Source organism: Microtus oregoni, unplaced genomic scaffold, assembly GCF_018167655.1.
Source record: "Microtus oregoni isolate MIOR12 unplaced genomic scaffold, Mior012 000001F_ref0000356, whole genome shotgun sequence".
NCBI lineage: Eukaryota > Metazoa > Chordata > Mammalia > Rodentia > Cricetidae > Microtus > Microtus oregoni.
In genome coordinates, this window is record NW_024543060.1 from 77,865,552 (window position 1) to 78,005,610 (window position 140,059).

Sequence of the window (140,059 nt, forward strand, 5' to 3'; positions counted from 1 at the left end):
TCTTTTTAAAACTTAATTGAGATATAAAGAAAGAACAAGCTAATTTATTATAGTTACAAGCACAACTATTTTTGCAAAGCAAAATTCCTGGTTTCAAGAAGATACAAATTCAGGTGTGATAGTGTACTCCTGTATTCTCAAGCAATTGATTCAAACTCATGATCCAGTCTAGGCTTTAGAGGAAGATTACCTCTAATACAAACTCTATCCAACATAGTACAAGCAATGAAAGTAATCAAGAAGTACAGACATTGTGGCCTTATTTCTTAATGCTTGTTGTTGAGGATTGCTGTTGTCTCTTGTCTTTAACTGCACCAGTGCCCCTGACCCCCAATTCAAAGTCATTTGGTACCAACTTGGAATACCCGGATATCAGATTCAGCATTTATGGAGAAGAAAGCTATGCCTTTGACTCCATGGTACCATGTCAGGAAATAGTTTTTCCATTTTAAATTTTTTTTTCAGTCCAGTAAGGGACCTTCCATGTAAACAGATCACCAGCGTCAGCACAAGAGAAGGGGAACTCAGGTGGACACAGCAGAAGTGGGCAGGTGGAAAGATGGGTATCTTTTGAAAAATATACACTCTTTTAGTTCTTATTAATTACTGAATAGGTATTTTTACACAACTATTCCCTAAATGTGTTCAATAAAGTGTGGTAAATAAAAATAAGGCCAAAAAAGTATTTAAAATTTTAACTCATTTTATCTAAAGCACATTTGTGTTTTATCTAAAATAACTTTGTGATTGCCAGAACATAAAAACAAAAAGGGGAGGGGGGATTCTGTGGTCAAATAATTAAAGTTAAGCTTCAATTTTAGCTCTTTATTAATAACCCTATTGACAAGAAGAGTTCATTTTTCATTGCAGTCTCACTTCACCGTCTGGAATAACTGAGAGTGTTGATTTCTATGGAAAATGTCTGACTAACCAAAGATTTCAGTTTAGGAAATCTCATTCAATAGCACTACGAATGATTAAAAGTTTTGCTGGCAAGCCATGGTAAAAGAAAAAAAGTAATAAATGCTGAGTGGCTTTTATTTCAAATCAAGTACTCATAAAAAATTAGCATTAAAGACTATATTTTTAGAAGAAAATAAATATTTCAAAAATGCTAAGAATCAATAATATTTCAATTCAGGCACATGCATAATTTGTCTATATATATATATGCAAATGTCATTTAATGTACTTCATTTGGATGACATCTACAAGTCAATTTGAAATAGAATATTTTCTCTTAGCAGTATGAGATGGCTGCATTTTTTAGTTTAAGTAATGTTGCAGTGGTCAACATTGTATATAAACCTTGGCAACCCATATCTTTGGTGTGAATTCTTAAGTTAGATTTAAAAGAATGATACTTCACTTTAAAACTCTTGAGACAGGGAAAAATGGGCACATGTTAATGCTTAGATATTATAGATTGCCAACAACAATAAAAATGAAGAACTCTTATAAGATGGTAAAACATTTAAAATCATCTTCCTTTGGCTACCTGATCAAAAAGCATATTGTAGTAGAAGCAAACTCATGCTGGTAATCATTTTCTTTGGACTTATAAAACTTATGGTATTTTACTCAATCTCAATATCATAAGTATCACTAGACAATAATGTATAGGTTTACAAAATGCAGAAGAGTGGGAAGACAGCCCAGTGTTCCATTAGTTATCTGAATCACCTGGGACTGTGGAATAAATAAATTCATTACATTGTTGATGCTTATGCATCTCTGATGAAGTGTGGTCCTAACAGTAACCTCTTCAGGCATGTCTATAAGGATTTTAAATGTTACAAGACTCTCAGACATGGAACTTCAAATATTTTAAAGTATTTATGGGAAATGAACAAATTTTAAATGACGTTGATGGGGGGATTTATACTTTCAAACAAAAAAGACTGTGTGAAATGAGTCCTTCCCATTTCCAATTTCAGATGTCCATCTTCCCCTTCCTTGTTTGTGACAGGATCTCTTTCCTGTTTGCTACTGTGTATGCCAGGCTAGCTGGTGGTGCTCTTCATTTTAACATAACTATAATTAAACATCAGTGTTTTCCAATGGACTTTGCTGATCACTGTGAAAGTTTCATTATATGCACAAAGGGATTGCAACCCAGAGGCCTAGAAAAACTTCTATAAGAAAGCATACACCTACCTGATAGCATGACCTAATTCATCTAATAATCAAGGAGCCCATGCAAACTGGAGCATTAATACCATAATTTGAATTGCTGTTATATTTAAATCATTTGTCAGAAATAAATATTTATGACAGAGTATGTTTGTATCATGACATCAAACTGGAATATTTAGATTGTTTTGTTATTAAATGCACATTTCTGAGTAAAAATGTAACTGAGTAAATTTTGCAAACATTCATGAACTCTACAGATTTTGACATAGCACATATTCTGCAAATGAGAAAATTGAAATGGAATGCCAGAATCCACCTAAAAATAAAAGGTAGTTGAAGAACGTGGATCATTAGAACTATGCAAACTGAAGATCTGCTTACCTTGTATTAAAGATACACTAATTGAGGAAGGAAAAGGCGACTCAGTCTATGAAATCAAAGCTAATACAATGAATAAATCCAGCCTTTAGTGATAAATATTCCATTTTGAAATGATTTTGAGATGTAAAAACAACCTGAAACCAGCATAGTAAAAATAACTAGCTATAATAAAAAAGTTATAACAATAATACTATGGGTGATTTCTTTTAATATTGACAGCTAAGAGGTTCTCTAAGGTTTTGAATATTACTTTTCATCATTTGTGACACTCAAATGATTGGGCATCTGGAAAAGAAGTCACCTGTAAAATCATGTACTCAGCTGCATGGTGCGTGTATCCACCTTGAGGTTGTCTGCGAAAGCTGAATCACAGCTGGAAAGAAACTTAGAAAACACTGTCATTAATCCTTCCAGTCCCTCGGGTGTTTCTGTCTATATGGTGATTAGGTTGGCTATTTTAAATATTTTCTAAATCAGTAAAGAGACTGAATAAGATGTCCCTATTTATCTTCAGATAGAATACAAATGTGATTCTCATTGTATAAATTATCCAGTGATATAAAGTATCCAACAGTGCTTCCATTTTTGTTGGCCAATACAAAGTAAATGATCTTAGTCGATTTAATTCACTTCCAAATTCCCAGTTGGCTGTAAGTAAACTTTGAATCCATCTGTTATATAAATGAAAATTTCTGGAAGAGAAGAGATCAGGGAACTTAAAATGTGGAAGAGTGAAGACAGTCTCTCATTGCTGGTTTTTCCTTGGCTTTTTATCACATTGACTTCATACTATTGCTATAACACATTGGCACATATGTGGTGATTTAGAGTTACAAAATCAAATTTTATCCTGTTTGCCTAACTGGGAATCCACGTCACCCATAATAATTAGTCAAGTTTTCTTTTATTTCTTGTCTCCCTCCTCAAGACCCCGTTCACTTCCTGCCTTCTCCAGGAAATCTGTACACCCACACTGAGAAGTAGGGTTCTATCCTCACTCCTCATCCGTGTTCCCTAACCCTGATTTCCTTCTTAAGGCTCTAGTTATACACATTAGAGGTAGAATCCTCATGCTTTCTTCCCTTCGTCCTTCTAACCTCACTATCTCAGGGTTCTACTATTTACCTTTCAGATCTGTTCCTGACCTTCCAAATTTAACCTTCACTCCATTCAAACATTTTAGTCTTGTCTTCTGAGGAGCTGAATTAATAGTCTGCTTGCTCAGAAGGGAGATCAAATACCCCTCTCCCATTGGGACCCAGAAATGGCTATCTTAGGACCATCTTGGAGTGCCTGCTTACTTTGTACATAGAACCTTTACTCATCTTGCCCTCTGACACATCTTCACCACTGTATGAACATCTACTTCTTCCTCTTACTTCCCCACCCTGCTGACAAACAATCCCCAGTCTCTGAACCTCCTTGAAACAACTGCTTGCTCTCCAGTAGGTAGCTTTACTTACCTCTTTCCTAACACCTGTGGAGCATTCCCTTGCCTATTTTCTTACAACCCTCTAAAAGGTAAGACCATTTTGTTGCCCAATTAGTTCACCAAATTCCATGGTCTCAGCATCAGTCTAGGGTTACCACCAACTGCTCAGTTCAGAAGTTACAGCAATATAGATCTTCTACACCCAAATGCTAACCAGTTATAGAGCACCAGCTAAACCCATACAACTGAAGCTTCATACTGCTAACAGCACAGCTACATCTCCTACATGTCATTTCATACAAAGCATACTCTAAAGAAGCCAGAGATTGTGTAAACACAGCTGAACCAGAATCACCTCCGCTATTCTAGTTTTGAATAAATGCAGAGAAGTTGCACGACTAAGCTCAAAGAATCTCCTAGGTGATTCAAAGCCTGCCATGTCAGGATCACGTCAAGTATAAAATCAACTCCCCGCTAAACATAGGTAAGCCAAATATTCATATTGAGAAACACAGTCAATGACAACGTCAGATACTGAGGTCCCATTGAGAAATACAAGCGATATAAATATCAAATAAAATGTGTGTACTCTTCAAACATTAATCACTTAGTAATAATAGTTGCTAACATGTAAGTTAGAAGAAAGTAAAGACACAAAATTCTTAGAAACAATTATAAACATGTTCAAACATTTAAAGAAAACATAAATAAGTATCTTAAAGAAATATAGGACAGAAATAAACTCCTGATTGAGGTAAAAAACTGGAAGAGAAAGAAAGGAAGAGAGAAAGGAAAGAAAGAATTACATACACACACAAATAAAATAAGGATGACAAACCAGGATATGAAAAGATAATTCAATACAAAGAAATACTGAAAAAGGTTCAAATTAAAATGAAGTCGAAAGTGAAGAATCCATTATGTCATAAAAAGTCCAGTTAAAAGACTCTAAAACAGCAAGGCAGCATGTGTCATGGAGAGAGAGAGAGAGAGAGAGAGAGAGAGAGAGAGAGAGAGAGAGCGAATATACCAGGGTTTGAAAGCAATGTAGAAAAGTTGGATAATTGAATCAAAAAAATATTTTTAAAACCTTTTAAATGCATGAATAAAATATTCAGGATTTATGGAAAGCTATCAGAAGACCATATCTATAAATTATATGCACAGAAGTAGAAAAATTCAGGCCTGAAATAAAAGAAATAACAGAAAAAATTATAGAAGAAATGTTTTTTATGAATCTAAGGAAAGAGATGGCCATCCAGATACAGCAGGCATATGGAATAACAAAGGTAAGAACAAAAGGGAAATTCTCAGCAGCATGTTATAATTAAGATGAAATATATGAAACAAAGCACATTTGAAAAGCTGCAAGAGAGAAATCCCATGTTAAAAGTTAAGAAAAAAATCCATCAGAATAGCAGCTGATTTCTTACTGGAGACATTTCAGACTAAAGGGGTTTGAAGCAATGTACTTCACTATTTGAAAAACCACAGCTGCCAACTCAGACTAGGATGCACAGAAAAACTATCTGTTATAATTGAAAGAGACAGAAATTTTCCATGGTTAAAAAAGAAGAAGCAGAAATGCAGAAGAGCCTTATGATCATCAAGCCAGCCAAACAGAGAATACTGAATTAGTATTTCACACAGAAAATGGTAAGCATATGTAGGACTAAGGAAACATGCAAAGTAGGGTATAGAAATCACCACAAAGTCAGAAATAACCTGGCAATTAATACACAATTTGCAATAATAACCTTAAACTTTAATGGCAATAATTCAGCAACCAAAAGACAATGAACAATCCATCATGAGGACATTTTATTTCTAAACATATGCACAAAACTTGAGTTCTATTTCATAAAACAAGCATTTGTTGATATAAAACCACAGATTAATTGCAATGTATTATTATGAGGAGAACCCAACATTCCACTTTCATCAATGTACAGGGCATCCTGAGAAAGAATAAAGACTGAAATATTGAAATTAAATAATATTCTTGATAAGATGGACCTAATATACTATTCATAAAATATTCCACCGAGAACACTGCAAACCAGGCATTCTTCTCAGCAGTCTATGGGAGTTCTTCTGAAATAGACCACATATTGCAACATGAAGTAAATCTCTACAACTACTAGAATATAAGAAGAATTCCTTATAATCTATCTGATAAAAGGAACAAAAGCTCAAAACAATAAAATATCTATAGAAATCCATAAAGATTAAAACAGCAGATGCTATTGGATGATAAAAAGTCTGTACAAAAATCAAGACAAAACTAAAAACATTCTTAGAATCAAATGAAAAGGAAAGCAAAATATACAAAATCCTCTGGGATACAACATAAGTAGTTTGAGGAAGGACACTTGGAGCAACAGCTGGTCTCCCCATTGCCAATAGTTTAGATGAAATCTTAAGATCTATGAAGCACTATAATAGAATCCAGAAGGATAAAATGACAAAATAAAGCAGCTGTGTTTATTTTCCATATTTGCCATATGGCAATTATCAATTTAATAACCCTTACAATGAAACACGTTTTCTTACTTGTTATCCAAAACTATGTAGAAAACTTTAAAGAAATGACAGTTGCTGTTAATCCTTATTAATAATTGGCCAAGTGAGGCTTTCCAGGAGAAAGAGCATTGACTTTTCCTGGTCTGGCTTTCCTTGTATTCATGTAACTACCTCTGCATCTAGAAACTAGGATACTGACCTTCTCAACTGTGGTACCCGGTTCTTACACACACATAATTTCCCTTGCATCCCATTCCTGTACATAAAGCACCAGAAGCATGCAGCAGCCAAGAGCTCTCACCTCTAACCTCAGGCTGCTTCAAGTTTGAACAATTCTAGGAAAGAAATTTCTCTGGGACAGCTTTATTACACACACTATTCACAATGTATATCCTGTTTTTTTTTTTTTTTTAGGTAGTGAGCCCTTCTCTCTCAAGTAAAACGTATCTCTCTGCCTCCGTAGGCTAGAAGCTCAGAGGTCTTTCATGGGTATGCTATCTCAATTCAGTAGTACTGACTTTCTCATGATCTTTGGAGCTCTATTCAACTTTACCTATTATTGCTCAGTTTTTAAATCCCCACTATAATTAAAAGTTCTTTGTATTACACTATACCTATATAAATTCACACCAATGCTTTCTTCAGAATCTACTGGTTCATAAACTTATAGCAAACCCGAAAATCCAATATCTTTGAAGCTACTATTTATAAAGCAATAGTATCACTTTAGAAATGACTGTAGAAATTTTGTAAAAGTAGTTCTCAAATTTTTCCATGGAATCTTTGTCACAGCTTATAGGCCCTATGTGAGATTGGTTGCAGGGATTACTAACTGAAGGAATTCTCTTCCAATTAGGAATTCATGGTGGTTATAAGAATACCAAACTCACTCAGAGGTCCCAGCACTATTATAATACCATAATTCTCTTTAAGTCAGAATATTTTTAAGATTTCTGACCCTTAATGTTGTTTACTGAGTAAAAGCAACTGTTGTTATTGTGAAATGTTTTTCCAAGAAACAAAAAAATTCTAAAAATATCACTAAAATATGTGACACTGTCAACAACAAAAAATAAAGGAAATTTTGTTTATCTGCATGCAGAGTGCATTCTCACAGAACTGTGTTATTCTCAGGCACCCCTTTCACGGATGCCATGGAAATTTGGCCAGGAGAAGCTTTTCTCACTCTCCTATAAATGGAATACTGTTCATGCTGGCTGTTCATGCTGGGTGTAGTCAGCCATAACTTAAAAAAAAAAAAGCTGCCAACTGATAACTAGCTTGGAGGAAGGTGTTCTGCATTCTCAAAAAGTAAAAATTCATATTTGTTGTATGATAAAATATAAACAAAACAAAAATAGAAGGTTGATATAAACATTAAGACATAAAATTCTTAGATGACCCCACACTTTTTTCCTGTCTACACCTGTGTAATCCATTACTTTGTATGTCCCTGTCACCTGTGCTTTTCTTAGCCAATGAAATAGAGGGAAAATGAAGAGATGATTCAGGTACACATTTTGGATAGTTGAAAGATAGTTTAGAGAAATAAGTTCATGATTTAGGAGACTTACTCTTCTTATAGAGCACTGGGGATAAGTTCTCAGCACATACATAAGGTGGCTCCAAACCTTCTGGAAGCCACCAGCTCATGAAAATTAAACAATGCTGAACTGAATCATCAATGGGTCCAAAAAGAAATGAAGGAAGAAATTAAAGGCTTCCTAAAATTCAATTTGCTAATTTGATAGAAAAATGATTTTTAGTATATCTTTACAATCTCAGGATTTTATTAGAGTCTGTTATGGTGTTATTTTTCATCTCTAATTGGATTGATTTGGAACTTTTCTTTCTTTTAGTTAATTCTGTTAAATGTTTACCAGTCTTGGTTATCTTTTCAAAGAAGCATATCTTCTATGTTAGGGTTCTTTAGATTTATTTTTTGTTTAAAATTTACTAATTTCTGTTCAGATTTTAATTATTTCTTTCTATATAATTTTTTGAGGGGTTGCTTATCTTTTCCGCAAGACTGCAAGATACATAATTTATTAGTCTGCAATAGTTCAGATTTACTTTTATGAATGTACCTATTGCAATAAACTTTTCTCTTAGGACTGCTTTCATTCTATTCCCTAGATTTTGGTAGGATGGGTTTTCATTTTTGATTCAATTACAATAATGTCTAATAAAATTATAATATTGAAACTTAAAACCAAATGAAAGAACCAATTTGACTATATAAAAAATTTTATATCAATTAAAGAAGCTGTCTTCATTATCAATGTGTCTGCACACCTTTTCCCCAGATATGCTTCTATCTATACTTCTATTATGATCTTCTGGTAGACTAAGCTACAATGTCAAGTTTTTTTAATAAAGACACACACAATCAGAAAATAATTATTTTAACACTAAAAATTATTATCTACAGTTTTAATTTTTTTGATGTTAGATTATTTGTGATATACTTCTTTAATATCCAAATCAATGAACTATTAGCTCATTCCTCATAATATATGGATGAAGCCAAATAAGCAACAAACTACTAGTTTAATAATTGGTTATTATACTGTTGTCTTTAACAGCAGACATGTACTTTCCCAATTAATGTGTTCTAATTATTACCATTGTTTTCAAAAATGTTCTGACAATACAAGCATTGTCAGTCAAAATACAACCAATTGATATTTTCATAAATAATATTACATGCGCAATTTTAAAATATTATGAGCTACATTCTTTCAAATTAATAGGCATACAAAGCTAGCAATGGTTATTATATTTGTTAACGATAATAAATCTTATCATCATATCCAACACTGAAATTATTATTGGGTATTGTACTTTAAAGAATCTCAATGAAATCTGCAGTATTTGACCCCAGGTAGTTTAGAAATAGAATCTTATGGAGAAGAAATGCTGAGGAACCCCAACAGAAAAGCATACAACACCATCACTAATGAAAACTAAACAGGTAGATAAAATGTATTTCAAAAAGCAAAAGGGGGAAATTCAACTTAGAATGTTAAACATAAGAAAGCATCTTTACTCAATGATAAGCTAGCATGGATACATATCTCTCAGAACATAAACCATATATGTTCACTTCACCGACAAAGAACATCTTTTTACTAGACGACTGTCTACATATTTAAAGTACTAAATACTCTATATTTATATGTATATAAATAACTAAGAATAAATGCCTCACACTTATGGCGCATGTGATTGACAGTTGTTGTCTTTCTCCCTATGCTATTATAGAGGTGTACTATGAACACAGAGTGAATATGTCATGAAAACATCTCTCTCATATATCACTAGGACTCTTTTATTTCCTTATTGAAAATAGTTGAACATTGTATGTTCAAAAGTATTGAACAGGCACAATTTCTCAGATTAATCTTTTGAAAATTTCTGTCCTGATATAAGGAAAACCTTATTAAGTTTACATAGTAATTACTAAATGATAGGTTGTAGATTACTTTTATTTTTATACTGAATCAGTGAATCAGAAGTCGAAAACTATCAAAATAAGATATCAGTCAAAATACTCTGCTCATTTTTCTATTATTTTAATGTCCTCAAATTACATTTTCACACAGACACAGGAAAAATAGCCAGCATTTAATATTTTCCATGACATGTTTGGTTTGGATATCAAATATCAATCTCATAAACCTATTTATTAAGATGTTGGTATTAAAACGGTGGTGATATTGACTTGATTATAAGATTTCTAACCTCAATAATGAATTAATGAATGGACTATTAGGAAATGTTTCTACTTGACAAAAGTTAGTCACTAGGGATGGATTGATACAAAGTATATCTCGGTTCTAGTTAATTACTTTCTGTGTCTTCCTAACTCCTTGATACCATAACATCACCAACTTCGCCTTACCCAGTTATCCTTGCACCGTGATGTGTTTCTTCACCTCAGCCAAATAGCAATTGAGAAACTGGTATATACTGTAATCTCTGAAACAATAGAGTCAAAATAAATATTTCAGCCTTCTAAATAGTTTTTTTCCAGAGTGAGGAAAATGTACTAAAATAAGATGTAAATGTTCTATCAAATATACTTCTTGAATGTATTGATTGTTTCATAAACTGTGTCTTAATGTGGAATATCTCAATCTATAAGGACCCATTCATTATCTCTGGTATAGACTATCAAGATCATTCATTTCTATAGGTAGGAAAGAATGACATGTGGCCAACACCAAGGACTTAGTTTTCCAAGAAGTACCACTTGAGGTCTTCTGATTTATACTTTTGAAGTCAAGTACCTGATCCTCATTTGTTCGAGTACCTTAGAGCTCTTGTTGTCTCCTTTCTTCAGACAATAACCTTCTAGTCACAGACAATTGTCTTTCTGGCAAGGTTGTTTGTATTTTTCATTTCTATACAAACTACTTTCTTGACACTTTTCACAATGGATTGCACTTCTATAAGCCTCTTGAGGAAATAATGCAAAGCTACTATGAGACGTGTCACGTAGCAGATATTCAAATATTTTACAAAGGGAATACGTTGATGCTATTTTATGTTACTCTATGGCAGATGTATTGCAAAATAAAACATCATCAGTGATATAAAGAGCTCATTTTGCTAATAGCACTGTGAAGAAAATGGTACCCAGTAATGAAATTTTATTATAAGAAACTTTCCTCTTACATGCAAATGGAGACAGATTTTTCCCTTTGATCCATGGCCACAGATTTAAACTCCTCTTGGGTAGATAGCTATTTATGATAAAAGAAGAGGAGAGACTAAAAAAGTTTTTCTTTCCTATGATTCATAAAGTTCATTGTAGTTCAAACATTTAAGCTGAAATAATAGCTCACTTTATTTAATGTCTAAAAGACTGGGAATACATTCATCTGTCTTGAGACTTATAATTGTAAATACAAAGTCTCACTATGATCTAAAATATGAAAATTCACAAGTAGTTAAGCTTCGGAACAATTTCTTCATTTTGCTATTTCTTATAAAAATATACTCACATTTACATTGCAAATGCAGTGCAACGCGTGGTGTATTCATGATATATTTTGTCTTTTGGAGGGATTTCAAGTTTGCCTTATTTTCATGAGTCCTGTGTGACTCCATGTCCTACTTCTGCTGAAATGATTGTCACTATCACCTCCATAGCTCTCATTTATGTTTCCTGTTGTCCAGGGACAGAGAATCCTAAGTTTCATGCTTTCCCCTGCTTCTTTTTTTTTCTAGAGCTTTCAGGTGGGCTGTTAAGTCTCCAATGTGAGCTTTCTCTGTTTTCTTTAAGTGGGCACTTAGTGCTATGAACTTTCCTCTTAGGACTGCTTTCATAGTGTCCCATAAGTTTAAGTATGTTGTTTCTTTATTTTCATTGAATTCCAGGAAGACTTTAATTTCTTTCTTAATTTCTTCCTTAATCCAGGTATGGTTCAGTAGTTGACTGTTCAGTTTCCATGAGTTTGTAGGCTTTTTGGGGGTAGCATTGTTGTTGAATTCTAACTTTAATCCATGGTGATCTGATAAGACACAGGTGGTTACTAATATTTTTTTGTAACTTCAATCAAGGCAGCACTTTTTGCTCTTTCAGCGGACTAGAGTTTGCTTCCCAGTAACGATGCTAAGAAACACACAACTGTGAATGTTACCAGCTCCCCCATCTGTATTTTTTATAATAACAAGTTTCCTCACTCACATAGCACATGGCAAACACACACACACACACACACACACACACACACACACACACAGTGAAAGGGTTACACACACACACACACAAATAAAATCTGAGAAAGAAAATAACTTTGCCGATATCCACTACTGTCAGTTGGATTAGGACGTGGTGAGAATGTTCTTAGCCTCGCTGGCCTATTCTGTTCAAGTTTCCACACCACCAGTTTCATCAGAGTCCTCCAAGGAATTATGCAGAGATCCCAAAAGCTCTCCTTCTCTGAGAGCTATGGAGATGCTATGTCTTTATATGAAAGAAGGCCTTACCTCCAGGTAGAGCAAGATACAGCACGGAAAAGGTCCTACAATTGCTGCACTTAACCAGCACAGTTACTTGCTACTTGCTATTTGTAAATAGCTATATTTATTTTACACTTTAGCATAAGAAGAGATTATTTTATTTAAACATTTTGCATATTATTCTGTTGCATTACCATGCTTTGACTAATCTATCTCAAAAGTAAACATGCGCTTAATAATGGAATTCAGAAAGGTATAACTGATTGGTCCTAATATAGTTCATCTAGTTGATTGGTGAAATAAAAGAATATGTAATGTGATTGTTCTACATTGATGAAGTTTAAGTTGGTACTGGATAGGAGAAGAACTTTAATTTTCTAGATGATGGTATAATAAAACAAGAAGGAATAATGAATTAATACAAAGTTAAAACAGAAAACTTAGTTCTCTTCAGTTTTACTTAAGAGCTACTTTTTTGCTAATTTTTAAATTTAAATTATCACCAGTTTTGATTTATCTACACAGTTATAATTCTCTATTGAGTTGTGCTGAAATATATCCAAATACTTACTTTGCTCTCAATTTTATGAAAATTAAAAGCAAAAGCAATATAGTTTGTTTGTTTATTTATTTGAGGTTTTGTTGTTATTTTTTAATGTCCCTGTTCCTAATACATCCTAAGAAATCATGATCAATAATCATTGTAGCATTAAAAAATATAAAAAATATATAAAAATATAAATGTCAGTGTCTTTCCATGGATGTTTTATTTCTCTCTTTTATTTTACATAAATTAGTCCATATCTACTTAGAACTTGGATTTTTATGTGAGATAAGCTTCACATAGCAAATGATAATAGATAGCTCCAATAAACACCTGTACCCATTTCAGAGACCCTTCAGCTGGAGAAGGATAAACACCTGAGGATATACTAAATACAAAGAACATCACTTTCTAGTAAAATCTTCTCTTCTCTGATTACTATTTCCCCTTGTGTCTGTCCCTTTTCTTTTCCCTCTCCCTTCCCATCACTGAAGGAGCCTTTCAACTGTATCTTAATAAAGAAAGCATCTGGAGATATGAGAGTGAAACAATCTCACTGGCCAGCCTTACAGACCAGATAATGGGAACACACACCATTAATTCCAGTAACCACACTATTTGCCATAGAAACTGGGTAGTGTGTGCTTTTCATCACAGTGGTGCACACTTTTAATCACAGTCTGAGAGGGGATTATAAAATGGGAGAAAACAGCTCTCAATACACAATCTCATTTTAAGATTCCTAGAGACAGGATCGCCATTTCAGACTGAGGCTGAGGTAAGAGAAAAATGCTGGCTCTTTTGTTTTTTGGATCTTCAGGTTGAACCCCAATTTTTGATCCTGAGTTTTTATTAACTTTGTTTCACCTCATTATCAGCCTTAGAAACTTGTAAGGCTTTTCTCCCACTATTAGCATATAATATGGTGGTTTAAAAGAAAATGTCTCGTACTCCATTTTCCCAAGACTCACATATCTGAATAGTTGGTGCCCACCTCATGTACAGTTTGGGAAGGATTAGGATGTGTGGGCCTTTGTTGGAGCAGGTGTTTTACTCCAGGATGGGGGTGGGTTTAGGGGTTCAACAGATTTTTGTCATTTCCAGTGTGCCCTTTGCTTCCTGTTTGTGGATCATGATATGAATTCCCAACCCTTCTCCAGTACCAATGCTCTTTGCCTGTCTACCTATTGCTATGCTCCCTGTCATGATGGTGATGGATGCTTTTACTCCTCCAGAACTGTAAGTCCCAAGTAAGCCCTTCCTTCCTTGGTTCTGATGTTTTATCACAATAATAGAAACGTTTATAATATAAACAACCTTGATGGTTGAAGACATCTAGTGGATAATAATTGCTGCCATTCCCCTTCCCCATCAACACAACTTTGTGTCCTATTCTTAGATTTGTTTGTTTGTTTGTTTTTTTAGGAAGAAACCCAATTGTACTTCCCACTCATGGATGGTTGGCCTTCTACTGAAGCATGATGAATCTACCAGGAGCCATTTAATACCCTAAAATAAAATAAAATATAAAATAAAATAACACCTTTAAAAAACTGACTTTTTTCCTCCCAGAAATTATATATTGCCAATAACTCCTCATATAGTGGTGGGACTTCAAACATATCTCTCCTCTCCAATTCTGGGTTTGTTGTATCTTGAGTTTGGGCAGTTTATGCACTTGCTGTCATAAAAATTGTGAGTGAACACATGTAAATGTCCCAATTGTGTCCAGAAAACACTGTTCCTTTGTAGTTATCAATCATGTGTCACTCTTCACTCTTTCTTTTTTGTCTTCCATGATGATCCCTAGGCTGTCAGAGGAGGGTTATGATACAGATTTCCCATGTAAGCCAAAGATTCATTCTCTTATTCCTTATACCTTGAACACCTGTGACTCTCTGCTAATCTCCACTTACTAAAGAAACTTCTCTAATGTTGGTTGAGAGAGGTACCAATTAATGAGTTAGCAATACATTATAAGCAATTTCTTTAACGCTATGTCCACTTGTATTTTCTTTTAGAGTTTTGCTTAGAGCGTGACATTACAGATGCCATGACATCAGTTTTGCTTCCATAACTGGGGATTACTTACACAGCAGGCAATTTTTGTTAGTTTGCAAAACAGGCCTAGAAGTCTAATTCGATAAACATTGGTAGATTTGGCATGTCTAACCCTATTGCTTTGATAAATCAGTTTTTTATGTTATTTAGGTAAGTGGCAGTAAGGGTAAAACATTCAGACCCTTACTAAACACTTGGTAACAAGTAAATAAAATTAAGGTAAAACCTGGCAAGAATTTCATAAAGGATAGTTATTTATATATTCTTGATATGTATAGGTATACACTTGAGACTATCTACAGAGGATAATCCTATTAATATGAAACAAATATACTTGGAGCCAATTGAAGTAACCAAGACGATAGATTAAACCAAACAAAGGAAAAGTTGCCTAAGAGTAATATCCTCTCTCAATATTATGCTAGGAAAATTGATTTCCTGGATGGTAAAGCTGGAAGAAGTCAGTTATTCTCATTCAAATGTTTTCCTTATAAACTTAAAAATAGATGTTAAAATATATTATAGCATATTGTCTAAATCATCTGTGAATTCAGCTTTAGTAGTTTCCAGAGATTGTTTTTAATCCCCAAGGATATAAAAGGCAACTATTTGCAAATAACACAGCCGATCCTCTCACAATTTCATGACATTAATATGTAATTCCAATTATGATATGAACATTACACAAATAATTGTTATGAGTACTTATTTATAGAACAAATGATGAAGGGGCAAGTTTCTGTAGCTACAGAAGCAATTATTTATCAATTTTTTTTCTCTGTTATTGATTAGATCTGTAGAATCTGAAATTCTAGATACAGTAGACCAACTACATCTGATTCTCAGATGAATAATTAAGACCCAGACTATACTATGACCTGGGTTTCATCAAGTAATTGTGTGTGTGTGTGTGTGTGTGTGTGTGTGTGTGTGGTTGGTGAGTATGTATATGTGTGTATGTTTATGAAACATTGAGGTAAGAAATTCCTAAGGTATTACTTTTTACTATGTTAGAAGATAACCTTGAGAATGTGTAAATTTTAATGATATGTGAGCATGCAATAATTCATGAATCCATTGCTCCAGGGCTGTAAATTATAGAATCTGAGAAAAAGGCAATGTAGAGGCACAGCAAGAAATTTAATGGATTTTTTTAAAGTTTAAGTAGTTGTTCTATTTTCATTAGTCTTTAAAGAACTCAGAGGCAATATACCTAAATGGCGTGCCTATGATGACTCGCTTAATCATTATTTTCAGAAAAAAAAACAATGAAGTACATTAATGCATTTGTCTCATAAATTTATTTTAATAAAAGAAAGTGTACAGTGTTGATGTATATTTTTTTATTTCATTATTGTAGGAGGAATTTTTATATCAAGTTTATGAATTAAAACTACAACATTCAGATACTTTACTGAACAAGCTTTTCAAATTACCCAATCTTTAGGAGACAATAGGAATAATGCTGTACCCCACGAGAAGGTGGAATTTGCCCATGCTGTTTTTATTCATTTAACAAAGGTTCAATTTCATCAACAAATTATTTGAGAAAGAACACATTCAATTCTCAAAAATATCTATACATCAGATTTTTTAGGTAGGTAATGTAAGCATGAGATTTTTTGACAAAAATCTACACCAGCTACTTTTGTCAACAATGCTTCTGTGAGCTCTCCATCACTCACAATCTTGAAAGTAACACCGATAAAGTTATTGATTTACCTAACTTGATTTAGAAGTTCTTTGGTCTCTTATCATTTTTTTTTGTCTCCCCAGGAAAATTCATGCTACACAATTTGTACCTGAACAGAGGCATACAAAACTGATGAATTTGCAGAAAGCTGCATGACACCCTACTGGGGTAAAATCCATATAACAAAGACAAAACTGTCCAAAGGAGTAGTACTCATGGGATCAATTCTATACCGCAACATCTCACTCCTTAGTGTTGTAAAAGCTATGTGTCCTGTGCTATGGTAACAATACCTGCAATTAAAGATGAAACAGAATAAAGTGTCACCATGGTAAATTCCAGCATGGCTATTTTCTTTTTTCTGCTTGTGGTATGGCGGGACGTCGTTCCTTGATGAATGTGTTCCGTGATTATTGGGATGTTCCCCAAATAGTCTATGTACAAGAGAATATATTATAATTTCTTAAACAGTCAAATCTAAGAAAGTATTATGAGTAGTCTAAAGCAGTAGTAGAATGATCTGTGCTATGGGTGCATGTACCTGAGGTTGGAATTACAAGTCATTGTGAGCCAACTGGTAACAGGTGTGACAATTGGATCTCTGATCCTCATGACTGAGCAGCAACAACTTTAACTATCTGAAACATCTATCCCAGTTCTGTTTGGTTTTTTGTTTTCTTCCCCCCCCCCCCCGATAGCTGATGGAGTAAAAGGGAAAATCAGTACAAATTAGATTTACACTAAGGAGTCCTTCCTGAGATCCAAACACATGCAATCTGCAGGAGAGTCAGGCAGTGATGATGGTCAGAGTGAGGTAGAATGTTAAAAGATATCCCCAGTCTTTACTCATTTTGAAGAACAGAAAGTCTATGATTCAGCATGCAGATATATTACTTAATAATTGCCCAATACAGGAAGCCCTATTAATAGGGCAATTGTGCCTGTAAATTACTTAAATTGAAAGACTTTCAAAAAGGAAATGAAACAATGCTTCACCACCTCACTCATGAGGCATTGGGATATGGGGGCAGAGATGATAAATTTCATTGCCATGAAATTAAAGAAACCCAATAGTATATCTTCTTAAAGACAGGACTGAGGTACCTGAGACATATGAAGAAAATTAATCACCGATAGACTGGCTCAGATGTTCCATTAAGAAAATTTAGTTATCCCTGGCTAAGTTTTCCATAAATACTAAGCAAGGAGACAGAGGCGTGAGAATGTGGAGAAGGCAAGAGCGATATCATCACAGTTTTTGGTTATTAAGTTGTCATGAGTTTGTCCCATAGTGTCTCACATACTGCCCACTATAGTGAAATAGTGCTGCCACAAACCTTTCCTTCCTCAGCCCCGACACCTCCTCCTCTTTCCCCCTTGGGTGAAACAAGGATTATTTGTAGCCTGAGTGAGTCTGAAAGTTGCTGTGTAGATCAGGCTGACCCGAAATTCTCAGAGCTCTGCCTGCAGGGATTAAGATGTTCACCACCATGTCTAAAAAAACCTATGTGATTTACTTTAGCCAAAGAGACATTAGGAAGTGTGATAGAAGAAACCTGGTAGGCACTTACACATTGTGTGTAGAACTTAATGTAATGTATCCTTCTTGGCACTCTGAGACAAGCCACCTTTCTGTGAGGAAGCACAGGGCAGCTTTAAAGAGAAATCATGTGGAGAAGAATTAAGTTCACAACTGCTGAAGCCAAATCCTCAGTTACTTGTTTTCAATCAAACTATGGCACCAAGCTCTTTAATGTTCAAGTTTTAATATCTAATGTCCCCAGTACAGGCGTGCTTAAGTGTCTAACGGTGGAATCACCAAGTAAACTCATTATCTGTGGACCAGATACAGTAAAAACTGAATCTCATGTAAGCGAGGTTTATGCTCAACTCTTAACACCGCAGCTGTCGCCTCCCACACCCTAAGGTTACAAGCGTGTGCCACCATGCCTGGCTTGCATAGCAATTCTTAAGGCACTTTACTGGGGGATTAATAGAACAGTTGGCAACTGAAACAGCAGGATTTTCCAGGAATGGGAATATTGAATGTCACTGACACATCATATGAATCAGTAGCAGCAGAGGTTACAGCAAAATCACATAATGAGTGTATGCTATGACCTCAGCTGCCTCTCAGGAGAAAGAAACAATCGCCCCTTCCTCCTTTTAGGATAATTGGGTAATTGAGAGACTGTTCCAGATGTTGAGGCACTGAACTGCTTACGCATATGTGACTGCCAAACCTTCCACTGTATACTGGGAAAACTCTTCACGTTCTTACATGGTAAAATAACATCGCATCTAAGACTACACAGTGATATTATAAATGTGTTATAGAAACCTGCTTTCTGTTATAAGTCTAAATTGCCTTAATGGGAAATCTGGCAAATGCTAGAGACAGCTTTATTCTTCAGAATGAATTTAAAGACTAAGCTAGAAAGAGAATATTCTTATATTTAATACCAGCAACAGGTCTGTGTAAAACTGTATCATAGACTGTGTATTCTAAATTGAATTTAATTATATCTTTGTAGTGTGACACTTAATCTGAAATAGTATATCAAATAAATTTGGAGTTTTGGAAATTCTAAATTAATTTAAAAATTTTTATCCTCTTTTACTCCATTTTGAAAATAGAATTGGGAGTTGTGCAGTATTGGATTTGTTGCTGTTGTTTTTTGAGAAACAGTATAAAGCTGGGTCGGTAGGGAGAAGGAGAGGATCTGTAAGAACTTGGGTGAGGGGAAGAAAATGATCAAAATATATTTAAATTTAAAATGGTTTTAAATAATATATAATTAAAAAGAAAATTGATTTTTTTCATGCACAATATATTTCAATGATGGTTACCTCACATATAACTCCTCTAAGATCCTCTCTACTTACCACAGTATTTATGTCTCCCCTTAGAAAATAAGCCAATAAAGAATTATAATAAAATAAGATAGGACAAAATGAACAAACAGAGGAAAGGGACAAAGAAAAAGTATAAGAAACACATAGATGCAGAGACAGAGACTTACAGGTCTGTACACAGAAGAAATCACAAAACAGAGACATTTTTTTCCTAAAAAAAACTATAATAAATTCGTTAGAGTCTATCACTTTTAGTTATTTTGTTTTTAAGATATGTTTCTTGTGGTTTAATTAATAACAGATGGGAGCAATTGAAAAAAAGGATAAAAGCCACATACTCCTGAGGACTTTACTACACACACTTTGGTTTCCTTCCTTACTAGTCAGCATGTAAAATGTGAGCACAGCACAAAGCTGCAGACTGCCTTCTGAGGCTCTAGTGTATCCCCAAAACTGCTGCAAAAATTAAATGGTTCAAAAGCAAACCAGTTGCTCTCACTTAATTTTCTTGCAGACGTTTTACCTAAAGGAGTAGTTAAAGATGGTGATACAACCGTGTTTCACTTTCTGCTAGAGAGATGTTAAAAAAAACTACTTTGTTGCCGGGCGATGGTGGCGCACGCCTTTAATCCCAGCACTCGGGAGGCAGAGGCAGGCAGATCTCTGTGAGTTCGAGGCCAGCCTGGTCTACAGAGCTAGTTTCAGGACAGGCTCCAAAGCCACAAAGAAACCCTGTCGAAAAAAAATAAAAAAAAAAACCTACTTTGTTCAAAACCCTCAATTCTCACTGTAACAATAGAAGAAAAGATTCCCATTGTTCTTTCTTACTGATTTATTCAGTAGATCAATGACCTTACCATGTGGCTATGAAGCTGTAACAAGCATGAGAAACACTGCCTTCCCCAGTACACAACTGAATTTTCCACTGTTCACTGTTCCTATGAAGATGTTGGCAAATTTTCCAGGACGGTGCTCTGGAAAGAACAAAGGAGCGTTAGAGCACACGTTTCGAAGACCTAAGCTATATTCTCAGCTATACTGCTTCCATATTAGCAGCTTAAAGCCAGGCTTGTGTTTACTCTTGCATGACTCACAAGTCCTTTTGGAATTTTTCACGAATTTGCTCAGATCAGGGCATAATGGAATCATTTCATGCTTTTGCACATGGGTATCTGTGAGTTAATATGCCTGCACATGGCCTGTTCCAGAGGCCTGGGCTTCTTCACGGAAGAGTGGCTGGGTTTCATGTGCAATCATCAAACAGAATAGACATCTCCATTTAAAAACACAACTTCAAAAACCTAATAGCTCCATCCATTGCCAGATGAAGGTTCTATGGTAATATGCAAGATATTCGCCAGTATGGCTATAGGATAGGGTCATTTCAGGTTCCCTATCCTCAGCTGCCCAAGGAACTAACTGGAGACATTGCCCTGGGCACCTGGGAGCCACTCTAGGTTCAAGTCTCTTGCCAACCCTAAGGTGGTTCCCTTAATTAAGTTATATGATTCCCTGCTCCTCTATCCAATATGGAGATAGAGACAGAGACCCACACTGGAGCATCGGACTAAGCTCCCAAAGTCCCAATGAGGAGCCTTAGAAGGAGGGAGAACATGAGCATGGAAGTCAGGACCACGAGAGGTGCACCCACCCACTGAGACAGTGGGGCTGATCTATTGGGAGCTCACCAAGGCCAGCTGGACTATGACTGAAAAGGCATGGGATAAAACCGGACTCTCTGAACATGGTGAACAATGAGGGCTGCTGAGAAGCCAAGGACAACGGCATGGGGTTTTGTTCCTACTTCATGTTCTGGCTTTGTGGGAGCCTAGGCAGTTTGGATGTTCACCTTCCTAGACCTGGATGGAGGGGGGAGGACCTTGGACTTTCCACAGGGCAGGGAACCCTGACTGCTCTTCGGACTGGAGAGGGAGGAGGAGAAGAGTGGGGGGAGGGGGAGAGGGGCGGGAGGAGGAGGAGGGAAATGGGAGGCTGGGAGGAGGCAGAAATTTTTTTTTCAATAAAAAAAATAATGAAAAAAACACCTAATAGCATTTATTCTTTTGCTGTGGATCTTCAGATTCTGTAGTAAGAGAACAGAGCCTTTTGAAATCTCTTATGTGAGAAGTATTGATGCCATCTTCAGGGAAGGACATGCTAGAAAGGGTATCATAGAGCTAACATCTGGAAAAATGAAGTTTGCCATGGTAGATCTACTGTCTTGTTCAGACCTCTCATTCCCGCAGTGTTTTCATTCTTTTTGTACAAAGTACAAGTATTGACTACTTGATACACTTCATTCTATGGTTACAAAGTTCAAAGGCAGGTTATAGAACAGATTTCTAGAAACTGCCTCTACTCACAGGAGCCCATGAGAGTTATATGTTGAACCATGTATTGAAGTAAGAGGACACTACTGAGAATTCCCGCCCCTCATAGGAGAGTTAGTGTTAACAGTTGGGAAAACTGGCCCCACCTCTCTCAATGGGCTCCACCCCTCTCCTGAGTTGGGTGATCCCAATGGCCTGAACTGACCAACTCAGCTATCATCCAGGCATATATCCTGGGCTTTGATTGGCCACTCCCGGACACCTAACCCATCTGTGACCTGCTGGAGAGTGTGAAGGATCTGGTCTGGCAGAACCATTGTTATAAGATCTCTATGACTCAGGACACCATCACAATATTCAAGAGGAGATTCAGTGAAAGGCTAGCACTGATGGTATACTAGAAGTCAGAATCCTTGAACCTGACCAACACCATATTAATCAATTGGCATTTTTAAGTAAAGCTGGGTGGACAAAATGGTATACTGCATCATACATCCCAACTCTCAAAGTCACTGAGACAAATGAAAAGACAATGGAAAGACAGAGGCACAAAGTGCTTGTTTGTTTTACTTGTTTGCTTTTTTGGTCTTTGTATTTTATTTGGTTATTTTAATTAATATTTGGTGTGGGAGGTCCTCCTCTGTATGCTGTAAATATACTACCATTGTTTAATAAAGAAGTTGCTTTGGCCTATGGTAAGACAGAATATAGCTAGGCAGGAAATCCAGAGATACAGGGAAAAAGAAGGTGGAGTTGGGGAGATGTCAGAAGCCTCCAAAAGAGTAAGATGCCAGAGTATTACCAATAAGCAATGGGGCACACATAGTAATATGCAGATTATTAGAAATGTGTTACTTTATAAGTAGAGTTAGCCAGTAAGAAGCCTGAGCCATTAGCCAAACAGTTTGTACTTAATATTAAGCTTCAGATTCGATATTTGGGAACTAGCTGGGGGAGAGAAAACTCCAATTACAAATATTATTGTCTGTATTGTATTACTTTTTAAGTTTTCCTTTGGTGATGCTACAAGGGTAAAGAGTATATATAAGATAGGCCTGGAAAAGAGTAGGGTTGGGAAGCATGATGTGAATTTACCAAGAATCAATAAATACAACGAAACTTTTTACTGAAATGCACCTGCTCTTGATTTGAAAAAACAAAGTATCTAAAAGCAAAATAACAGTCAAGCATGTCGGCCCCCATTTGTGTCAGTCTCCTATATTCAATTGCACTTAGACAGATTAATAACTTATTGTATGTCTCCAAGGCTGAAGACACAGAAATAGGAGTAATTGAACAGTGGAAATCACATTCAGGCTTCTTTGCCAGTTTCATTTCCTGCTCTGGAACAGGAAATCTGCTGTGGTCTCCGTTTCCTCTCTATCCCGATCCCCAATGTATGACAGAAAACTTCTCCTCAAACCTTCCTTCCCCCAACTCATTAAAGTGTCCAAGCCTCCAACACTGGCAGGCATTCCCTGTGAACACACAAGCTGAGCAGGATAGGAACAGAGGCAACACATAGCCATGGCATTCTTTAAAGCCAGAGAGGAAATGGAAACCAAGGAACAAAACACCTGTCTGACAAATAAAACTCAAATCATCCCAAAACCTGATATCTAGACAGCAATGTTAAGACATGATCAATAGCAGTTAGATCACTATACCTCTATTAGAGCCCTGCATACTCTGTCATAGCAGAAGCACAAGAAAAAGACCATAAAATCAGCTATACCAAGATATTTGGGTAATATGTTAAAATAAAAGTTAAAGATTAGTTTATAGCTTTATAAAACATACTACCTTTGATCATGGAAAATAAAGAACAACTTGCAATCATTTTGGATACAGAGAATGGCAGTAGACTAGAAAGATGCCCAAGAATTCTACCATTCTTATGGCTATGTCAAACTATAACTTCAAAAACCTAGTACAACACACGGATTTTTAAGTATTTACAGTTACATAAATGGCAGTATCAATTGTGGATTATTTTGCTGTCCAGTTGAAACCATGTTTTAAATGAGTATGGTATGTTCTCACTCATAAGTGGATACTAGTCATAAACAAAGGGCAATGAGCCTATACTTCAAAATTTTAGAGAAACTAAGTAATAAGGTGAACCCAAAGAAAAACAGATATAGACCCACCTGGAAATTAGAATCAGACAAAAATTTGGGAGCAGGGAGGAAAGGGGAAGAAGGAAGGGGAGAAGGGCTGTTGAGGAGAATTTGAGGGAATGGGATAGTTGAGATGGAAGAAGGACAGATATGTGAGCAAGGAAAGAGATATCTTGATTGAGGGAGCCATTATGGAGTTAGCAAGAAACCTGGCTCTAGAAAAATACACAAGAACCCACAGGGATGACCCAAGCTAACACCCTAAGCAATAGAGCAGAGGATGTCTGAACTGACTTTACTCTGTATTCAGACTGACGATTATCTTAAATAGCACCATAGAACCTTCATCCAACAACAGATGGGGAACAGAGGCAATGACCCACATGGAGCACTGGACTGAGCTCCCAAGAACCAGTTGAACAATAGAGGGAGCAAGAGTATGAGCAAGGAATTCAAGTCCATGAGAGGGTCATCCACTGAGACAGTTTGCTTGAGGTTATGGGAGCTCACCAAATCCAACTGGACTGGGAGCGAGCAAGCATGGGAACAACCAAGCCCCCTTTGAAGGGGGGTTGACACCTGGGGCAGACTGAGGGGCCACTGATAGTGACACTGGGGTGTGTCTCTACTGCAGATACTGGCTTCATGGGATCCTATTCGCTTTGGATGTAAACCTTGCTCAACCTAGCCATAGTAAGGAGGACCTTGACTTTCCATAGGGTGGGGTGCATGGCACTCCCTTAGGGTTGGAGGGATGTTGGGGAGGGTCTGTGGAGGGAGAGGGATGGACTGGAAGGAGGGGAGGGAGTGTGAATTAGAATTGGTATTTTTTTAAAGTAATAATAAAAAAGAAAGAAAAAAAAACAAAAAAGAAACCATCTTTTAGGGTCGTTGCGTATTTCTGAGATGACTAAACATCTCCATTTTCAGAGTTTCTTTCCCAGTATGATTGCATGTTAGAATTGAGCAGCTCATTTGAGAGGCAGCTCCAGCATTCTCTGGTACAATTGTGATCTGATGCACTTTTAAATGTAAAACTTCCAAATTTCTGTGAACACACAAATACAATGCCTTTCACTATTAGATACTAACACGGTAAATAAAAGTTTTTTAAGTGTTCTTGAAAATGGAGCAATCTTCCTGGAAAAGTCTTCAAATCACTCAAATTTATTTCTTAAGGCTGACATAATTATTTTTCCTGACATTCTGAAGGTATTCTTGAATCTAACCACAAACCTCACAAAATTTGTGCAGGCCTTTAAACAGTGTGCTAAATGTTGTCTCCTGGCACATAAAATGAAGTTTGTTTTCTTTTTAAAAAATCATTAGATGAAGTAGAATTTATTTGAGTTCCTTGTAGATTACCAATTACAGCAGATAAAATAAAATATCTTTGGGGCTAAGAGTAGAGGAACTTTGACTAATATGGAGTTCTCAAATTATTCTATTGAGAATCTATTGGTAATCTTTCATTTTTAAAATAGATACTTGAAATCATAAAAATATGCATTTATTTGGTAACATCTTGATATGTGTAAACATATTGCAATGTTTTTAAGCACTTTTAGCTCCTCAAAATTTCATCATTTTCTTGGTGAAAATATTCAAAACATTCCCCTGGTACAGAAATGTAGAGTATGTTGTTTATTTTCTAGAATTTCTCTACTGTTCAACAGTACACTCTAATTTCTTTCTCCTACACAGCAAATAATGTATCCTTTGTTTAACGTTTCCCCTTCCTGTCCTCCTACCTCCCAGTCTCTTGTAGAGAGCATTTGACACTCAATCTCTGAGGTAGTTTTATTTGATTCCAAATAAGAATGAGATCACGTGCCTGGATTATTTCATATAATAATGATCTCAATTTCATCTATACTGGCACAAATGACATAACTTCATCTCATATTAACGGTTAATATTGCATTCTATTTGTGTGTGTGTGTGTGTGTGTGTGTAATCTCCAGTTTTATTTTCACGTTTCATTTTTCTAGTATTACCTGTCTTTACATTGTTGTCTTAGTTTCATTTCCTACCACTCCAGCAAAAGTGACCACAAGCATAGTTACTTAGAGCACACATTCATTATATTACAACTCTAGATGCAAGAGGTCTAAAATATCCCTCACTTCCCTGATACAAAGCATGCTGTCACCAAGAAGGATATTTTCATGGGACAAGGCTTATCGATTGCACTCCCAATGTGTTGACCCCTGTGGTTTCCCCAAATGTGGGACATTTGATGGTATAGTTTGTGTTAGTAAGGTGCAACATTCACTCTCACTCAATTAAAAACAAACAAACAAACAAACAAAAAAAGAAAAACATTCAGCTCAAACTCCACCAAGAGACTGGAAAGGCTGGACTTTAGGGAGGAGCGTTTTCCTTGCTTTCTCCAGATGGTAGAAGCTGCCCGCTCACTTTGGTTTGTGGTAACTTCCTCCAAACCAACAGAGAGAATTGCCAAACTCTGATACCCACACTCACTTCATTTCCATTTTACAGGACCCTGGTGATTATACTGGCTGACCCCAAGAGGCTACCAAAGACAACCTCTCATTTTAAAGTCAGCCAACAAGCAGAGCTAAATCCATTTTGGAGCTTGTTTTTCTTTGTCATGTAATAAGATATATTCACAGATTCTGAGGTTTAAAACATGTACACTTTTTTATTTGGGATATTACTCTGGCTACCATAGCAAATTTTCAAGTCTACATAGTGTGAGAGTTGGGGCAATTTTCACTTATGGCTCTGTGTGCTCCTTTTCTCAAAATTTTCTCCAAAACAAAGCTAATACAAAATATTTTACCTTATCATTTTATTTATATACCTTTATCCAGATACTTTAAATTATTGAGTTCAAGGAAAAATATAAGTATTTGTAGTTTTGTCTTTGAACTCTGGATAATAAGGATATGGATCATGCATTACTCATATTCATAATTTCAATATTATGATGCATATTAATTATTAAATTGCCTGTTGTGTACCCAAACACTCACACACACACACACACACACACACACACACACACACACACACAAGGTGTGGGATGTCCCTCTGTCTATGAGGTCCTCTTGTCTACGTGTCTAACTTTTTTTTTCAAATATTTATTTATTTACTATGTATACAATATTCTGTCTGTGTGTATGCCTGCAGGCCTCATTACAGATGGTTGTAAGCCACCATGTGGTTGCTGGGAATTGAACTCAGGACCTTTACAAGAGCAAGCAATGCTCATAACCACTGAGCCATCTCTCCAGCCCCTGTGTCTAACTTTTATTGGTTAATGAATAAAGAAGTGCTTTGAGCCTATGGCAAGGGCAGAACAGAAGTAGGTGGGAAAATCTAGATTATATGCTGGGAAAAAGAGGACAGAATCAGAGAGAAGCCATGGAACTACCGGAGATAGACAATGAGAAGTTTACCTCGTAAGCCAAAGTCACTTGGTTATATACAGATCAATAGAAATAGGTTATATTAATATAAGAGTTAGCCAATAAGAAACTAGAGCTAATGAGCCAGGCAGTGATTTAATTAATACAGTTTCTGTGTGATTGTTTCAGGGCTAAGCAACTGGAAACAAACAGCTGGAAACCAACAAGCAGCCTGCTACAACACACACACACACACAAACACACACACACACACTTTTCTATCAGGAAGATTTAATCTGATGCCTTTCTATATTTTTTAAAGATTTGTTTCATAGAAAAGGAAAATAGATATAATTTTCTATGTAGAATAACTTAAGGCCATGAATAGATGCATTCATTTTTGGGAGATGTGCTTATGTTTTACTAAAATCATTTCCATTCTTAAAACATTTTAGCACAAATATACACTTGGATGAGGACAGAAAGAACATACGACAATTTGAAAAACATTAAATGTGTGAAAGAAGTATGCTGCAAAGTAGCGCAAACTTGTTCTAATAACTACTGAGAAAATACTTCACATAGCCTAGAGTTTGCATACAATGCCAGAAATCAAGGGCAGAGAACTTAGTTGGAGCCAGATCACATATTCCTTTGCTATCTACTTAATCACAGATTATTATTTTTCTATGCATGGGATATTAATCTATATCTGATACAAAGATATCAGAACTGATCAAGAAACATTCAATGATACATGCATATATTTATTTTTTGTTAATTCGATCCTTTATTAAGGCATACTGAAATGAATGATGATAGTGAGCAAGAAATTGAAGTGTAAATATTTTATTCATTGTCTTGAAATGTTCAAGTTCAGCATAAATATATGATATAAAATATAGGACTCTAAGTTTAAAGAAGCTACATTTTTTCTTGTCGGTAAACATTTTCAAAAAGGAACCATTTATTCTTTAAAATAGAGCTAGAAGAAAAATGAAAAGCTCATACATGAATATAGTTAGAGATTATGTAGATTTTAAGAACATAAAACAGAGAAAGAAAACCCACTTTTATATAAATCTGCGCTTTATAAAAGGAACAGGGAACTTCTATCTTGCTGGATCTATTGTGTTAGTTCACAAGAACTGAAAAATAAAACCCATATTAAGGGAAATATTTTACAATCATTTTCTCTAAAGATATCTTTTATATATTTTTTTCAATTTTACTCCTTTGTTTAATCTATGATTTTGTAAAACTATACATAAATTATCTTTAGAAATTTCAGACCATAGTTAGCTTGTAAATATGTAAATATTAATTCCTTCCTTAATACAGTGGCATAATTATGATAGTGTAATTTGTAAGATTTACTGTTTATTTTGTGTGGGAGAGTATTTCGCATGAGTACTCTCTATGTTGTGCCCAAGGTGTCCAGAAGACAGCAATAGATTGCCTGAAGCTAGAGTTACAGAAGATTTGGAAACCATTATGTGGGTGCTTGGAACTGAATCTGCGTTTTCTGCAAGAGCAGCAATTGCTCAAACTTACTGAGCCATCTTTCCAGACCCTTAAAAATAATGTCTATTAAAATATGATTAAATATGAAATATGTGCCATCCCATTAGTATGAATATGCGGAATGGAATAAGAAGTTTCTTGATTTTGGATTGTTAGTTAGAGTTGGAAAGTCAGGAATAGCCATCAGTATGTTTCCCTTTAATAGGCATTTGAGCATCTGTTCAATTCATTCTAATAGGTTTTAGAGATGAGATGAGGATTACTATTTCACACATCCCAAAGGGATCAGCAGTGTAGAGTGCAGAACACACACAAAACATGCAGGCACAATTTTAATGTCTTTTTTTCTTTGTATGAATTCAGCTTTCTTTAAAGGGCTCTTATTAATTTTTTAAGAGGCCTTCTCCAAGTGCTAGCATGCATCTTGCATGTTTTAAGACTAGACTTCTTTCATCGCTTGCTGAAGGTTAATATTCAGGAGGATGCCTATATGTTTTTCTTTGGGTTCTCCTTATTTAGCTTCTCTAGGATCACTAATTATAGGCTCAATGTCCTTGGTTTATGGCTAGAAACCAAATATGAATATTAACCTTCAGCAAGCGATGAAAGGAGACAGAGACAGAGACCCACATTGGAGCACAGGACTGAATTCTCAAGATCCAAATCAGGAGCAGAAGGAGAGAGAGCACGAGCAAGGAACTCAGGACCGTGAGGGGTGCACCCACACACTGAGACAATGGGGATGTTCTACTGGGAACTCACCAAGACCAGCTGGCCTGGGTCTGGAAAAGCCTGGGATAAAACCGGACTCTCTGAACATAGCGGACAATGAGGACTACTGAGAACTCAAGAACAATGGCAATGGGTTTCTGATCCTACTGCATGCACTGGCTTTGTGGGAGCCTAGGCAGTTTGGATGCTCAACTTACTAGACCTGGATGGAGGTGGGGGTTCCTTGGACTTCCCACAGGACAGGGAACCCTGATTGCTTTTCGGGCTGATGGGGGGGGGACTTAATTGGGGGGGGGAGGGAAATGGGAGGCGGTGGCTGGGAAGAGACAGAAATCTTTAATAAATAAATAAATTAAAAAAAAAAGACTAGACTTCATTGATCTTCAAGAACCAATTATTTGCATTCCTTTTCAGGCACTATGAGAGTGACCGGTGATGAAAATATCCATAGTTAACATACAGCTTGTCTTACTCAAGAAGGAATAGTTAAGTCTGTAAAGGCTTGTTGGGAATGAATTATTATTTTTATCTAACATTTACTTTTATATCATTTAATACTGAAAAAAATTAAAAAAAGAAAAGTTTATTTGCAGTAAATACCCATATGTTTTTTATCTTAGAAGAAAGATTCAATAGTTGAGTAATGCTTGCTTGCTCTGTATTTTTCATATATATATATATATATATATTATATTTCATATATATATTATATTTCATATATATATATTTACCTCAAATTTTATTTGTTTTGAGGTAATATGTTCAAACTAAATGACATTAGTATTTGATGTATTCCAGTTATTTCACAGAAATACATACCTGTTCAAATAAACCTAGTCTGGCACACAACCATCACTCCAGAAATGTCACGCAAGCCTCATAGTAAATCAAAAAAAGAGCTCTAAAAAAAAAAGCTCTTTTATATTATCCCTGTTATTTCTACAACCTCTTTGTAAATGAAGCTATACAGTACTTATATTTTGTTTTTATTTAAAACAGATTCTTCTCTCATAAAATACACTGTTATCAAAATTTCCCCTCCCTCCACACTTCCCAGCTCCTCCCAAAATCATCTTTCCCCCAGATCCACTCCACCTCTATGTCCCTTCTGAAAGAACAGGTCTTGAAGAGATAGGAACCAAACAAAGCAAAATAAGATACAATAGAGAAGCTGAACACAACCCAATAGGAGGAAAAGAGTCTCAAGAGCAGGCAAAAGAGTCATAGACCCAATTGCTCCCACTGTTAGGAGTCCCACAGAGAAAAGGTAGCAGTGGAAACAAATGTAGAAAACCCAGTAAAGACCCATGTAGGCCCCTGGATTGCTGCTTTTGTCTCTATGTGTGATCTCTCTTTCACTCAGTACTTCGGAGAATCTTTGTTGTTCTGCCAGCATTAATATTTAGTCCCATTTTACCATTAAGAACCTCTGGTTTATATTATAAATATATAAAATATTTTTTTTTCATTTTTACTGAGGGCAACAGAATCAAAATTTTGATCATCATAATTGTAATAAATATAAATATTCATCTAGGTGTCTTTGGTACATGATCCTTTTAAATTTATTGTGTAGTTAGGCTGGTCATTTCTGAGTTATTGGTAAATGTGTATTAGGTTTTTTTTAGCAAACACTAAGGTATTTTCAAAACTTACAATATTTTTAAGCTCTTTTTAGCAATACTAAAGTTCTACTTTCTTCATTTTCTTGCCGTCATTTTTGGTTTTCCAAACTGTTTTTATTTGAGTGAATTTAGAAATAAGAAGCAAATTCAAACTGTGATTTGGTATAATGTTTCATAAATACCTAAAATATTGCATGACCTTTCTTATTCTTATTCTTGTGCATATTATTTGTGAGTCACATAGTCAAATCTTTGCTAATTGATATTAGATTGTCTACCTTTTCAACTCTTTTTGAGTTGCAGTATTCCTTTTTGTATGTCTCCTAATTGTGAATCAGAAAAGTGTTTTTCAAATATTTCAATATTTTCTATATAATTATAACTTTGCATATCCACTTCCTTCATGATATATTTTAATGCACAGAAGTGTATAACTTTTCTTTAAGATCATTTACCTTGTAAAATTATTTCTTTTATTCTTGAGACTATAATATAATTACATCATTTTCCCCTTCCTTTTCTCCAAAGCCTCTCATATATGTCTCCCTTCTTTCCTTCAAATTCAGGGCCTCTTTTGTCATTAATTTTTGTTACATGAATGCACACACACACACATACACACACATGCACATATATGTAAATATATTCTTAAATGTAACCTGGTCAGGATCTATGTTGCTTTTTTGTACATTTCCAAGGCTGGTCATTATGTTTTGGATATTAATTGATGATCTTTTCTCTTCTTCCACCCTAAGAATCCCCTAATCGACTGTAGACTTATGGTCTTTTCCATTTGACTCGTATGTTGTTTCATTCAGCTCTTGCTTAAGCAATCATGTTAGTCAGACTTAATAAATGCTGCCTCTGAGATCACTAGAAGACCCAGTTTCATTAACAAACTCCTTGTTCTTCTGGTTGTTAAAATGCCCCCTCCTCTGCAGTGTTCCCTGAGGCTTATCCATCGTGATTGTTTACTTGATGTATCCATTGGGACTCGACTCCACAACTTTGTATTTTGATTGGTTCTGGTTTTTTAGGGAGTACAGCTATCTGTGGATTTAAGGACTAATATTTATAATGTAGTTAGAGATTATACTGGTTTAGTAAGGTCGCAGTTGTAGGTTCTGCTCCAAGATCTATAAACTCACTAGGCCTGGGTAGTTGACTCTGTTTCTGATACCAGACATGATTTCTCTCTTGTTGAGTAGGTTACTATCAGGAGATGCTTGTTAGGTTGCTATGCCACATTCTAGTTACTGCAGTGGTTCATAGGCATCATCACTGGGTGTAAACGTTGATTGTTTCCTGTTTTTGAAGCCAGCATAGTGACATCTGTTATTATGAAAGCTAGTTCTTAATGAGGAGGCATTCAGGTCTTTCCAGCTCAGAGGTTTCTGGAACCCACATTCGAAGTATTTGCTACCTTCAACAATAAGAATTTACTTTACACTTCTGAGGATCAATTAAGGGTAATATCAATAGATTGCAATGTTTTGGGAATCTCTTGGACGAGTCACACCAACAACTCCAAGGAGAACTTCTTGCAGCAGGTGTTGGGCTTTGTCTCATAAAATATTTGGCTCATGGGGAAGCATTGTCAACCCAGATGAGAAAATTTCATCTAAATTATACATGCATATTTACACATAGAATTATATATGCTATAGGGTTTTAGGTAGATAATTAATAATTATTTTTTATTAATTTTTGGATATCCGTAAAAATCACTTACTTTTATGTCATAACATACTTTAGCATACTGATTTGTTACAATAGATTCCCTGTTTTTTTTTTAAAAAAACTCCACATTATTAATTAAATACATTAAGTATATTATTTATCTAAATGCCTTATGTTTAGTGAGAATACAGTTGCGGTTGGTTTTCTTCATAATATCCAGTCATTTTCACCAATTTTTTTAAAAAAGAAACTGTCGCTCTTGTCATGCTTTTCCTCATTCATCATAGAGAAAATATTTTCAGATGGTTGCCCTGGGTATTACAAATTACGTGTTGTAAATGTTTTGACTTTTATTTTCCTCCAAAATGTTTTTAAAATTTTATCCGGGGATTTAGCTTGGCTGAAGCCAAATTTCGAATTCTTGTTTTCCCTTCAGTGAAAGACAGTTAAATCTCCTATCAGTTAATTTAGCTTCTCTGAGCTTCTCCATGTCCTCCCTGAGCACAGACTGCCAGGGTTGAACCAGAACTGTGGGACGAATCCCCGTTTAGTATTTCAGCGTTGTCTCTGGATTTCTTTGTCCTGGGATTTCATTCTGCAACTTTTCAATCAGTTTGGTTTTCAACGCCATCCTATTCTTCAAGCCAAGAAAATATTTTCCATAGAAACTGTAATTAAGAGTCAGGTACTTGTCCTCCAGATAAAGACCGTAAAGTGGAAAATTCATTCAATATTATTCTTTGTTTTCTTGAGATTATAATTTTCTTACTTGATTCTCCCCAACTCTCCAGTATTTGGATTGCTCCTTTATACATACTTGCTTCGGGCCTTTGGCTGTTACATGTTTTGGTCATGGTCCAAACGAACGTAAAGAGCCGTAGATATTTTGGAATCCCCACATTCACATTTTATATCTACCTGAACATAAATAATTGACTCCTTAATTTAAAACAATATGATGATGTCAGTTAATCAATAATATTGGCAATAGTGTTATATAAAATGTCATAGAAAGTACTAAGTGTCATCATTTTATGGGAAACATCACTTTAGGTTTGGGTATTTGAACACTTTGTCTCTGGTTGATGCCTGATCTGGGAAGACTGTGTAGCCTTTAAAATGAAGCATCCCAGAGGATTACATCACTAGGGGTGGTCTCTGAGCCTCACCCAACTTCCAGTTCTCTCTCTCTTTCTCTTACTTGACATTTGATGTTGAAGATGTGATATCTGAACTCTCTGCTTTACTGCCACTATAGACTCCCTCTGAAACTATGAACCAAAATAAATTCTTTCTTCCTTAACTCACCTTTGATTATAGTGTTTTGAGATAGCAAAGAAAAGTAGCTGATATACTGGGCTATCAGAAAGTGAACTGCGTGTGTGTGTGAGTGTGTGTGTATGTATATATATATATATCAACTATGTATATAGTAGAAAGATGAAAGTCACCTATAAAGCAATAAGATGATGTTTTTTGTTTTAGTTTGATAAAGCCAAGAAGTAAACTCTCACTGTCCTTTCTCATAGAATTTTGAATATATTTTGTGTCCAATGATAGTTTTCATGTTACTTTAAAATTTTCTCTGTTGTCTGAGAATACACATTTTCAAGGGCAATTTCGAAGACTATTTTCAACTACTTTTTTGGGAAATTCTGGCTACATTTGTATTGATTTTATATTCCTAAGTACAAAATAAAATATTCAAACACACTGTATAAAATATATGACTTTCTTAAAAATATTAAGATTGGCATTGTAATTATTTAAAAACTGAGAGGTTTTGAAACTAATATATCAAAATGAAAATAATTCAATTCCAATAAATAAAATGTAAATTAAATTAAAAGTTACCAAAATTAAATTAAATATGATATATATGGAGATAGATAGATATAGAGACAGACAGACAGACAGACAGAGATAGATGATAGATAAATAGATAGATAGATAGATAGATGATAGATAGATAGATAATCTAGCAAACTAAAGTCCAATCGCAAGCACTTAACGTGTGAAGTCTCTCTACTTAAGACTGAACGATAATTGTAATATAATTAACCACAGTGTAACTTCAGAAGATATTTATCAAGTGAAACGAGAAATACATTCAGCAGATGTCAGTGTGAATGGTACTCAAAATAAGTTGCTTGAAAGAAATACAAGTTATAACTTATTATGGTACAGATGTGTATATTCTAGAGATAGAAGAATACCATTTGACATCCATTAAATTATTATTTTCATCATGTTTACATCATATTTATTTTCATATATATTAAATAATAACAGACCATTTTAAAGGTTTTTAAGAGAATTTCTGATTAAGATATATTTGAAATGGAGTTACAACATACCATAATATTTCAACCTCTGTGACCTTAAAGAAGTCTTTATTCCTGTCCTTTGGGAACTGAATGGAATTTTCTGTCTTGAACCTGTAACTGTTAGTAAACCTAGTAAATAATAAAAACAATAAAAACAAATGTGTTCAATTTTTAAAAAATCGTATTGAGACTTTATTCCCACACACAAAAATAAATCTCAGCATTTGTACGTGTTCTGAAATTTTTCAAGTTACACTGGCTAGCCTGTGGGAGTGATTTCTTATTAATAAAGAAACTGCCTAGACCCATTTGATAGGCCAGCCCTTAGGTAGGCGGAGTAAACAGAACAGAATGCTGGGAGAAAGAAGCTGAGTCAGGGAGTCGCCATGATTCTCCCACTCCAGACAGACGCAGGTTAAGATCATTCCTGGTAAGCCAGCTCGTGGGCTACACAGATTAATAGAAATGGGTTAGATCAATATGTAAAAGCTAGCCAATAAGAAACTGAAACTAATGGGTCAGGCAGTGTTTAAAAGAATACAGTTTCCGTGTAATTATTTTGGGTAAAGCTAGCCTGGTGGCGGGACACAGCCCGCCGCTCCGTATTTCAACACTAGCCATGATTTATGTTCCTGCCTTGGATTCCATTATCCAGAGTAGATAAACTATGTAATAAATGATTGTACTTCATTCTCCAACATGATTCTTAGATAAGAAAGACTATCAGGTAAAATTCACATTTTAATTATCTCTTCAGTTACTGAAAGTCCATACTCATTTTCCACTGATTTTTAACAAAAATTAATCTTTGTCTATCTTTCCATTTTATTGATCACATTCTTTATACATTACATTTGATGATTTATTATAATTATTTTCTCACAGTGGTCAGGGGTAAGAAAGGTATATGCTGTGGCTGTATATGGTTTGACTTGTCACTCTTCACATGACAGGATAATCCAAATTCCCCACAGCTTCATTCTTCGTTGCACATGAGTCTCAAAAGAATGGACCGATTGACTAAGTTCCATTGACAGCATTCGGAAAGATAAGTAAAGTGTCACCATTGAAGCAAACAATGGTTTTGATAATAAAAGAAAAGAAAGGGTAAAATAGAAGAGAAAAGGAAAGAAAAGAAAACAGAAATTCCTTAAAGGGAAAGAGAATCAAGAACAGGCTTAATAATACAGAAAGTTTAGTTATGGACTATCAAGGTGGCTCAGAGTGTGAAACACTTGTCCTACTCATGTGATGACATGGTTTTGAAGCCAGAACCTACACATAAACTACAGAATGTTGCATGCATTGTGCATAACATGAAGAACACAGTAATCTTTATAGGAAGACAGGAGACAGAGAGAAGAGAATCCTGAGAAACTCGTGGGACAGCTCTCCTGCTTTACACAGTACTGTACAACAGAGACCCCTTCTCAAACAAGGTAAAAAGGGGCACACAAACACTTGATGTTGTCCGCTGGCATCTAACTGTGCACATGCATTCACATACATACACATAGCCTATCTAGTGGGAGACAATCATTCACTGTCTGAACTAAGTCCTATGACCCAGTCTAGTAAATCCTAATTTAATATGTGCATCCATTGTAACATTTCTGTTCCTTTAGAAAGCATTGATTAATTCACCTATTATGTTAGATTATATAAAATATTGACCCTAGAACCTGTCATATTAGTATTTTAGTAGAATTTCAGCTCATTACATGAGAATGGCTAACCAAAGTTTTAATAAAATACTGAGAACAAAAGAAACATTAAATATTTAATTACCAATAGAAATAGACACGTGGTTCTCAAACTAATGCTGTGACCCTTTAATACAGTCTCTCATGCTGTGGTGACCCACAACCACAAAATTATTTTGTTGCCACTTCATAACTGTACTTTTCTATTGTAAATATCTAACATACAGGATATCTGACTTGCAACTGCCAAATGGGCTGCAACCCAATGGCTGAAAATCATTGTTCAAGATTTTCCATATTTGATTATTAAAACAAAGCATGAGGAATGAAGCATTTAAAATTTAATGAATGACTTTTAAAAAGTTGTATCTGCCTAGAGAAAAAGATAGAAAGGAAACTATATGTGATTTCCTCTCATTTCCAACCTCAGAAAGCAGTTTTTGAGAATTCAGATTGGAGCAAAACTCCCTAAAAAGAGATTGTCCAATGTTGAATCATTTCCAGCTTTGTTTCTTATATTTCTTTAAAATAATAACATGACAATGCTCCAGTTTTCTCCCTTCTGTAGAGAACCAAGAAAGATAAATCAACAATGTTTGCTTTTTCAGTATTTTATACAAATCTCCTACACAGCAATGTTTTCACATGCCATGACTACATATGTTAATAATAACAGAAGCACATTTTTTTTAACTTGGTCAAAAAAAGAGGCAAATCTGAGGCTGAGTTCTAGATTTGCTAATTTTTTAAATTTTATTTAAAAGATGAACTGACACAATGAAAAAAAGGCTAAATCAGTATATTTTATAATTTATAGTGGCCACTTGATGTTTTTACTGAAAATAAGTACTGAGGACTTAATTATGATGGCAGGAAACAGTTTACAATGCAAAGTTATGAATTTACATTTCTAGTGAGGCTAAGGAAGAGGAATAAAAACTGATGGTCAGGCTTCTCGGGTTTTTTTTTTTATTTATTTTAGCTTTTTCTGCAATTTTTAAGATTAGTAGTTAAATCACTTCTTCCATCCCTTCATCCTTCCACTCCCTCCCCTCCCTTTCCCTTCTTCCCTCCTAGTCCCTTCTCCGCTTTTCTCCCCTCCCCTTCACTATACTTCCCTACCCTACTTTTCCCTTCTTTTCTTTTCCCTTCTCTTCCCTACCCACAATCTTTCCATATTCTCACTATTCTCTTTCAACTTCCTGACCTCTATTTCTCTTCATTGTTCTTATATACATCTATGTATAATAGTACACACACACACACACACACACACACACACACACACACAGAGAGAGAGAGAGAGAGAGAGAGAGAGAGAGAGAGAGAGAGAGAATCTGCCCACACTGTAATGTTACTTGTTTTTTTGTCTTTTCAATAATTCTTTGTATAAAATTTCATGCTAGCTCTGAGAAAATATAAGGGAAAAAGGTGAAATTCTTAAACAAATCATACATTGAGTGTGTTTTATATATATATATATATTATATATATAGAATAAGTATCTGTATTATATAATTATAAAATAATATTTTGTATAATATATTATATATGACATTATAAACATATAATAATATGTATAAAATAAGTATTTGAATATATATTCTCAAAATTTTATTAATAATATTTAAATACCCTTTTTGCTTAAAGCTAATAAGCCACGGTCACTCAATTTTGCACCAATGAATTTGTCTTCTTGTAAGTGCCTTGCCTAACTAAATACTACTGCACGTTGCAAACTGTGACAGATTGACATTTTATACATCTAAAAATCCTGCAGAATAAAAACTCTAAATGTCCCTGTCAAGCTTGAAACACTGAACAATGTCCAAGGCCTGAACTAAATAGAAGCCCTCTGTACTAAGGTGTAATTTGTAATTCTTTCAATTTACAGGAAACTGTCCTTTTCTGTACTTCCTTCAACTTACAGAAAAATGTTCACAAGGAAATTCTCAAGGAAACTCTTTTCCATATTGAAAACTATTAAAGTGAAACACTTAGGTACTTCCAGGGTTGGTTAGATAAGATACAGATAAAGTCAGATGTGATGGATAATATTCATTATCAATTTACAGAGTTTAGAGTCACCCAGAAGATACACATGGAAGGGACATATCTGAGAGCGTGTCTGGATAGACAAGACCTACCCTGATGTGGGTAGCCCTCTCCTATGAATTGGATTCTTAGACTATTAAAAGAGGAAAGTAAAAAGCAGAAGGTGAGTTGAGCAACCTGACTCTATCTCTATCTCTGACTGCTGACTTAGACACAATGTGACTTGCTGTCCCTCACTTCCAACGTAACACCTAAAGTCAATCTCATTGCCCTGCTTTCCTGACTATGTGGACTCAGTTACCCAACTGTGAGCCGAAGTTAATCGTGTTGAAGTTTGTTATTTTTTTTCATGTATGTTGACACAGCAAGATGCACCAGGCACAGAGGCATACGCTTATAATACCAACACTCAGGAATCAGACGCGAGAATATTAGAAATTCAGGGACAATCTGTAATAGATAGATGATGTTGAAGACAGACTATGCTAGATGTTAGGCCCTGTTTCAAAAAACAAATAGCAATAATAAAAACGTAAGTAGGTGTGCAAGTTTGAGAAACAAAAATGATGTTCCATTGTTTTTAAGAACAGTACTGTCAACCCAGACATGGCTTAATGATCCATGTGACTTCTGAGATATAAAAACCTGGTGACAAAATCAAAATGAAAAACAAAGTGTCTAGGGCGCTTTCTCAAAAGCAAATGTAGAGGTTGGGGGAAGAACTGCTTACGTAGCAGGTACAGAGTGCAGTACGGTGAATGTGAGTCAAGAAGAAAAAAACAACCTGGAAAGCTAGGAGGCCAAGAGAGCATACAGCGCTAACAGCAGCAAATGAAGCAATAATTACAGGTCATTTATGCTGGAGCACTGTGAAAATCTGATGTTAATGCTGAATGTAATTTCAAAATAGTTAAAAGTTAGATCTTAACCAAAACCCTGACGTATTCGCTTATTTTTTATGCTCTCTTATTTTAAGAACGACTGTAGAAACTAGGGATGGTAAAAATGGAAAGAAAACTACACTCATTCTGTTGAATACTGATTAAAATATATAAACAAATCCTGTGACTGGCAGAGTGTTAAAATGCCATGGGGCAGAAGTTTGAGATGAGATCTAAGTCTTGATGTTAGGAAGTCAAACATGAACCATTGACTCTGTAGCATTTCTGTAGAGGCCAAAAGACAAAAAGGAGGCAATAAGGATTCCTAAAGAATTCAACATATTTTGGGTCTAGGCAGTCAGTGCAGGATTTCCACTTGAATCTGGAGACTTACAGAGATATTGAGCTCAGGAGACTGATGTTAATAAAGCTTTATATAGCACTTGCCCAGTGACTTCAATGGTTCACGTTTGGACGTTGGACTCATTCTTTTTTGCAAAAATCTCATGTAAAAAAAAACACTGTTGTTCCTGTTTCTAATGTTTATTTGTTTTTTTTTTTATGTTATGTGGGTATATTTTGCCTACCCGTGTATGCATGCCTCTTTAATGCCCGGTGTCCATTGAGCTGGAAGTATACATTAGATCTCCTGGAACTGGATTTACAGGAAATTGTACCATACTGTGGGTACTCAGAACCGAACTTGGCTCACCTGGAAGAGCGGCAAGTACTATTGACAATCGAGCCGTCTTTTTAGTCCTAAACAGATAACTGTAAATTGCCTGTTTCTCCAATGAGAAACAGAAGCTAAATTGAAGTTCAGAAATTTCACACAGCTACCATGGGGAATTGCTGCAGTTAAATCTAAATACAACAGCGTTAAACTGGTCTTAGCTCTTAGTCAACTTACTTCTTATTTGACTTCTCCCTTCACTACAGATTTCTCCAAATGCACCTTTGTCTTTGTCTTCCCATTTGGAGGGATACCATACTCAGCCTAGATAGAGTGGGGAGGGCTTTGGTCCTGCCTCAAACCTAAATTTTGTTCACTCCTCCATGGGAAGCATGAGCCTCTCTGAGGAGTGGATGGGAGGGGTGTGGTGGGGTGGGAATGTGGAGGGGAAACTAGGATTGGTATGTAAAATTTCAAGTATAAAGGAAAAAAGAATTGTTATGTTGGACTGAGTACATATTTCCCCTAGTTTAGAAGTCAGCAGATCATAAATATTACTTTTCATCTGAAACTCAATTTCTCTGTTGCCATGTAACAGAACACACATATACAAATTCTGAGACTTAGGGCATCAGTGTCTTTGGTGGTATGAGCAGCTTGACTATTACAGTTCCAAATATGTGCTCCCTACTTAAGAACTCTGTCCTTACGAATATAGCTAGGCCACAGGTGGTTTCTGTTTGGACCAGCCAGACTAAGTTTCATATCCTCTACAATATTCTAGGACGCAAAGGTGATTAGAGCCAGACAAATTTTGGTTCCTGAAATGTGTTTTGATTATCGTCATAAACTCAACAGGTACTGAGTTGAAAAGCAGAATCAGGGAAAAACATCACACGAATGGTAATGGGATTCTTGAATCCTATACAGAAATTTTGGCTCAACCAAAGTTTATATGGAATAAAACCATGTTGATATTCTTATGAAAGATTCTTACAATGCCCTTCCTCTCAACTGGTTTCAGTTTTATTGTACTTGGTGAAATTCACTTTCAGGAGTTTTTTCTCAGTTCTTTCCTTTGAATTCATTCACTTTTCTTCGACCTGAAAAGTACAAAATGTTAGTCTTCTCAGTGATTTTTGTTCACCAAGAAATACAGAAGAAAATTAAGAGTGTATGTTTGTTATGATTATTTACCTCCAAAGATTGGAATCATTTTCCCTTTTTAAACATTGGGTAATACCCTACTACCTTATGGCCACTGATATCAATACTCCTCCCCTCCTCTTCCTCTCCTCTCCTCTCCTCTCCTCTCCTCTCCTCTCCTCTCCTCCCTCTCCTCTCCTCTCTTCCCCTCCTCTTCCTCTCCTCTTCCCTTGTCTCCCCTCTCCCTTTCTCTCATCTCTTCTCCTCTCCTCTCCCGCTCTCTCCTCTCCTCTCCTCTCCTCTCCTCTCCTCTCCTCTCCTCTCCTCTCCTCCCTCTCCTCTCCTCCCTCTCCTCTCCTCTCCTCTCCTCCTCTCCTCTCCTCCCCTCTTCTTCCTCTCCTCCCTCTCCTCTCCTCTCCTCTCTCTCTTCTCCTCTCCTCTCCTCCTCTCCTCTCCTCCCCTCTTCTTCCTCTCCTCCCTCTCCTCTCCTCTCCTCTTCTCCTCTCCTCTCCTTCCCTCTTCTTCCTCTCCTCCCTCTCCTCTCCTCTCCTCTCCTCTCCTCTCTCTCCTCTCCTCTCCTCTCCTCTCCTTCCTCTCCTCTCCTCTCTCTCCTCTCTCTCCTCTCCTCTCCTCTCCTCTCCTCCCTCTCCTCTCCTCTCCTCCCTCTCCTCCCTCCCCTCCTCTTCCTCTCCTCCTCTCTTGTCTCCCTTCTTCCTTTCTCTCCTCTCTTCTCCTCTCCTCTCCTCCTCTCCTCCCCTCTTCTTCCTCTCCTCCCTCTCCTCTCCTCCCCTCTTCTTCCTCTCCTCCCTCTCCTCTCCTCTCCTCTCTCTCCTCTCCTCTCCTCCCTCTCCTTCCTCTCCTCTCCTTCCTCTCCTCTCCTCCCTCTCCTCTCCTCTCCTCTCCTCCCTCTCCTCTCCTCCCCTCCTCTTCCTCTCCTCCTCCTTTGTCTCCCTTCTCCCTTTCTCTCCTCCCCTCTCTTCTCCTCTCCTCTCCTCTCCTCTCTCTCCTCTCCTCTCCTCCCTCTCCTCTCCTCTCCTCTCTTCTCCTCTCCTTCCTCTCCTCTCCTCTCCTTCCTCTCCTCTCCTCCCTCTCCTCTCCTCTCCTCTCCTCCCTCTCCTCTCCTCCCCTCCTCTTCCTCTCCTCCTCCTTTGTCTCCCTTCTCCCTTTCTCTCCTCTCTTCTCCTCTCCCGCTCTCTCCTCTCCTCTCCGCTTCTCTTCTGTCTTCTCTTTCATTCCTTTTCTTTCACTTCCCTGTTCTCTCTCCCTGCCAATAGACTCAACACTCTATACAGGGTGTCCGTGTGATATTAATGGCACTGTTTCTATTTTCTGAACACAAACTCACTGTTGCCCTTATCCGTTTTTATGTACTCTCTATCATATTTTCTATCTAGAAAGAAGAAAAGTCTTTGGATATATTAAAAAAGAACTATAGCATATTAAGATGCTTTTTTATTAAATCAGCACAGTATTTTCAAAGTTTTTCAATATGCAGTTCCTTTTTGATATTTAACTTAAATTTACGTATACATGCCATGTGTTTTGATAACATCCAGCCCCATTGCCTCCCCTCCAACTTCTCTCTAATGCAGCACCTCTTTTCCATGAGAACTTCACATGGTCTCTCTCTATTTTTTTATTTTAATTCCCATTGAGTCCGTTTACTGTGTCCCACATACTTGTAGGTGTGGAAATGTCTACTAGAAAATGAATAGGCTCTAAGGTGCTACATCCCTGGGGAAAAAAATACTAATTCTCTTTCTCCTATAAGGAATAAATTTCCAGTGGATCTCCAATTAAATGCTGAACTTCATGATGCCCTCCCAATATCCTACGGGAATTTTAGTTCCTAAGTCTTTTGCATGCAGTCCCAACAGATGTGCAATCATGTACACAGCTGTGCTGTTGTATTCAGTAGATACTGTTTAACTGCAGATAGTTACTCGTTCTACATCCAATAATCTTTCCATTCCCTCTTCCATGATGAACCCTGAGCTTTTTGGAAAGAGGATGTGATACAGATGTTTTCTTTGCAAATGAGAATTCCAGTTGCTTTTTCTCTGTATGCTGACCAGTTATGAGTCCCTGGACTCTTCATCTACTGCAAAAAAAATCATTCTATGATAACTTTTAGGGATATGCTAGCCTATGGACTTAAAGATATGAGGTTAAGGGACAGTTTACTACTATGTACATTTAGCAGAGCAACAGTACTTGGTTCTGATCTCAGGCCTAATACCTATCCTGCCACATTTTTCCCAATTAGCAATACTATGTAATAGCTCCATCTTGTAAAGTGAACCTCAAATCCAATCATAAATTGTTGAAAGCTTCCATGACATATATGTCTTCATTGCACAAGTGGAAATAACTTGCCAGGCTAGTCGTATCTCTGTGTTGTATGTTCATGACTGTTCTTCCTGGTTATCTTATATAGAGCCTTCCAACCCTATGGGTGCTTACCAGCAGAAAAGAAGCTTCCATGTTAGTACAAGCTTGATTTGTACATGTCCCATGATTTAGGTCTTTGTTGTCTTAAGCAGCAGAGTCTTACCGTCAAGTTCCAGATGGTAACCCAGAACAGCAGCCTGTAATGTTTGGGAGGGAGAATCTACAGGACTTCACTAAACAATAATTCAAAAAGAAGTAACCCATGAATGCATGGCACTTGACTTTTGATTTGATAACATGGTGTCTGAGAAGCCATTGTCCCTCCTGTTACAGGGCCATTCTATTTAAACCTCTTTTATATAATGCACATGTAGGTGTTTTAATGCATTTCACCAGTAGTAGGTTTCCATGGAGCATTTTCAGAGGTCTTTTTGATCAATTATCTTTCACTTTACTCCTTCCCTAATTTCTTCCTTTAATTTTGCAATGCCCCCAAATTTCCTGAAACTAAATTTACACACAATTATCTACTTAAGAACAATTAAACACAAGTGTGTGTAATTTATGAAACTTACCTTCTGAGAAGTAAAGTTATTGTATATTTTGACACTGTCTTTTCCTGTCTATGACCAAGACTTATACTAATTTATATAAACTGGTTCTGTGATTTGCTCAGGTACAGACCCATACTGGATTCCCTGTAACCAATTCTGATCCACACTGAATGCCTACTTACATAGTTTCAGAGTTACTACTTCTGACTTCATAGACCACCATATTAACTCGGTTTGCTATGTTCTCAAAACAAAAGTGTGTAAGTTCCCTTTAGTCTGTACAGCAGTGGCACTCACATAAATGAGTGTGAACTGAATAGTGGAAAATCCTTTGAATTCATTCTCAAATAATGTAAGTTAATTTTTTTAGTACATGAATGTTTAGAAACCATACAGGACACAGGCAAACTGTCATTTGCATATAGCTACAATGTAGAATTTCTACCCTTCTTAGGTGCTGTGCCTGATGCTAGCTGCCTAAGATCATCTCTTTCCTACTGTCTAGGAACTAATCCTGTACATAATCGCTTTAGGGACTATCATGTCATGCATTAAAAAAAAAAAACCTCATTATGTCTGTGGAAGAATTAGAAGAGTGTAGACCAGAACCTTTGACACAGTGTTCTCATTACACCCCAGTAAGCAGAAAACAAGGTAGGGAGAGTGACAGGTGCCAGGACATGACTGTGGGGCTGCCTCCCCAGCTGGCACAGACAATAGGGAAGAGCATATCTTCCAATGCAACTTCTCATTCCCTGGCTGCACACCTCAGAAATAGCCCTGCCTCCACATGTTGTCCTGACACTTGCCTGGATACCCTGGAATGTCTCTGTGCACCATGAATCTGAATATACGCCATCTTGGAAATAACTTCCCAACTCTTAACAGGAAGCTGAGTTGTAACCTGCATGCTTTCTATAGGGCCAGGGAACTAAAGTGATTGCACGGATACCTTGGAGTCTGAGATTTTATTAGTCTTCTTCTCATAAAGAGTAAACACTTCTGAAAAATAAAAAAAAACATTTTATTTTACCATTGCCAATAAATGGCATACTCTTAATATATTCTGGGGAAAAGTCAATTCCAGATACCTGAATTATAATAAGAACATGCTACATGAAATCTGACCTTTCATCATCTTTTAAATGTACTGCATGCTAATGCAAACTATGGGAATGACATTAGATAGCAGATCACTAAATCATATTCATCTTATGTAACCCAAATTTTCTGATCCATTAACAGTAGCCCTCTTCTACCTCTTTTCCAATACATCTTCACAATGCCACTTTACCATCTGCTATGATGAGCCCAGCTGTTTCAGGAATCTCTTCTAAAGGGACTGCACGATATTTGCCATTTTTTTTACTGGTTTGTTTCATGAATATCACAATGTCCAAAATGATCCATATAGCTGTAAATTGTAATATTTTGCTCGGTTCGTTTTAAAGTAAGAATAATAGTATCAAGTGTTGTGTGCTATATTTTATTTGGCTGCTTGTTTTTTCATGACAGGGTGCCTCTGTGACTTTCTAGCTATCCTGAAACTTACTATTTAAAAAAGGAAAGAGAGAAAGAAAGAAAGAAAGAAAGAAAGAAGGGAGGGAAGGAGGGAGGGAAGAAGAAAGAAAGGAAGAAAGAAAGAAAGAAAGAAAGAAAGAAAGAAAGAAATTATGTAGACCAGACTGCCTTGGAACTCAAAGACCTATCTGCCTGCTCCTCTTGAATGCTGTATTAAAGGTGCCTGCCACCATGTCTGGCTGTATTGTCTTTATTAATTCATCCGTCAAGAGATGGTAAATTGTCTTATATATTGACTTCTGCAAATAATCCTGCAATGAGTCTGGACAAACATTGAGTTTTTCTCTCTTTAATTCATTAGAATACAGGGAAACAGAAGTAATGATTGTGATTTTACATGTTCTCTTTCTAGTGCTCTATATTTTCTAATTCTAAACTTCAAATTCATATTTATATCTATGCAGGTCTAATTCATCAAACCACCAAAGATGATCTATGAGCATTTGATCACTAAATCCTAACCACATAATAAGCACTGTATTCAATATTTGTTAAACAGAATTTACCTACGATTCACAGATCACTTCCAGGGGCTCTTCTGTGGCATTCCTACACTACCTGTAAATGCCATCCCCACTCTTCAAGTTTGTTGTTATATTGGTCAATCCTACTACCTTATAGTTTCCTGACATTCTTTCTATGTACATACTTTTGTACAAATAAATAACTTATTCATCTTATAGATGTTCTTTTCTACATGTTTTTTCATGTTTTGCTTAATTAGATTGTTGAACTAATATCTGCAATTTTCTCCTGGTTTTTCACTTCTGAAATGATTGTTTAGATTCTAAACAATTTGAAAATTATTGCAAAAGCCACTGTATTATGAACATGAAACTTGCTGTGATTTAATTTCTATACATTTTAATATGGTGGCTAAGTCTAGATAAACAAGAAATGCAAACCACTCTAGATTTTTAATGTGGTGGTTATGCAAATAAATCACAAGGAAAAGTTGACTTACATTACTAAAAAGTCTACACAGATACAACATTCAAGTCTGTTGTACAAATCTGATCATCAATGCTTCATGTGTACCATGCCTGCGTGGGCAGCCTCAGCAGTAATGGGCTCCCTAAAGTGCTATGTAAGGGCAAATAAAAGACTTTCTAAGATAAAAAAAAAATAATCAAATGTGAAATTGCAAGCTTTTGATAGACCACAAGAATGTTGAAGGGAAAAAACACCATCCCAACATGGCATTATTTGGGCCAGCTATTTAAATTTGCTGCGAGCTGAGCCAGAGCCCATGGTGCCAATTTATCATTAGGAAAATGCTGAGCACGCATGTTTTGGAGCCAAGAACGTGGGATGGAGGGAAAAGCAACATCTGAATACCTGAATGCTTCGTGGCAAACAAACTGGACAATTTTCTTTTAAACTTTGTCCTATGAAAGAATCATGTCATTGATGTTGAGAATGAGCATTCCGTTGATTCATTTGCCCTCACTTTAGTCAAATTATTAAAGCAACCATCAATGCCAGCAAATAGATTTAGATATAGAGGACTGCAGACCAGAAAAAGTATGTCAGTACAGACGAATCAAAATAGGTTTCTAATCCTACTTAAAAAAAACAAAACAAAACAAAAAAAAACAAATACCAACCGCTTACTCTACTAGGCACTATTACAGCTGCTTAATAGGCTTCTTGAAAAAAAAACTATCATAAGGGTTAACGATTTCATGTTCTCACTAAACACGAATTCTCAATTGCACATCTAAAAGATGTATAAGTTACTTATTTGTACAAAGGTGTGTACATAGAAAGAAATCATGAAACTATAATGATAGACTAGTATTACAGCAAGCTTGCCGAGTATAGATGGCATTTATAGGTAGTGCTTTCAGTTACTGGGAATGACACAGAAGAGGCCCTGGAAGTTAGCTGTGATCTCATATGCACTCCTTCATTTATGAACCGGGTCTCATAAGACAATTTTATTGTCAATCTGGCAGTAGTTGTGAACAGATAGACAAGGTTCTCCACCGTTTAGTTTCTAGTGATGTCAGAGAAGACAAAAATGCATTGTTCTTTAAAGGCTTTGATGTGAGAGTGTGACATGTGGTATGTGACGTAATACAGGTTATGTGTGTTAGAAGAGTTGTTGCAACGTTCACATTTACCTAAGGTGGTCAAGAAGGAAACATAGTGAGGAGACAATATTTGAGCAGAGATTTTATAAAAGGGTTCTGTTGGTGTATTCGATCGGTACGATAAATAACCAGAACAGCTCAAGAACAGTTCTAATTTAATAATTGAAAAAAGGGGAACTCACTCTAGAAGAGTGGGAGGTCCAAAATCCAGGAGGATCGGGCGAACACCGCATAGAGAGAGAGAGCGCCTGCGCCTGCATCTCCAGGTTTTTCTACCTGGGCTCCAGGCGGCCACACCCTAACCAGATGTGATTGGTTGAGCTTCCCCATCAGAGTTTCCTGAATTATCCTGGGGATAAGTATTCAAATATCTACTCATCCCACATAAGACATCTTACAGGTCCAAGAAAGGATGCTACGCAGCTCAGGTTTAGAAAAGCAGTGAATTTATAGGGCCTACTCACATGAACACGAAGAGAGTTTGCTCAAGGCGCATCTGTGATATTAAAAGCCCACATCGCCATGGAGACAACACATAAAAGCTGCATTCTTTCAGCTCCCTGCATCCCTTGCAGGTAGACCAGCCAGTGGAAATATCTCCTTCCCCAATTTCTACTAACTTGGGAAGGACATGGATCTTGTGTCTTTCAAGGGGTTCCAAAAGTTGAGTTCTATTTAGTCCCTTGGTCCTTTTAAGTTTACTTTGCTTTGTGGATGTTAAAGCCTTCCTGTAGGACAAAATGCGTAGATGCAGCAGAAACGAGCATATGACAAGAGCTAATACAGTAGAATTCCAGACAAAAGCAGCATGTAATACAAAGTTTGTCTCGAAATTATACTAAATAGCAGAATGAATTGCTCCTGGAGTAGAGGTGAGAAGGGAAGAATAGTAAAAACCAATTTCACGGAGGCAATGGGAAGTCAGGCAGTGTGATACATTAAGGTCTGTGGTTCCCTTCTGGATGTCAGTCTGTAACTGTGTATCACACTGATTTTTGCCATTCAGATTTTTTTTGCCATGACTTGAGAAGGCATAATAGAAAATATACCTGATCAGACTGTTGCCTTTTCCTTCTACCACTTGACCTCTAACAATGTCCTCTCTCTCGTCCACACACATCCTTTCTGCCAAGCACAAATGTGCCCATGCCCATTGCAGGGGAGAAATCCATCTGCCTAAGTAGATAGTCCATAGACCTGGAAGATGATGGAGCCTGTGAACTGCCCACATGTCAAATTCGCTTATTAAATAACCGTGTTTCCCGGCTGGTTAAAATACAGGTCTCTCTTTTTGTTTAATGGCTCCCTCAGGTGGACATTTATATATGCAATCCATTGCTTTCCTTCCTAGCTATCTTTCAACCTCTATTGTAAGAAGTGTGAGAGTTTGGTCCTCATATAAGAATGCTGAATCAGAATGTGTCTTCAGTTAATTCGTACTCATATTCAAGATTCATTTCTGAGGATTGTCTCTGCATGATTCTTTTCCACTCTGTGTGCATGTGTCAACATGCTTCACATGCGTTTCTAAGATGGAAGTAACTGTGATCCAAAAGAAGAAGACTTCTCATGAAAGCTGTTCTACTTCTTTACTGCCCAGGTTTCATAATATGGAAAAAATTGGTAAAACCACTTATGAGACTAGAAATCCAAACATGCGGATTCTGTGGAACTCAATATTATAATAAATAAATTATTGGTTCATAAATTTTTAAATCTTTTTGAAAGTTTGAGTAAAGAATATATGTAATGTTCTTTTCTTTGCCTTGGAAATACTGTGACACTTTCTACATGTTTGACATTAGAAGATGTTCAAATATATTAAGAAAAAGACTGTTTAGAAGGGAATGGCAATGTGTATTTCTTGTGTTTTCTTTCAGTTTTTATTTTGTTTTCTTTTTTATTTCCTTGCTTGTTTTCCTACAGAGAGAGAAGAAGGTACAGAGTTGGATGGATGAGGGAGGTGGGGAGGATCTGAGAGGAAATTGGGGAGGAGAAACTGTGATCCGAATATATTGCATCAAGAATTTTACTTTCAATATAAAAATGGAAAGGAAAAACACTGATATACTTATAAGAAAAATCATAAGAAAAATAATCAAAATTCAGCTACGCAAGTCATTAGTTCAGTAGGCCAAAGTAATTAGAACAGTTTGAAAAAAAACATAAAAATTCTGGAAAAAATTAAGGAGCTAGAACACCACTAAAACAGTATGCATTCACTACATCCAAACTTGAAATAAAAAATGTCAGTTAAAATGCCATCCATTTTGAAAGGTAGATCAATAGCTCAGTGGAGCGAACAGAGGACTGTTGCATACACCATCTCATCTCTATCTCTCTCTTATTCTGAGTTTAGAGAAATCAAGTGTCTAGGGTTCCTCCCAAATGTGACCATACTCTGCACTCATTTATTAATTTGCCTTCTACTTAGGTGCAAGCATTCCTGTCCTGACTCTTTGGTGTAGACATATGCATCTTGTTTAAAGATTTAGGAAGGTGAGTTTATGGAGGATGAAAAGAATGTAATATTTGTTGTATGACTTATTAGCAAACATGGATTTAAAAATAAATACAACTATGCATTTATATATATATTTATATACATATATTTTATATAATATTTAATAAGCATTATATAGTTAAAACTGTCTTAATTTTAACTAAAACTTTAAGGTTCTTATAAACTGATATTATAATGGAATTGAAAGTGAAAACGTTCTAAAAGCAAGTTAAGTTGGAATGACTATTTCAGGATGGAAATTAACTTATGAACGCTTTACTGTGACTGGTTCCATAGACAGTGTGGAATGCTAAGAAAAGTCTATGTATATCTTTCTTAGGATCTAATCTACATGGGAAGTAGAAAATGATAAGATCTCCTAAGTAAATTGGGAGCAGGGGGACCTTGGGAGAGAATAGAAGGGGAGGGGAGAGGCAGGGAGGGTAGCAGAAAAAAACTGTAGTGCTCAACAAAAATCAATAAAAAAGAAAGAAAAGTGATAGTCAATCTTGAGGACCCTCAGCAATCCCAAACAATATCCTCAAGTCTCTACTCAAATGCAGTAACTACAACCCAAGAACCATGCAATTTGAGTCACTGATAATCAAGACACTCTGGGGTAAAATACTCTTTAGGGAAGTTCAAATCCATTAAAACTCCTTTGAAAATAGAATAACGTTTTCTGACAGATCTGTCTCTTCATCCTACTTCATTGCTTTCTGAACTCATATACAACCGGAGGCACTCATAGTGTTTAACCAAAATTTGTTACACAAATTTCATTCCTCGTGGTTCTTTTCCACTGTAATTCTTGACATGGAGGTTTTTAAAATATGTGGGTTTGTCGTCTACATAAAACTGCAAGTATATATCATCATGTTAGAAATAAAAAGCAAAAAAAGAAATTGGACATATCATGCCTGACTGAAAGCCTGTAAATAGTGTTAGTATTTTGGGATGGGACGCATTGGCGATTTAGATAAACTGTTTTCTATAAAGCATAAAACCAAATTTACTGTAGATCCTATAATTTTCTCAAAAATCAGCCATACTGACCACAGAATACAGATGGGCTATCAAGCCAATGGCGTGTGGTCAACAGAATATTTTGGGGAAAGAAAAAGCAAAAAAACAAAAGTCTCTGCAATTATTATTTCCCATACTCAATTAGGTCATGTTTATTCTTACCAGTGTTTCCTATATTTCTCCATTTATGGTTATTACAGGGCCTTGCTTGTGAAATAATGAAACACACTGCTATAAAAACATTAGGGTAACTTAGAGGAAACCTAACTTTTTTTTTTCCACGTTGGATGTTGGCTGATGTTATTGTTGGTGATTTCACTTACTTCCATGATATTTGATATTTTTCAAATATCTATATTTATAAATTAATTTCTATGGAAGAAAATTGAAAAGCATACCAAGTGAGAATTTTAAGGAAACTGCATGAATGTTGCCATGTTTGAGAACATTATTAGCACTTGATATATTCAGCTAATAAGACAGTTGGCTATAATAATGTTTTTTGTTTCATTTTTATATTTGTTAATGTTTTATTTTTGATTGCTTTGTTACAAGACCACAATAAAAATAAAGTTTAGACCAAGCATATTTTTCTTTTCTTAATTCAGTAGTTTTTCATTGATGTTTGGGAGACTGAAAAGAATTTACAGGATAAAAAAGCAAACACTTTTGATTTTTGACCACTGATATTATGATCCAATAGAATTAAATGAATCAGTTTATTAAGGGTTGGATTTGTCTAGGACTTTGCCGGAGGCACTGATGATTGGAAAGGAATTTTTCCTTTTCTAAAACCAGGCACATACTTGGCAAGGCAAGTAATTGCTTGGGGCCAGGGACTTGGAGAAGCTATGGTTTAGGTCTCCTACTCTATCCCCCCACCCTCAAGGTCTGTGGTCCTCAGTCTGGGCTGCTGAGTCTGTGGCACACTTAAGATATTCTTTGCTCCCTCTGTGTAGCATTACTTGGTTAGCTTCCTGCTAACTTTGTCCCATTGTGTGTTAGATTTCTGCTGATTCTTGGTTTTCCCCCTGCAAACTGTATATATAAGATGTTGTACATTTTTTCCAGCATAATATTTTTATTGATCATTTGGGGGTTTCACATAAAGCAAGTCGATCATATTCACTTCCGATACTCACCCATCCTCTTATGGCCTGCCCCATAGCCCCTCACAAGTAAAGAATAAGAACAGAAAACAAATACCTAATCCAATCTGTGTTACTTATATACTTACTGAAGCATGGACAAACTCCCAGTACCAGCTCCTTAAAGAAAACTGAGTCCTAGCTGGGAGAAAACCTGTCTGGAAAAACAACAATAACAACAAAAAAAGAACACTGAGTCTGTTGGACCCTAGCGTCCAATCACCAAGGAGGAGGAGTTACCCCAAGAGACCATCTCTCATATCACAGCTGATGTAAAAGCACGAGGATTTTATTAATTCTGTCATGACAGGGCCTTCTAGCAGTCGGGAGGCTAGAAGACCCTGAATGTCTGGTACAGGCTATTTTTAAAGGGAAAAAACCACAGAAGGAAGGGGTGTCTAGAGGTTGTTCTTTAACTATTGTGATTGGCTTATTCAAAAGGGCTATTACTAATAATTGGCTGGAGAGTAGTTGCCAGATCAGATGAGGTAAAGGAAAACATCTGAGGGTCACTTTGCCCTTTCCCAGGGCCTAAGTCAAAACATCAGTCACTGAGACAATACCTAAGGGTTATCTTGCCCCTGTTCAATAACTGAGTTCTATTTGGAGAACATTCACAAGGACTGAGGGAGATGATGGAATGTTCCAAACATTTCAATACGTGTGTGGGCAGTTGTTAGGTCATTGGCTTTAGCCACTCTAGGCTACAGGAAATTGATTTAGTCTAAAAGAGAAACAGAGCCAGGTGGTGGTGACTCACACCTTTAATCACAGTACTTGGGAGTCACATTCTTTTAATCCTAGCACTAGGCAGGTGGAGATAGGAAGGGATATGACTAGGCAGAGAGAGGATTATAAGGCGGGAGGAGACAGGAGCTCATAGCATTCAGTCTGACATTTTCTAGAGACTGCATTCAGTTTAAGGATTCATAGAGACAGGATAGCCCATTCAGTCTGAGGATTTGAGCTACACTAGATCAATTCAGAAATAAATCCAGGTGTTGGTGGTCTACACCTTTAATCCAGTACTAGGAACTCACACCTTTAATCCCAGAACTAGAGGGTATATATAATGGAAGAAAAGAGAGACTTCTTAGTTTACAGTCAGCCTTGACAGAGGTTAGACTTCTCTAGTGCTTGACAGCTTTGCTTTTCTGGCTTTTGGGTTGAACCCCAATTTCTGTCTCTGGAATTTTATTATTTGTACTCATATGTGCATGCTAATACACATTTCCACAGAGACACCCTCACATATTTAATATTTCAGCAATGAAAAAAATGCTTAATTCATATTTGTAACTATTTTACATTAATAGAAAATGTTATTTTATAAAATACCCACAATCTTTAGCTACAAAAGCAATCTATTATGTACTTTAACTTTTAACTTGCTTTCATTTAGGAAGGCAAAGTTTTACTCAATATCAGTAATTTTCTTTTAAAAAGTAATAAAACTGTATTTCCATATGAAGCTGAATATTATCATTGCATTATTCACTCAAAATTGTTTCAGAATTTTGATGGGAATTACACTGAATCTGTAGATTGCTTTTGGTAGGGTGACCATTTTTGCTACATTTATTCTGCTGATCTATGAACATGGAAGATGTGAAATCTTCTTCAATTTTTTTCTTCAGTGGCTAAAGTTTTATCATACTAGTCATTCACTTGCTTGGTTAGAGTTAGCTCAATATATTCTATTATAAAATTTATAAATACATTATAAAATGCATATCAAGATATATTATTTGACGCTATAGTGAATGGTGTTGTTTTCCTGATTTATTTTTCAGCCTTTCATTTATATATAAAAGGGTTACTGATATTTTTAGCTTTTTTCACCTACCATATTTTATTTTATTTATTTATATTTTTCACTCATTTTATTTTACATGACTTTTGCACATATATTAAGGCTTTGAGGTTATTGTTTCATGGGATTCTTAAATGTGTGAATGAGGAGGAAATCATGCCTATATCTGATTCTCATGTCTTTTTCTGGGCTCTATTCCATCTGTTTATTTTGTTCTATTCTGCTGATGGGTTAGCTTTTGTTATATTATATTATAATATAGTGTAATGCCTTAAAAGCTGTTTGCTTTCTAATGATACACAGAAAGGGGGTGGATATGCATGAAAGGGGAGGTGGGTAAGAACTAGAGAAGTAGAGAGAGGAAAAAGCATAATCAGACTTCATTATGTGAGAGAAAAGTCAATTTTCATAAAAGGAAAAAAGTAAAAAGAATTAATAATAGTGATCATTATCTATTTCTCATAGAACTGAAAGCATTCAGGTTTTAAATTACAGGGTAGTGAATATTTATAATATACAATTGCAAAATAAAAATAAAGCGCTTTATGGAACAGGAGTTTCAGTACTGAATTATTAGACTGGAACATAACATAAACCCAATCTTCCAGCGATAAGAAAATGTGCTACTGCCCTCTTCTGGAAGAAACTTAAATGACAGGAACTTTACATGTACAGTTCAAAATGGAGACAGAAAAATATTATCTAAGCACTTTGATTTGTTCTTCTTTAGTTTTTTTGTTTATTGTTTTGTCTTATTAGTTAATTTAATGAATTTGAAATATATTTAAAAATTTGTTGTTTTCTTTTTTGCCTTAGAGTAATTAGTACATTATTTGAAGAATATTCTTTATCGCATGGTCTACTTCAAACTTGTCTTTGAATAAATGAGACACAATGGTGAAGCTTTTAAGCTTGAGGACATGCCTGGGAATGATAGTGCACACCTTTAATTCAGCTCTCAGGGAGAGGTAGACTGAACTCTTTTATTTTTTTTCTTTTATTAATTTTTTTTTAATTAAAAATTTCCGCCTTCTCCCCACCTCTCTTTTTCCTCCCCCTTCCCCCACTCCCCCGGCCCCACTCCTCTCCCTCTCCAGTCTAAAGAGCAGTCAGGGTTCCCTGCCCTGTGGGCAGTCCAAGGTCCTTCCCCCTCCATCCAGGTTTAGGAAGGTGAGCATCCAAACTGGCTAGGCTCCCACAAAGCCAGTACATGCAGTAGGGTCAAAACCCCGTGCCATTGTCCTTGGCTTCTCATCAGCCCTCATTGTCCGCCATGTTCAGAGAGTCCGGTTTTATCCCATGCTTTTTCCGTCCCAGTCCAGCTGGCCTTGGTGAGCTCCCAATAGATCAGCCCCACTGTCTCAGTGGGTGGGTGCACCCCTCGTGGTCCTGACTTCCTTGCTCATGTTCTCCCTCCTTCTGTTCCTCATTTGGGCCTTGGGAGCTCAATCCATTGCTCCAATGTGGGTCTCTGTCTCTGTCTCCATCCATCACCAGATGAAGGTTCTATGGTGATATGCAAGATATTCATTAGTATGGCTATAGGATCGGGCCATTTCAGGCTCTCTCTCCACAGCTGCACAAGTACCTAGTTGGGTACATCTCTCTGATCCTCTGGGAACCCCTCTAGAGTCAAGGCTCTTTCCAACCTAATTAACCCAATTAAAAAATGGGGCACTGAACTGAACAGAGAATTCTCAACAGAAGAAATTCAAATGGCCAAAAGACACTTAAGGTCATGCTCAACCTCCTTAGCGATCAGGGAAATGCAAATCAAAACAACTTTGAGATACCATCTTACACCTGTCAGAATGGCTAAAATCAAAAACACCAATGATAGCCTTTGCTGGAGAGGCTGTGGAGTAAGGGGCACACTGGTGGGAGTGCAAACTTGTGCAACCAGGAAATTTGGGATCAACCTACCCCATGATCCAATAATACCACTCTTGGGAATATACCCAAGAGATGCCCTATCATATGACAAAAGCATTGGTTCAACTATGTTCATAGCAGCATTATTTGTAATAGACAGAACCTGGAAACAACCTAGATGAACTCTATTATTTTTAGGCAACCAGGTCTTCAAAGTATTTTTTCCAGGCTACCCCGGACTATATAGTGAGACACTCTTTCGAATATATATGAATATATATACATATATATATATATAATATACCTACACATTATTATGTAATAAATACACATACATTATGTGTGTGTGTGTGTGTGTTTGAGGACAGATTAATAATTGGTTTGGCACTTAAATTCTAACTGATTAACATAGATGAAAAAACTGGATGAAGCAGAAGATAAGACAATGTCCAGAGACAGAGGAGATAATTCAGTTAATAAAGCACTTACAGCCAACTATAAAGTTAAAGTCCCCAGCAACCCTTTCAATGACCAGGTATGGTGGCATGTGCAAAAGTACCAACTCTGTGGAAGCAGAAACAGGAGTGTCCTGACAGCTTGTTGACCATACATTGTGGCCAAATAAGTGAGCTCAGCTCGACAAGAGTTCCTGTCTCAATATGTAAAATAGAAAGTGAGAGAGCAAAACCTTTGCCTTGGACCTATAACCTCTATATACATGCATACACACATACACACACACACACTCACACATAAACATATAAGTATACATAACCACATAAACACACACACTATAGGGGCGGGAAAAATGCAGGCCCATTCCCACATTGTCTGGTGGTCAGAGAACCTGAGAGACTTACAGGTGCAATTTGCACCTTCCACAGGGGCAGTGGTCACCTGACTTCTCTTGAAGTCAAGCAAACTCAGAGCCATCCTAACAGGTGGTCACGATATGCTAATATAATCCTGCTGCTTCCACTGTAACTATAAGGTTACCTGGAGAGTAGGTGTTTTCAGCCTACGTGGCCAAGTGTTGACCAAGTAAATATGACTTGACTCATTCCTGCTACCTAGGAAACAGAATGGTAATGAAGCTTTTTGTTATCTTCTCCACCAGTTTACGTTGATATAAAAGCTGTTTGAAAAATAACCAGGAGGGTGGATTTCTGGGTCTGAATAATCCCTGAAAGTCCCTCCCAATACTGTTGTGTGAATAGTGTCTTTATTTTTTCCCATGCCTCTACGCTGGTAAGAAATGTTTTTTGTTTGTTTTTTTTTTGTTTGTTTGTTTGTTTGTGTTTTTTTTTGTTGTTGTTGTTGGAACTGGTCCTCAACAGCACACACAGAAACAAACAAAAATTATGCTAAGGTAGGAGTGAAATCATGTATTTTGTGCCATTATTGTTCTAGGTTCAGAGCTAATGATGCTATACTATTAGTCTGCTATGCTTTCAAACAAATCATCATGCTTAAACACTCTCATCTTTACTTCAGATCTTGAAATATAGACAAGGAGAAATTATATAAATTAATTACATAATAGCATGTTGGTGTTGGCACACTAAATGCCACACTTTAATCCGAGCACTATCACTTTGGAGGCAGAAGCAGGGAGATCTCTGAGTTCAAGGTCATCCTGATCTTTACAGTGAGTTCCAGGACAGCTAGAGCTACACAGAAAAACCCTGTCCCCAAAAAAATTATTTTTATAGTTGTTAATTATTTTTATAGTTATTAATTGTGACCTATGAAGACTATGAGAACATCCTCAAGGACGGTGCTTTATGTAAGTTCCTATTTAAACCTTTCACTGTGTTAAACACCATGTTTTAAACCTTTCACATGTTTCACAGGGGGAAAATGCATCAAACACAGAAATTTGGAATGACCAACCACATTCAATCCACAGCAAACACACAGATATGAGCTGTCCTTATATTTTCAACATCTCCTTTTTTTTTTGTATTCTTTCATTCAATAATGTTTCACCCTTTCATGCTAAATGTTATGAATGTTTTGGAAATACAGTTCTGACCAAAACAGAATTCCTGACCTTTGAGAATTCATTGAGTAATTTAGGAAAGAATTTTAATATAATGAGAGGAATGTTCTTTCAAGGACGAGAAAGAATGTGATCAAAGTGAATAGATGCATTAAGGAAAGTACCATCTAAATGAGAACTGAAAAGTGGATTGGATCTAAACAAAGACAGAGAATAGAATTGTCACAAAAGTGAGCACAGGAAATAGAAGGGTTAATTGAGAGTTCAGAGGACTTTATTAAAGAGCAGCAACAACTGTCCCATGTGCTAGCAGAGAGAAGAACTGAGACAAGATCTGTCCTGAAGAAAGTCAGCATTATCACACAGAGCTGACCCTCAAAGAAGTGGAGAGACTTTGAATGTTTCTTCTGCTTTTATAGTTCTTTTTTTTTTTTACATAAAATACTGTAAGGTGCTTCTAGTTTTTGTTCATTTTTTAAAAAAATAAACTTTTATTTTATGTACCTGCACTTTCATGCAATTTTTAAAGAAAATGTTTCATTTTTATTAAAAAAGTATTTTCTTCCTGCCCTGTGGTAAGTCCTAGGTCCTCCCCCCTCCGTCCATATCTAGGAAGGTGAACATCCAAACTGGCTAGGCTCCCACAAAGCCAGCACATTAAGTAGGATCAAAACCCCGTGCCATTGTCCTTGGTGTCTCATCAGCCCTCATTGTTCGCCATGTTCAGAGAGACCAGTTTTATCCCATGCTTTTTTGGTCACAGTCCTGCTGGCCTTGGTGAGAGGGAGGGGGAGAGGAGTGGGGGGAGGGGGAGAAGGGTGGGAGGAGGGGGAGAAGGGTGGGTGGAAGGGGAGGGAAATGGGAGGCTGGGAGGAGGTGGAAACTTGTTTGTTTTTTTTTCTCCTTTTCTCAATTAAAAAAAGAAAGAAAGAAAAAGTATTTTCTTCTAATATTAACAGGTTTGACTTCTAAAACACATAAAATAAAACTTAAAATATTAAAATATAGACTTATAAAATATCAAGAAATTGAACGCAATGTATTGATCATTTAGTAGTAGCTCTGCCCACTAGTATAGATATTTGTGATTACTCTTAGATAAGTGAACCAGTTTTCCCTCTGTATCTTAGGTATTTTTTGTATCTTAGGTATTTTTTGTATCTTAGGTATTTGTTGTAAATCTCTTACTGTGGATAAAGCATGACTCGTTTTTGATAAATGATCTTTGAAAATAAATAGAACCTCTTAAAATATAGGAGCTATAAAATATATATATTCACAAAATTTTTAATAGTACATTCAGAGGTTCCAAAAAATTTAAACCTAGAGACTGAAGAACCGGTTAAGAGCACCGGCTGCTTTCCATAGGACAGGGTTGGATTCAATTAACACCCACATGGTAATAAACAACTATTTATAATTCCAGTTCCAGGGGATCCCACACCCTCACATGGACATGCCAGTGGGCACATGACCAAGGCATGCAAATAAAAATAAATTAATTTTAAAACTCGAGTCTGATACAAATAAGGGCAATATTTGTGTAGAAAATCAGGATTACTGGACTGTTTTTAAAGTATAATTTTAGTGTGATCATTCTCTTTAAAATTCAAGTCCGTCTTGAGAACTCATCAGTAGCTGATAGACAAGCTGCTCAAGCCTAGCTAACCAGTGATGGACACCGGAAAGGAAAGCAGAATCTTCAATGTGTTCCTCTGCCTAATGCAAATCTTTCTTTAATAGTGTTACAGAGGCAATTAAAAGAAAAGCAAAGCTCAGCCACATAAAAAATATTTCCTCTTCTCTGATGACCGGCATGATAACGTGCGAGTAAAAAATGCTACTCAGTGTTTTGCCAGACAAACTCTGTAATAGTTAATCATTCAGAGCAGGTTGTTAATGCCCAAATTATTTTTCTTTATCTCTCTGAATTTTATGCCATAACATTACTTAAAATAATATGATCATAATAAAAAGCAATACTTGTATATAATTCTTGAATTTCCACAATGATGATATTTATAAAAAGTTAGGCACTTTCAATTTGTCATGCCAGAATCAAGCAAAACGAAACTCAGAATTAATACACATCTTATTTAACATCACCATATACACTAAAAATGTATGCCTTTCCAGCTGGACTGTGACCGAAAAAGCATGGGATAAAACCGGACTCTCTGAACATGGCGAACAATGAGGGCTGATGAGACACCAAGGACAATGGCACAGGGTTTTGATCCTACTTAATGTGCTGGCTTTGTGGGAGCCTAGCCAGTTTGGATGTTCACCTTCCTAGATATGGACGGAGGGGGGAGGACCTAGGACTTACCACAGGGCAGGGAACCCGGACTGCTCTGTGGACTGGAGAGGGAGGGGGAGAGGAGTAGGGGGAGGGAAATGGGAGGCTGGGAGGAGGTGGAAACTTGTTTTTTTGTTTATGTTTTTTTTCTTCTTCTTTCCTCAATAAAAAAAAATGTATGCCTTTGATCAACATTATGAAACATATGTTAATTTCTGGTCATGACTCCGATCCTAGAACTAACTGCGTACGCATATTGAAAATAAGTTATCTGGTTAGTCTAACTATAGCAAAAAAAAATAAACAACTGAAACCTGTGAAAACCTGAGGTTTCACATAGGATTATTTTCTAAAATAAGGTAGGAAGATAAATAGCAAGGTGATTGATTACAGCGAGAGTGTATTATGCTATTGGATGAGTTTTTACATTTTAATAATAAAATGTTTACCTACATGTTTAAGTTAGGATTTGTTGGAATGTAACTATGTTATTAACAACTGGGAAAATTTCACTATTGAATAAGAAAAACTTCCTTATGTTTTATGGCTATTAATTCCTGTGATGCACATTCTTGTCTTCCTTAGCACAAAACCAAGTGAACCTGGAAAGTTTGTTATCGCTTCCTAGTAGAAAAAAAGAGAGGGTCTAATGTTTGTAGCCAATCCATCTTCCTGACAACCTCCCACTGCCCGTAATCATGGGAGAAACTAGAGTGGACGGAAAGTGAAAAGCCGACTGAACGGTAACTGCATGACGTAAATTCCATGTTGCTATTCATGATCGAGCAGGACTTTTGGCAGTGAAGTTGGAAGACTGTAAGCATGTTCCAATAAACAACCCCTCATCATGGCTCTATAAACAAGTCCAATAAATTCATTGGTTTCCCACAAAAAAAAAATAAATAAAAGGAGTGAAAAGAAAGCTAATGCTGAGCAAATGTGATATTGTAAACATCAAAGAGGTATAGAAATGCAAATACATCTTCATGTCATCATATTCTTTTTTGTTTGTTTGTTTGTTTGTTTGTTTGTTTTGAGACAGGGTTTCTCTGTGGCTTTGGAGCCTGTCCTGGAACTAGCTCTGTAGTCCAGGCTGGTCTCGAACTCACAGAGATCCGCCTGTCTCTGCCTCCCGAGTGCTGGGATTAATGGCGTGTGCCACCATTGCCCGGCTCATGTCATCATGTTCCATCACCTAATGATGATACTGCCTCCTAAACTGAGACTCTGACCTCAGCAATGAGGGCCTTTTCTCCCTCAGCCTTTTTATTCTCAGTACTGCGATAAGAATTCTACCATCTTTCATTCTGCTTTGTAACTGCCAAGAGACATCCCTTTAGCCATGACACTCCTAGATGTAAATTTAGGACATAGCTTGAAGTGTTAGAAGAAAAAAAAGTCAATTGATTCAAATTTTAGCTTTAGGGAACAATTATCTCCAATTATTAACTTTTGTTGTTATTGTTGACAAATACCAAAGTAGCTGGGGAGAGAACAGATAAAGTTCTCACAGGCAATTAATATAGGAAAGGGGAATTAAGGCTAGGGAATTAATAAGGAAATGTGATATTATCTATATTTTAATTATAATTGTCATGGCACATTGACTTCCTATTTATAAGGAGCAATGTTGATCTTTATTTACTTATTTATATCGAGTCAGGGTATCTATTTAGCACAGGCATTCTTACATCACACTTTGTGGATTGTGTTGAACCTGAACATGCAGCAATTCCCTGCCTCATCTTCTGAGTACTGGCAGCACAGACAAAAACCACCGTACCTTGCAGATTTTTATTTAACAAACGCTGAAATCAGGGCAAAGACTAACCGAAAGAACATCTGAAGAAGTGACAACATGACAGTACAAAACAAAAGGACATGTCTCTTTGCTTTAACCTCTATACCAATGTTTCTCGTGCTGCAAGCAGGAGTCTTAGAATGAATTTCAATTGTTCTCCGAGTCAAAAAACACACTTCCTGCATTATTCTTAATTAGTTTGAGAATAAGGGATGGAGATCTGTTTTACTGTATAAGGTATGATCCCAAACTATAAACTTTGCTAGAAGAGAAATGAAATCAGCCCCTCACAGAGCTCTTTCTGCTGCAGCACCCTACAGAAAATTGTAAGGTATGGAAGCAGCATAAGTGTCCACCAAAGCACCAGCAGAAAAAGAAGTAACAACTTTTATATATAAAAGCAATGTTATATATAAAATGTAAATATTATTTAGAAGAGACAGAGAGAGAATGGGGGGAGACTGTCATCTGGGACAACACTGAAGAAACCAAAGAAATGAGAAGATCCAGAAACAGATAGCTAAATATTATTTGTTTTCACTTATGTTTTAGCTTTTTTTCTTTTTAAAACAACCATTGTAGTTAGAAACTGAGCATAGAACAATGAATTACCAGCAACAGAGTAGAAGAAGAAATGTAGAAAAATAGACATGCCGTTATGAAAATGATTAGAAATGGATATTAAACGTAGAGGGCTCTTATAAATCATAGGCATTAACAGGGCAGGCCTGGGCATGCATATAATTCAGTGGTAAAGCACTTGCCTTGATTGTGTGATATGCACATAGGTTTAACATCCAGTAAGGAAAGAAGAAAGGAAGGAAAGAAAGGAATCTGACTATAATTAATAAAACTGCATTGTGCATTCAGATTATTCTATTGTGTTTCCGATTCTTTATCTAATGCTATAGATGAAAAAAAAATGAAGCAACCATTCAACTCTAAACACAGTTTGTTAGAAATTATATGCCCTTTTCCATACTTTGAAACTGCATAAGAGCCACTCATCAATCAATAAAATCGATTGTTTATTTGTTTGTAAAGTGGTGGTAGCCCTGCGACTTTGTTGATCCCACTGGAAATGTGATGATTACTACAAAAGGCTCAAGTGCTGGCTGAAATTCAAGACGACCTTGCTCACAAATTGCAAGAGGCGCAATCCTGTCCAGGTGATTCAAGGAAAATCAACGAGGAACACAAACGCCATTGTTTAAACTTCGTTTATTTGTAGGTTAAAATGTAATGCCATACAGTTTTAACAATCACTTAAAAAAGGATTTGTATTTGCATAAAATGAAGCAAAACAGAAATATATGAAATCAAATACTATCTTGCTTCAGGTTTTCAAATCAGCACTTAGAGTCCCGATATGCATCTCTATACATTGTAAGTATATTATATAAATATACTGTAAGTGATCTCAAAACCACAATAAATATTAAGTAGGGTTTTAGGCACACGGCATAAGAAAAATGCAGAGTCTGCATAATTCTAGAGAGTGTGGAGCAACGCACTCTCAGGTCATTTTCACCCACCTATTTTACACAATATATAGACAGCCATCACATGTGATCCTCTGTCACCTCCGCATCTAACATTCATCCAGCATTAGTGCCTTCTCACTCACTCTTTGATATTTTGTTCTATATGGCTGTCACATAAGAAAATACTTCGAAGTCTTCTTCAATTAAATGCCTAAATAAGTAGAGCCTATCTACAGAACATACTCATGGAATTATGCAGAGAGGCATGGACTCTCACAACTGTTCCAGGTAATACTGGGACTTGCTCTGAAGGCAAAATTATAAATTTTGAGATATACCAATGATTTTAAAATTGCCAATAATATTAAATTCAGAAATCATTAGAAACTGAGGTAACACCTGTTTTCTTTTTAAAGAGATAGAAATACTTGAAAATATGCCAAAAGTATCGTTTTTTTTTTTAAAAAAAAATCCTGGCAAAATATGACCTCAGTCACTGTCAGCTTTGTTTTTAACCATTTCTGTGCAAATGTAAACTGAGGAACACTCTTCTTAGATGACTTTATACTGTTGGGATTAAAGATCACAGCCATGGACACCTGAGATCACCTTCTGATGAGTGAAGCCCAATGCTTCTCATAGTAGAACCAACATCATTGATAAAAATGAACCACGCCGGCAGGCTGCTGCCATTTCAGCTACAAGTCTGACTCTGGCATATCAGGCATGTCCGCCATCAAATACCCAATCCCATAGCGTCCATTGGGAGCGGTGTCCAGTGTCGGGGAACCACTTTGTTTTCGATAGATATTTTTACCAAAATTAGGCGACGACATTTCGCTTGGTATCTTGCCGTGAATGAGACTGGCGTCATCTCCTTCCAAGTTTACAGGCTCTTTCAGGACTCTTCCTCTCTTGTAGGTCACAGAGGCCAAGTTACCGGAGCTATCGTCTATGAGGTTGCAGCGACGAACAACGAAAACAACAGGGACGGGAAGTATTGCAAGAGCCATCAGAGAGAAGCAGACAACCATCCCCCACACCGGGTAGCTCAGAAATTCTTCGGAAGCCTGGTAAAGTCAAGGAAAGATAAATATCAACCATCTTCTTATGCGCACAGATGAAAGCATTATATTGGTCTTGGTTTATAAGTCAGGTTCTCAGATAATCGTTTCACTTGCTCTGACTGACAGTAAGTAATAGAAATGACATTCAGCAAACTCAATGATTAAAAAGTCTGATCATTAATATTTTTTGTTTCTTAGAATTCTGCCCTGACCCCGTTAAACTTGAGGGAACCCAAGGAGGAGATAAAGATAAAAGGGAGTGGGAAAAAGAGAGAGGGGAGGTAATTATCTCCCAACTGAATGCTATCACATCTATTAGTTTAGGAAAAACCAAAAGAATTGACAATAATTAGGAAAAACTATCAATCACTAAGTCTGGGGGTACTCTGTTACTAAGCAACAGACATGTGATATGTGTACCATACCATCTCTCAAAAATCTTGAAATTTAGATTTCAAAGCACATCTGGTCCCATGGTTTGATAAATAAGACAGGCTGGTCTATGTTTCCGTTGTGAATGTATTATTATTATGCACAATTATTGACCGTAGAGGGGTTTAAATCAGTGCACTGATCTCTAACAGCCAACACCGACCTCATGTTTGAGCCAGTGTGGCTATACTACTTGGAAACACGCCTTCCATAGTTACTTGCTAATAGAAAACAATTGTCATAAACTCTTGATTTAATATTTATTTAAATTATGTCTGTATTGCTAATATGCATTTTAAGCATCGTGAGTAGCTTATATTTAATGAATTTCTACAGATATATATTTTTGGAGCTTTACTATGCTTCCTAGAGTCAAAAGCCATGAAACCACTGTTCTTCAATGATAAAATGAAGAGATCTGGTTTAATAAATAGAAGGCTTTTTGAATGTCATTTGCTAAAGAAGTTTACAGTGTATAAACATCATAGCTGTATGAGGTGCAAATTATAAATGCTAATAACCCCAAACCAAAGTAGCATCTTTCAAAAGAGATAAATAAATAAACAAATAATATAATACTATAAAGTAAATAAAATACAAAGATTTCTAGCGTGGCATTTTTTTTCTTTTTACTTCAAATAAGCTGGAGGGAGTGAGAACTTGGATTGGTATGTGTAATAAAAAATGACAGTTTGTTTTGTTTTAAAAAACAATTTTGCATACAAATGGATGGAAATAGAAAACACTATCCTGAGTGAGGTAAGCCAGACCCAAAAAGAGGAACATGGGATGTACTCACTCATATTTGGTTTCTAGCCATAAATAAAGGACATTGAGCCTATAATTCATGTTCCTAGAGAAGCTAAATAAGGTGAATCCAAAGACAAACACATAGGCATCCTCAGGAATATTAACCTTCATCAGGCGATGAAAGGAGACAGAGACAGAGACCCACACGGGAGCACCGGACAGAAATCTCAAGGTCCAAATCAGGAGCAGAAGGAGACGGAGCACGAGCAAGGAACTCAGGACCACGAGGGGTGCACCCACACACTAAGACAATGGGAATGTTCTATTGGGATCTCACCAAGGCCAGCTGGCCTAGGTCTGGAAAAGCATGGGATAAATCCGGACTAGCTGAAGATAGCGGACAATGAGGAATACTGAGAATTCAAGAACAATTGCAGTGGGTTTTTGATCCTACTGCACGTACTGGCTTTGTGGGAGCCTAGGCAGTTTGAATGCTCACCTTAGGAGACCTGGATAGAGGTGGGCAGTCCTTGGGCTTCCCACAGGTCAGGGAACCCTGATTGTTCTTCGTGCAGATGAGGGGGGGGGGGGGTACTTGATCGGGGGAGGGGGAGGGAAATGGGAAGCGGTTGTGGGGACGAGGCAGAAATCCTTAATAAATAAATAAATTAAAAAAAATTTAAAAATTCAAAAAAAGAAAAAAAACAACTTCTTTATTTTGCATTTTACCTTCTCCTCAATCCATGCGTTATAGCCAGGAGGACTTAATCCCATATTCACAATGCTAGCGATTAGCAATGTTAGTAGCATTAAAGGGGAAATGTATTTCCACATATAATAGTAATATCTGCTCGGAGCAAAGCCTAACATATCCGTTAGGTCTTCTATAAACCTGGGGAAAAGAAAACATTTAATTATTCCTCCATCATATGACATTACCTTACTAATCTGATAGAAATCTAGTTATAACACCTTAGTATGTGTTGCACTGATCACAAATTCAATGGCTAGAGGGGTAGCTCTGTGGGCTAAGTGCGCTCCATTCAAGCGTGAGGGCTTAAGTTCAGATTCCAGCACCCATCTAAAAAGCGGAGGCGCGTCAGTATGCATATCAACCTCAGCGCTAAGGAAATGAGACTAACAAATCACAGGAGCTCACTTGCCAGTCAGGCCAGCTGACCCAGAAAGGGAGAGACCGTTTCCAAAAATTAAGATGGAAGGCAACAGAAGATGAGAACAGAATGTTATCCTATGGTTTCCAGGGGTACATAAACAGACAACCTTGCCTTCACATAGATGCATACATACAAACACACACCAATTCAAAATGAAAGATGATGTAGAGAATGAATATTTACTTTTAAAATAAATTGAAGCTGTTTTCAGTATGTTTAGCATAAACCCCTAGCCAATTATTGAAGTGTACTATGGATGATAACCTAGAAAACGACTGCAAAATTTGTTGTTATGTTAAACACCCTGAATAACCTTTTACAAAAATTATAGTGATTCTATGCTATCCCAGAATACCACCAGTGGGTGTTTAAATTTTGTAGAATGCTCACCGTTTGTTTTTCTGAGTAATATCATAATTGAAAGAATATTCTCATTTTGCAATTCATTCAAATATCTCTCAATTCCAATCTGAGTCTTCAAGCCTCTCCCCTAGGATTGTCTCTTTACTTTTTCTTGTAGTTCCCCAGGGACAATTACCTGTGGCTACCTCTGTTTTCTGGTTCATGAAGACATCTGAGTTCCTTACTACTCATAAACTAGCTATGGAACCAGAATCAGGTTAGAATTTCACTGGACCGGCGTGGGAGGCGGGCGTGTCTGGTTACAGTAGTATAATTTATAAGGGAGGAAATTCAGTATCAACATGGTAACAGTATATGGCCATTGTAAAAACAGTCGTCTCCCTTTGAATTCAGCTAAAAGTGAATCTTGGGGCCACTATGATAACTCAGTGGATGAAGAAGACCCTGGCAACCAAGCCTGTGACCTGAGTTAGATGGCCAGAAACTCCATAGTGTAAAGACAGAATCACTCTTGAAAATAGTTCTCTGACCTCCTGAATATACTGGAATATGTATTCCACACACACCCATAAATAAAAAATATAGTGAAATAACAAATACTTAGATAAAGAACAATGAATCTTACTGCTACCCTTTAGTCCCTGCATTGATGATCTTTAACTGTCAACAAACATTATACTTGAATGACAGTTTAGCTATATTCAAAATTATGTTTTCTTTTCTTGATTATAAACATATATAGTTAACAAATAATATATAAAAATGCCTGTTGATGAGCAGAGTTTTCAATTAATTATTAGTTTGATTTGTCAAAATAAAGTTTGTTTTAGTATGATGCTCAATATATTTTCTTGTACTAATAACTTAGAGACCTGGTATTAGCTATAATATCTGGTTTTGAAGAACTCTGCCTACTCTTTCAATAATCACATTATCACTTATTTGAGGTCAGTTCCTTCAGTATTGTTTTGTGTGGTATGTTTGATATATTAATGTATTCATTATATTTATTTGACTTTATCAAAAATGAATAAAAATAAAAATTATTTCCATTCTTAAATAATTAACTACTTTGCTTTTTTAAATGTTCCTTTTATTTTGGGGCCGCATTTATAACATATTTAAGTTTTACACACAATTATTTTTTGAATCCCAATACTTCTGCTTTGACATCTACTTTTTTCCTCTTGCATATTTTTGAAAATTAAAATAATTCCACAATTCCATCCTTTTAAAATATCTGTCAATTCTAAAACTTTAGTGAAGTATCTTGTGAAAATTCTATTTTAATGGCTTGCTGTATGACTCATTTCCTCATTTTCTTTCTTTTGAAATGACTTGTTTTCCTTAAGACTTGACTACACTTAAAAGGAATCAATTTTCCCAAATTTTCAGGAGGAAAGAATGAGGACAGCTTTATGCTTGCAAAATGATCAATAGTTGCCTTTGTTTTGTCTCGGACCTATGGTCTCTCCTCCTCTCATTTATCTCTTCCTCCATTCAGACTGGCCCTGCTTATGTCTATCTTGCTAACTTAATTATCTTCTCATTATTTTTATTCAGAACAGAGTTTAATTTTAGAAGGGCACATTAGTTTGCTGCTGCTTTCAGAAACTTGTTAACTCCCTCACTAAAGATGTTACTGTGTTCTAAGCTCTTTGCAGCCCTTGCAGTGAGGGATGAGACCCAAGATATTCATTTGAGATTAGGCCACATCTTCAAAATAGCATGGCACGCTTTGCTTCAATGAACTAAAGAGATTAAAGAAGGTGTCAGAAACCTAGTTGTATGTTTTCTACTCTCCTCCCCCCTATAAGGGACACTACACAGATCTTTTAGGTAACAGTGGCTCATCTTTACCTTTCATGAAGGTTCATGGTGGGGGGATCCTCTTGTCAAAGACTGTAAGTCTTTGGTTTCACTATTAAAACCAGTAAAGAAATTTAAAAAAAAAAAAAAAAAACTCAAAGGAACAAAGAACTATGTGGCCATCATCTCCAGGGTTTAAGAATACTCCTTTTACATTTGTATTCATATTTACTAATAACACTGAGTTAGTATAATTGAATATTTTCTTTCTCTGTGCTAAACTGTTTGCTATGACAAAAGTTTGGATTTAGATTGTCTACTCTCAATTGCCTGCCATCTTTCAAAGGTATTAGTGGAGATTCAGGTAGAAGTATATTAGGTTACTGAGCTTATGAAATCATAAAATCATTGGAGCTGAGCAGGAAGTATTCAATGCTGCTCAAAGATGTAAAGGGAAAACTAATTAAATTGGAAATTTCTTGTGTGAGAGTTTCCATCCCAGAAGTTTAGATAAATTATGACCTTTGAAATCAAGCTGTCTTATTCCAAATGACAATTCTGCCATCTTTTAACATACATCTTTCTTTCTTTGAATTTCATTTTTGGTACTTCAAAAACTCCGATATCTAACTTGAAAGATTATTGTTAAAATCATAATGACATATGCAGAACATACGATTTCTTACACAATAGGAATTCAGCAAATGCAGCTATTGTTGGCATTGCTTTTCCTCCTGTTGTTATGACTGGTTAGAAACACTACCATTAAAAAATCGTATTCTCGATCATATTATATAATAATATAATAATCATATATATTATATAATAATCATATATATAATAATCAGGCTTCAAATAATAAGCTACTTAAATGTAAATCTAAATTGATAACTTATTAACAACTAAATTGATAACTTATTAATTGAGAAAGAAGTCTAGTAACAATATCAGATTCTATCACAGTAAAGGTTAGGATTCAATGGTTATGAGGTAACACATTAAGAAACTTGGTTTTGTAATCAAGATCTAAATCAAATTTCTACCTGTAAAGTTAGCACACTGTGCCTTTTGAAACGGGAAGAAACAATCCCCCATCTTAACAGTGTGTGTAATGTTAGTCACCGGAGAACATTTCTCCATATACATTTAATTTTAGAACAATTTTAGGTTCATAACAATGCTGACGTAAAGATGCTGAATCCAATATATCTCTGATCCCAACTTATGAGTCATGTCCCCCATTATCAACATTCTATATCAGAGCTGCATATATATTAGAAATGATAAGCTGGTATTGACATATCAGTATTTTCTATTGCACATAGCTAAAATTCATTATTAGTATTATGCCTTCTATGGGTTTGAACAAAACCATAACAACTTATATTTATTATTATTATATGTGTTCTAAACACACCTTGGGCTCAATCTACACATCTGTCCCTATCCCCAGTTGCTATCAAACACTTATCTGGATACTATCTAAACAGATGTAACAAGTTGGAATCCATCCTGATGCAGCATTATCAGCTACAGCTTTTGTCTCTTAGCAATATACATTATATTTCCAACATTGTTTTTATGACTTTGTAGGAATTTATCTAGGATTGGACATTTTCTTCTCTGGGTAGATTTATCCATTCATCTGTTCAAAGGTATCTTGACTGTTTCTGATTTTTGACCATTCTTAGGAAAGCTGCTATAACCATTTTTGTACTAGTTTTCATCTGGAATATATTTCTTCTTAATAAATACCAAACTGTATACCTGACCTGTCATGTGATAAAAGTATCTTCGTTGTATCACAAGCTGGAGAACTGTCTCCTGAAATGGCTACTTTATCTCATATCTCTAACAGCAATGAATGAGGGTTTCTTCTAGTCTATATTCTCATCAGTACTTTGTGTTGTTGGTATTTGAAATGTTATCCATTCTAGCAAGTGTTAAGGATATCTCATTGTTATCTTAATTTGCATTTAATTTTTCATATATATGTATATGTAGGTATTGTGATTGTATATGCATGCTTACATATCTGTGTATACATGTGTATGTATGTATGTATGGATGGATGCATGGATGGATGGATGCATGCATGCATGCATGCATGTATGTATGTATGTGTGTGTGTTGCCCTGGGATTGACATTGCATGTTATTCTAGCCAGTTTTGTGCCAACTTGAAACAAGCTAGTGTCATCAGAGGAAGGAGCCTTAGTTGAGGAATTGCCTCTATGAGACCCAGCTGTAAGGCATTTTCTCATTTAATGACCAATGGGTGAGGGCCCAGTCATGGTGGATGGTGCCATCCCTGGGCTGCTGGTTTTGAGTTCTATATTAGAAGGTGGGATGAATAAGCCATGGGAAGCAAGCCAGGAAACAGCATTCACCCATGGCTTCTGCGTCAGTTCCTGCCTCCAGGTGTTAGCTCTGCTTGAGTACCTGTCCTGACTTTCTCCAGTAATGGACAATGATCCTGAAGTGTAAACCAAATTAAAATCTTCCCTCCTCAGCTTGCTTTAAGTCATCGTGTTTGATCACAGAAACAGTAGCCCTAACTAAGACACACATCTTCCATAATCACAGTATGTTTATGCAGAGTTTCTTACTGAATGTTATGCTTTTTGGCTAACCAGTCTTCTAGAAACTTCCAGTCTCTCTTTCCTTTATGGAGGGATTATGGGCAAGCCACCATGCCCAAACAACATTTTTTACATTGGTTTTAGGAATCCGAACTTCATTTTTTGTGCTAACTGAAAGTGCTTACTCACTAAGCTATCTCTCTAGCCCCCTTAATTCCCATGCATTTTCATGATGATACAGAAGTTTTTCATGCAGAATTAAGACACAAGATTTTGTTTACTTTTAAAATTGCTTTTGCTGCTTTCACTAACTGAAATGTGATTATTACAAGCAATTCCTATTCTTCCTGGCTTGTAGCTTTGGAAAATATTAAGATTGTCTCAACTCAGTCAAAATACTCATTCAATACCCATTATTGTATTTAGGTCACATAAGAGACTCTAGTCTTCATCTAACATAAACTTTACACAACTCTCTCATCACTCCATCTGTGTATGTCTGGTGGAGACAATTATTTTAAAACATACTGAATAAATACTTCGAAGTTCTCTTATCCATTGAGATGAACTTGACATTTCATTTCATATCAAATACACATTCTTCACACATAGAAAGTATGTGACCGGAGTGTAAACATACAGAAAAGTCAGTTAATTCCATATGTAGTCTGTGTGCTGTGAATGTATATGCATCTCAGACTAGACTAGGTCATTTTCCCCAAATCTTTCTGACACCAGAAAACATGAACTCCATCTCTTTGTCTCTGTCTTTGTCTCTCTCTGTCTCTATCTCTCTTTCTCCCTTTTTTCTCCCTTCTCATAATATAACCCAGCCTAAGAAGTAGGGCACAAGCTTTATAATGAAGTGGGGGAATCTGTGAGTCACAGATCTGTGATTGTTCAGGTTCTAAATGAATAAGGAGCCTCTTGGGTTTCGTATTCTCATCGTATATAAAATGTGAGAAACAATAACAAGTCAGAGAAACTTATGATCTAGGAACACATCAAATACTTTTCAAGTGTGTAAGTTATCCTTTGAATAAGAATTAAGCCAGGGCTTAGAACTCTAGGCACCCTTAAATTGTATGCCGTTCCCAACCCTCAGGCACTGAGGAAATACGCACCCTTAAACTGTTCAATCAAGAAAAGACTGTGAAATACTTGACTAGCTGAAGATTCATCCCTTTTCATTTTGTTCCCCTTTAAATGAAATATTGATCAAACTTTTCAAAAATAGAGATAAAAAACAGCTGCATGCAATCAAGTATACTTACTTATCTATGCCGTAAACAAAGCTTACAGCAATATTCTCCAAGATGACCACAATTAGCAGAGGCAATGTAGCAGAATAATCATCAAACATTGTAACAAAGTAATTTCCAGAGCGCTGCACGAATATCAGGCCAATACAAAATGCTAAGAGGCAACAAATAACTAAAGAAAATAAACAAACGTAAAATTAGCCTTTACATAGAACCAAGACTTTCTGTTATTGTGAATCATTACATTCAACCAATAGTTTTCAATTTTCATAATTTGTTGTAGGCAATAGCTTCGCTGATTCTATGGAAAATTACATGTTAGGAGTAGGTTACACAGGGTTAACCTCTAAATTTAATAGTGCATAATTCATCTCCTTAATTGTGGGGCATCCCATCTACCAAGTACAAATAATAACTGAGGGACAATTGTATGACAACTTTAAAAATAAATATCCATCCCATATTTCTCTTAATAGAAAAGTGACCTTTCAGGCAGCTCACACTCATAGGTGATTATTATATTTAATAAGCTTCTGTAGTGTTTAAATACCAATGCAATAATGAGTCTAGTGTGATTTCTAATGGATTATCAAACTTACAAATGCTCAAGTTTGATTGAAATATATTGTCATTAAAACATAAGATGAAAAATCCAATTAGAAAAAGTTTCACTACCAACCCATATTTACATATTTTTCTTGCCTGAATAGCTTGAGTGTGCAAAGCAATGTGACGATTATTGGGATGAGTATTCTCCTTATCCAAGCATCAACTGAGAAGAAATTTTGCCTGCTTAACATCTAAGTCACAAACTTTGGGACACTTGTTATTGTAAAACCTTACAGATACATTTGTAATCGATAGTGTGGTTTTCTGCACATTTTAAAGCTGTTTTTTTTTGCCTTTTTGATAGTTAATATAAATAAAGACTGTATTGTATGTCTCAATCTCCTTTTAACGTGAGTAAAATTAGAAGAAGCTGGGAATAGCTTTCTCCACTCCCTTTGTGTGGATCAGATGTGAGGTTTCACATACGGCTTAAACTGCCTGCTACTTCAGGCTGTCTAACCCTCTTAAACTGTAAACTCAAAATAGATTCTTTCTTTAATTACTTATCTTGGGCATGTTTTTTTTTTTTTCATAGCAAAAGACAAGTAACAAATATAGGATAGCAATAAAAACTACTTTTTGCAAAAGATAAAAATGTAATGTATATTAAATACAATTTTTCCTGAAGGAACTAATACACTTAAATAATAAGACCTACTATTATATTATTATAAATTATAATCTATCGTCACATTGATATTAATGCAATCCAAGAGATTACACAATCTAATTATAGTATCTATTCTCTCAGCAACATAAATGGGCCACAACTGATACTGAAAATCAAAAGCAAAATCTCACCAGTGAGTATTTCCTTCCTCACTTTGAACGTGTCCACAACAGGAGTGATGATTCCTTCAATGGTTCCAAACATGCTGCCAAGTCCAAGATTTATCAGCATGAGAAAAAACATCACTGACCAGAACGGAGATGCAGGAAAATGAGTCATAGCTTCTGTAAAGGCAATGAATGCCAAGCCAGTGCCCTGCACAGCCTGCAGAACACATACAACCAGTATTAACCAAGAGCAAGAGCATGAGATGCTTCTATTCAACAGTAATGACCAGAGCTACTGCAAAGAAATATGCTAGCATAAGCTTTAATTCCTTAAATCATGTTATCCTTCCCAGGACCTTGACTGATGGTATTGAGTAACCAAAGACTGAAATACAATTCAGAGTTGCTAAGCAAAATATACAACCATATGGTGTTGCTTATTATTTCAAAGATCCGGGAATGATAAGGTGTATTAGTAAATAAATGATATTTGTTAATTTTGTTAAAACTTGTGAATGCAAATACTGATTTATTGCAATAAACACAAAACACGATATATATGTATGCAAATATTTCTGGCCCATGAAGTAGCTTAGTCAGCTAGAATAAAGAAAATAAACAACGGAAAGAATAAACATTTTAGCTTAAAAGAATGCAAAAGAAGAAATTACTGAATTATAGAAAGTCAGTTTTCAATCTTAAGAAAAATCAATTTCAAAGGAAAAAACAGAATGAAACACCTTTTTGGTCTGTTTCTCTCTCTCTCTCTCTCTCTCTCTCTCTCTCTCTCTCTCTCCCTCAAAAAGAGTGGAGATGGATATGTGGGGGAATGGGCAGGAGCAGGACAGAGCAGGGGGAGGGGAAACTGTGGTTAGAATGTGCTTTATGAAAAACTTCTTTTATTCCTCTTGCACTGCCTTGTCCAGCCTTGTGATCCGGACATTTGCCTTATCTTATTGCACCTTATTTTGTGTTGTTTATTTGTTCTCCCTTAGAGGCCTGTTCTTTTGTAAAGAGCAATGGAGGGGGAGTGAGTCTGGGAGGAGACTAGGTGGTAGGGGAGATGGAAGAAGTGGAGTATTGTATGAGAGACGAATCTATTATTGGTAAAAAATGCAAGAAACAAAAAAGAAAACACATGCTTTAGATAAAAAAAATCAAGTGCACCCTTATCTTATCTAAATCTAACATTCCTATGTTCCAATGTTTAAAAAAACCTTTGGTTATTTGATAATTTTCACAATTACTGAAATTGTTAGAGAAAAAAGTCAAGAACACACATGAAATTATAGGAATGTTTAAAGACTTTCTGATTAGGACTGCATTTGCTGAAAATGATGCTAACAACTGAAACATTAGGTATCATGAAATTAAACAACTTTTTTACAAGAAAAGAAACAAATGAATAGACAGCCTATACATAAAAGTTTGCAAGTCATCCTGAATATCCAAAATATACAAAGAGATTTAACTACTAAAAAAGAAGAATAAATTCATTGGTTCAGTGTCAATCATTGCCTCATCATCTGCATAATCCAGAAGTTTGATGACATCTATTTGGGTGATTTCCAGAAGAAAGGCTATTTTTAGGAATTCCCTGTCTACAAATCATTTTCAGATGGACTATTCCACCACAATTAAAGTATTTTGTATTTTGAAAAAAAAAAGAAGAATAAAAGTACAAAATACATGGACTGAAGAAATGAACAGCAATTTCTCTAAAGATGAACCACAAACACATTCAAAGGCTCAACATATTAGCTATAACAGAAAAAATTAAAATGATATTATTTGTTATTCATCTTACAAGTCCTCAGAGCAGTCATCAAAAAAAAAATCACAACGAATACTGGTGAAATTGTTGAGAAAAGGAATTCTCATATACCACTGGTAGGACTCTAATGATATGGAAATCACTATGAAATTTTCCTCCAACCTAAAAGTGGATATACCATAAAACACAGATGGACCACGCCTGGTGTTTAATGAACGAACTCCCCAATAACACATCACAGGCATACTTGAACATTAGTTACTGTAGTACTGTTGACAACAGCTTAGGTTAGAACCAAGTAGGTGAGCACCAGCAGAGGAAGGGCAGGCATGATGCAGCATGTACACTATGAAATTGTGTTAGTGCTTAAAAACAGGGTCATATCTTGTATAGAAAAGTGAGTATAACTGAAGATATTCATATCAAACATACTTAGTTTTAGAAGGACTAATCTTGCATGTTTTCTCTCATTTCTCGTTTGTAAAATGTGTGTGTGTATGCGTGTGTGTGTGTGTGCTTGTGTATCTGTGTGTGTCTGTGTGTGGTTAGTGGAAAAAGTAGGCCATTTACTGATTGAGTTGTTGGATTCTTGTTATTTAGCAGTTAAAGTTTTTTGCCTATTTGGTGTGTTTCCCTTACCTTTTTTCTAACACACATACACAATATCTATTTAAGCATTAAATTAATATATACATGTGTTAAATTACACATTCGTTAAAGTATAAACAACATTGTCTGAGAAAACAAACAGTAGGAGGAACTCTTGGGAGGAGTGTGCATGGGAGAAATATAACTCCCAAAGGAAACTGTTCTTTTGTAACTCAGTACTATGTACAATGAATCTACAACCATAGGGAAAATAATTCTTAATGAAAAAAAAAATGAGATCACAGGTCAGTGGGTGAAGTGTTTGCTGTACAAATGTAAGGATTTGTATAACTGCCTAGTATCCATGTAAAAGCCAGGCCTGATGCCATGTGTCTATAACTGCGGTACAAAGGTGGAGTTTGGTGGCACACCCAGACATAACAAGCAGATCCCTGTGGTTCCAGGTACATTGAGAAATCAGACGTAAAAAAGTGATTGGTGAAAACACCTATCAAACTATTGTCTCTCTCTACATTCCCAATGAGGAAATGCCATCACATGTACACACACACACACACACACACACACACGGACACACACACACAAAGTGAAATATGTTATTAGTATTAAAAAGAAAACTCTACACTACTTGCATGGTGATTGTATTGCTTCAGTTAAAAGAATTGGTGAACAAACTAGAAATTATATTTTCTCTTAGAATTCAAAGATATAATTATTTAAGGCTTCAGCCATAGTTGCCAGCATGAGATATTTATGTTGAGTTTCAGGCATAGCTATCTATATTAGAGCAAATGATTAATGGCCAATTTCTGTCCTCCTAGTTGACAATGTATGTAGATAACAGCAACCAATAGAAGGACATTTATTACTTTTCCCCAATTTCTTGCTGATTAAAATATATTAGAGTCTAAGAAAAAGACATAATCAGAATGTGTTGAACTCAACTGTCTAACAAAAATTATCATTCATTCATTCATCCATTCATCCATTTATCAAAAACTCAGAAACCAAAATTCAAGTTCTGCATTAAATTTTGTACCAAAATGTGTATCGGATTCGTCTTCATTCTGGAAGAGCTATTGGTTTGAATACTAGTGAGTCTTCTTTTTTTCAAATAACCAAAATCTTTGTAAGTAAACATACTCTATGAGATGCAGAGTTATCTGAGACTTTTGAAACTGCATCGCTAGGCACTGTGCAACCCACTTCACTGAAGAACGCTTTGGGATGATGCATACTTGAATTGAATGATAATGGCTTGACTTCTCAGACATGGCTTACTAACTTTATTTAGCTCATCCTCGATTTGACAGGAGTTGAGATGAAGAACAGCAAACTCCTCTTCTTTTACTTTTTGAATGATGTCATAAACTAAATGATAATCTTCCGCAGTAACAGCTGAAAGGTTAATGTGATGGGGAATGACATCCCGACTAATGTTCCCCATTTTCAAAAATTTCAAAATCATCTCAGAATTCCTAAAAAATAGAGCAGAACGAGAATGAGCACCCTGTTTCTTTAATGCAGGTTTTATAGAGAATTGTACCATTAGAAGCAAATGGAAATGATTTGTCCATACTGTGAAATGCATTTTTCATTCACGATATTGGCTTTGAAGCCCAAGACTGCAAACACCACCAACGTCGCCAGGACAGAAGTGATAAAATTGATGAAGGACACAAGAACAGCGTCGAAGTGGCAGTTATTGTCTCTCTTATTGTAGCTCGAAAAGGCAATGACTCCACCAAATCCCAGACCTAAGGCAAAGAAGACCTGAGTGGCAGCCTCTCTCCACACCTTGGGCTCCAGCATCATTTCGAGCTGTTTGAAAATAAGAGAGAATTAAAGAAGTCAGGAATAAATCCCAAGTTCTGAGCAATTCACTTTTTTTGAGATTAGATCATTTTAATATGGATAAGTGATATCTGTAAACCCAAATGTAATTTAAAATAGGAAAATAAATTATTACTTAGGAATATTTTATTCTAGAAAAGTAGCTAAGAATGCAACAGGGAATATTATCAAGCCCTTACATGGTGACTTTTCCACTTAAGAGAGAACTATTCAGTGTTTCCAGATAAATCATAACCGCAGATGGTGACAGAGAAATTACTACTCTTTGATAATTTCCTATTTTATATCTTTCCTTTTCTTTTCCATTGCATAATACATCAAGTACCAATACAAAGGGAAATAATCACTTCACATCCTAGCCTTCTCATTTTTCCCAAATTTTTGCTGGAAATCTAACTTGTACATGATTGGAATGACTGGGCTGCCACGATACCTTTCCATTTCTTTGAGAACAGAAGGAGGTCTATTGCATTACGAGTGTTCTGAATGTGCAAACACATTTCACCTTGTGGGCTGTGCCTTACTTCTTTGAAAACTCATCAAATCTTTCAAGAACTTAATGAAATAAATCAATTCAATAAGCGCTTAATCTTATTTCCATCCATAAAAATGCTTAATTGGTATTTTTCTCTCTCTCACATTGAAGTCAAATTGTCTTTATTGGGAGTAATGTCAAGGTAGGTGGTAGCTAAGAATATGAATCGTACCAAATCAAACCGTGATGCTAAGAGATTTAAATAAAGTGCAAGATAACGGCAGGAGGGGTGGCTCAGACGGTAAGAGCATTGGTTGCTCTTCCAGAGGTTCTGAGTTCAATTCCCAGCAACTACATGGAGACTCATGGCTGTTTGTAATGAAGTATAGTGTCCTCTTCTGCCCTGCAACCATGCATGCAAGCAGAATACTGTACACATAATAAATCAATAAATATTTTAAAAGAGACAAAAGCCATTGCACTTTTTTTTTAAAGTGCAAGTCAAAGCAACTCACGATCCTCTTCATTCTGCTTTTTCAATAGAAAGAGTAGCAACAAAATTATTGCCACAGTATCAACCAAAGTTTAACTGTCCAATATTGATAGTGCATGAAGACTGTAGTGACAAACACAGAGAAGTGCTTTGCATGTTTTTCTCATTTATATTCATAGGATACCATGCAGCTGTTGAATCTGCTATCTGAGCCTTTGAAAAGATGAGAAAAAAGCCCATTGCCACATTGCATGTCAGGGGCAGAAATAAATAGTAATATTCAGAACCTCTAAAGCTACCACTCTTCCTCAAATATTGGGATGTAGTGCTTCAGATTATTTAAATTATTTTTAATACTTTATGAAGTATTATTATTGAACTAGATCAATATTTTAGCAAGCAACTATATTTTTAACAGCTGTTTAATATGTGGGGTATTTCTTCAAGTACACTCAGCTGTCTATGATGGCATCACCACTAGATGGCAGAAGAGAGCCGTGTCTAAAGACTTCTTTTCACCTGCTTTCAAATACCAAGGTGAATTTTCCACTTGGTGTTTCAGGGTATGTTGTGTGCTTAGGTACATTCTTTCCTACATAAACAATGTAAACAATGTAAAGTAAAATAGCTTATAACATGCCATGTCTTATTGATGTTCACTGGAGACTTTCCCTTTCCTGAATGGAAACAACAAAAGAGGTGGGAATTGGGGGTAGGCCAGAGGTGGCAGAAGGCCTGGGAAGGGGGAATGGGAGGTGTGGAGGGGAGGGGCAGCGAGGCTGAGGCTCGAATGTAAAATAAATAGATGAAAAAGTAAATAAAATGTTTTTTTAGATTAAAAAAAAAAGTAACTTATCCCAGCATCTTGTTGAAACAGCGTGTTTGCCAAATGGATGAGGCCAGTCCTGACTAAATTCCAGACCATAAGGGACTATAAAGTGATGCCCTGTCTCAAAGGAACAAACAAAACGTATGCTATAATTATTTTAATTTTTTGTCAATACCCTGTATCAGTAATTCTCCAACTTCCTAATGCTGAAACCTTTTAATAATGTTTCTCATGTTGTCCCAACCATACAATTTATTTTTGATGCTAGTTCATAACTCTGATTTCGCTACTGTTATGAATCAATATACTAATAATTATACAGATAGAAGTTTGAAAAAGGATTTGGGACCCACAGGTTGAGAACTACTGCCCTAGAACAAACAAACACTATTTATCTGTAGGGGTAGCCCCAGCCAATCACCTTGCTTGTAGGGCGGGGTCTCCTGAGGAAATTTTTTAGCCATTACTTTATCAATAGTAAATGGAAAGTAAGCTAACAAGAAAAGAGGAAAAAGGGAAAGAAAATAAACTAACATTTTAAAGGAGGTCCCTAATACAAATTAAAATGTTACTATAAGCTAAAGTTTTAAATGCTAGATCCACGTAAAAGTTCGTGTCAGTTCTAAACTATGTACTAAAATCAAACTCCAGAATTGTGTGACAGCCAGTTGTGAACTGGGAAAGCAGTTACAGTTCAGAAGTTAAGCCAGAAGAATTAGTTGCCTTGAACTCAAGAAACATTTTCCTCAGCGCTCTGAATATAAATCGCTTTGGTCATCAAGTATGTGAGGCTTGGAGCAGATTTTAATTCTAAGGTGGTTGAAGTGTATGAATCTAAAGCAGTGTTCCACCGAAAGTTCTCAATGGCACCAAAGATTAAAGAGCACTTTTGGACTAGAGAAGAAAACCAGACGCCCACGTCAGCATTTTTGCTCCTACAGAATAAATACAAACTCAGACCCAGACATACAAAGAACACAGCTTCTTTTACCTCCTAACAAGGCAGCTGACAAAGAATTCAACAGAAGCTAATCCCTCTGCCCCTGCTCAAAGGACCCTGCTTACAGGCCCGCCATTGCGCCACAATCGTCCTTCACATAACCTCCAGGGTAGGAACTATTTTCACTGCACGCTCTGACCTCCTCAGCAGAGTCTGAACAATTTTATGTTGCTGAACCACAAAAACACAAGCACTCCCAAAACCTATTTCTGTTTTGTTTTGAATTAAAAATAACAAGGCATGATTAAGTCTGCAAGTAAATGATGGGTAACCAGGAACAAGACAGACAGCAATAAACTTATCATTGCTTTGTAGATGGACAGCATGAATTTCAAACCCTCTTTGAAACTAACAAAAAAATTTCCTGGTATGTGTATGTCCTTCCAGAGAGAGCAAAACATTCCCAAGAAAACACTAATTCTATATAAGACAGTATTCTAGCAAACAGCGGGATTCTCCCCAAGAGATTTTAGATGGCATGTAACCTGCGGATACTGGGGAAATTAATATTTTCACTAGTTCTTCTAGCAAAAAGATACTGTTGTTGACACAGATATAAACACTCAACCAGAGGACGATGAGTAAATGCAGATCAAAATTTCCCAGATTTATTACTGTAAACCATCAGCTATTTCATAGGTAGAGACTTTTCTAATTTAAATACTGACAATTTCACTCAAGAACCTGAATGGTATGTTTTAAAAATTGGAGGTGGATCGAATTGGAAATACAGAAAAACCACTTCTCTGTAATGGTCTACATACTATAATTTAGAAGTCTAATATATTTATGTTAAAAGAATTAACCCTTAAACATAGCTAAGGAGATATATTTACAACAAACGTAATGGAAAATAAGGCACATACCTTAGGGGTAAACATGTGTCGGATGCCATCAATTGAGCCATTTAAAAGGAGAGATCTGATTAAGAAGCATACAAGTACCACGTAAGGGAACAGAGAACTAAAATACATGATCTGCAAGCAAAAAAAATAAAATGACAATAGGTGAGACAGACAAATGACAATTCTTACAGTTATAACTACACTTTGATAGCTACTATTTTCTTTTTTGTAGTGTGAGGAACAATATGGTTAACAATTTCTAAAGTCATTTTTAAAGGGAATTGTTCGGATTCTTTAAGATCTTATTTGAGACATAAATAAAACTCTGTTGAAACTGATTCATACTGTATATATTTATGGGGTAAAGTACAATTCAATATTTGTATAAGATGCTTAATAACAATTTAGAGCTAATTAACATTTTGTGCTATAAGCTTTTAAGCTTACAATTATCTTAAGAGTCCCAGTAAGTTATGGTGAACTATAGTCACCCCAGTGTGGTACCCAATTCTGAATTTTGATCTTCCTTTTGTCTTTTGGGTGTCATTGTCCAATAGTTTTTTATCCATCTCTTTCCTTCCCAGTCTCTAGAATGACCACTCTACTGCCCTCTATTCTTATGTAATAGGCTCTTTTAGTTAGCCAGAGAGGAAAACACATAGAATTTGTCTTTCTCTTACTACATTATTACACTTATGTTGTATCTGAGTTATTGGAAATGATAGAAGGCCATCTCATTTAGTAGATGGATAATATGCGGAGAGCACATTTGCATGTTTGTGTGTATGCAGAATTAAAAAATCCAAAATGTTTACCATCTATATTGCTTTTAGTAGCAGGATTTAATTCTGCTCAATGACTGTATATATCATTGTGTGCCTACATGAAGAAAAAGCTAACTTAATTTTCCTTGAATTAGGGTACAACTACAGTGTACGATTAATTAATGGTGTTGATAGTTTTTAATGCCTATTTAAAAGCAATATTTAGGAAAGAAAGGATCAAACATAATCTGCCTAACAAGTCTTGGTTCATGTTTTACAGATATTTTATGGAATTTTTTATGATGAAGCCATAAAACTCCCAAAGTATTGTGTAATCTTTAGGTACTGCATTCAGTATAAAACCTTTAACCATTTATTTCTGCTATGTTTGCTTGTAAGGTACTCAGGAAATTGCTTATCACCCAAAGGAGTCATTTGAACCAGGCATTAACTATCTTCTTGACATCTCCAGGTGGAGGTCTAACAAGTATAAAACTTCCCCACTGTAGAAACAAACTTCTGAATTTCTCTCTAACTTGTGCCCTCTCCTTTTCAGAAAATGGTCCCGGCGATCCCGTTGCTGAAATCATACATGCAGAGTTGTCCAAGACAATCTGCAATATGCCCTCAGGTTCCAGATCAGCATTCCAGCTGTGTCATTTTCTGCTAACTGCATCCTAAGTCTTCCTAATAGCATTGAACCGATTGCTAATTGCTCCCTCAGTTCTGCAAACCTTTAAGCTAATAATGTTCTTCTGTGGAGCTCAGGCCCTCATGCCCTTACCACCTGGTAGGTGCAGCAAGCTCAGCTTCCCCCTGTAGGCACACCACCTGCTGGCTCCTCTTCTCTACTCACAGAAACATCTTGCAGAAATCTTCCTGAGCGGCCCAAATAAGACTGCCCTTTTATTTCCACGCGGAATCCACCATCTGGTATGACTCCTGCTACAGTAGAGACAGTGATATCCCCTTGGAGATATTACCATTAGGTTTGTTTTTGTCTGGGACAGCAGATAGCCTTGCTGATGTTACCTTACTTGAGTTCTCTTGTGGGCTGTCCGCTCTGCTGTTATAGAAGCTCTGTGGCGGTAGAGGCCTTGTCTTTCCTGTTCATTAATAGATCTTAAACTCCTAATACATTTGCAGAAACAGAATAGCTATAAGATAAGCATGTGCGTAAAGAAGAAATGAAGGGAGCCTGGGAGAATAAGGGGAGACTATGAAAGCAGAGGAGGCCTCTGGGAAGGGAGCATGAGACCCGATAACTCGAAAGAACTTGTAATAGAATGACGATGCCTGTGTTTGCTTCCTTTGGAGTTTATCCTCTGAAAGTCATACTTAAGTATTCTGAAGCTATCAGGGACAGGTTAGTTCTACGTGTAGGATGTCAGTATATTAAAATCTATGTTTTGATAAAGTAATTCTGTTTTCGTTAGTGAAAAGAAACATTTTCAATAATCTTAGATTGGCTTCTGCTTTGATGATACGCTTTCACGTTCATTTTCTCAATTTTTTCTTATTAGGGTTATTTTGGAAGTGGGGGTTACTTTTCTGGTTATCTCTGATGACTTCAACCTTCTTTAAATCTTCCAGTCCCCTAGGTCTTATTTGATTGTAGCTCTCCACAATTATGAGGCTACCAAAAGCAAGAGTCCTTTCTGCATATTTCTCAAATCATATTCAATTTGCTGCTTCATAAGTGGCATGAAGGACTTTGTTCATTCTCAGTTTATTTCCTGCTGATCTTTCCTCCAGCATCTCCCTATCAGTTCGCCTCTGTATGGCAGAGGATCACTATCCGTGGCTCTTCTGTATGGAGCTTTCTAGAAATCTGATGGTATTGTTTGCTGAACATTAAAAAATCTTCAAATCTTTACAGAGTTTACTATATAACATCCACCATTTTACCAGTTTCTGCAGACACTTCCAAGTCCATCAGCAACCAGTTCACATTGTTGCTTTATCTCTTGTTGCCCAAACTGGATGTCAGAGTCACACAGGAACATTTAGCTTCCTCTGGGCTTCATTATGCCTGATTCTACGCCTGAAATGACCTCTTTCTCATCCTTCTCATGAGGTTTCCTTCATCCATCTTAGCATGATCCCAAATTGCCCACTATATGAAGTTTCCTAAAATCCAGACTAATTTTGCAATGACTTTCTCATGCATGTTCTCTTTGCCTCCACCACCATATGTAATACAGCAATTATCTGCCTGGATCTTTATACTGTGGGCTTTATGAGGACAGAAATTACTGTACTAATATCTATCTATTAGATCACAGCATTCAGTAGGTCATCAAATATACTGTACATTAGAAGAGAACTCCTAGAAAGTTAAGGTTTCTTCTGTGTACACACTACAATGTATTTATTATATAGAATTTTCAATTATTTTCTAATTATGTGGTCCCAATTATTCCCACTTTATTAGTTCAACATAAATTTGTGTTCATAAATAAACTAATCTGGATTTGGTAATAAGATTTTAACATACATTCTTAAGGAAAAAAATAGAAATTATTCCAGTTTATATTGTGAAAACAAAGTCAATATATCAAACAGGTGAAAAGTATAAGTATGCCAAGCCCATGACTGCATTCTTCTCTAAGAAAAGAAAGGTCTGTATATTTATTTATAAAATTCTTAGAATTACATGAATGTATCTTAAGCCATACTGTATAAAGCATCAACCTTGTTCTTAAACACAAATTCTTTACATTTACACAAATGGCTATATTTTTATAGCAAAATCTTGTATGAAACTGAAAAAATTCAATTAAATTTACCTTATATACCACAGATGCATACACATTGTTACCTGAAATCATTTTATTTTATATAGCTATCTAAACCTCATGGATTGTATGTATTGGTTTTGTACTCATGTACCTAGAATGATTTTACAAATTTGTGGTTTGCCTCTGTCATTAGAATGGAAAGATCCTAAATCCAGACTTTGCCCCTTGCTAAACTAAATCAAATTCTAGTAAAGACCAAATATTTAATACCTTTGAAAAATAAATCGATGAATGGAAGAGTCAATGAGCCTTATATAGTTTAAAAAGTACATGTGAATAGAATAGAGAATAATATGCATTCCTCTGTTTAATTTAGAGCCTCCTGAGAGTTGCCAACCAAAATACTTTTCACAGCAGTTATATTAAGTAAAAGATGACTTTGTCAACCAAAATATTATGTAGACTATTTTCATATTGTTTCACTACTAAAATTGGGAAACTTAAAATAATTCTCAATTGTTTTTCTCTTCATATTAAAATGTTAGTTATAGACACACATTCAGAAGAAATCATACTGTTGACTTCAATGCCTGATTTTAGTTAAATAATTTAGTTACTTAATTCAGGATAGTTAACTTGATCCTGAACTATTTACTTTTTTGTGGATTAGAGATAAAACTTACAACTCATTTGGCTGTCAGAATGAAGAAACGAATGTTTGCACAATATTTAACAGAGTAATATACTGATAGTGAAGAAATGCTAACAAAAAATGTCACCCTGGAGCTGGAAGCAAGTCAATAACATATCATTTCAATCTTCTATTCTGGGGTCACAAATGTCATAAGATGCTGGAACCAGATCTCATATAGCCTGTGAACATAACCAGCCAGACTGGACTGTCTATTATAGAGGCAATAATTAATTTCACTATCAGCAAGCATTTTCCTAGAAGGGTTTTTTTTTTAATACGAGGATTTATTATCTCTCTTATTCCCTCTATTCTCTTATACTGGGGAATGGTCCTGTTCTTTGTGGTTTTGCTGTCTTCTTTTTAGTTAACTCGTTGTTGATTGTGCTCACAGACCAACAATTTCTCTTCCCCATAGAGAGGCAGAAAAATAAAAGATATCAGAATCCAGCGCTGCAGTTGCATTTTGAGGTGTATTTAGTCAGCCTGAGTGATTACCCGCATCCTTCTCTTGTCACTCAACAGGTTCCAGGCAGCATCTCCCACTCTCTACCCTGTGTGTGTTTGCATGTTTAAAAAACTATATAAGGAGCCAGGCGGTGGTGGCGCACGCTTTAAATCCCATCACTCGGGAGGCAGAGGCAGGCGGATCTCTGTGAGTTCAAGGCCAGCCTGTTCTACGAGAGCTAGTTCCAGGACAGGAACCAAAAAGCTATGGAGAAACCCTGTCTCGAAAATCAAAAAAAAAAAAAAAAAAAAAAAAAAAAAAACTATATAAGGAGGTCTCATCTTCCAACTGGGACTTCCCAATGACAATGTGTGTACTTTGTACTTGCTAGCCTTCCATCACTCTTTTCTACCTAGTGCTTGCATAACACTTTATTTGGAGGCTTTTTGTTTGATTGTTTAATACACACACATTCACCCTTACAATCAAGTCTCCTCTCACCGTCTTCACCTCTCTATTCAATTCTAAAGAACTGCGTCAATTTAAACATTCATATCTTTTTGCGTGCTGCTTACAGCTAGTTTTTGTCCCATCTGGACTGTTAAGATCACTTTTGGATGAGGATGATGACTCGGGAGAAGAGACCCTCAATTGTATTAAAGCATCCAATACAACACAGCCCAAGTCTTGCTTCAAATTCTGCCTCAATGTCACTCTCTCCCTAAGGTTCTCTTACTTAGTAAATCACATGTACTGCATAACTTGTACTCCATTCTACTCGAACATTTTTATTGCATGATGGTAAAGACAAAACAGGAAAGTATCTGATATCAGGAGAGTAAATTTCAAGTAGTCTCTTCAGAAAAGTTGATAAATATGTGATGTGATAGATATGCTAATTCACTTGTGTTGATTATTATACAATTTCCAGAAAAATTGTAACATCAACTTTGGGTTCCACACATGTGTACAATTGCAATTTGTAAAAATAGCATAATAGAAACTAGTATAGTTTTTAAAAGAAGAAATTATTTTTTAAGTGACAATAGCACACACACTCAGAAAGTCTTAGCAAACTTAATCACGACAGCTTTCAAATCTCTATAGTCAACCAGAGACAGCTCTTCCTCCCACATAACACTAACTTAGCAATTATGTTCATGTGATGAAACCTGACTTAAGAACTTATTCCTTTATTTATAATCTAAATTTAGTGACCCCTAGGTCAAGGTGCACTCAATCTAAGCAGTGTCTTGTAGGGATAAGTCCCTCCCCTTAGGGGGCGTGTTCACCTCGGGCTAATGTTGGCCTATAAATTTGGCAAGCGTGCTCCCAGCCATCCCTTTCTGCTTTCCTGGTCTCCGCGGGAACGGTGGTTCTGTAAGTCTATTTCGCCATTAAAGCTATATATATTTTTACAATCTGTCTGCATTCGTTTACGCCGCTACATTTTGGCGCCCAACGTGGGGCTCGAACCCACGACCCTGAGATTAAGAGTCTCATGCTCTACCGACTGAGCTAGCTGGGCAGTCAGGGTGCTGGGGACGCAGCCCCGCCACTCCTATTACTACAGTGTCTAAAATTGGGAAGTTGGTATTAAACAAAATAACATTTACAAAGATTTCAAGACATTTAGTTGTGCAGCTATTATGTTCACTTTGTCACATGCAAAATAACGGAGCAGCCACAAAAAGAACATGAAGGTCAGATAAACTGATTTACAGGCTACAATACCATCCTTATTGTTACTCAAACGGAATCAACAGGAAGCAAAGATGAGTCAGACCAACTTCCGTCCACTCTCATCCCATTCTCAAGTCGCCATTTGATAGGCACAAATATATATATATATATATATATATATATATATATATATATATATACTCAGAGGCAGCATAGTGTGGGCCATACCACAGCCTCTTCCATTAAAGACACAGACATCAAGGCAAGGTGACACATGGTTGTGTGACTGTGACCACCTCACGGGAGGCAGAAAGACTCCAGTTCAAAGAAAGTTGGGCTACACAGGATAACCTGTCTCAGCCATTTTTTATTAATCAGTAAAGTGGATCTGAAAGTTGTAACTACACTTTAGGGCTTTGAGGAGTAAGTAAGATAAAGTAGTACAGGTCCCAGAACAAAGAGATGTCTACTAGGTATAATTACTTATTACCATCTTTGTTCAAGTCATCTGTGCCAATGTCACATTATTATTATTATTATTATCATCATCATCACATGATTTATTGTTATTAATTATTCTTATAATAATAGTAGAGTAGTTCAACTTCCACTCTCCCCAGTGTTCCTAACTATGATGCCCAATTAGACTGAAAAGACACATGATCACAGCTACACTTTACAAAGAGAAATTAATATAATTATACCATTAGGGGACAGATAGAAGAGCCAACACTGACTTCTTTCTATGAAGCAGCTGAAGGATGGGAAGGGCAGTGATAAGTGTTGGATTCTAATGCTTTCGAAAGCAAAAGAATTAATAAAAATTATGTGCCCAATGCATCATTTTAAAAAAGAAAACAACAAACTATTCAGACTTCATAGTGCACCTAATGTCCTTTCCAAGCCCAGTATATTTAAATTTTTTTTTGTCCTGGAAGGTGTGCTCTTGTCATTTCTTAGGTATTCTGTGTTGCTTGTTGGCATCATTCTAACTACCTAAGGACAAGAATTTTAAGAAACACTCAAAAGTACACGATTTGAATATTCTTTATAATCATTTCTCAGAAAAAGACCCAAAAGAAGGATATGATACAAAGTAAACAAACAAAAAATTTAATTCATCATTCTATCACTTTTCATGACTGGAGATGACGTAATCAGAGAACTAACAGATGTTGAACAAATGGCAAAATGAACAGACTTAAATATTGAAGGTTTTTTAAAAAGATTTTGCTAGAAAAAAAAAGATACTATAAATGATACTAAATGTCACTACAAAACACTTTGCTTATTACTTCTCTACTTTTTAAAGGCACGTTTTTAAAAATATCACTTTTCATAAAATACTTAGAATGAAGTTTTACAAGCAATTTGTCAGCTGAATTTTGGGGATAGCTACAAGGGATTGGCAATACCCACGAAGGGTACTTAGCTGAATCAGGAGGGATTCTAGCATACTAACTTTTCCAGAAGACTGAATGCCTTTGATCATGGCCAGACAAACCATGACCCAGGCAGCCAGCAGGCAGACAGTCATCTTCCAGTTCAAGCCTCCACTTTCAGAGATGGAACTGGTGATATCCAACGCTTCCCTGTACCAGTAATAGGTGGTGGCGGAACTTTTTTCACATTCTGGCTCGATATCTGTGTGGAAAAAAAAAAAAGAGATAAGATGCAATAATTCTGACTATATATGAGGAGCAATGAGTAATATTGGATTTTGCTGAGCAAGTCCATTAGCCAATTCTTATCCATTTCCTAGAAAATAATTAACCTAAAAACAGCGGTCAAGCTCACAATGAAATACAAAAATTTGTAGACTCTGAAAAATCCGGGAACAGGTATTCTTGATAGTTATTAAGAATTCCAAAGGAATACATGAACTTCTTAAGGAAATAATTGAAACAAGTAATTAACATTCCCCTTCCCAGACCCATAATTATATGATACAGGAGCACAGCAATGTCAGATGTGATAGCTGCTAGCCAGAGATTTTGCTGAAAAGCAGAATGAAGGGATATGTATGTGCTGTTAAAGTAAAATTCAGGTAGGATTTTTGGAATTTTTGCCTGAAAACTAAGGTTAACTATAATGCCAACAAAATAATATTTGCATACATTGCAAGTCCAAATGGTAACATTTGTATATACTGGATTAAATAAAAAATATTTCACATGTTTTATTTTACTTTCTTAAATGGGACTAGTAGAACATTTTTAACTTCATGAATGAGTTGCCTTCTATAGAAAATGGTTCTTTATATTCTAAGATTTAAAAAAAAAATGATGACGACAAGTGGCCATTCCAAAAGCCGAAGGGAGTCTATTATGATGCTCACTACAGACGTTTTGTTTGCTTGTTTTGGTTTTGGATTTTTATTGTTGCCACCCACTGCAGTTTCTAAAAAGCAGAAAAGAAATCTGTGCCTTTGCCAGTTTTGAAACCATTCAAGAGGAGAAGACAACAAAACATGCGTCTTACAAGTATGAGATGCATTTTTCACCAGGGGGCATTGGTCCCAAGGAAGAGGTTGTTGAAAAGACTGAGAAAAGTAAAACAATGTCCAGCCAATGATGACGTTGTAGTAAAGAGCCACAAAGTAGCATACCTGCAAAAAAGTAAAAGAATGTCCTTTTATCGCTCATCCTCTGACGCTCCCTTTAAAACAGCAGGGTGGAATTCATAATATTTAATATTTTTTTAAGTTGTAATAATATTTAGGTCTTGATCTTATAATATTTTTATCTGAAAGCATTATCTTTACTTTAAAATAGTTTCTGAGTTGAACATTTAAAATCCATTTCGAGATTGAGGTACTATCAGTTATCATAGATGATTTTGTAAAGTGCACTCTGTACCAGCAGCTTATAACAAGTGAATAAAGAACTATACAGAGACAAAGACTTGGAGTTTACAGAGAAGAGGATTGCATGATTCTAAACCAGCACAGGTAAGAACAATGTCAGAGGAAGAGACTTACTACACAGCTCGCGAATCCAATCCCGCCCAGTTTAGGGCTTATGTAATTCCAAACCCCGATGCTGCCCCTCCGAATTCTTTGACCCACAGAAAGTTCCAGGAAAAAGAGGGGAATTCCTATTACCAGAAGTAGTATTAAATATGGCAGAAGATATGCACCTAGAGGAACAAAAACAAACAGAACATGCCTTATTTTCAAGTTATAGTAGAGTATACATTGATGCTAAACTTTTTATGAAAGACGATTTTATGAAAAGTTTTTTCTATAATACAAATAGAGGTTTTTGAGAAAATATAACTGATTGTCTTTGAACATCCAAAAGGTTGAATCTTGTATTTAATTCCTCTAAGAAGTCTCGCAGGCCAGCTAGATGCTACCTTTCTGCACAAGTCTGATGACGTGAATTTGATTTCCTGAACCATAGTGGAAGGAGAAAACTATCCTGAAACCTCCTCTGACCTCTGCACGCATGTTCCTCTGAACACACATATGCAACACATTCTCCAATTCAGCCGATTTTTCTTACAAGATATGCAATGTTGCTCTCTATTTACATTGTTAGGCAAGAAATCAATAGTAGGAAAATTAACCTGAATATTACTTTTATCAAAGAAAGAGGTAGAGAGGTAGGTCTTGTTAATAACTAATAGTCAAACTTTTAATAGCTGTCAACAAGGCTGAAGTCATACTGAAAGGAACAAAACCAAACTTTAATCTGAGTCTGTCTTTATCCTTAGCGGGATGTCCAGGAAGTTATAGAAAGTGAAATGTCTCAAAGTAAGTATTTCCGCCAATCTTAGAAAATGAAACGAATAGTGAGAAACTAACAAAAAAGCAAGCAGCAAAAAACAAACAAACAAACAAACAATTTTTATTTAAAAAAAGGACATCTACAGGTGCTAAGCTTTGATACCATAAATAATTCCCATGGGATATTATCAACTTGCTAGAGAATTATTGTTTGATGAGCAGTATGGAGTGCGTAGCTTACTTGATGTGAAATTGAATTCTTAGTTCTTAGTCAGGTTCGTTCAAAAGTTTGCTTTCCAAACCTCTTACTATGCTCCTGGTGGAATTCTCTAACCACCTAAAATATACTTTAATCACCATAAGGCCTTGGCATTTTATCTTAGTAACTGAGGAAAAATTGCAAATGACTAGTTCCATTCATTTGACATGGTTTGTGTGTGTGTGTGTGTATTATAATTACTGCAAAATAAAACCATAATTGTTTTCAGCCAAACAAACTATCACAGACCAGAAATAATATCAAACCACCCCTTGTAATAGTTGGAGATAAAAATGTGTACCTTTCAGAATATGTAGGTTAGGGATTGTGTATGTGTCGGGACATAAGCATGTAGAAACCAGAGGTCAATTTCAGGCATTTTGTCTATCAAAATAAACTTTGTCTTTTAAGACAACGTCTCTCATTCAGACTGGCACTCACTGAATTGGTTTAACTGGTTGACTAGCAAGCCCCATAAATTTGCATGACTACCTGTCATGAGCATTCGGGTTATAGATGCGTGCTACCATGCTTGGTCTTCCAAACTCAGGGACTTAGGCTTGCAAACCATGTAATGTTCCTACTGAGTCATCTCAGTCCAGAGTATGTACTTTTATCCATATTTGCTTTATCATACTTTATATGCATATATTATACAATTACAAAAATATTGGTGATATACATATCAATACATAAATATTCCCCTCATATATGTGTGTATGTATGAATGTGCTTGCTTGTTTGTTTGGTTTTTTGAAACAGGGTTCCTTTATAGCTTTGAAGCCTTTCATGGACCTCGCTTTGCAGACCAGTCTGGACACGAACTCACAGAGATCTGTCTCTCTTTGCCTTCCAAGAACTGGGATTAAAGGCATGCACCACCACCGCCCGGCTGCTGTTGTGTTTGCTTTTGATGCAGTACTTCTGTGTGTAACAGTTCTGGCTATCCAGGAAGGCACCTTGTCAACCAGAATAGCCTCAGACTCACAGAGATTCTCCTGAGTGCTGGGATTGAAGGCATGTACCACCATCCCCAGCTTTTTCACAAGAGTTTTATGACAGTTTTATTCTTTTTAAACTGTTGAAAATTATGTGTCCACTATACAGAGTAAAAGTGCTAATAATGGTGAAACTATTTTTGTTTGAAATGAAATAAGAGTATTCTTTTTTTCAAAGAACTTGTTGAAGCCAGACAGCATTCCTCAGTATTATATTACAGACCTGTATTAGATGGTGTAAAACCTCCAAGGACAAAGAATGAATGGCATTATGGTAATTATCTGGTTCAACTCCTTCATGAGTCCTAAAAGTGCTAGTCCACATTAAAGACCATAATCATTCTAAATTACATGTTAGTTCTTCTTTTGTTAAAGAACGAAACAATTTAGAATTCAGAGGTAGTAAGTCACCGAGAGAACATTCATGTTCAGTCAGTGCTGTCGGCTTTAGATTCTCATTGAAAGCAAAAGTCCGGCATGCAGAGAACAAAACCCATGTTAGAAAAGTTCCCCTCAGTACTTCGGCAATGTTTACAGTATTCAGGGAAGACGTTCAAGAATGCATTTCCTTGAGCAATCCCTTAGTATTTGTAGGACACAGTTGTGTTTCTCTGGAAACTTAATAACACGGTGCTGGGCTTGCTTCCCATAAAGGAGTCTCCCTAGCTTTGTAACGGAACTCACAATTTCTGAAAATATGATACTGTAACAGTAGTAGGAGCTATCCGAAATAACGAACAGTAATTCACCAGTGTAGCAATTCATCATTAAAGCAAGCAAACGTGACTTACCACCACCATTCTTCTGACAGAGGTATGGGAATCGCCACACATTCCCCAGACCTACAGAAAATCCAACTTGAGCCAGAATGTATTGCAGCTTACTGTTCCAAGCAGGCCTTTCATCATCTGCTTCAGATCCATCTTCGACATCGGTGTCTTTCTCTTCTTGAACATCAACGATTAGTTCACTCTTCTTAAAAGCCTCTTCGGGTGAGTCTTCGTTGGACAGAAGGTCCTTGACAGACTCAATAACCTCATCATCTAAATCTCTCTTAACCACTTTGCTATTCTTAGGCATTGGAAAGTATTATTTAAAAGACACCTTTGAGGCAAATGTCTTTTTCCCAATGTTATTCAAAACGAAGTAAATCGAAGAATATCATATAGAGTCTTGATTCAAGGTGAGGAATTTTTAGGGATCCTGGAACTGATCCCGATACTCTGTAGATAGCTGTGAAATGAAAAGTTGAAATGTGATATTTAATAGTGAAAAATATCAACAATATTTCAACATCCTTTCTTGCTCCTCTTTTTGGTAGAGTCCCTACCCAATATTACAAAGCATGATTGATCTTGGTCAACCAGAGCTCAACAATTTCATATATGATTTAGAATTTGTATAAGTTTTATTCCTACTTCTTTTAGTTTAATTCTTCCTTGAAAAAATACACTTTAATCTAGACTTTAATGAACAGTATGTATACCTTCATTATTTGCTATGTTTTTTTAGCAATTGTAGAAAGTTGGTTGAGAGAAAGATGTAGATTGAAATTTAAAATAATGTATCAAAATTGGGAAATAAAATAAAAGGAATAGGTATAAATACAAGCATTAAAATGCCATTGTTACTTCATGAAAGATGTCGGACACTAATGTGAGCTATTTTCTTTTTTTTTTTTGCTTTTTTATTTTTTTTTATTTTTTTTATTTTTTTTTAAATTTATTTATTTATTAAGGATTTCTGCCTCGTCCCCACAACCGCTTCCCATTTCCCTCCCCCTCCACCGATCAAGTCCCCCTCCCTCATCTGCTCAAAGAGCAATCAGGGTTCCCTGACCTGTGGGAAGCCCAAGGACTGCCCACCTCTATCCAGGTCTCATAAGGTGAGCATCCAAACTGCCTAGGCTCCCACAAAGCCAGTACGTGCAGTAGGATCAAAAACCCACTGCAATTGTTCTTGAATTCTCAGTATTCCTCATTGTCCGCTATGTTCAGCTAGTCCGGATTTATCCCATGCTTTTTCAGACCTAGGCCAGCTGGCCTTGGTGAGATCCCGATAGAACATCCCCATTGTCTTAGTGTGTGGGTGCACCCCTCGTGGTCCTGAGTTCCTTGCTCGTGCTCCGTCTCCTTCTGCTCCTGATTTGGACCTTGAGATTTCTGTCCGGTGCTCCCATGTGGGTCTCTGTCTCTGTCTCCTTTCATCGCCTGATGAAGGTTAATATTCATGAGGATGCCTATGTGTTTGTCTTGTGAGCTATTTTCATAATCAAAAAGATACTGTCCTCTTCGTCTCTGCATGTTCTCATATAAGCTTTCTTCTTTTATGATAGTGGAATCGTATAAGAACTAATATGTCCATGTGAAAAGATATATCACTGCCAAATATTTAAATCTAGTTTACAAAGACGGGCCTCCTGAGCTTGAATCTCCTCTCCAAATCTTAGGGATGTTACTATCCTGGCCAAGTTATTCAACTCATTTGTAAACTGAAAATGATAGTAAGCTTGCCCAATAAAAGTTCTTGCAGAAGTACCACCACAACGAAAAGGTGCAGCAAGTGCCCACTTTTACTGCTGTGGCTACATTCACTCCTTTGAGTGCAATAGTCTATAATTAATTTGTTGAATGTCCAGAAGGAATGCTCCATGCTTCAGCAGGATTTTTTTCATAAATACTACATTCTTTTTCTGCACATCGGGTCAATTTCACAACCTTCTAACTTCAAACAAAGCAAGGGTTTTAACTGTGCATGATTCATTGGTTTACTAATGTAGCTAGACTTTCAAGGACAGTTCTTGCACCAGTTATTACATGCTGTATTGATGTACGAAAGACCCCTTTTGGCTCCAATATGATGGGCTGAAAGTCTCTGCCTCAACTAGACAGGAGCAAACTAGCATTCAGGTCGCTGTATTTTTTTTTTCTTCTAGAAGTACTCTTTCTAAAATACTGGCTCCCACTGTCTATATTGTAAATACAGATTCCCAACTCCAGACTACAGAAGGTAAGCCCAAGCAAATGTACTAGCTAGCCTATGAGTTATATTTGAAAATGACTCACTGGTCAGAGACAGTTTCACAACTAAATCCACGCCAATTTGAATAAAATAGATAACTAGACCTATGGAACCAAACGGAGGACCTGCAAATAAACCCACACAACCACGGTTACATTAATTTTTATGAAGGAGGAAGAAAAATCAGCCTATTCAACAAATAGTGCTGCAAACTTGTATGTCCACCTTCAGAAAAATAAATTTAGATATATATCTCTCATGTTGCATTAAATCTCTATTAATGATAATAGGCCTTAATTTAAAATCTGAAACTACTAGAAGAAAAGACAAGATGTACTTCAAGGTAAAGGCAAGAACTTTCTGAATATAATCTCAATAGCACAGGAAACAACATTAAATTAAGAAACTAAGTTACATAAAAATTTAAAAGTATGCACATGAAAGAAAAGTGTCACCATAGCAAATGGGCAGTCTATAGAATGGAAGAAAAATTTTCACCACTTTACTGAAAATAAGAGTCTAGCATCTAGAATATGTAAATAATTGCAAAAAGTAAAGAAAAACTTCTGCCAAAATAAATAGGCCAAAGAACTAATCAGGAAGTTTTCAAAAGAAGAAACACATGAGGTCAATAAAAATTTTTAAATATGCATAAAAAATGGAAATCCTATTTATTCATGGAATGAGTGTAAGCTGATAAGTGTGAAGTTTTCTCAATAAAATTCAGAATAATACTATAAGACCCAGATATCCCAGCCCTTGATATGCACCCAAATGACTGTATCAGGCCACAAAGATACGTGTACAACCATGTTTATTACAGCTCTATTCACAACAACCATGAAATGGAATCAGCTGAGATGTCCATCAGCTGATGAGTTGATAATAACTATGTAGTGCATATTCACAATGGAATTGTCCCCAGCCATAAAGAAAATGAAATTATGCAATTCTCAGGAAAATGGAAATGTCTTGGAATGAAATTATGTTGAGTGAACCGTGCTAGGCTTAGACAAATGCTACGTGTTCTGTGTCATGTAGATCTTACTTTCTGATATTACATAAGTATATTTATATGAAAGTGAATGCGGTTGAGGAACTGAGCCAAGAAAAGTGTCCATGTAAGAGAAGAGGGGGTTTTAAGGGAGTTGGGGAGATCATAATAGGACCTGTTATTTGAAAGTGGAATGGATTATATTGAAAAGAGAGGGATACAGGAGGCCCAGAGTGAGGTGGAAGACAGGATCAGGCAAGGACAATCAACCAATACAACAAATGTGTGGAAATGTCATAATGAGTTCTGTTTGTTTGTTTTGAATGGGGTGCTGTGAAAAAAATCTCACTATATTGGTCTAGCTGTCCTGGAACTCACTGTGTAGACCATGCTAACCTTAAACCCACAGAGCTCTTCCCACCTCTGCTCTCCAGAGTGCTGGTATTAAAGGCATGCAAAACCATACCCAGGTGCAATCTAAACCTTAAAAATAGAAAAACGAAGAGATAAATCCCATTTTTTTGAAGGAGGGGGCAGCAAAGGGTGTATGACAATGGAAGAAAAAACTATCATCATCATTTTTTTAATATAATCTTCCTTCCCTGTGGTTTGCATCATAAGGAAACAAACATCAAAAAATAGCTGAAAACTCCTTAAGTTCCATCAAATGTGTCAATGACAGAACATAACTATTTCGTTAGTGGTGGATCCTGCTTTCTGATTTTCAGAACTACTTTCATTCTTTTCTCTTTCTATCTCATTGTCAAGCACCCCTTGTGTCCATGAGTTTTTGTGCCAGTTTCTTTCTTTCTTTCTTTCTTTCTTTCTTTCCTTCCTTCCTTCCTTCCTTCTTTCCTTCCTTCCTTCCTTTCTTTCTTTTCTTCTTTTCTTCCGTCCTTCTTTCTTTCTTCTGGTCTTTTGTTTTTCAGTTTACTTTTTTGCCAACATCACTTTCCACAATTGCAAAGAAAAAACCTCTAAATAACATAGCCCATTTATAGCACATTTAAATATCAAATTATTTTGTCTTTCTGGTAATAAGAATACCGACTTATGAAACATGCTGAGAACTTTATTGTTTAATTTTTCTCATTACTACATTTTTTCCATGATTTAATTATCTTCACACAAAATTTTATCCCCAAAATTCCTTACATTTTATCCCCAAACTATTAAAACCAATACATATGTCCGACAAAACTACTTTATATTTTCTTCTTCTTACAGAATGCTTTACCTAGTTTGGTTCTTTGTCTTCCAACACATGTGTTGAAATTTGTCAAGATCTATCAAAAAAACAAAAATAAAAACCGGTGAGACAGCCCAGATAATGAATGCAGTTGGCATTATGCCTGATCAGTGGATTAGTTGAGTTTTTTATGAAAGGACCCATGTGGTACAAGAAAAGAAACATCTCTTGCAAGTGGTCCTCTCATCTCCACATATATGCTGTGGTATGTACACAGAGAGAGAGACAGACAGACAGACAGACAGAAGACAGGCAGACAGACAGACAGACAGACAGAGATAGAGTCACAGATCTCAGATAGGTAACAGAGACAGAGAATGAGAAATAATTTAAAAATTAAAATTTTGAAACAAAAATAATTAATTAAAACCAAGTTTAATGGTATTTTAAACAATATTACATTAATATACAAATTTATTTGGTAACAATGGCATCTAAAAGTATGGCTTTTTCAGTTTGCAAACTTGGTGTGTCACAACATGTACATGAATACTCATCAATTTTACTAAACACTGTTTCATAATATACTTTGTTAAATTCACCTCTAGTTACCTTATATTATTATACTGTTATAATAATATATAATATAATTATATTATCATAATTCTTTTTTAATTTAGGAATTAATTTTACTCTATATGGAATAAAACTGATTTTTAATTCATACTTTTTCCCTTTCTAATGATATTAACTAGATTTTGTCATTTTATAAGATAACCTAGAATAAATATTTATGTGATCAATGAATGAATGGAGATAATTTAACCTGTGCTTCTTTAGTTAGCTAATTCTAATATCCCTCCCTCAACTAATGTTACTAGCTAAGATACAATGTTGAATTAAGATGCTAAGAGCAGACATCTTTTCATGTCCTAACATGACTAGGGAAATATTCTCTGTTTCAATTAAGTAAAATTTAAGCAATTTAACTTTTGTGAACATATTTTTTATCACTTTAAGGATGTTTCATTTTGTTACTAAGGAAGTGGGTTTTATAATATTTATTTGAAAACTTGAATAATAGACAATTTTGACCTATAAATTTCTGTTTATTAAAATAATTACATAACTTCTTTTTTTTTTTTTTTTTTTGGTTTTTCGAGACAGGGTTTCTCTGTGGCTTTGGAGCCTGTCCTGGAACTAGCTCTGTAGACCAGGCTGGTCTCGAACTCACAAAGATCCGCCTGCCTCTGCCTCCCAAGTGCTGGGATTAAAGGCGTGTGCCACCATTGCCTGGCTATTAAATAACTTCTTAACATGCTAATATAGAATACTAAAACTGTTTCTTAAATGATTTAATTTATATAAAATTATATGTGTTTTATATTTAATGTACCTTTAGAAGAAGCCTTTGATAATTATTTTTAAGACTTGGCTAGTACATTTTAATTTTTAATATATTTTTAACTGAAATAGAATCAAAACAATGTCATTTCTTCCTTTCTTTTCTCCAACTCTCCCATACCTGATGTCTCTCAAGCTGATAGCTTCTTTCCCTTGGATTATTACTGCTCTGTGTGTGTGTGTGTGTGTGTGTGTGTGTGTGTGTGTATGTGTCTGCACAATCCTGTGCAAACTTTCTGAGTTCATTGTTGTTGTTGTGTATACAATTTCAATGTTGGCTTCTCTGTATTTGATTACTGTTAAGGTTACTAATCCCTGGGAGAGGCTGAATCTCTTCCTGGAAGTCATTGGTTGTCTGTAGTTCCTTGTCTAGAGATGAGAACCCATGAAGTCTAGCAATTTCTTTGAAAACATGCCTATTGATATTGCCTTTGTTCCAACTTATTTGTTGGAATAGCTAATTTTATGAAAGACTATTGCATACCAGACATCCCAGTATTCTAGTTCTTAAAATATTTCTGCCTCCTTTCCTCTGTTATCCTCTAAGCCATAAATACAGAAACTTATGATGGAGATGTATCACTTGGGACTGAGTACCCCAGGATCCCTTGATCTCTTCCCTGTGTCCAGACACAAGAAACCTTCTATTGAATGGTTTGTCAGGATAGTCCAAGTAACTCTCCAAACAAAATAGAGTAGACATATATGTTATCATTTGTTGCCTCATGGAGTTGAAGGTGGGCCCATATTGCTGAAGACACCACACACTTAGGACTTAGAATTCAGGTGACTTTAGCTGGATCTGACCCATAAAAAACCTTTTTCCTTGTGGTCTAGCATCCACAGTTCCAGAAAAGCTATGCATGCTGCCTGGGGTAAAGTGTTTAACAGTCCTACTCAGTTCCAATACTGGCACTCAGGAGTTGAGGCCACTAACTGCTGTGTAGTTAGACTTAAGGCCACTCAACAGGACAGTAATCATTCCTGGTACTTTGCTAGAACAGAATAATTTCTTACTACACTCTAAGCCTTATCCTTAAAAACACAGATATGTGTGGCTACCACACCTCATCAAAGTGTCTCATTATACTAAATTGTGCTTATCACACCACACACACACACACAATAAATATTTGTACAGATCTTTTAAGAGTGTGAGTGTAATGTTTATATCATATTTTGTTTTTTTTAATTTTAATGCTGTTATAACTGGAGTTTTGTGATTTTTTCTTTATTTCCTGAAAGAAAATGAATGAGGTTAATATTCTTTCTCCATTAAGTATTTGGCGGTGTTAACCAATAAAACCATATGAAACCACGAGTTACTTTTCAGGATACATATTTAATTTATAAATTCAATTCATCTCATTTATATACAGATACTTAAGTTACTTCATTGTTGCCTTTATTTAGAAATCCCTCGTTTGTAAGGGTTTTGGCCATTTTGCTAATTCTACTGGCATAAAGTGATTACTGATATTCCAACAGCTTTCTTTTAAAAAAACTCTTCTTTTATTTCATTTTTAAAAATGATTTTGATGCCAGCTCTTCTCTAGGTTTTTCTCTTTCTTCTTCTCTCTCATGTTCTTTTCCTTTCCCAGGTCACACTAGTAGCTTTGTTGGAGAATTGCCTCTATACTTTGGTCATTTTTGCTCCATATTTCAGACGTTTTACAGCAATTATTTTCTCACAGTAGAACGCATGTCAGAAATCATACATATGTGCTTACATGAGTGAATAATTAAATATATATTAGGATATTCAAATTTTACCAATGAAATAATAGCATTAATAATGACAAGTGCTATCCCTGCCTGACACAATTAGGATAGAGATCAGAATATCACCAAGAGGCTATTGGGAGGGACTTTTTAATGAAGTGGAGGTGGAAGACACTGGCATTTTGGTATAAAGTGCTAAAAGAGAATGATGGGACAGGAGGTGGTAAATTAGATGGGAAATGGAGAACAGAGTATAGGAGAAGGCCTGGAGAGGAGAACATAGCATCCTTCCAAAAAGACATATGGAAACCAATTACTATAAGAAGTTCACACACGTAAATAAAATAATTAAAATGGATTACCCTACAAAAGAGCAACAATGAACTCTTAGATACCAGAATCCAACACCAGGAATGGGTGTAACAAGAATTCCAATTGTTCTTAATAATAACAATCCCAAGTCAGATGTTCGTGGGTGCAACCTGAAATATTACAGAAGCAGAGCAGCCAGCCACTAGAGTTTTTTCCTTTCCAAATGACCAGACCGAATGGGCGATCCTGTGCCTAGGAATCCTTAGACTGAGCAGCATCATTATGAATCTTCAGACTGAATCCTCAGCTCCTGTCTTCTTCCTCCTTATATTCCTCTCTCAGCCCAGCCATATCCCTTCCTGTCTCTACCTCTGTAGTACTGGGATTAAAGGTTAAAAGCCACCACTGCTTAGATCTGTTTTTCTTTTAGACGGATGCCATCTCCTGTAGCCTAACATGGTCTCAACCTCACCGAGATCTGTCTGCCTCTATCTCCCGAGTGCTGGGATGAAAGGTGTGTACCACCACTGCCTGGTCTCTGTCGTTGACAAGTGTGGCTAACTTCACACTCTGATCTTCAGGCAACCTTTATTTGTTAAGGTGCAAACAAAATATCACTATAAATGAGCTACTTTTTATGGAGTTGTTAAACAATGGGGTCCCTTAAAAAACCACTCAAAACATTGCAAGCTATTACTGTTGCTGTTGATTTATATCTCCTGTACTTGAAATTAGACTGTACTGTAAAAGACACCAAATACTGGAATCAAAGAACATAGAAAAATTAACCTGCTATACACCTGGAAGAATTATCCCTACTAGTTAACTTTCATAGAGCTAGGAGTACCATTCAAACTACCAAAGGAGACAGTAATCACTAATCACAGCCTGTGATTTCTGTGAGCTGTGAATTCTGTGAGCTACAATAATGAAAAGCCTGCCAAGAAATGCCTACTGGTACAATAGGGGCAGAGAAATGGCAGGCAACACTATTTTCTGATTAGATTTAAGTTCCATTTGTCAAGAAGAAATCCTTATCCTCCAGCCAAAAATTTATGGATAGATAAATATATGGTACCTTCTGTCCCAAATCTACCAGACATTTAGAAATGTTTGCCATAAGAATTACCTAGATGAACCACAGGACAACAACACTTTATAGAATAATCATAAACTCCATCAAAAAATTCAAAGAAGACACAAACAGAAGTTCAATAAAATTAAGGAAAAGGAGTTTAGCAGGAATAAATACTAGAGTGATGCCCAAGAAAACACAAACATAAGGATAATGGATGAGAAAGAAAATCCAGGATTTGAGAACAGAATTCAGTAAGGAAATAGAAACATTGAGAAAAACTCGTAATGAAATGAAAATGGAGTTGAAAACCCTATAACTCAACTAAAAAATGCAAACGAAAGCCTTATAAATAGGAAAAGTCAAGACTGCCAGGATTCAATAATAAAGTAGAAGGTTAAGAATAAATAAGTAAGAAGAATTAAAATGCAAGAAAACACAGGAAAATAACATACAGGAAATGTGAGTCACCATGTAAAAAACCAACTTTTTGAATTGTTGGTGTGGATGAAGGAGAAGAATTTCAAGTCAATAATATAGACCAATCTTCAACAAGATCATGGAAGAAAACATCTCTAACCTAAGGAAAGACACACTTATACAGAGACCAGAAGCAAACAGATCACTAAATAGACAAGACTAGAAAGAAAATACCCAGGTATATATAGTTAAAACACTAGCTACACATGGAAAAAACTTATTGAAAGCTATAAAAACAATTAAGTTCAAGCCACATGTAAAAGAAAACCCATGATAACAATAGCTGATTTCTCCATGAAAGCTTTGAAAACTAGAAAAATCTGCAGGAATGCTTTTCAAATTCTAAAGGACTCTGGCAGTCTGCCTAAACTAATATACCCAGCAAAACTACATATCATAATTGAGGAAAAAAAGAAAAATGTTCCACTATTCAAAAAACCTAAAAAAATAACTTACTTCCAACAACCCAAACATCATGAAAATACAGGAAGAAATATTATGAATTAACAAGAAGAACGAGTCTGTGGAAAGAAATATAAAACCATAATTATTAAAACACAAAGTGCTACTGAGTATGCAAACAACACAAAAAGTAAAATATAAATAATAAATACTGAAAGGGGATAACATAAAAATAAATTCATGAAACCATGGAATGAATATTCTATCCAGAAAAAAATACATGAATAAAATATGAATAGAGAATTTTTAATAAAATACAAAGGTAATGTCAATAGGAAAAAAAAGTGATTTTAATAAGCCATTCAAAAAACAACTTAGGTCGGGCGATGGTGGTGCACGCCTTTAATCCTAGCACTCGGGAGGCAGAGGCAGGTGGATCTCTGTGAGTTCGAGACCATCCTGGTCTACAGAGCTAGTTCCAGGACAGGCTCCAAAGCCACAGAGAAACCCTGTCTCGAAAAACCAAAAAAAAAAAAAAAAAAAAAAAAAAAAAAAAAAAAAAAAAAAAACAAAAAACTTAGCATCTTTAGTCCAACTCGGGATAAACTAAGTTTAAAACATTATACAATAGTTAACTCAGAATGGTTTATAGACTTAAATATAAAACACATAGCCAGGAAAAGTCTTGGAGACATAGAGCTAAGAAAAGAGATCTCTCAGATGTGAGATCAAAACCAAGATCCAGCAAAACAAAAGTTAATAAGCAATGCTTCAAAGTATACTTTCCCACTATTAATAGATCTATAAAGAAGATGAAAACAAACAATAAAAAATAAACTGCTGCAAACTGATGAGAGATCAAAGGATTGTGTGGTATCCATGGCAAAAGACACATCTACAGTAGGAAACCTGAACCTATGGCTCAGTGAATATTGTACAGGAGGAAGCTGAATACCAGGAAATCTGCTATTAGATTGTGTTTCCTAGAAATGACTGGGAAGCTACATCCACAATATTTCAACAACATGGCTTTCTAAACAAGACCTAAACCATGAAATGCTAATGTAGAGTCCAGGGAGTCTCTCTCACCTTTTATCAAAGAACCACAAGCAATTAATGACTGTTAGAAGAGAAAAAAATAGCCTATAAAAGGAATATGACCCCTCATTGGTTATCTAATATGAAATAATGGGTTCTGAAATGATATACAGACAAGCCACAATAAGTGAACTCAGGGGGTTATATTTATATATTTGTGCATTTGTATGCACACACGCACACACGTGCATATACATGTATATAATAGGAATCTAAAAGAGGCCATCAGTTTACGTGGTGAAGGGGGAACATGGGAGAGGTTGAAAGTAGTGTTCTGGGTGCACATTCTGCTCTTTTAGCCAATAGCCTTTAAGATGCCAGCCCACTTGGGCATGGTCTCTTATACTGTAAAAGCAGCAGTAAATGGCACCCAGCTCTCCTTCTTTCAGGTCCTGCTTCTGGCTTTTAGACTCTGTTCCTGTTAATGCAGAGGACTGTTGTCTAGGACAGTGATCTGTAAGTTTTCCCCTTAAGTAAATAACCCTTTTATTTTTCACAATTCTGTACTGGTGTGGGATTGTTTGGTGACTTATATCATCAGAGTAGGACATGGAATAGGAAAGTGATGTAATTACATTATTTTATTTTTTAATTAAGAAAAGAACAGAGAGAAACAAGCAAACCTTTAATAAAAGGTGCTGATTGTTTATGAAGGATGCATGGGCAGCCCATTTATGAAGATTGTGTTGACCTTGTTCATATTGGGTTTCAAGGTCTATGTTGATGTGGATGACTGAGCAGGTCTCTTCCTCAAGGGCCCCATATTTCATTACAGATTGTTGTGGGCCACCATGTCATTGCTGGGAATTGAACTCATGATCTTTGGAAGAGCAGGCAGTGCTCTTAACCACTGTGTCATCTTTAAGTAAGGAGTAAAGCACTAGCATAATGAGACAAAGACCCTAAATTTGGTCCCAATTAGAAAAACTGACCAAAGATCACACAGTGAAAAAAACATAGTTCTATAAGTCTATAAGACCCTTAAACTCATCCATTAAAAAAACAAAGTACAAACAGGGAGGTGGTGGTGAACACCTTTAATCTCAGGACTCAAAAGGCAGAGGCTAGTTGATCTCTGTAAACTAAAGGCCAACCTGTTCTATAGAGCAAGTCCCAGGATAGATTAGAGTGTTACACAGAGAAACTCTTTGAAAATAAATAAACAAACCAATAGATCAATAAATGACAAATAATACATATAAAGTACTGCCTGAGTAAAGAAACTAGTGGAGACTCCACTGAATGTTATGTGGATGGCAAACACAACAAAAGAGTCCGTGTTAACATTAAATAAGGAAACAAAGTCACAATGAAGTAGTACTACATACCCATAATAAGGTCTAAATTCCCTTGAGGATGAGTAAAAAGTGGACCACTGATTTATACTTGGTGAGAATGTAAAGTATGGCCACTACTCCAGAAAACAGGTGATTTCTTTTTCGGAATCTGCTTTAACATTGAGCATGGAATTATACTATAGTCCTTAGCAATTACATTCCTAAGCCCATGCCCTAGATAAATACAAGGTATGTTCCATAAATACCTGTACAGGAATCTCCCTAGCAACTTCTCTCACAAAGTTCCAAATTGGAAATAACCCAGATGTCATCCTCTGGGTAAATGCTTAAAACCTGGTTCACCCATGCAAGGGATCAACCTATTGATACACATAAAAAATCTAATGAGAATGAAGATGACTATGCACTCAGAAAGCTATGTGTTTATTGCATAATTATATTATATAACATACTTGAAATGGACTAAAATGGAATGAAATGGCTTTGACCATGGAAAGGAGACCTAGGTATTTTCTGCAAGCTGGGATTTTTCTGTACTATTATTAAAGCAAAGTCAATGATTTAAGAATTGATGTGATATTTCTCTCTGAATGCTATGAATATGCCTTATTACCATTGGTTAATAAAAAAGCTTCTTTGGCTTATAGCAGGACAGAATATAGCGACACTGGAAGAGATGTATAGAGAGAGTAGGCAGAGTCAAAAGGAGAGACATCATGTAGCTGCTGAAGGAGACAGATGCCCCCAGAACTTTATGGGTATACCACAAGCCTAGTGGTAAAATATAAAACAAGAGGAATGGGTTAATTTAAGATTTAACTGTTAGTTATTAAGAAGCTTAAGCTAATAGGTCAAGCAGTGTTTTAATTAATATAGTTTCTGTGTGACTTTTTTGGGTCTGAGTGACTGGAAAATGAATGAGTAATCTCTGCCTAGAAAATGATGCCCAATGTGGGGTAACTATGCTCACATAGAACCTGAGAGAGTCTGAAGGCCTGATCTGAGTGCCTACAGCTGCTCTGAGCAAGAGACCTTCAGGAGTTCCTGATGGCAGGAGAGTGGTTTCTGGTGGGTTTGGCTGGGGCGTGACTATCTCTAACTCTAACTAAAGTCTTTCATCCATTCACTGATTTTTTTTAAAGTGCTTTTTGTTTGTCTCTGTGTTTATTTATTTTTATGTCTTTATATACCCAACTAAATTTAGCTAGTCAACTAAATCTACTCTAACTGAAACTGTGAGGGAGATGGTTAATAAATTATACCTTAAATTTCCTCTTATGTAATTTTATTCTGAAAAATATTGAGGCCATATGGGCTATCTCCCAACCACTTTGTCATATCTCCTCTTGTGTCCTTGTTTACTTCATGTTTAAGCATCCATGTAGGTTAAACTTTGTAGGTGTCCTTCTGACATTGCTAGGAGACACAGTCTCACAGCAAACTTCCTGATTGTCTGGCTCATACAATATTTCTGCCCTTCTTCCTCAATGTTCCTTGAGCCCTGCATATGGGAGTGTTTTGTAGATGGGGACTTGGTTCCAAAGCTTTGAATTTTATTTATTATAGTTTTCCTTAATATTCTTTGCTGCAAAGAGAGAAAAAAGTCTAAAGGGGGTCTGAAACCTACAAAAAAAAAAAACAAAAAAAAAACCTACAAGCAGCTAAGGAATGCTCGGAGTGGAGCAAAAGGAACAGTTTTATGCAGGGGAGGTCTCATCAGTTGGTTATCAGACACCAAATAGTGAACCTGTGGTGACATGTTGTTTGTACAAATAAGCTTGCCTGAAGATCTGGGGCAGAGCTAGTCACTTGCTAACTATAGCTGTCTGGAGGTATGTATGGCTGTGCAGAGAGAGGAAGAGATAAGGTGTTAGGAGACAGGAATTCAGTCTCTTTTCAGCTGGGAAGTTGAGAGGTAAGGTGGCTATGATCTTATTCCTTCATCTTTCTAATCTTTTAGTATTTCCCTGTGTCTGACTCCTGGCTTTTATTATTAAGACCTACTAGAACTTGTGCTACATGAATGAACCCAGAAAACCTTCGTGAAAGTAACATTGTATATCCTGATATATGTGCATACACACACACACGTATACACATATATAGATATATAAAACAATAGTCAATGAAAAAGATAAGTCCAAGGTCTGTGTGGAGGGTTTGGAGGAAAAAAAGGAGGGTGAAATGTTGTATTTATTATTTTCAAAAATAAAACAAATAATGAAAAAATATTGAAAGTAAATTCCTTATGAATTTGAAATCAATAGTAAAAAATGTTTAATACCTGTTGACTTTTGTACTCAATATAATCAAGCTAATGAAGTAAAAAGTCAAAAAGTATTAAACCTGTTTTACTGTTGTTTCCAAATTTTGCAAAAAAAAAAAACATTGTAAATGTGAAAAAGTCAAATGAGAGCCCTTGGTAGTGTGGTACTCAGGCAGCAATAAAATCAAGCTAATGAATGCCTGAGTATTCTCTACCAAGGGCTCTTATTTGACCTTTTTTACTTTTACAATGTCTTTCCCTACCTATTCATTTCCATATAACTACTTAATTCTAAGTCTTTGCTTCTTTTGCTTTTGAGGTTAGAAGTCCACACTTTTTATCTTAACATACTAGATTTATTTTAATAGCCATACAATGTCCTTTGTGTTTACATTTTGTACATATAAATTGCATATGATAATTTATGTTAGAAAATCTGAGTAAATAGTTTTGCATCTCTTACATTTATGAATCTAGAGAATAAATTCCTGATGGTGAAACGGATGTATCAAAACTACTTTTATGATTTTGATAGGTATTACCAAGTTGTTCTTTATAAAGCTCTCTCAGTCTCTGTGGTCACACACAACATCTGAAAGTGATTGTGCCTTCTTCCATCCCCTGAGTCATCTTTGTGATCTTTTCCAGTCTGATGCATGGAAAAGCTTTCATGACGGGCCATTCTACTCATAACATTCATGTTCAGAGGACAGCTTGGTGGATTAATTCCCACAGATATTAAGTACCCTGGCCAACAAGGCTAAAGCATTTCTCTCTTTCCTGAATCAAGCAATTATATTTTAAACTATGCTGCTGCATGCCTATCTTTAGGGTTGAAATTTCTCAAAGAAAATAATAATGTTTGACCACAGCTGATACTGTAGCATAAGAAGTTCATCGAGTATTACCGAATACCAGCAGAAGAGTAAAGTTGTTCATAAACCAAGACTAAGAAGAAAGATTCGGACCATGGAAAACTGGATACCTTCCGTGCATCCCACTATGCCTATGGAGTTTTTTTAATAACACCATCTGCCCAGAAATCGCTTCACCATCAAGTCTGCATATTGATGTATTATTATATCCAGTTGTGCATATGTCGTGGTAAAGAATTAACATAATTTTCAACAAAAAGTTGAGTGATATATGAAGAAGCAAAAGAAAAGTAAACCCTGGAGTTTGCAATAACCACTAGACTACTGGAGTCTCTTCCTGCTTTACCATTCTAAGGGAATCATGTTTTTAAACTGGCTGCATATAACTCCAGAGTTTAAAGAACCATCAAAGTATTTCCTATTTTGTACATTTTCAAGACAGAGAAATATTTTTAAACATGCACATGCTAAAGCTGGGTAAAAGTATGATTATAAACATAAAGCTCAACTTGTAATATCTATCTTAAATCGTTTTCAGATGTTTCAATAATTTATAGAAAGACATTCTGTCCATCTCCTAAAGGCTAGAGCACTCAATTTTAAAACTCCCTATTTATTGTTAATTAGATTTAAAAAAAAACCACTTGTCTTCCAGAAACATGTATAAATACTTCTTAAATTCCATTAAAGGTCACAGCTTGGGTCATAGTTATTGGAATTTTACAATGATTCTAAACCATCTAGATAATGTGTAGTAATATATCTTTTCAACAATAAACACGAGACACTAACTTCCTTCCAAAATTTGTTAATTCTTGTCTCCTAGCGACACAAAAAGAATGCACTGAAAGTTTCTCTTGGAGAAAAGTGGTCAGTTAATTTAGTTTTAAATTTCCTAGGATGATACAAAATCTGAGTTAATGTGAGAGGAATATACATACTGTTTATGAATAAACAAGAAACCTCACTCATTCCATCAAGTATTTATAAAGTGCCTAAACCACTCCAGGCTAAGAAAGTTGAGAAAGATGCAATCAGGTATGTTTTTAATAAGATGTAATTAAGAAACGAGACGTTGGGGGTTGAAGCATGATGCAACTGCTCTCTGATCTTGCCTTTCCAGAAAGTGACCAAACACTGGAAGCAATAAGATACGTTTTACAGAAGAGAATAAAAAGATCCCAAATAGAGCCCCTAAAGCAAAGCCTTTATTCCCCACATCATTCTCAGGTCTGCAGTGAAGAACTCAGATCTAGGAATGGGTATGTCTTTAAGTGTAAAGAGACAGAGAGGGTGGTCCAGAGGCAATGGCTGCAGGATTATTTGCATAAGCACCCAAACACTTGCTACGTCACCACGCTGGCCTCTGGGCCCCGCCCAGTCCTACTCCAACCTTTTTCCACTAGGGTGGAAAGGGAAAGAAAGATGTCAGATTAGCTATGCTAAGGAGCACTTTCAATGCCGCTTCTCAGCTCACTGATAAAAGAAGAAAACACACAAACAAACTCCCTTGGAGCCCTTGAAAGCAGACTCTCTCTGGCCACTCAGACCCCACTCCTACCCTAGCCCACTACCCCGATGGGATTCAGATTCATTCCTTTGCTTAAGGCTGGTGAGCAAGTTAAGAAAGTGAGGCTTTCGCTCCGGTGTACAACATTCCTGCATTCAAATTTTTCTGCGCTGTCACACACAGAACAACCAAGTGCGTGGACTACGCAGAAGGCGTAGGGATGCCCAGTCCCTCTCCAGCCCCAGCCGTTCCTTAAGTTCCCTGTGCCACCATTCTCTCCACGACCCGCTCAGTCGCCCTTTCCGATTCCAGGATGCAGAGAAACGCGATGCTACGCTTTCTCCAGCAACCACGTGCCGAGTGTTCGCCTAAAGGCTGGTTTTCGGGCAACCCATCACAGGATGCCTCCAGCGAGAGAGAATCGAATCCGGTTCACGAAATAGCGTGCTTGATAGACTTGTGGTGCTGTGGCAAATGATCCACGAGCCCTCAGGAAAAAGGCTCGCTACTCTCCCGCCTCACCTCCCGCCCTTATGAGGATTAGATTCCAATTTACTTCAGGAGCGCAGCTATGCTCTAACACCAACTTTCCTCTCGGACTTCCCCTGTCAACCCCCCCCCCCCCCTCCGCCCGCACCCGTCAACTCCCTGCTCGATTTGGAAAGGAGCCTGTCTCCTCGGATGCACCAGGCAGTTTCCACCTAGGTTAGGAAGGATGGCAGCACGTTTTGACCCACGTGTTTCCCCCCACAAGTGCCGCCTCGGACCCCCACCCACCCGAACCCTAATTTGCACAGGTGCAGGACGCGGAGCTGGAGGGTATCCTCAGAAACCAGTTCCATTCTTCCGCGTTTCCCTTTGCCCTTCCTCCTTCCGTCCCAGGAGCTCCATCCCTGCATCCTGCTGTCCTTTCCGGCGTCTGACTCTAGGGTGTCTAAGAGAGAGCCCCACCCTACCCCTGGCGGTGCTCCAGCACCGGAGCGTGACATTACCTCTGGTGCTTCTGGAGCCTGCACCTCTTACTGTTTCCTAGGTCGAGAAAGGGTCGGATCCAGGTAACGGGGCCAGAAGCTGCAGAGGAGCTGTCTGGAGAGCAGAAACAGCTTGCCAAGGACAGGCTTGGTTTCGGGAGTCGCTGTCCTGCAGACTGGCACCAAGAGATTCGTGAGCGCCTGTGTCTGCCACTGAAATGGCATGGGATGCTGGTGCGCGGTTCCTGGTGTGTGTGTTTTGGTTTATGTGTGTATGTGTGTGTGTGTGTGTGAGTGCGCGCGCCCGGGCCTGTGTGTGTGTGTGTGTGTGTGTGTGTGTGTGTGTGTGTGTGTGTGAGTGAGGGTGTGACGGAGGCTCCCACGTGTCCAGCCAGCCTGTGCTGCGGCCCCCCGACAGGCTGCGGGGGAGAGGAGGTGGTTGCGGGCGGGGAACCGGCGCCAAGGATTGAGCCTGGTCTGCAGGCTGGGAGCCTCCTCTCCTCCCCACCACTTCGTGACGCAGAGGTCACTGCGGCTGCCTGCTGCGTCCTCCCAGCGCGCAGGGCTAGGCCGGTGGCACGCTGGGTGGGTCTGGGGAAGCCCCCACGTAAAACAGATTACCCCTCCCTTCGACCCCCCCCCCCCCCCCCGGCCCCACGAGCTATTCTACATCTGTCTTCTAACCCACTCAACTAAAAGGATGGGCACTAGTTGCCTACCAAGGTCTTTGTCTTTGGGAGGATAACAATTGCATAGGGCTTGCTCTTCTACTCTTGCAGAATCAGTAAGGAGTCTAGGGATGAGGGCTCCTGGGCTTTCTTCCGGTGCCACCATTTACATATTTTGTGAAAGAAAAGCGCTTGGGGCTTTGCTTATCATCAGAGTACTGCCTGCCTCAAGGATTATGGTTAGGCTGTGTAAAATTAAACCGGTTTTAGAGAGCTGGCCCTCACTCATTGCGTGTGTCAGGTATCAGAATCTTCTAAAGCAGAGTCTACCAGCTGAAGTTTGACTTACCTCTTCCCATACTCAAAGCAGGCTCTCAGTTAAGCCACGTGGGGGGAATTCCTAAAATATACATGGATGAAGACAAAGCTTTGCCTCCTTTGTAGAATCGCTGAACTCTTCCCTAAACATATTCCCTAGGATTTTGATAGGCAATAAATTTGTGGGCGCTGAAACTTTACATTTTTGAGAGAAATGCAAAACGACCCTAGAACATATTGCGGAAGAATAGGTTTCGTTCTTTAGTGAGGTGCATTTCTTCATTTCTAGAAGATTAATATTAGTGAGAATGTTTGTGCCTTTCTAAGCCTTCCACAGCTCCCTTCAGTTTTAACTGTTTGTATCCAATTAACACAGACTTTAGTAGTAAGGTAGTTACTACTTTCTCAAAGTAAGGCATGTCTTGGAAAGGCATCACAAGACCTGCATTTCAGGTCAGATCATGGCTACTAATCCTTTGAAAGGAACCAGGAGAACTTTTCCCATCCGCCTCTCTTCAAAGTCGTCTTAAAAAATATATTATGTGACAAAATTTATCCCTGGGAGAACCCCTCCTCTGCCACCGTTGAAGATCTTCTGTAGAAAAAAAAATAGAGAAAAAATGGAAAGCATCTACAAGGAGTTCCGTACCGAAGATCTTAGATAATAATGTGCTTCTTTTTTTTCCCCTAGTACTGGTGGTGTGCAAATGTTTATGTAGTCTTAAACATTGCTTTATATGTTGAAGCAGAAGTCTTAATACTTCAGGAAAAGAATGTCAGAAAATGAATATTGCTATTTGGGTGTGGGGGGAAGTAATATGTTTGCTTCCACGAATGTTTTCCTTGGAACTAGTACATAATTAAAGTCCATGTGCCTTATACTATTCCACTGATAATGGACCTCTACTTTAAATGCACGTAACAAGCTACTTGTCATAAAATATATCGATGTCCCTATTAACTACTAGTGTATTTGATGTCCATAAAGGAATGCTAGGAAAACAACTGAAGCTTATGGCTAATTACTTGAGGATTTGATCACATTTTCCTTAATCTCTTCAGCTAATTACTATAGGCAATGTTCTTAACTTAGAGATTTGAGAATGGTGACACTCAGGAAAAAAAAAAAACACTTCAAAGTTCATAGAGATAGTAAAATATAAACTTAGACCCTTTGTCTTCTGTAAATCTGTCCTCAGTACCAGCTTTGAGATATTTTGTAAGCTTTTAGTTAATTTACAGATTTCTTTAATGAGAGGAATTAACAAGAGTTAGTCACCTAGAAAACAAAGAGTGGAGTAGGAGTGGAAGGATTGTCCTCCTGAATTCAGGGAACTCCAGTCACAGGTAAAAAGCATTTCTGTTTTCGTTTTAACAACAGTGCTCCAAGATTTAAGGCTCAATTTGCTAATATCTGTTCTACTAGGAATTCCTGAGTGCCCTTACTCTTTTTGTACAAAACGATCACGTGGTGTTGATGTGCAGGAAGGGATAGTATCCGAAGCAACCTACTGATCCAGTGAGAAACCCTGTCTCAGGAGAATAAAGCACATATGCTATACAAGCACATACCTGAAGCACAATTAATAAAGTTGCAAGAGTCAGTTCACCCCTACAGGTATGAGAGCAGAAAACAATCACTGGGATGAGGAGACCGGTGGAGCTGCCTAAAATTTGTGAAATGAGCCCCAGGAGAGCAGCCTCCTAAGACATCCTTGGTGACAGGGTGGACTTGTATACAATGCAGCTGTCTTTGTTCACCTTTCTTCCATGCTTCTGTGAATAACTCAAAAGGATGACTGGTTTGCTAGGCTAAACTTTGATAAAACCACATCTTTGGTCTGCTGATGTCCTGTCTGGAAGATTAGACGCTTGCTTGTCATGTCTCCATAGGAAAAGTCACACGTTATGACAGTAACAAAGAGACAAAAGTCAATCCAACAAAGTATCACATGACTACAAATGACTCTTTGGGATTCCCCTCCTCTTATGGACTTCCTTCTCTTTCACCCATTCCTTCTTATTCTTAGGAGACTATTTTTCTCCCCCACTCTCTCCTTCCCTTGTTGCCTTCCTCTTGTTTTGTTTTTAGTTACTTATGATCGACATTATTTTGGTTGTGTTCATTTTACAAAATGAAGTATGGTGATTTTATAACTTATTGAATTGTAAAATTGCCTTCATGTATCATTTAAGAAGAATATCTTCTTAGAGAGATTGGAATCAATCAGCTTATAAAACAGTTTGGATATAGAAGCCTGTCCATGATATGTCATTTTTCTCAGTCTTTTAAATTGTGTCTATTTAGATTTCTTTCTTTCTTTGTAGTCATTTTGGAAGTTTTTTTTTAAGTATCATAATATCAAATAAGTTTTAAATATGCATAGAACTATTAACTATCATAAAAAAATAAGTTTGCTCATTAAGCAGGTGTTTTAGTGTGTTCAAGCTCCTGTAAGACATCATAGTCTGGTTGTCGGAAACAATAAACATTTCTTTCCTCCAGGTCTAGAGACTGAAGTGTATAGTAAGCTGCTGCCAAATATGGAGATTGATGACTGTTTCTTCCTGGAATGTAGATGCAAACTTCTTGATGTATCCGTATAAGGCAGAGAAAAGGGGGAAGCAGAGCAATCTCTTGACTCTTGTCCTACTAAGAGCACTAAGCTTATTCATGAGGGATAAGCTCCCATGAAACAATTACCTAATTTTGGACTACCCATGCCAACTTATGTTAGCCAGGCTTCCTGCCCAGTTCACCACATCAAATGTCAGTTGCTCATAACACAAAACATGCCTTTTCTTACATATTCTATATTTCTGAAGCTATAGTCTCTTCTGATCTGTTCAGAGTCATGTTTCTTCTCACTGTGGATCTTACCTCGAGAAAGAAACTTGATTCAGGTCCCATCTCTTACCTTCACAAGAAGGAAGAGCAAGAACACAAGCAGAATCCTGCAATAATCACTTGTTGCTCTCTCAGGTTAGCCAAGTTCAAGTCCCCACACTTACATTGTTGCTAATGAGGTATAACTCCAATTCTGATGTTTTGTTCTGGCCTCTGTTGGTCCTGGATGCATGTGGCTCATAGTCACTTGTGGGAAAACACCTATGCACAATGAACATATACATAAATAAAATCTTAGAAATAGAAAGTATGATGGCTTGGCCCTCCCTTAATATATTGAATATTCAAGACATTTTGGAATTTCTCCCCTTTTGCTCATTGGAAATGAGAATTCTTTATAAGTTTCTTCAAATCCTGGAATTTCTGGGCTAAGTTTTTTATCTCTTCTTTTAAAAGAGTCAAATCTTGGAACTGCAGAGCTAGTTCAGAAGTTAAGAGAATATAAAAGACTGGGATTCAGTATTCAGCATCCATGTCAACCAGCTCACAATTGCTTGTAACTCCAGCTCCAGGAATATTGCCTTCTTGCATCCATGGGCATTGCATTCACCTATACAAATTTGCACATATGCACATACATGCACTTAAAATTAAAAACAAAATTCTTTTTAAAAAGAACAAAATCTTATATTCATCTGTTATATGGAAATATTTCAATAAGGTAAAGGAAAAAATGATATTTGCTTTTTATATATTTTTCCATAACCATGTATTTAGATAGATTATCTATTTTGTAGATTATTGAAATGACCAGATTTACCAAATATGTCTGAATAGTTTCATATTGATTGCTGTTTTTTTACTTTTGGTAACTGTTAACCTTATACTCATTACCTTATCCAAACTGGATGCCACATGTATAGTATCTTTTGCTGATCTATTCGGCTCCATGGCCCATTTTTAAATAGCTCATGTGTTTACTTGATTCTTTTTTTTTTCTTGGTATAGTCTGGGTATAATCAGATTTGGAGCTAGCAAAGATTCTTTTCTATTTTATGAGTTTCCAATTTACTCAACAACAACCAAAACAACAACAACAAAACATAATATCTCAGGTGATTAAAAGTTAGGCAATTTAGGAGGCAGAGATAGCTCCATAGAGGTACCAACTTTGCTTCCCAGCACCTACATGGTGGCTTACAACTGTGTGTAAACCAGTTCCAGAAGACCCAGCAGAGGTGAGAGGCAATAAATCCCGCTGGAGCTAGGGTCACTGGCAGTCCTGAGCCATATGATTTGGGTGGAGGGAACTGAAGATGGTTCCTTCTTTGCTATACAGAAGTTTTTCAGTTTTATGAGGTCTCAGTTGTCGATTATTTGCCTGAAATCCAGAGTGAACTGAGTCCTATTCAGAAAGTCCTCTCCAACACTTATGTTTTAGAAGGACATGAGGTACTAGTACTTGCAGAGTAACCAGAATTGTTAAATACATGTTACTGCTGTTTTGTTTTGTTTTACAAAGAAAGAAAATGCCACCTGTTCACCCAGAAGGCTGGAGTGGATGTTTTCTAACGACCTTCTGATTCTTTGCTATTCTATGGACCCAACCTTCACCTAAATACCCCAGAATCCTGAGCATTGGTTTTTAGTCATGACAATGCATATCACAAACCCTTCCTCCCAAGGTCTTATCCTGAGCATTGTTTCTCAGTCAATAGAACTCATCTTTATTCCTATTACAAGTCCTTCTTCCCAAGGCCCAGACTCCTGAGCATCGTTTCTCAGTCAATAGAACTCACTCCTGTATAAAAGGTCACTGGTGTTTTGTTTAAGAAATGTACTTTGCAAAGGAGCTTTGATGAAGGCATGCCTAACGCTTTGTTGTGATAATTGTCAAGGCAAAAAATTTCCGAAGTTTTTCTGGGTTTGAACGTGTAAGAAAAATAAATCTGTTGTTAAGATGCCAAAAGTTTTTTACCTAGCCCCTGCTGTAGTGTTGACTTCAGTTTCATTTTTTTTATTACCCTATGGCTATGAACCTTACAAGGACCCTGCTTTATGTTATTTTTTTCTTGTACTTTCAGCATTTTAGAATTCACATTGAGAGCATTAATCCACTCTGCGTTGATTTTTGTGCATGATAAAAGACATGACTCCAGCACCATTCTTCTTCATGTGGACATCCAGTTTTCCCAGCTCTACACGACCAAATAAAAATAGGAAAGAACAAAAATGCATGATGCAACTCAAGAATTTTGGGTGAAGGGAGGGCAAACGCATCTCAAATGGGAAGAAATCATGGGAAGAAGTAATGAAAGTAAGAACAGAAATCAATATAATAGAAACAAGAAAACAATAGACACAACCATTAAATCTGGGACCTTGTTCCTTTAGAAGAAAAACAAATTTAATAGCCTTTGGTACAATTAACAAAAAGAAACAAGACTTAAACAGCACACTAATCAATAAACAGGGAAGCATTACCACAGACACCAATGCAAATTAATGAGATACCAGTAAGACATGTCAGATGATTCCTCTTTGAGGTAATATGGTATTACAGATAACAGATCAAAAACAGTTCTACCATAAATCCAGAAATGATCAGCAATTTTAGCAAAGTTCTGGATTATATGCAAAATTCCACGAATTAACAGTCTATTATCTAATAGCAAACACATTGGGGAAGAAAACATGGAAATACTCCTATTACAATATTAAAAACAATAAAATATGCAGGAATAAAACAAGCAAGGAGGTGAAAGATTTCTACAATGAAAATATTGAATTTCTGAAAAAAGAAGGTTGAGAAAGACACTAGAACATCAAAAGCCATCCATGCTTGGGGATTAGTATAATAAATATTGTGAAGTTGGGTATTTTACCAAAAGCAATTTATTGATATGTTATAATAATAATATGAGTCCTCATGACACTCTTCACAGAACTAGAAAAAATACTATTTTTTTAATCACAAAAGGTCATGGATAGCTAAAGTAGTCCTGAGCAGAAATAACAATGCTGGAGGGATTATACTACCAGATTTCAAGTATATTACAGAGCTATAACAACAAAAACAGACTGGCACTAACATAAAAACATACAGGCAGATAAATGAAACAAAACAGAAGACTACAAACAGGAATGCATAAAACCAAAATCGTCTGACATTTTACAAAGATGCTAAAAATGTACTAAAGAATAGACATGGCCCTCAACAAATGGTGGTGGAAATTACCTTAAAATCTGGTCTATTCTACCAAATTCCTATGGCTCTTACTCACTTTTGACTGATGGCCTCTAAGCAATGTACTTCTCATAAAAATATTCTGGAACATAAAAAGTATAAGAGACACTGGAAGTTTAAAGATCAGAATCTGAAATGGCAAGTTTTCATAGCTTCCTAGATTCTATTGGCCAAAACATGCTCCAGAGGTGATAATTATCTCATATTTCTGTCCTAAAATAAAAGGAAAGGACTAAAGATTTATGTGTGCTAATCTAATGGAGAAAGATCCCTTAAATGGTCTACACAATTGGTGTGTGGGGTGTCAACTCTATCCTGAGTTTCTCATTTTCACAACTCACTATTTCACTGTCTCTTGGAAAGCTCAATTTATCTGTCCTTGACAACCATATTCTTAACCTTAGCTCAATGTCATGATCTTCCTTGTGTGGGCACAACTTTACCCAGCTTGAGTCATTCCTCATAAAGAAAAGCAATTAGTTAGTCACTCCATTCCTATTAGGTTTGGGCTATAGAAAGTAAGCATCATTGTTTCTGGCATAAGACCTATAATTTTGCTAGGCATCTGTTTCCTTTTTCTAAAAGCATTTTGAAATAGGGTAAGGAGATTTTAAATGAAAACTAATCCATGTGTCTAAATTGCTGATAAACCAAGAGTTTCTTTCTCTATAGCACACGGATTATAAATCCTTTAGATAAGTAATTATGAGTGGAAAAATTCCTTGTAAATACTAGTAAGTGAGATGGAGAATAATAAGGATTGTGCACTAGCATTTCTTTTTACCTTGTCAGTGCATCATATACAAGCCAATTCTATTGTTTCAGAGAGCATTCTTCAGATTGATCATCTTTTGGGATTCTTTTCATTTCTAACTCTTGCTCAACAAACCTTTTATTTACCAAATATATGTTGGGACCAACTAAGTCCTGTCCTTCAGCTGCTGTTCCCTTTCTAAAGCCTTCTAATTAAAGTTACTAGAAGCTGTGCCTAGCCTAGAGGATCAGAGGATGGGATTTTCACCTGTTGGCCATTGACTGCAGGGTATTTAAGCCTCCATGGTTCTATTAAAGAGGGCTTTTAGGTACCAGTGTTGGAAGGTCTCTGTGTGGGTCTGTCTCTGCGTGTGTATTCTCAATCTCCAGCCCCTTGCCCAAAGCTCGCGAACTGGGTTCTAGCGCATAGAGCGTAGACGGGGGCCTCAGTGTGCAGCAAATATAGCCCCAGGTGTAGATATATAATCCATCACATCATAATCTGAGATACAGAGTTACAGGGAAACATTTTGTGTTGTTCTGGCTCTCACAGGGACTCAGGGTCCCCCTGGCGGAGTTTGAAGTTCAACTCATGTGTCCTGAATAATCACTCAATATTTTGTGCTTCAGAGTCCCTGAATAAAACATGAAGAATATGGCACCTAAAGTACAGGATAGTTGTATATTTTAAAAAACTGCCACGAAACAAACAAACAAACAAAAAAACCAAAAAAACCCAAAAAGATCTATTTAGAAAAATGTAAAAAATTTGTACTATTTCCTTGCATACAAAAGCATGTGATTACATATTTATATATTTATATATGTATAAATGCATACACATAAGCACATGTAGAAATAAAAACTCATCATAGGCATATATGTATGCGTATAAACACATACAAGTTTATCATATATGTATGTTTGTGTGTGTGTGTGTGTGTGAGAATTCATTGTACAGGATTTCTGTTGAAGATACTGGATGCGAGAGGCATTTATCATGTACTTTCCTTGCCTCTGCGTAACTTGTTGTGTTGCACTTTCTATTCTTCTCCAACGGATGAAATATTGCCTATTCTTTAAAGTATAATTTAATATTTGTAGTGTTTAATAGAAAACAAAATGAAAAGAGGTGTACATATTCTAAATAATTCAGGTAGAAAGTGTGAAAAAATATACAAAAATGGCAGAAATAATCAGTCATAATCGATGAAGGCATAGAAGATTAAGTCGTAAGAGAAAGCTTCACAATTATATAAAAAAAATTCCTCATTTTATCAGAGTAAGTCTCTGCACTCCAAAGAAGTCTGATAATTTGCTAATAGATATCTAATTAAAAGTAAAGTTATAGGGACAAAAATATTTACATCTTTCTGTCTACACAGAGCACTATTTACCAAGTGTGTATGGGACTCAGATATGTAGAGGGGGAGTTGCACTAAAACATAAAGATATAATTGGCATTCATGTCTTAACTTGAAAAATGTGCAGGGAAAAAAATGAAGTAAAGAAAGGATGGAATAAGACATTCTGAGGGGGCTTAATTGCAAATGGAAAAGAGAATCAGCAAACGGAGAGGGACTCAGATAATGATGTTCTCAGCTTCTCTTAAAAGTTCTGATTGGTTTAAGAGAAAAAAACTCAGCAACATGACAGATTTCTGTCATAGAAGTAAAACGGATAATCAGTCTATAGGACTCTCGCTGGAAAGGGTGTCATGAGAATTCATTCTGAATGAATTCATCATTAGTGTAACAAGAGAATGCCTTTTTTTAATTTTCATTCATTTGTTCAAAAATGTGTGTGCATCCCATCTTAAAAATCTCTGCATTTAGTTTTGGGAATCTCTACATGTTTTTTAATTAGTGAGAGACAAAGGATCCTACATGCTTTTCTTAGCATATTGGTGTCCCAACTCTATCTTCAGTGTCCATCCTAGAAAACTGACTTCAAGACACTGTTGCTGGATCTCTGAACTTAAAAGTTTCCTGAATATTACACAAAATAAAAACTCAAAGACTTGATTAATTGGAATTGAAAAAAAATAGTAACTAAAACTAAAATTATAAAAATTAATATTATTCAGGTTGAGTGCCTTCATCTCTGAGGACACAAGGGTATAAAATTGAAAGAAAAATGGGTGTGTACGTATACCTACATACAATGATAATTTAAGGATGTAACATTAACAAGTACAATACTTTAATCTCAAATATTGCATGTAATAAGAAGTTTAAAAATTAAAATAGTAAATTATGTTTCTTTAAAAAACATATATTATTTAGAAAAAATGTATTCCATTAATAGTCATGTAATTCTTACTTTGAGAAAAAGCAGCACAGACAACTGAAAGATAATTTAATTTAGCATAAAAAATAGTATTTTTATTTTGTAGGGTCTTATCTTCCAAAACAATCATAAACACAATGCTTCAAATATTTAGTGTGAAACTACAGCAATTTAATCATATTTATTTATTAAAAAATTAGTAATATTATTATTAAAAACTCCAGGTAAAATAAATCTTTCAATGAAACCGAACTGTAAGGCCTGCTAAAAAACTGTAATCTGCAGAACACTATCTTGATCGTACAGAAATCTTCCTTAAAATCAGAGACTTAATACAATGTGGATCAAGAAAGAGATCTGGCATTTTATTTCATTAAAAATGAACACAATTTTTAAAAATTTAATTTTGTAGTTAAAATTGATTAGGAGAATCACTAATTTTCATAAAACTGGCTTATTTTCATACCAGCTGCTGAAAAATTTGTTGAACAAGTTTGAGTTTGGCAAGCATGGCTGCCTCCTGTTTTAGGAATAAAAATATCTGCCGGCATAAAAGATGTCTGTGAAGCTAGGGATATACAGCCTCATATTTTGTGTTTCTGATGCTTTTCCTTGTGACTTTCATTCATATGAAAAGGTATAAGTCATATTACTGGATGAAAGGGAGAGTCCTGAAAACAGTCTACTCCCATGCTATGTGATCAATACAGCCAATGAGGCACACTCATGTCCATGCACATAAAGGGCCAGATTCTAGATGCAATCTAGAAGCAATCTAGAGAAAACCCGTGGGGCTTTCTCACTTTATTCCATCCTCATTGAATCAGTTATTTCTGAGAATACCGAAACTTTAAGAAGCATTTCTTTATAGTTTGTTTTGAATTATTTTACATGTGCTATTAGCATTCTCTCTCTCTCTCTCTCTCTCTCTCTCTCTCTCTCTCTCTCTCTCTCTCCCTCCAGTCTCCTTCTCCCTCTTCCTTTCCTTCTCTCCTTTCTTTCTATTTTCTTATTTTATTTTTGGCCTTTGAATTATTGAAAGCCAAAATAATCCCAAGAATGGTGCTTTCTAAATAGCTTTCTTATGAGACTAAATTCATTACTGACTTGAGGTTCAAAGCAGACCAAATCCCAGCTCTTAGAAAAGGATGTGTGCTAAATTTTCACCACTAACCAAGCAATTATTTACAACTGATCCCTACTGGGAAAGGGAAAATCAAATTTCTCCCATAAAGTGTTATTGGCAGATCCCATGCACGAGAGTAGTAGGCTTACAGAAAACACTTTATATTTCTTTGTAGTTTTTTTGTTTGTTTGTTTGTTAGTTTGTTTTTTGTTTTTCAAGACAGGTTTTCTCTTTTGCTTTGGAGCCTGTCCTAGAACTAGCTCTCATAGACCAGGCTGGTCTTGAAATCACAAAGATCTGCCTGCCTCTACCTCCCAAGTGCTGGGATTAAATGCATGTACCACCACTGCCTGGCTACATTTTTTGATTGTTTTATTTTGTTTAATTTTATTTTGTGTTTTTGTTCTTTTGCTGTTAATCTTTGTTTTGATTTTCTTTTCTGTTGCTGTTTTCAAAAGCATGAAGTTGGGTGAGTAGGGAGATGGGAGAATCTGGGAGATGTAGGGTAGGGAAAATAATATGGTCAAAACATATTTTATGACAAAACTAAAAGTATTAATTTAAAGAGGGTACTTTGAAAAACACTGCTGAATTATCTAATAAACTCATATTTTTGAAGAGCAGATGCTCCCAAAGCTATCTGAATGCTGAACTCTTCTGTTACAAAGAGTCCTAATGGAGCTACCACTGATCATTTTGTTCATTGCCTGGATTGTCTGTAATTTATTATTACACTTTCTGATGTGCTTCTAGCTTTAACCAGAAATACTCTTTCAAGCGCATACAATTTTACTTATCAATTTAAATGGAAGTATAGACTTAATTATACAGAACAGCTCAAAAATGCAAGTAGGATCTTCCACTCCTCTATTGTGTCGACACGTTCTTTTGTTTGTGGGATTATTATCTTCATTTACATTGGGAGATTTAAATTGAAATAAGAAAAACAGAATGAAGTTGATATAATTAAATGAATTTTCACTTTACAAATTCGGATCATAGATTGCATTTAATAGTTTTTTTCTTCAGGGTAAAATACATGCTCCCAGATCAAGATCAAAATATATATTGTTACTTTTAGGAAGAAAAATAGTGCACATATTTTCAATGTGTTTGAGAGCCTACTTTACTTTTCTTTCTTATAGTTTACAGTTATAGAGGCTGTTGACTATTTCTTTTATTTTTAAGCTGAGCAACATAAAATTTAAAATTTGTAAGATCAAATTATATTTATTACATTAAATGTTGTATCTTTCTGAAAACCACTATACCCAAGCACACTGTGATAATTGTTTTCAAATGCATCATATTAGCATAAATTTGAATATTTTTCCTTGGAAGAATTTAAGTTAATCATTCATTCTTATTTTTATTTGTCACTTTTTCTCTATTAAAAGGAGCATAGTTTCTTGATTGTGCATTGTTTAGAATGGATACTTTTAAATTCTCATTGCTGTGGACCCATTTCTCACTACTGTTTTCTGTATTAGATACTTTTCTTATCACTGTGACAAAATATCTCTCTGATATGTTGACTTGGTTCCTACCAATACACATCCAGGAGTCACATGATCGATCTATTTTTAGGCTTTCATTAGTCTATACTTATTTATTAATATGTTACTTTTTAATTAATTTTTTCATGCACTGTATTCTGATTATGCTTCCCTGACCCTGAACTCCTTCCAGATACTCATCACCACCTTACCCACCCAACCCCATGCCCTCCCCCCCACTGTTTTGTGACAGCAAATATAAACAGGCAAAAAAGAAGAAGGAACGAAAGGAATGGAAGGAGAGAGAAGAAGGGAAGAAAGAAAGAGAGAGAGAGGGAGAAAGAGAGGGAGGGAAGGAAGGATGGAAGGAAGAAAAGATGGAAGGAAGGAAGGACACAAATGGCAAGAAAAAAATCATAAAAATACAAAATTAGAAACCATAATATACAAGGAAAAGACTAGCAAGACAAAAAAAAAAAAACGACTGAAAAAAGCAGTAGGAGACAAAAAGTCAATAAAAATACCATTGAATTCATTTTGTGTTGACCACCTATTGCTGGGTATGGAACCTTACCCTTAAGTGTGGCTTATATCCCCAGTGAGAATCCATTACATAAGAAAGTCTCATTTTCCATTTGAAGATGGCTGTGAATTGGAGATTGCTTCTGGGTTAAGGATGGGGCTATTTCCCATTTACCACTCTACTGGGACCCCAATTATCTTGAACCTTGCTTATCCTGTGCGTGCTGCCATGTTCACTAAGATTTCTTACATGCATTAGTCCTGTTGTGTTTGCAAGATGCCATTTCCTTGGTATAATTCACCCCCTCTGGCTCTTAAACTCGTTCTGCCTCCTCTTCCACATAGTTAATTTTTGAGGAGCCACCATATCAATTGCCGCAGTGGATGGAAAAATTTATATTCCCACCAGTATTTTTATAGGGTTCCCTTTTCACACAATCTCATCAGAAAAAATTTTCTGCCCCAGCAGTTCTCAATCTGTGGGTTGTGACCTTTTAAGGGTCAAATGACCCTTTCACAGGGTTTATGTAAGAGCAACAGAAAACACAGATATTATGATTTATAATATTAGCAAAATTACAGTTAGAAAGTAGCACCAAAAATAATTTTGTAGTTGGAGATTACCACAGCATGAGGAACTGTTTTAAAGGGTCTTACTTTAGGAAAGTTGAGAGCAATTGGTATAGACTCTATCTTGATGAGCATCTCAGGTATATCTACTTATCAGTTTTGAGGTTTCAGGTGTCACAATATAGCATTCAAAAATTTTAATTGATTACTGTGTGGACTAAAACGCATGGATCTATTTTCTTCTAAAAATGAATATCCAGGTTCCATAGCAAGTTTAGGAGACTTTCTTTTCCCCAATGTATATTTTGATGTCAGTATCAAAAGTCAAGTGGTTGTAACTATATGAGTCTTTCTGGGTTCACTATTCTATTTCATTAATGTTCATGTCTGTGTTTGTAGTAATAGCATGCCTGCTTGCTTGCTTTTTTTGGTTACTGAATTTCAGTTGCACAACCTGAAATTAGGTATATTCAAGCAACAACCCTGTTTGTTTTCCTCAAGATTTTTTTGACTAATTCAAGGTTTGCGAACAACAGGAAGAAGTGTGTAGCTCCTGCCTTTCATTGTCTGCTGAGAGAACTGTAAAATACTTTGTATCACATTTGAGGTAGTAAATTTCCTATGAAAACTATAAGATTAAGTATTAACGACATTTGCTGGCATTAAAAATAAGTATTGATTCAGGAAGTGGACATAATTATACATGTGCAGGTAGTTCCTGAATTATTAAAACAGTTCTCCAAAGCTTATCTTCCAAAAAGATTCTTTCTCAGAAAGTGACTTTCAAGAACGACCTTGTGAACTTTTGTTTTTTCCATACGTCATCTGTCCTGGAAAATACTACTGCTCCATTAACACTGCCTGTGTGTAAGACTTCCCAATGAATAACATGAATAAAAACAGTGAGAATGATGGAAAAGATCAAAGGTCAGAAGGAACTGTCAATTTAAAAAAAAACAAGGATCAACATTTTAGTTATGGTATTCTTTTCAAAAAAATTATCTAAGTACAGACTTTGAATCAGTGATTTAAAAAAAAAGAATTAAAAATGTGATTGATTCTCACTATTTACTTTCTTTGGAGTATATTAGTCCAATGGATTTTGAGATTGATCTCGGGTCTTGGTACGTGCCATGGCTAATCTATGCCATTTTATCTTGATGCCAACAATGCATTAGCAGGAATTGAAAGGCTTTTAAAACCTACTGATGTTAATGTTAGAACTCAATTCCATAGCCTCTCATTGATATCCTTTGTTCTCCAGGATTCTGTAAAGTTCAGCCACAACAGCATCATTAGTTTAAGTCAATCACTGTATGGAATTCAACAGTTTATTGAGTGGTTTAGGAGCCAAGACCAGCTGCGGCTTGAGAATGACTTGAATTTCCTGCTCAATGAGACCTTTCATTTGTTCTAGTAACAGGAGAGACTGCACACACATGGATAACTTTCACTGAATATCATATGCCTAAGACATAGGAAAATTTTTCTAAATTCATTAAGGAAATATGTTTGAATCTTATATTTTAGATGGAGATAACACAAATTACTAAATTCAAATTTGAACAATTATGTGGGTTAGAATATTTGATCTACTGGGTGACATACCTTGGTAAATCCATTTTGAACAACCTTGGCTGCCATTCCTCAGTTGCTACCCACCTTTGTTGTTGCTTGTTTGTTTGCTTGAACCAGTGTTTTTCTCATCGTCCTGAGACTCAGGCAGTTTACTAGACTGATTGGAATGCACCTGAGTCTGTCTGTGTCCCACCCCTGTGTTGGGATGACAAGCATTCACAAACATTTTTAATTTTTTCATATGGGTTGTGGATGCTAAAACTCAATGTCAGACTCACAAGCTAAACAGTTTATTATTGACTTAGCTATCACATGAGCAAAAGTTTATTAATTTCGGATTGGTGGCAAAAGTTACACACACACACACACACACACACCCATATGTATGGATGCATGCTTGCTTACTGTGAAGATATATGAGTACCATTAATATATAAAAATATTATTATAAAGTTTTAGCACTACATAATTATATTTTTGCCTTGGGTGTTTTAGATTTGTGGATAAAGGTGTGAACCTGTTAGTAAGAGAGACTTTTTTTCATTACACTTCCTGTCTAACATTCATGTTCAGCTTAAATTATGATACCAGAGAAAACAGTACATTTTAAATATCAAGTGTAATAATAATCAATCCTATTGACTATATTAAAAATTATAAATTCCTTTCTCTTTAAATTATTTCTATGACAGGATATATTTGCTCACAATTTGAGCAATTTGAAAAACGGAGTTTATATACATGTTCCGTTTATGCCTCAGTACTCAGTCTCTCCCTAACCTATATTGAGGCTATATCAGCAGTGGATAATTGATGGGGAAGGGAGAATTATACATCAGTGATGATGTGACCCCATGTAAGTATCTCAATGTGGATAGTCCATATCTATGCCAAATAATAATTATTGATGGATTTAGTGGGTTATCTAAGGAAGAAAAGACAGAATTTGGGAGGGAGCAATATTGGTGGCAATATATGGTAAGTAGTGGAAGATATAAATAGGATTAGTTATTATCACATTTATTGTATAGGTATATGAAATCCCCCAAATAAAGAAAATTAAGATGCAATTTTATATTTATCCTTCAAACTATTAGAGATTAAATAATGTTTGACTCATAGCTTCTAAAATATAAATAGGCAAAAAACACATAAAAATTAACTGGCATCAAATGCCTAAATAAGTAGGTCATATACAAACAATATCCAGAAATTCCATGCAATTAAAGCATTGTGAATTAGTCATGAGTTCATCAAAAACTTCCCCTAATCATTTGCCTTTCTCTTTATTCCTAGTACTGACTTTGTGTGTGCATAAATTAGTATCCAATCTAAAGCTATTCATAGTCTGCAAACAAGAAACTCAGAAGTAACAGAACTCTCCAATAAATTCATACAATGAAACCCTAAAGACATACCAAAATTTCTCTCCAGATCTTATATAATGCGATTTTGCAAATTTGGTGCTTTATACAGCTTAAACTATTTCAATCACAGAGTAAATTCATCACAATCCTTGAGCATTTTTGTAGTGCTTCAGTATCTATATCTTGCTACTATAATGGAGCATAGCAGATGACTCATTGACCTAGTTTATTTTAAAACAGGTACCTGGCTGTGAGATCTGCATGAATCCTATAGCTTTGAGCTCATATTTTCTTCCAGTTGGTAATCTGCAGCAGACATCCTGCAGTTACTACATGTTTGACAAGGTCAAAATGGACCACAGTCTCTTTCTGGAGCTAATTCTCAAATGCTCCTTTGCCCCAAGGTACTACTATATGTACTCTGTCAAGATGAGAAATATATAAGCTTCATCCCTAATAATTCTTAATCTCATTTTTTTCCAGTTTGTCTATCTGCAATACCTGACAATTGATTTCTTAACTCCTGTTTTTAGCATGGTATATGATATGGTTGATTATTAAGCATGAACACGATCTTGTATTCCAATATTTAGAGGACAAGCATTCTTGTATTGTAAATTATATGGATGGAGACTGAAGAGATAACTCAACTGTTAAGAGTCCATTCTGATGTGGGATTCCCATCATCAAAATGATGCTGTGAATACCATTGGTAAGTAAACTGTCTTTGCCTGTGACAGGGTGAAAGAGTAGAGCTAGGCTGGGAAAATTAAACTGAATGCTGGAAGGAAGAAGGCATAGTGAGAGAGAAGCCATATAGCCCCGCCAGACACAGACACTGAAACTTTACCCAATAAGCCACAGCCTTGTGGTGATACACAGATTACTACACATGGGTTAAATTCATATCTAAGAGCTAGACAATAATAAGCCAGAGCTAATGAGCCAAACAGTGATTTAAATAATATGATTTCTGTGTGGTTATTTCGGGGCTGAAGAGCTGGCAACCAACAAATTGGTGCCCAACATGAGGCAGATGTGTCTCATGTCATGAAATGTCCTAACTTCTTAAAACATTTTAAATTCCATATTCTGTAGTCTTTGAGAGGTCTGAAAAATACCTATCCACCTGAAATATATCTCTATACACATAGAAAAATCTAAATAACATTAGACTACAAGTTTAACTATTATAGATGATTATCTATTAACCTATATTTCTTAATTATGCATTACATTTTTAAATGACCTGCACAGGCACAATACCTTAATCAAAATCAGAAATATATATATAACAAAATTGACTTTAAATTTTTATCCATAAAGCAAGATACATACCAATGCAAATCTCTATAGCTTATCCCTTTTTTTTCATGGAAAGAACCATTTATAGACAATATTTGAAGATTTGGGTATAATTCTCTATAAACTGCTTCCTGTTGTTTATTAGGCAAAGCAATTTTTTGAGGGGTATTCAAGGCAAATTTTTGGTGGGTCTTGGTCTATCAAATCACATTAGTCTGGAAGCAATTCACAGGTTCTCATCTTCTGTGGAAACAAAAGAAGAACCTGTTTTCCTTAGACTCAAATTCTGAAATCAAGACCTTTAAATTATATATGATGGTTACTTAACTCCTTCACAGTCAAAAAAATCAAAGAAAACACAATAATAATCATGATATCCAGAGTTCCTGTGTATATTCCATCTTGACTTGACTTACTATTGTTTTTTACTCTATTGCTTTATAATATTTATTTTATTATCTTTACCCCTTTAATCTAGGACTCTCTGTGTCTCTTTAAAGACTTTTATTATTTAAATGATTTACTTACTTCTTTTCTAACTCTCTGTATTCATTTCTCCTCTCTCCTAAGCTTATGTACATTCATTCAACACTGTGATCTATCTAGAGACCTTTTTTTAACCTAGATTTGTCTTTATTGCATATCTGTAATCATTTTCTGATCAGAAACACTTCTTAAAATGCTTATTGCTTGTTAAGAATCTAAGCAGCAGCAATACTAGAGTATATACAGGCCTTCCTGCTTGTTCTGCACAGTCCAACATAGTGGAAATCCATTCACCGTCTCCGCAAGCCATGCAGATTTCCCAAGTTCCAAGTATGCAGCAGGTCTATATCAAGCAGTTTTTAACAGGCCATTTACAAACCACATTTAAATGCTCAGCCTCCTGAAAGAGCCAGAGGTTGCACTGGCAACATGGTCCAGAAAACCAGCATTTCAAAATGGTGAAGCTTTTATTCTGCGACCCCTGAATCAGGAGGATGTCTCTTAAAGGATCTGCAGTGTGCTACCAGTAAGCAGAGCCGATCAGGGAAAAAAAAAATATGGATATTTTTTTTTGTGTGTGTGTGTCTAGAATTCCTTTTCAAGCTTCCGTAGGTTTTGCGTGGATTTAGTCAACCACGTTGGCATGCCAGACATTTTTTCAGGGGATCTGAATTCACCCATGTGTGGGGCTGCTCCAGTGGATCTGAAGCTCTCTTCCTGCCTCCACAGGCATTACTCTCAAATACATGAAACCGAACACATTAAGCACAACTCAAACTAAAACTAAAATCTTTAAATAACAAATTACTGAAAAGTTCTATTAATAGTTGTGATTACCCTTTATTTCTTAGGTTTGCTAGTATGCTGTATAGGATCTTAACATGATGTTTTCATCTAACTCTGTCCTGGGTGGCGCGTGCCTTTAATCTCGGCACTTGGAAGGCACTAGTGGGTGGATCTCTGGGAGTTGAAGGCCAATCTGTTGTACAAGAGTTAGTTCCAGGAAGGCAAGGGTTGTTACACAAAGAAACCCTGTCTTAAATAACAAACATACAAAACTTTTCTGTTTGTTCTCTCATAGTGATTGGTGAATTCAGAGATGGCAAGAGCATTTCTGTAAACTTTTCACATGATTTATATTACATGGGATAGTTTATGATTTTGTGATCTCACCATAATGAAATTGAAAGGCATTATTTAGTATTCAATAGTATTATGAAATGCTAATGCACATTTTTTTCCTTATGGCGATTCTAATCTTTTTAAAACAGCATGGTGGCTTTCACTAAAAAAAAAACATATTTGCTTTTTAAGGCAATGAGTGTTAAGCCAATATAAATGAAGTCTTATCGTGCTGGGAAGTTAATAGTAAGTTTCAAGGGCCAAAGTATTCAGTATAAACATAAGAGCACATTTATGAACTTGCATGTCAAATCATGCACAGTGCTAAAATTTGTTCCACAGCATTAAAGTAGACATAGTTTTTGCCATAAAACCTGATAAGCTGTCTTAGATCCCAGAACTCACCTTGTGGAAGGAGAGAACCAACTCTTAGAATTTGTCCTCTGCCCTCCACAGGCATTATGGCTCTAAAACGCACACACACATGCACACACACCAAAAGCACCACGACCACCTTTAATACATGAGTAAGCAACTGGAATGGAAATATTAAATTTATGCCAAAACATTCAAATAATCATTCATCTTAAAATAAGTAACAAATCAAGTTATTTTTGTATTTATTATGTGAATAATGATAGGTAAAAGATCCAGAACAGAATAAAAACTAATAGGAAAAGCACCATGACATATCTCTTCTCTGATCCCATAATAATGATGCCTAATGAAAATGACCTGGAAGAATTTCCATCCAAAGAATTTGAAATATGTTTATAAGTTTGTTCAAGTAACTAAAAAAAAGACAAGAATTATACTCCAAGAGAACAAAAACAGAAATGGATGAAATTAGAAAGGGAATCCAAGGTATGACACTAGGATTCAACAAGAGAGAGTGTTCTTGAAGAAAAGCCAAACAGAAACAGTGTTAAAATTGAGAAACTCAACAAACCAAGTGAAAACCTCAGTGGAGATCTTCAACAGGAGAATCAGTCAAGTACAATACAGAAAATTGGGAATAGAAGACAAAGTAGAGAAATTGTATTGTACCCCTCAATAAAGTTCAGTGGTAATCTTGTTTAAAACATTGTATGTGTATGTATATACAATTTTGTGTTTATATATACACACACACACAAAACTTTAAACAATTATTGGATATTATGAAAAGAAAGATCTTTTAGAGTCTAAGAATAAAAGAAGGACCGTGCCATAGTGAAGTAATAGAGAGTATCTTTAATGAAATATGAGAGAAGCATCAGTTCCCAAACCTAGCAAAAAGATTTTATCCAGGTACAAGAAGGCTAGATGGAATTAGTAGGCTTAGCATACAAATGCAACCCAGTCTAAAAAAAAAAGCAAGCACAAAATTACATGAATTTGGCAGAAAATAGTGTTGGTGGAAATAGAAGAGGAGTTGGAGTTAAAGGAATAAAGGGTAGATTTGATGAAAGCAGGCTCCATGGACATCTGAAATTCTCGAACAATGAAAAGGAAATTCCAAAAGTGCTCTCATACTCCTTTATGAGTACGTGTGTGTGTGTGTGTGTGCGCGCGCGTGTGTGTGTGTGTATGTATATTCACATAGGTTTACAATTATTTACTCTCCCAGTCTGTATAATAATCCACATTTCAAGTTCATTCTCTGACAGGCTTATTCAGAAAATGTTTTTCTTTCATGGTATTGTAATGACCAATGGCTTCAAAGCTTAACAGATACTTTGGATGACTACTAATGATCTTACAACTTATTCATATAATTGATACAAATCAATGTCCCTAAACAGTAGAAACTGTGCATTTTCTCTTCACTTTATTTCTTCTTACATCAAAACAGTGCCTGGTATGCAAATTCATTCTGCAAGTACTTACAGAATAAGTCAGTTTATGCAAGATTAGGCATGGATTTCTGGCTACCTTACTAGCATGAGTTATTTTTTTTACTCTATAGTCAACTTATTATATAAATGTAAATTAAGACAGTATATATTAAAGCCAAACCCATAAAATGCAGTCAGCTCCAGCTGCACTGGAAAAAGTAAATTTCAAATGTCAAAATAGTCAGTGGATCTATAGAAGCACATTTTATAACTTAATTCTTTTTATTTTGTAAGTTAAAGTTTTTCTAGGTTCTTCTCATAACTTCATACTTGATATAATTTCTACAAGGACTTGATGCAGAAAGATAAACTTTGTGTGTAATGGAGCACAGTTCTGTTTCCATCTGGTGTGTTATAAGTCAGCTGTGAGCCAGAGCGAGACACACGAATTTGCTTAGTCCTTCATTTCCAAGTAAAGTTGGTATTTTTAATGCACTTATATGTGGGATAGCGAAAGCAAGGCACCTAGGGAATAGCAATTTGTTTGAATTTGTATTGCGAGTAAGCTAGGACAGCTTTTTAATTTAGCCTCTCTGACACCAGAAGGTGCATTCACTAAGACAGCATTTTAGCCTTGTGGATAGTAGGGCCCTGAATTACGTGTAAACTACAATTTTCTAGATTGGGGAAATAGCTCATCCTATGAAGTACTTGCCACACAAGCATGAAGATCTGCATTTGATTTGCAGAATCTAAATTAAAGAGAGAAACCAAATAACAACAACAAAAACCTCTCAAATCGCTGTATTTATGAGGTGGAACTAAGTGTATCCTTGACACGCATTGACAAGTCTAACCTACTTTGTGAATTCCTGGTCAGTAAGAGACACCCCATCTCTAAAAATAATATGGGCAGGGTCTCAGTAAAAACATCCAAGATTATCCTCTAGCCTCCACCCATTTACCTACAGACACATGAACAAACATATATATACTTTTCCATATATACACAAAATAATAATATTATAATGATGAAATTATTATACACTTTCATAGTTATCAAGGCTCCTGTTGGTATAATCATGGCTTTTCATTAGAGAAATGCCTGAAACTGTGGTGATTGAGACTTTTATTTCAAGTTAATGCTATTTTTAATGCTTCATTTAAAAGTCATATTTTTCTCTATGAAAATTAAATATTAAACAAAAAAATCAATACTTAGATTTGCATTATATAATTTTTTGTTCCTTTTTGTAAGTTACTTATTTTTATTTCTGTTTGCACAAATGTGTCTTTAATCATACAGCTAACTCATACAAAGTATATACTATTAAGGCAAACAAATATTTTAACTACTTAGCATAGTCCCCTAAATACAAACTTTAATAAATACAAGAGGCAATAATAATTCTTGTAAGGATTATAACATAATTATTGTTTTTGCAATATCTCTGCTAAATCTCCTCCCATATTTAATTAAAGTTTACAGTTCAATATCCTCAGTAGCATGTTATTAAATTTCATAGTTAAAAAGATAACATGAAAAACATTTCCTACTGTTTTATTATTTAATTGCAACAATATATTCTTATTTCACGGGACATAAACAAAAGACTTCCAAGCAAGTTTGAGTTTAAATAGAATTATTTACACGAAGCAATAATGGTAAATATAGTAAATTAGTACATTGGTCCTATAAAAGAGCAGCTGCATCAAATGTGTACAGGAAATAACACATCTTTAACTTATGAATGCCACAAGATTTATCTGAGAATTATAGACTAATGTTCAGTTATGAATGTATGCTCTGAGATTTCCCACAGGTTACAGGAAGCCACATGTTCAAAGAAGCTCTTCCAAACAATAAAATACCTAATGTTTTATGAGGATTTATTTGAATTTTGCTAACTTTTTTTTTAAAAAAAAAGACACTATAATATTTACAAGCCTCCAATTTTTCCCCGACAAAAATATTAAAAAATCATCAAAAATTTAACATTAACTAAATATAAATGTTTATGGACTGTTAGGTTTGCTAGGTTGGCAAAAACACTTGTTGCATAAGCATAAGGACTTGACGTTCATCAACCCCTCATCCAGAATTTATGTCAAGCCATGCACCAAGGTAGACAGGCGCCTGTACTCTCAGTGAGATAGGAGGTAAAAAGAATACCCCGATGCTTGTGGGTCAGCCGGCACAATGCATAACACAAAGACACCCCATCTCAATAACGTGGAAAGTGAAGACTGGCATACATGGATGTGCACACACACATTGTATGAACACAATGTGTCAGGGTGCACACACATACACACATGCAGACATATCAATTTCTGTGAGCAGCAATGTGCGTGGAACCCTACCTGCTGCAGTGTTAGTGAAGATACTTACACCCGTGTATTTTCCCATGGTACATTTACTACTAAGGCAACATCCAAATATATTCCGATTTTCTCAAATTTTCCTGATTTAAATCACATCTTGACAAAATAATAATCCAAAAAATAAGATCCTTAGAATTCCATTTTCCTAGAAAAGCATTCATTCATGGGAGTAAGGTATCTATATATCAAGTTATATATTAATGTGCTATTAGTTTTCATGAATTAGACAGAAATAAAGAACATATATTAAAAATACATTACAATTGTATGAATGTAGAACCCACTGAAAATGTTCAAGATGAAAGCAAGGATACAGCATAGACAGTTGTGTACCTACCTCATATACCTTCTTCTTCAAACCAAACTAAGAACAGAACCGAGGTTCTATCCAAGGAGTTTACTTGTGGCAGATGGGGATGTCATAGTTTGAAGTTTCAGAGACCAAAGCATTTTATTCCATTTTGGACTTATGTCTAAAACTATATAATTATAAATCAAAATAAGTGAATTCCCAATGCTGTTAATAAGTAATTGCCATCACAGAGGTTCTTCATGGGACAGATGGTTTTAAATATCCTCTGTTGTTCATAGAATGTGATTTTCCCTTTCTACACTGATTTGAATGTATCTTCAACTCAGCTAGTAGCTACTGAGATACTAGGACTTATTGAGACATTAACTGTCTTCCTTAACCAGCATTTAATTCCTGGTGACTGGGAACCTCATCTTGGGCACTTGGGAGCCCCTCTAGGGTCAAGTCTCTTGCCCACCCTAAAGTGGCTCCCTTAACTATGAATTGTGGTTCCGTGCTCCTCTATCCATTCTTCCTTTATCCCAATTCTCCTGTTTCCCCATGCCCCCCCCCTTCCCTCTACCTTTTCTTTCCCCAGTTAGTTCCTTGGGCAGCTGAGGATTGGTAACCTGAAATGAACCTATTCTAGAGCAATACTGACGAATATCTTGCATATCATCATAGAACCTTCATCTGGTGATGGATAGAGATAGAGACAGAAACCCACACTGGAGCACTGGACTGAGCCCCCAAGGTCCCAATGAGGAGCAGAAGGAGGGAGAACATGAGCAAAGAAGTAGGGACCAGGAGGCGTGCACCCACCCACTGAGACAGTGGAGCTGATCTATTGGGAACTCACCAAGGCCAGCTGGACTGTGACCGAAAAAGCATGGGATAAAACCGGACTCTCTGAACATGGCGAACAATGAGGGCTGATGAGACGCCAAGGACAATGGCACGGGGTTTGGATCCTACTTAATGTGCTGGCTTTGTGGGAGCCTAGCCAGTTTGGATGTTCACCTTCCTAGATATGGACGGAGGGGGGAGGACCTAGGACTTACCACAGGGCAGGGAACCCGGACTGCTCTGTGGACTGGAGAGGGAGGGGGAGAGGAGTGGGGGGAGGGGGAGAAGGGTGGGAGGAGGGGGCCGGAAATGGGAGGCTGGGAGGAGGTGGAAACTTGTTTTTTGTTTGTTTTTTTTTTTCTTTTCTCAATAAAAAAAAAAAATTCCTGGTGACGACTGAACAGGTAAAGCAATGTTCCAAGGAGAAAGGTAGTTGGGATAAACATGAACAACAAGAAACAGTCCTTGGATCTCCTTAACCTTGTGCATTTTCTTCATTTTCCAACTTCAGAAACTATTCCAAAATTTTACACATTTCTTAGATCACATGTGTTTTCAATGACTCAGTTAAGTTTCTCATCTGGAATATAATTAACAGGCAAAATAGAATATATGATCCACAGACCCTGAGATGTAGCTGAAGGAAGATATAGATTCTAAAGTCCAGGTTCAAAACTTCTTCTTTGACACTGCTCTGCAAGTGATAAACCAGCAATTCCATCATTGGGAAGCAGAGGCATGAGGACTTCAAAAAAAAAAAAATCTCAATGCCAGTGTGGGCTACTGATATTTCAAACAAACAAACAAAATCCTTCTCAGTTAGCAGGCATGTGGTAACTTCCATATCAATTTAATATATTTTTCTCAACAAATACATTGGTATATTTTGTAACAGAGATTTCATTTCCCATTGTAAATTGGTAAAAATATAAAGTCCCATCCCCAACACCAAAATTGCTCCTCTGCCTCTCTTCACCTCCTAAATTAATGCTGATTTTATTAGAACATAATGGACTTTAAGGCTCCAAAATATAGGAGGGAGAATTTTGATACTGTCGAAATATCAAAACATACCTTCATTCCGTTTTTACACATCTGTCTGTGGGCCACCACCCTCACTTCAGCCGAGAGCTGCAAGGAAAATCCATCTTTTGATGGTTGCCTTACTGCTCATGTAGCATTCCAGTACTAAATACAAAACTCCTGGGGACATGATTATGATTTTAGCACGCACTCTCATCTGACAGCATGTTGACCTCGCACAACATCAAGGCAATATCAAAAATAAACCCCATGAGTACCTTGTCTCTTCCATATTGAGTTTCAGTTTGGAACAAATACATGATTTTAAGAGAAAATATATTATATAAGTAATATATCTAATCTATTTCATACACTTCATTTTTCTATCCAGTAATCTGCTCTTTTACACAAGCAATAAAGAGGTAGCTGTGTTTTAATTCTCAGTGTTCCTGCCTGCCTTTTGTAGATATTAGAAAGAATTCTGAGTGAATGAATTCAGTGGAAGATTGAATGCAATACAATACATAGATCTCATCACTGAAATGCTTAAACTGAGGTCCAGAGACATGCAAGAGTAATCGGGTAAGCCACAGACAGTCAGACATGCCAAATCCTAAGGCAGACCTTCAAACATCCGTCTGTGCTTCTGTAAATAAACAGATGTGACATCTTCAAAACAAAGCTTAGCAAGCTGCTGGGTCTCTTACTCAACTTCACTGTTGCCATGGGCAACACATACAGAAGTGTTCCTAGTTCATTTAAGAAATTTAGTTTATTACGTTTATAAAATTAAAACCATTAATAATTCCAGATTACTTATTTGTTCCATTTACCATTTAATCTAGACCCATCAAATAGGGTAACACTTCATGGAAAAAATCACCAGAATCCTCTGAAATGATTTGATATTTAAGGTCGTTTACTTACATAAGTTCTATCATGATTTTTCACTATCTCATACAATGTAGTTCTTCACAAGGTATAACTACAGTATATTTGTTTGTTCATTGCTTATATGATGGGTGCCAAA

At 36.2% G+C, this 140,059-nt stretch overlaps 1 protein-coding gene and 2 non-coding genes across 3 annotated transcripts; 1 reads left to right on the forward strand and 2 right to left on the reverse strand.

Annotated features, from left to right (window-relative positions):
* Window positions 1-26,168: 26,168 nt before the first annotated feature.
* On the forward strand, window positions 26,169-26,325 carry LOC121464858. Its single transcript, XR_005976573.1, has one exon. It is a non-coding gene; the product is annotated as a U1 spliceosomal RNA (small nuclear RNA).
* A 38,476-nt stretch (window positions 26,326-64,801) lies between these two features.
* Window positions 64,802-113,447, reverse strand: Slc6a15 (solute carrier family 6 member 15). The gene is made up of 12 exons (XM_041676709.1): window positions 112,993-113,447; window positions 95,146-95,587; window positions 92,348-92,505; window positions 91,849-91,975; window positions 90,830-91,011; window positions 83,062-83,172; window positions 79,124-79,365; window positions 78,830-79,022; window positions 75,186-75,378; window positions 73,788-73,947; window positions 67,315-67,477; window positions 64,802-65,406 (listed from the first exon to the last, which is right to left on the reverse strand). Exons 2-12 carry the CDS (start codon window positions 95,432-95,434, stop codon window positions 65,035-65,037), a joined length of 2,190 nt encoding a protein of 729 aa, XP_041532643.1. The 5' UTR covers window positions 95,435-95,587; window positions 112,993-113,447; the 3' UTR covers window positions 64,802-65,034.
* On the reverse strand, window positions 89,140-89,212 carry Trnak-cuu. The gene has a single exon. It is a non-coding gene; the product is annotated as a tRNA-Lys (tRNA).
* Window positions 113,448-140,059: the final 26,612 nt, after the last annotated feature.

Coding starts and splice junctions, on each gene's coding strand:
- Slc6a15 (XM_041676709.1), bottom strand. CDS start 95,434: ATGCCTAAGAATAGCAAAGTGGTTAAGAGAGATTTAGATGATGAGGTT. Junction 83,173..90,829: donor GCATTCAGTCTTCTGGAAAA/GTTAGTATGCTA, acceptor TTTTGCTTGCAG/ATCATGTATTTTAGTTCTCT. Junction 65,407..67,314: donor ACGCATGGATTGAGGAGAAG/GTAAAATGCAAA, acceptor TGACTTTACCAG/GCTTCCGAAGAATTTCTGAG.